The sequence below is a fragment of the Mytilus edulis genome, chromosome 1 (genome assembly GCF_963676685.1).
Source record: "Mytilus edulis chromosome 1, xbMytEdul2.2, whole genome shotgun sequence".
Lineage (NCBI taxonomy): Eukaryota > Metazoa > Mollusca > Bivalvia > Mytilida > Mytilidae > Mytilus > Mytilus edulis.
Window position 1 is genome coordinate 17,486,864 of NC_092344.1, and position 144,179 is coordinate 17,631,042.

General features: G+C 31.7%; 3 protein-coding genes and 1 long non-coding RNA gene across 5 annotated transcripts; 3 read left to right on the forward strand and 1 right to left on the reverse strand.

Annotated features, from left to right (window-relative positions):
- Nucleotides 1-276: 276 nt before the first annotated feature.
- On the forward strand, nt 277-37,791 carry LOC139526173 (caspase-3-like). Of its 2 annotated transcripts, none has more exons than XM_071321298.1 (6): nt 277-430; nt 9,671-9,725; nt 21,089-21,342; nt 30,138-30,316; nt 32,138-32,312; nt 33,034-37,791. In XM_071321298.1, exons 1-6 carry the CDS (start codon nt 409-411, stop codon nt 33,267-33,269), a joined length of 921 nt encoding a protein of 306 aa, XP_071177399.1. In that variant the 5' UTR covers nt 277-408; the 3' UTR covers nt 33,270-37,791. The 2 variants fall into 2 exon arrangements, with proteins under 2 accessions (XP_071177399.1, XP_071177407.1); XM_071321306.1 differs by having other exon boundaries at nt 277-415.
- A 5,862-nt stretch (nt 37,792-43,653) lies between these two features.
- Nucleotides 43,654-54,077, forward strand: LOC139526187 (target of EGR1 protein 1-like). Its single transcript, XM_071321316.1, has 7 exons — nt 43,654-43,749; nt 46,241-46,365; nt 47,584-47,624; nt 48,348-48,675; nt 49,281-49,540; nt 50,433-50,616; nt 53,373-54,077. Exons 2-7 carry the CDS (start codon nt 46,249-46,251, stop codon nt 53,904-53,906), a joined length of 1,464 nt encoding a protein of 487 aa, XP_071177417.1. The 5' UTR covers nt 43,654-43,749; nt 46,241-46,248; the 3' UTR covers nt 53,907-54,077.
- A 3,997-nt stretch (nt 54,078-58,074) lies between these two features.
- On the reverse strand, nt 58,075-75,344 carry LOC139526196 (midnolin-like). The gene is made up of 7 exons (XM_071321326.1): nt 74,736-75,344; nt 66,279-66,366; nt 65,804-65,860; nt 64,797-65,036; nt 61,976-62,093; nt 61,212-61,382; nt 58,075-60,635 (listed from the first exon to the last, which is right to left on the reverse strand). The coding sequence occupies exons 1-7, from the start codon at nt 74,945-74,947 to the stop codon at nt 60,421-60,423; spliced, it is 1,101 nt and encodes a 366-aa protein (XP_071177427.1). The 5' UTR covers nt 74,948-75,344; the 3' UTR covers nt 58,075-60,420.
- A 20,442-nt stretch (nt 75,345-95,786) lies between these two features.
- On the forward strand, nt 95,787-97,775 carry LOC139526207 (uncharacterized). Its single transcript, XR_011665157.1, has 2 exons — nt 95,787-96,106; nt 97,422-97,775. It is a non-coding gene; the product is annotated as an uncharacterized lncRNA (long non-coding RNA).
- Nucleotides 97,776-144,179: the final 46,404 nt, after the last annotated feature.

Here is a 144,179-nt window from a genome sequence, read left to right on the forward strand (position 1 = left end):
TCAGTGCCATGAGAAATCTGAGACTACTATAACACATAGTTATAGTAGTCTCAGGAGAAATTAACAGACAAAAAATAAAATCTAGTTAAGAAAATGTGCAAGTGTACTGTAAAGAAATTCTGGACAATAATAAGGAAAATAGCCATGACTAAAAATAGAACAATGGTAAAATGCATAAATCGTTTTCTATCTAAAAACTCATCATCCAGTAAAATAATCCAGCATTTTTCTGTTTAAACACCGGACAGGTTACAGTGACGTCCCTTATATGTGGTCTTTGTTTTTAACTTCCTGTTGGTTTTTTTGCATCGAATTTTCGAATTTTAAGTGACTTCAAACTAAAACTGGGATCAGTATATCTAATAGTCAATATATATATGTTCCTGCTTCAAAGTATTTATTAACAACATGTCAGGTAACAAACAAACATGTAAATACAATAAAAAGTTGTAAATATTCTTTACGGGAGCATTCAAAATCCGCAAACCTACTTTCGTTTTCAAATTAAAGAGCTTATTTGACATTGTCATTTATCTGGTTGTTCCAATCTGAGGGCGCTCTCCGTTGGGGTGTTATGAGCAGATCCCTTTTGGCGATGAAACGAATAGTCCAGTCAAACTAAAATTTAACTCAAACTAATTGCAACAGAAAATGTTTTAGTTCTAATCTATATCATTATGCACTTTATATAACGTTACGGTACCCAAATTGCACCTATTTTGACAGTTTTTTCATCTACGTTTTTTTATGATGAAAACAAAAATGTCCATTCTGTGTTTATTTTGTAGCCCTATCCTTCTTTATTATAAAGGTACACCAATTTGATTTTTATTCCATATGGAATCATAGAAAAATTGGTCTAAACTGACCTCCAAACCATCAATGATTCTGAAATGAGGAGTACCCAAATTGCTTCCATGCTTAAATTCACATAGTCAAAAGTCTAATAACAGAGCTTTTGTTTAATTTCGTTAAATATTTTGAACAATTGGATATTAGTCCATGCTTACTCTTCATTATTTTTTAAATGGATACTTGTAACATATTGTATTTGCTCATTTTAAAAAGATGACGTTTTGATGACGTCGCATGGCGACGTTTCAGTACATTTTGCTTTTTCAGTAAATACTTCATCTGTTGATAGATACTGTGAACGTTTTGTGCATATCTAAATAGTTTTACCTGTGTTGAAAGATGTGCTTAGTATCAAATCATAAAAAAACAAATTGTTTAGTCTCTAGAAAATCTTGTAAGATTTTCGCTGCTAGTTTTGCTAAATAGGTGCAATTTGGGTACTCGGTGCAATTTGAGTACCGTTACGTTACACAGAAAAAAGTCTCATAAAATCTAACTTGAGGAAAACTCAAAATTAGAATTTTTAATTTCATTTCCTATGGAAATTAACATTTGAGGGGAGATAACTCTTGCAAAAATGAGTCTTTTTTGGTCAGTTTTCGGTTGTTTTTCTTGAAATTTATGTAAAGTATGATACTTTGATGTTACATCCCAGCTCCTTTGTTCTAACAGGGGTGATCTGAGCCGGATCACCCCTACCAGATCACCCCAGTTTGAGTTTCTTTGTTATGCATGCTTTCTTTTGTTCTGTAACATTTTGGCGGGAATGTCAAATCCACTATAAAACTTATAATTAGTTATACGGAAAAGCCTATCTATCAAAATTCACATTGAAACAATCCAGTGTATATGCTGGGATTCGAACTCAAGACCTTTAGCATATCAAGCCACGACACATACCACTACACCAGGACGACTGGATACGAAATAATAGTAATTTGACATACTTAAAGGAAGCAAGATCTTTTTATAAGTGGGGCAAGTTGTCAAACCTTTATTCAGTGAAGTTTAAACCTTTTTCATTAATAACATGAATAAGTGACTTTTCAGACTGATTGTTCAATTTGATTTTACACTTTTTCAAAAGTGGGGCGAGTCGGTAAACAAGAATTGGGCGATTTTTTTTTATTAAGTGGCAATATAATGTGGTCGGATTGGCAAGCGGGGCGAGTTGACATTATTTGATATCTACTCATCGTGTTTGAGGGTCATTAAGGGTATACATCATATAGTAATATATAAAGTATATTATAATGGTTGTGTGGCATTCTAAACTAGATTTTATGAATTGTAAATGGTTTTCCGTCTAATCTAAAACAGCTGGGATGTAAAATAGTTATCCCATTCAGACTTGGTGTGTCAGTGTTAGATCACCCTCTGGCCTCCGGCCATCAGGGTGATCTTACACTGACACACCGCGTCCTTGTGGGATAACTATTAAGGGTTATAAGTTTCTATTTGACTAAATTATATAATCTTCTGCTCACAAAATGTACAAAACCGAAGTGAAGAAACAGAAATTTGAAGCTTTGTGACCATTTTAAAAAAATAATGTGAAAATTTGGTATTGTTTAATCTGTATACTATATTTTTTCAGCAACTTACTTATCTAAAGAAACTTTAAACCACAAAAAGAAGAAAACATGCTTAATTATTTTTATTAAATTTGAGATTAATTACCTCGACATGTTGAAAAATTCAATAAATGGTCAACTAATGAATTACGAAATCTGGATCATAGCTTGATAAAAGATATGAAAACACCTTTAAAGTTGTTTGTTATACTCTTAAGACCATTCAAAAATCAAGAATCAATACATTCTGATGAATAGAAGCGGTAAAGTTATAATTTTGTATCAATTTTTATTGATATTTCTGCCTTTTTTGCAAGAGTTATCTCCCTTTGCAATGCAAATCTCCATAGAAATTTTAAATGGTGATTTTTTTAGTCTTCCTCAAGTTAGATTTTATGGGACTTTTTTCTGTGTATATTTGGGGTATAATGCTAAAGATTAAAACTTAAAAATCTTCTGTTGCAATTACTTTCAGGTTAGGGTCAAATTTATGCTAAATGTCATAACCAATGTCCAGACTGAAAAATGCTTTTCACTTTTATTCTTAGATAATAACATTTATACCAAGGAAGATAATAACATTTATACCAACAATGACCAAGGAAGATAATAGCATTTAATTAAAGAATTGAAAACATATAATTTTATGAATTAGAAAACTTGACCAGACCATAGTCAGTCAGGGGTACTACTTGTACAAGTTATTTTTATTTACTTGAAGAAGTAAAAAAAATATACACTTATAAGTAAATAAATAATGTTTGAATTATCTGAGTACTCTCCCCTTAATTTTCTCAAATACAAGTAAATTTTTCTTACAATCCCACAAAAGTCCTCAAGTTTTGAGATGTAAATTCATGCCTTTATTGATTTTTCCCAGGTTTGCTCAATTTTTTTTATTAGAGTTCAATATTTCATCTCATTAATTCAACAAAGAAACTGATTGCACAAAGATTTTAAGTATTTGCACAAGGCCTTCAAAAATTGCTCCTTTGGGGCTTGTAAATGAGCAGTGTTCTGAAGATAACAGACAAATGGGATTTTCATTGTCCATGAAATTACACTTAAATGATAAGTAAAGACATCTGCAAAGGGCAGACAATTTAAAATTCTATTAGAGCAAAGAAATCATAAGAATTCTATAAAAGAAGATAGGATGACTTTATTACTTCTACAAAAAAAAAAATCTGAATGTCTAAGGGACATAACTCAGCCAATTTTTTTTGTTACCTATACAAGTGAATTTTAAGTATCCTACAAATTTACTTATATAAGTATATTATTATTACTTCTTAAAGTAATTAAAATTAACTTGTACAAGTAATACCCCTGACTGATAGTCAACTTTGCTGTGACAAATGTTCTGATCAATAGAAAAATTCTTATAACATTTTTGCAGTAAAGCTTTCTCCCTTAACCCCTTCCTCCATAATGGCGCCTTTTGACGCCACCCCCTTTACTCCATAACGCCTTTTGACGCCTGTGTAGTGCCTCGGTTGAAACGTCTTACCTACCAAAAAACTTTATAAAATTTGTATCAAATATAAAAAGGATATTCATGAGAAGATCTGACTGGAATTTCATTGATGAAATATTTGTTTTCACAATGCATTAATAATTTAAACCTGATGATTTTTTTATTGAAAAAATCCGATGCGAACCAAGGATGTAAAAAAAATAGTTTATTGGGGAAAGGGTTAACTGCAACAACTTGCTCTGCTTTAACTAGAGATATCTTATGAATCCCAATCCATTAAATATTGACTGGAAGCAACATCTATAGGCAAACCAGAAGAGTCATATTATATTGTTATTAGCTGGCTGTTTCTGTATTATAGATTTGAGGTTAGCTGTATTAGACCCGAGACTCAAAGAGTCAAAAACCAAAACAGCTGATCGAGAAATCTATAACAGGGCCAATACAGAAACAGCCAATTCATACCACTTATATTAAATGATTTTAAAGAAACATACTGTGAAGAAGATTTCTACATATCTGAACTTGGAGAACTTGTCTTTTCACATATATTTCATGCAAGGTTTTTTTTTGTCAACATTGTCAGATGTAATTTCTGATTTCTCTTCGAAGTACTCAATATTTTGCAAGTACAATTCATTTTATCTAGCAAATATAAAGTAGCTAGGAAGAATAAACTAGACAGTTTACTATTCTTTCTCTTGGATCGTCTGCGTTTTGATGATTGATCAATTGAAATGATACAATGTCAAAAATCAAAGTCGTACTTGAATATTAAATAATATTAAATTATATATAGGCGTGCCACCTATTCATCTTCTCCGTTCAGAAACCACAATATCTCTATAAACCACAAAGGACCAAAACTATAGTAACCTGATGTAGTCGTAATTGCGTGTCAATATCTTGTCAATTGTACGGTTGTTTTATCCAACTAACTTGATATGGAAAATGTTAATATTTTTTAAACAACCGTGGTCTGTCATTTTCAAACTGTTTATATTGGAATTAGTTAAAAAGTCAAAGTTCAAATCATAGATAAGTGTTTTGTGAAAATTGTTTATGAAAATCTAATTTGTTCATAATTCTTTTATTATATATATTGTATTATATGTCTCTGATGTGATTAACTTAATTTAAATAAATTCGAACCTTCCCTTATCTGATCACCAGCATGGCTAAAGGTATTACTCCCAAAGGTATTGTGAGGTGGCACGTCCAGGTATATAAGCGATTTCCTGTCAGACTTGCAAGTTCATGCATCGTTTCACTTCTGATGGTATTGAGGAGTGTACACGGCCAATAACTTGTAACTTTCTATTTTGAACTAACAGGTGTATAATATACATCTCTGTCTTTCGTGTCCGAAAGTGATATACTAGTCATTACTAAACGCATGCGCTTGTTTATAAATAACATTTCTGGTGTAAAGAATATTATTTACAAAAATCTAAATTATACCAAAAAAAATTAAAAATAATGATAAAATAAAAATCTATTTACATATTTTTTCCAAGGGTAAATTTGGGAAAATTTGAGTATATACTCGTTGTCAATAGTGAAGGACAGATTGGAACATACCAAAAATATTTATTGTTAACGCTTCGTTTATACACCTGGATAGAAAGTTACGGAACTATAGGGCAATTAAAAATATATATATGTATACATTGAACATAAGAAAGAAACATATATTTTGTGTAAATTAGGGTAAAAGTTTTGTAAATAGCCGAGTCCATGTATGCCAACAGTATGTAATCATCGAATGTCGATAGACTATTGTATACCAAAAGAAGAAGAAGAAGAGAACCAATTTGATTTAAATACAGGTCGATATATAACTTGCTTTGGTTAATCGAAGTTATTGACATCGTAAAATCACAGATTTATATTTCAATTAGATTGTTCTCGAAAAAAGAAAGAAATTTGTCATCATCACAATTGTTCCGACATGCATGTAATATATATGCAACTGGACGTACACTAATTATCCCCAAGGGATGTGAATATTTTCCAGGAAAACTATTGTGTATCAAAGTTTCAAATCAATTTCGGGATTTATTTTCTTTCTTGATATTCAATAACAGAAATTTAAAGAATAAACTGCTTGTTCACTTTAGCGGTTTTCTTGCCAGTTAAAACAGACTTATAATTACATTCAGAAATAGTGAAAGATGACATTAAATTCGTTCTGTCTTTTTTTAAAACATCATTGGTTAAATAGTTAAAGTACTATACGTTGCATGCGAAGAATTTTTTAATAAGGACATTCCCGATTATGTATAAATTTTGCAGTATTTCATCGTTACAAAAGTAATCAGAAGTCATAATTCATTTAAAAGTGAGCGTATGCAAAATAGAATAATTATATACAACGGCTATCCAGTTATAATGCGACCTTATTACTCCCCTAAATTAATTTTAATTCTTTTTTTACATTTCGTGTCTAAAACTATGACTCCCAATTATCATTCATACGCAAAATGTTGTTCACACCTGGAACTGTGAACCGTGACAGCTAGAATTCGCTAAATGAAGATCAAAAGATCAGAATAACATAATGCTAATCTTTTAAATACCTTGAGTTTAACAACGCATTCAACATTCACTAAGTGTCACATAACAATTGTATTTCTACCGTACAAGCAGAAAATGTTTGCTGGACTGAAGCAAAAAAATCGGAATACAAACATGTATTTTTAGTACACTATCGATCATGTCAGTTTCATCTGTTTGTTTAAAGTATTTGTAGAAAAAAAATATATCATAAAAATGTTTTATTGTATGATTTACTTTTATTACAAAAAATTCGTATAAATAATCCACACATAAATCCTACAATCTAATTCTAAAAGTTGCATGGCTATCACTTGTTTTTAGTTGGTTTATAGCTACACCAAAAGTCGGCGATGCGTTTTAAATCGCGTTATTAGATGGTTAATGAACAAGACTTAAATGAGATTAATTTCACTCTCGGCATGCAAAAAGTCTTAAACTACATCACATATTAGTCAGGAAGTTTGAAGAAGTAAAATTAATAATTCCCAATTTTCTTCTTTATTAGTTTTCATATCAAAATCGTGAATTTTCCTTTTAAATTGACAAAACTTTTGTGATAGCGCTTTGGAGGTACAGGATTAACTGTATCAATTTCCTGTATAGTTTTATTAGATACTTCATTTCTCTTAAACCTCATGACCAAAGGTGTCAGACTGGAATATAGAAATATGGTCATCTCTTGGTATTATTCTTACTGGCAGTAAAACCCTGACCAAAGTGTGATGCCTTTTTACCATATATGTGCAAGATGTAAGATGACATATAAACTTGCAACTACATTATAACATAAAGATAAAAACTCTTTAAGGGGAAGGTGGCCCGTTCTGAGGATAAATTTCTGTCACTATCCAATATAACCTCATTTCCAGCGGCAGTCCAAATTTCCTTGCCCTTCATCCTGGTTGACCTCTATTACAATCATTGTATTTATTGTTGAGCCCTCAGCTTTTGTCAAAAAAAACCGAGACATAGCGATCCTACATTCAGTCGTCGGCATCATCGTTGTCGTCGTCTTCAGCAGCGTCCACAAATATTCACTCTGTGTTTAATAACTTTCTTAAACTATCCGGGATTACTACCAAACTTGGACAGAAGCTTGTTTATGATCATAAGATAGTAACAAGAAGTACCCCCGGTAAATTTTGTAAAAAAAAATTCAGTTTTTTCCATATTTTACTTACAAAACGGACTTAGTTTTTCTGCCAGGAAACATTACATTCACTCTGTTGTTAAAGTTTTTGAAATTTTATTGCGAACCCTATGATAGTTTTCCATAGATTCACCTGCAAGTTACCTGTCGATTTAAAATTTTGTAAGTTCTATTGTCCAATCTAACAAATACAACAGGTATTGTTTTCTGTATAGTTCATTCACCAGGACCTTTAAATTTCTTCTAGGAGAAATATATCACTCATTGATTAATTTACCTGACCAAAAAATTATCTTCTTTTTTATTGAAATACTTTTATAAACTCACATAAACTGTATGCAATATTGTATTTATTCAATATATCATTAATATATTTTCAATCTGTTCAATATACAAAATCTGGTTTAATAATAAAAAGTTTATTTCAGACACATTTTTTAGTATTTTCCAATGAATTTAGAATTGAGAAAGGAAATGGTGAATATGTCAAAGCGACAACCACCCGACCATAGAGCAAACAACAGCCGAAGGCAACCAACGGGTCTTCAATGTAGCGAGAATTCCCGCACCCGTAGGTGTCCTTCAGCTGGCCCCTAAAATATGCATAATAGTACAGTGATAATGGACGTCATACTAAACTCCGAATTATACACAAGAAACTAAAATTTAAAATCATACAAGACTAACAAAGGCCAGAGGCTCCTGACTTGGGACAGGCGCAAAATTGCGGCGGGGTTAAACATGTTTATGAGATCTCAACCCTCCCCCTATACCTCTAGCCAATGTAGAAAAGTAAAACAATAACAATACGCACATTAAAATTCAGTTCAAGAGAAGTCCGAGTCTGATGTCAAAAGATGTAACAAAAGAAAATAAATAAAATGACAATAATACATGAATAACAACAGACTACTAGCAGTTAACTGACATGCCAGCTCCAGACCTCAATTAAACTGATTGAAAGATTATGTCTTCATCATATGAATATCAGGTACAATCCCTCCCGTTAGGGGTTTAGTATCATACTATCATAAAATATATGATAAGAACATAACCCGTGTCATGCCAACAACTGTTTTTTTAGAAATAAATGTGTTTAGTTCCGATGCAAAGACCCTATCAGTGAATCAATGTTAAAGCCAAAATATGCAATCTTTAATGACCTGACGCATGTTTTTGTTGTTTTTCATTTAAAGACTTATGTTTATGAAGACCTTAATAAAAAAATAATAATATTCAAATTCTAATTTTTTAAACACACAAAAAAAGTGAATATTTGATCAGAAATCAACTTTTAATTTTTGAATCAGTTTTAATATTGAACACATTAAAAACGAGTTATTGGTATTGAATAAATACAACACCACATGCAGTTTTGTGAGTCCTTACTTAGTATTGGTATAAGTATTTTTTCAGCATTGACAGTTCAATTTTTTGTTCAGGTAAATTAATCAATGAGTGATATTTTTCTTCTAGAAGAAATTTAAAGGTCCCATCAAATAAACTACACAGAGAACAATACCTGTTGTATTTGTTAGATTGGACAATAGAACTGCCAAAAGTTTAAATGGACAGGTAACTTGCAGGTGAATCTATGGAAAACTATAATAGGGTTCGCAATAATAACTTTCTTAAACTATCATGGATTTGTACTAAACTTTGACAGAAGCTTTTTTATGAGCATAAGATAGTTATCCAAAAGTAAATTTAAAAAAAATAAATCTGTTTTTTCCCTATTTTACTCATAAATGGACTTAGTTTTTCTACCAGGAAACATTAAATACAGTTTGCAGTTAAAGATTTTAAAACATTTGTTAGATTCTTAAACTATCCTGGATTTTTACCAAACTTGGACAAAAGCTTCTTACAATCAAAAGATACTAGCAAGAGGAATATTTTTATTAATTTTTTTCCTCATCTTTATTGAGCCTGCGATTAACAGCAAAAGAAGGCGAAACACTGGGTTTAGCATAATCCTTACAAATTTTTGTATTTATTGTTAATTTTTTTTCGTATATTTCTCTTAGCCATGCTGATATCTTCTAATATTTTCAGTTCTAGATGCCAGCCCCATTCCTGGTGAACGGTTTCCTCCTGCTAGAGGACCAAGGTAATATTAATCTGTACATGTCAGGTATCATCCACTGCCAGTTCTCTGAAACTAACTTACATACATCCTCATAAGTAGATTTCATCATATGCATCTGGTGTCTGAATCAAGTTCCACCAAAATCAATTATCCTTAGTTTAAACATATTTGTTTATAGTTGATTGGGTCAAGCTATTGTAACTTATCTTAATACCTTTTCATTTTGCTGGTGCAAGTGTTGCCTTATAGCAGCATTAGCCTACTCTTTTTTGAAATCTACAAGGGTGTCTTTTATCATGTTTATCCCTATGAAATTGTACCACAATTAATGTTCCATAACAAAAATTGAATTCTTTGGATTCTTTTTATATGCTGAATCTAACGTACCCATGTATTTAGTTTTTGGACATTGGACCATAAAAGGTAAATGTCCAATTTCTAATTTTTAAGTTTATAGCTAGAACACATATTTTCTATATCAGAAACCTAAGTGGCTGTAATATTAAATCACAATCCAAATTCAAAGCTATATCAAGTAGCAAATTTACTTGACGATATCTGGATATGGGTATTTAGTCGGATCTTAACACGTACTTGTGATTTGTTTAAAACCAGTTTTAACGAAGAAATGTCGAAATGTTCAGAACTTAATTAAATCTGTTTTTGGGTAAGATGGTGCAAGCATACAATTTTTATTGCGTCTTACACTTTGAGAAGCGAATAATCTTAAGCTACTTTATTTAAATATTGTGTAAAAACGTTAATTATGAGCTATGAAAGTCAAGTGGCTCAAGAATTTTACTGAGGAAGTTTTAAAAAAATGCAAAGAAATGTTAAACAGTGGGTTAGATTTCATTAGTCTTTACTATCTATAGATTAACAACTTTTGGTTATAATTATAATTTAGAATCATCATCGAAGGTGGAGCGCGATTGCACAGTTAATTAATTATATTGATGTGCCATTTGTATGCAAGAGTGACATTCCGTTGTATTATGTGCTAATTCGAAAAAGTTATGCGAGTATTGTCTCCCTTTAACAGGTTCATTATTTTATAATTAAGTTTAGGTTTCTGATATAAATTTGAATAGTTACATTATGTATCAATTCAATATATTTCCGTTTTTATACGACCGCAAATTTTGAAAAAATTTTCGTCGTATATTGCTATCACGTTGGCGTCGGCGTCGTCGTCGTCGTCGTCGTCGTCGTCGTCGTCCGGCGTCCGAATACTTTTAGTTTTCGCACTCTAACTTTAGTAAAAGTGAATGGAAATCTATGAAATTTTAACACAAGGTTTATGACCACAAAAGGAAGGTTGGTATTGATTTTGGGAGTTTTGGTCCCAACATTTTAGGAATTAGGGGCCAAAAAGGGCCCAAATAAGCATTTTCTTGGTTTTCGCACTATAACTTTAGTTTAAGTTAATAGAAATCTATGAAATTTTGACACAAGGTTTATGACCACAAAAGAACGGTTGGGATTGATTTTGGGAGTTTTGGTCTCAACAGTTTAGGAATTAGGGGCCAAAAAAGGGCCCAAATAAGCATTATTCTTGGTTTTCGCACAATAACATTAGTTTAAGTAAATAGAAATCAACGAAATTTAAACAACATGTTAATGACTACAAAAGGAAGGTTGGTATTGATTTTGGGAGTTTAGGTCCCAACAGTTTAGGAATTAGGGGCCAAAAAGGGACCCAAATAAGCATTTTTCTTGGTTTTCGCACCATAACGTTAGTATAAGTAAATAGAAATCTATGAAATTTAAACACAAGGTTTATGACCATAAAAGAAAGGTTGGGTTTGATTTTGGGAGTTTTGGTCCCAACATAATAAGGGGCCCAAAGGGTCCAAAATTAAACTTTTGTTTGATTTCATCAAAATTGAATAATTGGGGTTCTTTGATATGCCGAATCTAACTGTCATGACTGTGTATGTAGATTCTTAACTTTTGGTCCCGTTTTCAAATTGGTCTACATTAAGGTCCAAAGGGTCCAAAATTAAACTTAGTTTGATTTTGACAAAAAATGAATCAGTTAGGTTCTTTGATATGCTGAATCTAAAAATGTACTTAGATTCTTGATTATTGGCCCAGTTTTCAAGTTGGTCCAAATCGGGGTCCAAAATTAAACTTTGTTTGATTTCATCAAAAATTGAATAAATGGGGTTCTTTGATATACCAAATCTAACTGTGTATGTAGATTCTTCATTTTTGGTCCTGTTTTCAAATTGGTCTACACTAAAGTCCAAAGGGTCCAAAATTAAACTTAGTCTGATTTTAACAAAAATTGAAATCTTGAAGTTCTTTGATATGCTGAATCCAAAAATGTACTTAGATTTTTTATTATGGGCCCAGTTTTCAAGTTGGTCCAAATCAGGATCTAAAATTATTATATTAAGTATTGTGCAATAGCAAGTCTTTTCAATTGCACAGTATTGCGCAATGGCAAGAAATATCTAATTGCACAATATTGTGAAATATCAAATTTTTTTTTAATTAGAGTTATCTTTCTTTGTCCAGAATAGTAAGCAAGAAATATCTAATTGCTAAATATTGTGCAATAGCAAGATTTTTTTTTAATTGGAGTTATCTTTCTTTGTCCAGAATCAACTTAAATCTTTGTTATATACAATATACAATGTATATTCACTTTTTACTACCAACTGATAAATTAAAATAATCTTTACCATTCAGTGATAACAAGCAGTTTTTTTACATCTTATTTCCTTATCTTATCTAAAATGTTTTTAGATAATGTATGTTGGACATTTGCCAGACATGACTATGATGTCATTTTCTATTTTTATTTGCCAATATTTTATGATGTATTTAAAAGAGTAGTTATTGTTGCAAACTCCATTAGAAATTTGAATTGATATCAGTTTTGGAAAAAGGGAAACGGGGATGTGAAAAAGGGGGGGGGGGGGGGTTAAATTTTTCTCATTTCAGATTTCATAAATAAAAAGAAAATTTCTTCAAACATTTTTTTGAGAGGATTAATATTCAACAGCATAGTGAATTGCTAAAAGGCAAAAACAAACTTTTAAGTTCATTAGACCACATTCATTCTGTGTCAGAAACCTATGCTGTGTCAACTATTTAATTTTAGATTTAAAAAGTTTGAAGAAGAAATCTTTAATTGTAAAATTTGTAAAATCTTGACATTGTTTTGTGTAAAAAAAAAAACCATGTAATGTCAAAAATTTGATCACAATCCAAATTCAGAGCTGTATCACGCTAGAATGTTTTGTCCATACTTGCCCAAACTGTTCAGGGTTCGAACTCTGCGGTCGTATAAAGCTGCGCCCTGCGGAGCACCTGGTTGTTATTGGTGTATCAAAAACATTAATGTACGAATATAATTTCATAAATTTGAAACGTTTAAAATGATTACATACCAGTATAAAGAACCGTTCATCATTTTTGAAAAAGACTATGATTGAAATTTTTATTATGCATCTTCCCTTCATCACTGGTATTAAAGAGATAATAGTAACTGCAATTACGTTTATCCCAATATGGCGACGGTAGATATAGGTAAAATCTTTACACTCATTTTTCTTTGTTGTAGCATGCTTTTGTCAATAGTTACTCAGCTGCAAGGTTTATCTATACCAGTACATCATATTTGAATCGTAAAGGTGCACTGGATTAGTCTAAGCGCTTTGAAAATTGCCGTCGAAAAATTCGGGATGATAATCGTAACTCGGAAAAAAAGATAATCGTAATTATAGTATTTAAAAATGGAAAGATAATCGTAACTGGAAAGTGTTTTATTGATATTGACACTTAAAACATATATCTAATAGCATATAATGAAGTTATGTCGATGAATTATTTACGAAACGTTCCAACATCTTATGACATTTCTTTTTATGCATATATTATTAACAGTTCTTAGGAAAACAGCTACATATGTGTATTAATTTATGTTTTTTGATTGAGTTAAGTCTGCCAATTGATATTTTAACGTGTGTTTTTCTATGTTGTGATGTTATGCTATTGTTTTTTTACACTAGTAATTTTGGGGCCCTTTATAGCTTGTTGTTCGGTGTGAGCCAAGGCTCCGTGTTGAAGGCCGTACATTGACCTATAATGGTTTACCTTTTTATAAATTGTTATTTGGATAGAGAGTTGCATGTCTCATTGGCACTCACACCACATCTTCCTATATCTACATACTAGTATATCATAAAAGTTAGTTTTTTTAATAAATAATGCCGTTAGTTTTCTCGTCTAAAGTGTTTTACATTGTCATTTCGGAGCCTTTTATAGCTGTCTATGCCGTATGGTCTTTGCTCATTGTTGAAGGCCGTACGGTGACCTATTTTTGTTAATATCTGAGTCATGTTGGTCTCTTGTGGAAAGTTGTCTCGTTGTTAATCATACCATATTTTTTTGGCATTTTAGCTACTTCATGACTGTCACTGAAATTTCGATATCTCAGAAAATAACTATAAACAACACAAATTTAATTTTGAATTATAACAATATGACATCCTTTAAACAGTTAATGCTATATAAATAAGAATAGAGAAAGGTTGGGATTTTTTGTGTATTATGAAATTAAGTAACGTGGAGTTCTTTGACAAACATGGATTTGTGTTCTCTTATAGTTTGGCCAAAAGCCCGAAAATGAAGAATTGAAGTTGATGTGGCTTTAAATTGTCTTACAAGGAATACTGATTCAAAGAATGACTGCAAAGTGGAGAATAAAATAACGCATATTCCGCTATATTAGAAACAAACTAATTCAAAAATTCATAAATACTCGGTATATGAAAAGTATGATGCATACATATGCATGGAAGATATTGTAGAGACAAATATTGAAGGTACTAAACAAGGAACATTTTTGTATTTGCATACTTGCCATACAATAAGTTATTTTCTATTAAATGAAAACAAAAATTAGCCTAACCTAATTGTCATGTATTTTTCTGAAGCACAAAATATTTGTTGTAAAATCTATAAAAATGTTTGTAATTAAACAAGTTCCGACTGTGATGATGTACATGTTATGCCTTTTGATGTAATTTATCAATATACATATTTGTGTGTGTTTTTTTCAGTCCGTCAAGTGCTTCGTATTAAGACTATAGGTAAGGCTAAAAAAAAAAAAAAAAAAAAAGTAACTATAAACAAAAGTAACAATAAACAAAAGTAACAATAAACAATAGTAACAATAAACTGTAACTATTTTAGATCCTTTACCATACACACTGTTTAAAGAAACGTCCTAAAATACATGGGTATTTGATCAAAACATTTGAAGTAAATTTTTAAAATCATATATTATATCAGTATAAAATAGAAAAAAAGGGAATCAAAGGGGAAAAAATGGACGGCTATATTTATTGAATTATAAGGAAAAGGGAAATATGAACACTCATATCTACCGATAAAGGTATCAACTGTTAAATCCGATAATGCAGTTATAAAGTTATTGACGGAAACTTTTGTTCATTTCGCGCAGAATTTTAATATAAACGTGATATTGGAGGCAAAACATATATATGACATATGAAAATGTGGTATACATGACTTTCATTTTGAGCAATGAATTGAAAGGATTGCACTTTTGGGATATGGGATATAGCTAATCCCCCCTCCCCCTCCCCCCTAAAAAAACAAACAAAAACGGACTTAAACGCGCACACAACATTGAAACTTTGAAAAAAATCAAAATATCTACTTACCACAATAGCTGTCTCGACAGCTGCTTCATTTTCCGTATCTTTAACAGGTACATGTATATATCAAAAGGTTCACCAGCTAATAGAAATTTATTATAGGATATGCATGTCACTTGATGATCGCTGTATAACATCTCTTATATTATGTGATACCTCGAAAGCTTTTGATAGGGTATGGCATAGTGGCCTCTTAATAAAACTAAAAGCGTATGGTATTGATGGAAATCTGTATAAATGGTTTAAAAGTTATATTTCAAATAGAAAACAAAGCGTTTTCGTTTCAAATGCCTATTCGCCTTTTGATAATACTAATGCAGGAGTTCCGCAAGGCTCTGTATTAGGTCCCCTACTATTTCTTATTTATGTAAATGACATAGCTGATAATTTGACAAGTCTAACTCGATTGTTTGCTGATGATACATCTCTTTCTTATTCCAGCAATAACCCTTACACTATAGAGGATGTCTTAAACAGTGATTTAGAACAAATTTCAGTATGGTCTAAAGATTGGCTTATTAACTTTAACCCTAATAAGACAAAGGCTATGATATTTTCCTGCCATACTTCCCCAGATGATATTGAAATAGAATTTCAAAACCAATTAGTAGAATTTGTCTCCTGTCATAAACACTTAGGGATTACTTTTGATTCCAATGATAAATTCCATACACATATAGAAAATATTTTAAAGTGTGCAAGCACGAGATTAAATGTTCTTAAAAAATTGAAATATGTATTGAATAGAAATTATCTTGCTCGTATATATTTAACTTTTATAAGACCCGTTATGGAATATGCATGTGAGTTATGGGATGGTTGTACTCAACAAGAAGCCGACAATTTAAAACATGTTCAGTTAGAAGCAGGGAGGTTAGTAACTGGGTTGCCCGTGTTTGCTAGTCGGGAAGCTATATATTTTGAAACTGGCTGGCAATTGCTTGTGAACAGAAGAAAATCCAGAATGCTCAATATGTTCTATTCTATACATAATGAGACTGCCCCTGATTATCTCTGTGATTTAATGCCCCCGCTTGTTGGTCAAGTATCTAACTACGATTTGCGAAACAGTAATAATTATGTAGTACCCGGTTATAGACTAGACATAACTAGAAACTTTTTCCCATCCACTACTTTTGAATGGAATAGCCTTCCCCCCGACATACGTACGTCCAAAACATAAATATTTTTAAACGAAAGATGAAGTCCAAATTGATACAGCCACCTTTCTATTTTAGTTGTGGGGATAGAAAATTAATATCATTCATACACCTTTGAGAAATATGTGCAGTTCTTTAAATTCAGATTTACATCGTGTTAATATTAAACCCAGTCCCGCATGCAACTGTGGCCACCCTGTTGAGGATAGTATACACTATTTTTTACAGTGCGCTCTTCACAACGAAGCCAGAAAAATACTGTTTTCAAAATTAGAAAGTTATGCTATATCCATTGAGCTTCTTTTAGCTGGTGACGGTGACCTTTCTTTTCAGCAAAACAAAGACATTTTGAGTCCGTACAATCTTATATCAGAATAACACAAAGATTTAAAGCAGTCAATTAACATTCTAAATTTCTACTTTACAACCTTTCACTTCAGTCTAGTTGTTTCATTATTATTCCTTATTATATTATATTTTTTTTTCTTTTTTCTTTTTATTTCTAATTTTTGTTTGAAGTATGTATTACATGCATTACTACTATGTTGTGGTTTTTTTCGCCATTATCTAATGTACTTTGTGTTTATATTTATATTGGGAGAGGACGTCTCTAATGTTGTTATAACTTGTGTCCAATCCCTTTTGCTACTTTTGCAAGTAAAATATGTTTAAACTAAAAGGTTATGCATATTGTTGTCAGTTATAAATAGATATACAAGTTGAAATGATAGGACTTTTTTTTACTGGGAACTCACTTTAGTCCCATGACTGTATATATATATAGGTAAATTTGTCCTAGATATTAACCTGTAAGTTTCTTCATTTATTTTTATATGCGTTTATGTCATCGTTAAACTTGACATTTGCATTTTTAACACACAAAATACCATTGAAATGCTGAAAGACACATTTATTATGTTTCAGTTACTATTATCCGATAAAGAAAATTACGATTATCAAAGAAGAAAAATACCATAGAGTTACGATTATCATACCGAATTTTTCAACGGCAATTTTCAAAGCGCTCAGACGATTCCAGTGCACCGTTACGATTCAAATATGATGTAATGGTATAGATAAACCTTGCAGCTGAGTAACTATTGACAAAAGCATGCTACATTTAAGAAAAATGAGTGTAAAGATTTTACCTATATCTACCGTCGCCATATTGGGATAATCGTAATTGCAGTTACTATTATCTCTTTAATACCAGTGCTTCATGATAGATTGATTGGGAAATGAACCAGTGTTATCTAAGGGTAATCACAGAGAGAGACTAGCAAGCATTTTTTAATTGTAGCTTATTTAACGATAAAACAACTTTCCACTATAAACAAATGTGACTTTATCCAAATATAAGGACCTTGTTAGCTAAATCTACAAATTTTATTAGATATTATGAATTTTTATTACAATAGATTAATATGCTATATCAAGCTTGAAGGTATAGTTAGTACTTGCCAAAACTCTTTGAGTTCGACCTCTGTGGTGACGTATCAGGCAACACCCTGCAGAGCATTAAATATTTATTAGGTATGTGTTTTTGAGTCTTATGAAACAAGCTTCTTGTGATTCTAGTGTTTTAGAAATTATTGAACGAAGGCAAGTATGCTTGTTTTTATGTCCCCACTGTAGTGGAGAGGGCATTGATTTTTACCCTTGTCCATCTGTACGTCTGTACATTTCAAAATTTGTTTAAGATCTCTAACTCTAGTTAGCCACACCAAATGTTAGAAAACTTATATATAAAGTACAAGGTACAATGAGGGCCATTTTTGGCCCCCTCTCCAAATGAATTGAATTTTATATTTTCAATAGACTAGATATATAGAAGCTTAAAAATATTGCATTTTTTTTGTAATTATTATTTGTTGGTTGCCTAGCAACAGATTTAAAATCTGCTAATTATTAACCATATTCATTAAAAATGTCTTTTTTTATATGAATCAAATTGTATCATTGTACAATACATATATGGAAATCTCAAACAGTAATGTCGCATTTATCTGAATTATTTATATGATATTTATCAACATCTTAGCCACCAGAATGACCCTTACCAACAACAGTGTATACTAAGCAACCACAGCCTTTAATATCTATGCAATTTAATTTTAATTTATTGGTTTATGCAACCAATAAATAATGCTTTTAAATGCTTAGAAACTACCTAGCATCCGTAACCATTGCATAGCAACGACCCTTCTATATATGATTTACTTTGATATTTTACTTTTCTTATGTTAATTTGTCATCTATACGGTATTGATATTTTGTAGATTTGGAGAGAGTTTTATTCATATTTGAAGGCCTCCGCCAACATGAGCCAATAGTTTCTTTTCATTATCAGAAAATTCCGTTTGAATGCTATCCTTATCACCATTTTTTTCTGTGGCTCACGTTGGCGGAGGCCACTAAAAACGAAGAATTTCAGTCAAAAAATCAACATTTTTCTATCTTTTGACTTAATTAGAGAACGTTAAGCAACCCAAAATCAGGTTTCTGCTTTACCAAAAATTAAAATCCGAATGAGCTACTAAAGAACAGATATATGCAAATTATTTCTGATTATAATTTCGTTTATTTCATGAGAAAAAAAAATGACAAAAAGGGGGCCAAATGCGGCCCTTAGTGTACCTTGTCCTTTACAATGCTCATCTCCAAAAAACACAGATCAAGTTTGAATTATGGAGGCATCACTTTTACCTTTTTAGAGTTATGCCCCAATAAAAAAGGAAAAATTGATTATTTTTTGGTTTCCTTTCTCTACTTTAAGTTTGCCTACACCAAATGTTATAAAACTTATACACAATGCTTATTACCGCAAAAATCAGATCAAGTGAGAATTTGGGTAGCGTTAATTTTACCATTCTTGAGTTATTTACCTTCACAATGTTGTATGCAAGGAGGGGCATCATCTGTGTCCAATTAACACATTCCCCTTTATACACCTTATCTCTATTTGTCTGCCATTACTGGAAATCATGAAAGTTCTCCTAAAATTTTGACCTCATCATAATTGAAATTATCTGACGCCACATTGGAAAAGTGATTGTTGTATGACATCTAAAGTTCAAGCAGGACAGATTTCCAAATTGCTATAAGGTGTATTCATATTCATAACAAATGTGCCAAAGTTTATTGGATAGTGATATTGATTAAAAACAAACACCCAACATGTGGGGCATGTGACAAATAAGTCAATTGATAGAGCCATGATAATTTTCTTTAATATTTTTCATGTGTTCCTTTTTGTTAATTTAACTTTTCTTAACAGTTGTTAAATGATTTGTTGTATTAAATTTGTTCTTTAATAATTAGTTGTTACTGTTACCTTCCAGTTCTGGTCTTGTTTATATTCCATATTTGGCTGAGGTTCTAAAAGGGGTCTTGTAGGAAAGGTCACTGCATACTGGAAACAATAGTTCAATAGCATGTACATGTATGAGGATTTTGATAATATAAAGGATTCTGTTGTACAAGAAAATTAATGAAACTCGTTTTATAGTTAAACTTAGCCATTCAAGTATATAAAACATATTCAACTTTTTTTTTCAAATAGAAGTTTCATCTGACTAACTATAAAAAAAAAAATCAATGTATTTATTAATGTTAGTACCTATTTAGACATATTCTGAGATTACTACAATGCTGAATTGATAATCTTGAATAATGAGTTAATTCAATGGAAAAATAAGTTAAAAATATAGATCATATCTAAAGGAGTAGGTCCAGTAAGGCCCCTTTTTGGCCCAAAAATATAACAGTTTTACAAAATTGTTAAAATGTAAACTTTTAGTTATTTATTGGACAGTTGAATGCTTATGCTACATAAATATGGGCTGTTTTTGACAATACAATGCACATATATCGGGTTGGAGCACCATTAAGTCGTGCTAAATTACTGAAATCTTCAAAATTCTATCATTTTAGTTAAATTTTAGACGGTTTCCGTGTAAAACGAAAGTGGCCGCATTCGTGTTCATCCTTAATATTGCAATGTAAGTTGTATTTTATGATAATACATAACATATATAAAGGTTGTGGATGAACACGGATGCGGCTACTTTCATTTTTGACAAAAACAATCTGAAAAGTGACGTTTTTTGGCATATCTGAGAGATTTTTTATATTTGAGCTTCAATCGGATCGTTTTTAATAACTTAATCAGTTAAAATCTTTCACATAAACTAATTGAATCAAGTGAAATAGACACTTAAGTGTTTAAAAAGTGGTCAAAATCTTTCGTCAGATGAAACTGAAATTTGAGGCCAAAATGAGTCCTTACCGGACCTACTCCTTTACACATTCTATAATATAACATCTTCACCATAAATCTGGGATGTGCTACCCCATTTGTTATATAATTTCTAAAGAAACAGCTTAACTTTCAAACTGAAACTTAGTATATATGAAAGAAATTATGTAATTTGTTGTAATGAAATTCCTAACTTAATATTTTATTCATTATGCAGGGATTCTCAAAATTTTCTTTGAATATGAAATATGTTATTTTCTCATTTGATAGACCAAGAACAGAACCACCTTTTACAGCTACAATAACCAAAGAAGAGTTTGATAGTAAATACTACAAAATAAGATCAGGACTAGTTCTTGTACTTAACAACAAAGAATTTCGTGTACAAGATAGAGTTTTAGCAGATCGTACTGGTAGTGATATAGATGCTTCCACTATAAGCCAAAGATTTTCAGAGTTAGGATTTGAATACGACATGGAAACTGACTTATCTAAATCTGCTACAGTTGAGTGGTTTGAAAAGGGTAATTATAGTATGCAATGCAACATATATATGCATAATTTTAGGTCAATGAAAGAAAAATATAAACTTATTGTATAAGGCTGAGAAACTGGGGATTAGCTAGGTTTTACCGAGCCCTTCCCCAGTTTTGCCCCAAGTACTAAAAAGTTTATATTTTTATGACATTAACCTAATATTGTTTTTATACTGCAACATAAACTAATACATTGATAGCTTTTTAAATCGTAACACAAATGTCAAACTTATTTTCATCCCTTAATGAACCCCTGATTGTGAAGAAAGTGTTCCATGATGAAATTGACATTATACAAAATATAGCTTTGTTACTATATTTAAGAAATAAACACAACTAGTTGCAGTATAAAAAGTTATTAATTGTAATGATGACACATTTAGATATACAATATTAGGTCAATGTCAGAAAATATCAACTTTTTTGTATGAGGCTTAGAAACTAGGGAAGGGCGAGGTTCTACCAAGCCTTTCCCCAGTTTTATGCCGAGTACAAAAAAGTTGATATTTTTCTGACATTGACCTTATATTGTTTTTATACTGCATCTTAAATAAATAAATTCAAAGCTATTTAAATGACCTTAGAATTGTAACACAAATTCCATGATGAAATTGACATTGCACAAAATACAACTTTGTTACTATATTTAGAAAATAAACACAACTAGTTGCACTAATAGGCCATGTGTAAATTTCCAACAATCTATGGCTTCCATGAATTATTTCAATTCTAATAATACAAATACGGTCATTAAAAAACTGAAGCGAGAGTAGGTATGCTGTGTGTGTGGCTGTTCTTTTTTACTCCCCGTTAGATAAAGCTCAAGCATTCTAATAAATCTATGCCTGGCATGGATTATTTCGTGAATAACCGCTAGAAAAAAATCTATTTAATTCTTTTAATTCTCCAACCCAACATTTGCCATTTTTAATTTACATGTTTTTCTTGTAAGCTACCGTCAAATCCAAAGTTGACATTTCGTAACTAAGGAGCCGCCATGTTGACTTGCTGAAATCAGTAAATATGTGAATAATCAGTGCAATACAATAAAAAATTTAATGAAACCTACCTCAAAAATCAATTTAAATACAATATTATACAAATTTGGATGGCTTACGTCACAGAAAACTTTCAAATCTAGTGTTTTCATTTGTATGACGTCATGTTTTGAAATGACTTAAATGGGCCAAAATCAGTAATAGACTTTCACGGAATCTAATTAGTTTTTATTTTGTTGATTTCTTTTAGCTCTTGTGCATTACTTCTTTTTATTATGCATCCGAATAAGAATACAACTTATTTTTCTTTTTTTAATTGCAATTTTTAAAACAATAAAATCGCCAAAGGGTTTGCAATAGGTTCCAATTACATGTGTATTTACTTGGGAAGTTTATTGTAACAGCCATTATTATGTATATCTCTGAGTCTGCACTAAGTATAGTTATATCGAAAATTTTATCATGGTGTTGTTTACAAAGCGAAAGAAGCACGTCATATTAGAATTATCTTTTCTGTATTTGAAATAGTCAGGAACAATTTTAATATGAATATGTCAATATGGTATATTGATCCTATAAATAAACTTATTCTAAAAGGTTACCTAATTCAACACTGTAGTGAGATATTGTTTTATACATACTCACATTCATAGCTCTACAATCTAGGTACCTGTATCTTGGCAATACACAAAGTCATGTTTTTCTTTGACTGTTAATGATGTCTTTACACTAAATCCCTTGGATGTTGGATGTGTAGTGATTGATAATTAATTCTTACATGCATGATTTTTTGGGGTAAAGTTTGCATGAAATGCAATCAAAACCTATGGCACTGACTCAATATTTAAATTTTCCAAGGTTTATCCCTTCTTTTTAGATTCACAAAATATAGTGCATTTTTCTTAACATTCTATACATCTAATCCATGAGTATTCCAGAAATTTATATTTATGCTCAGACATTCAGGTTACAAAATGATGTTATACGTGCTGATAAATTAAAGCAATCTTTACCCTTCAGTGCTTTAAGGCACTTTGATTTATTAGTTGCTACTATTGGCTTTGAACTAGCTGTTAGTAACTATGAGTACTTTTAGATCTGTAACTTTTTGTTGTTGGGATGTTTAAGTAATGTACCCTGCCACATTCACTCTGTGTTTTTGTTAAATGCATTTCTATTTGTATTCATCTGATTTGTTTCACATGCCTTAAATGAAAGATGGCGGACTCTTTAACTTGTTGATATTTAATTCATACGATATAGGAATAAAGAAATCACTAACAATTACCATAAGTTTGTTAATTTAGAGTTCACTAAAGCGCAAGGCCAACTTTAAAAAAAAGCATAAGACGTCCGTAACTTTTTGATTGAAACTAAGCAGACTTTATTTTCAGATGTGGGTAACTTTTGATTTAAAATTTTAAGAGTCATAATATTTCAGCAATTAAAGGACAATTAACATCATAAAACCCCTTATTTGTAACCTACACGGCTATTTATACTGCTCATTTGATTTTATCCACACATCATACTTACACAACGGAAGTTTTATGTGGGGTTTATGGTACTCAATCCTGGTTATGGTTTGAACTTTTATTAACTAATGTATGTCTTATCAACGTTTTTCACTTTCGGACCATGGCTTTCTCATACTCTTTAAAATTTTATACAACCGCAAAAATTGAAAAATTTTTGGTCGTATATTGGTATCACGTTGGCGTCATCGTCTGCATCGTCGTCGTCCGAAAACTTTTAGTTTTCGCACTCTAACTTTAGTAAAAGTGAATAGAAATCTATGAATTTTAACACAAGGTTTATGACCACAAAAGGAAGGTTGGGATTGATTTTAGGAGTTTTGGTCCCAACATTTTAGGAATTAGGGGCAAAAAAGGGCCCAAATTAGCATTTTCTTGGTTTTCGCACTATAACTTTAGTTTAAGTGAATAGAAATCTATGAAATTTTGACACAAGGTTTATGACCACAAAAGGAAGGTTGGGATTGATTTTGGGAGAATTGGTTCAAACAGTTTAGGAATTAGGGGCCAAAAAAGGGCCCAAATAAGCATTATTCTTGGTTTTCGCACAATAACTTAAGTATAAGTGAATAGAAATCTATGAAATTTAAACACAAGGTTTATGACTACAAAAGGAAGGTTAGGATTGATTTTGGGAGTTGAGGTCTGAACAGTTTAGGAATTAAGGGCCAAAAAGGAGCCGAAATAAGCATTATTCTTGGTTTTCGCACCATTACTTTAGTATAAGTAAATAGAAATCTATGAAACTTAAACACAAGGTTTATGACCACTAAAGGAAGGTTGGGTTTGATTTTGGGAGTTTTGGTCCCAACCGTTTAGGAAAAAGGGGCCCAAAGGGTCCAAAATTGAACTTTGTTTGATTTCATCTATAATTGAATAATTGGGGTTCTTTGATATGCTGAATGTTACTGTGTATGTAGATTCTTAATTTTTGGTCCTGTTTTCAAATTGGTCAACATTAAGGTCCAAAGGGTCCAAAATTAAACGTAGTTTGATTTTAACAAAAATTGAATCCTTGGGGTTCTTTGATATGCTGAATCTAAAAGTGTACTTAGATTTTTGATTATGGGCCCAGTTTTCAAGTTGGTTCAAATCAGGAGGATCCAAAATTATTATATTAAGTATTGTGCAATAGCAAGAAATTTTCAATTGTACAGTATTCAGCAATAGCAAGAAATCTTCAATTGCACAGTATTGTGAAATAGCAAGAAATTTTCAATTGCACAGTATTGCGCAATAGCAAGAAATCTTCAATTACACGGTATTGTGCAATAGCAAATATTTTCAATTGCACAGTATTGCGCAATAGCAAGAAATATCTAATTGCACAATATTGTGCAATAGCAAGAAATTTTCAATTGATTGGAGTTGATCTTTCTTTGTCCAGAATAGTAGTTGAATCAACTTAAATCATTGTTTTATACAATATACAATGTATATTCACTTTTACTTATAACCAACTGATAAATTAAAACAATCTTTATCATTCAGTGATAACAAGCACCTATTGTTACATTTTAATATTTTATGATGTATTTAAATGAGTAGTTATTGTTGCAAACTCCATTAGAAATTTAAATTGAGATCAGTTTTGGAAAAAGGGAAAGGGGGATGTGAAAAAAAAATGAGGGGGGTTAAATTTTTCTCAATTCAGATTTCATAAATAAAAAGAAAATTTCTTCAAACATTTTTTTGAGAGGATTAATATTCAACAGCATAGTGAATTGCTCAAAGGCAAAAAAAATATTTTAAGTTCATTAGACCACATTCATTCTGTGTCAGAAACTTATGCTGTGTCAACTATTTAGAATGAAATTCAAAACAGTGTGGCTGTGGCCATTGATTGAAACATTAAATTCATCCGTTGACTGGGACAATTTACGTGAACGTTTGTCTGTAACGACCACTGTTCACGACGTACCTACAATAGACATTTAAACTGTGGGGTCACCAAAGGTTTCTTAACGCCTTTAATTATAAAATAATTCGAAAAATTAATCAGGAATAACCTTTATGTTTTGATTCATATAATTGATATAAATCAAAACATCGTGTTATTTCTGATTAATTTTTCGAATCACTTTATTAAGGTATTGAGAACCTTTGGTGACCCCATAGTTTAAGTGTCTTTAAAAAGTACATAGTGAGCATTGGTCGTTACATACAAACGTTCACCTAAATTGTCCTAGTCAATGGATGAATTTAATGTGTCAATCAATGGCCACAGTCACACTGTCTTGAATTTCATTCTAATCACAATCCAAATTTAGAGCTGAATCCAGCTTGAATGTTGTGTCCATACTTGCCCCAACCGTTCAGGGTTCAACCTCTGCGGTTGTATAAAGCTGCACCCTGCGGAGCATCTGGTTTAGTTTAATTATCTGTTTGCGCTTAACTTTCACCTATGTTTCTTTTTTATGTGTATTTCGATGAACACTCTTTGGCGCGGCTCGGTATTTATACATCCCACCAATTAGTTGTAAGGTTTTTATACGGCCGCAAAAATTTTAATTTTTTGGTCGTATAATGCTATCACGTTGGCATCGTCGTCGTCGGCGTCAACGTCGTCGTCGTCGTCCGAATACTTTTAGTTTTGCCACTCTAACTTTAGTAAAAGTGAATAGAAATCAATGAAATTTTAACACAAGGTTTATGACCACAAAAGGAAGGTTGGGATTGATTTTGGGAGTTTTGGTCCCTACATTTTAGGAATAAGGGGCAAAAAAGGGCCCAAATAAGCATTTTCTTGGTTTTTGCACTATAACTTTAGTTTAAGTGAATAGAAATCTATGAAATTTTGACACAAGGTTTATGACCACAAAAGAACGGTTGGAATTGATTTTGGGAGTTTTGGTTTCAACAGTTTAGGAATTAGGGGCCAAAAAAGGGCCCAAATAAGCATTATTCTTGGTTTTTGCACAATAACTTTAGTATAAGTAAATAGAAATCAATGAAATTTTAACACAAGGTTTATGACCACAAAAGGAAGGTTGGGTTTGATTTTGGGAGTTTTGGTCCTAACAGTTTAGGAATAAGGGGCCCAAAGGGTCCAAAATTGAACTTTGTGTGATTTCATCAAAAATTGAATAATTGGGGTTCTTTGATATGCCGAATCTAACTATGTATGTAGATGCTTAATTTTTGGTCCGGTTTTCAAATTGGTCTACATTAAGGTCCAAAATTAAACTTAGTTTGATTTTAACAAAAATTGAATCCTTGCGGTTCTTTGATATGCTGAATTTAAAAATGTGCTTAGATTTTTAATTATTGGCCTTGTTTTCAAGTTGGTCCAAATGGGGGTTCAAAATTAAACTTTGTTTGATTTCATCAAAAATTGAATAAATGGGTTCTTTGATATGCCAAATCTAACTGTGTATGTAGATTCTTAATTTTTGGTCCAGTTTTCAAATTGGTCTACATGAAAGGTCCAAAGGGTCCAAAATTAAACTAAGTTTGATTTTAACAAAAATTTAATTCTTGGGCTTATTTGATATACTTTATCTAAATATGTACTTTGATTTTTGATTATGGGCCCAGTTTTCAAGTTGGTCCAAATCAGGATTCCATATCAAGTATTGTACAATAGCAAGAAATTTTCAATTGCACAGTATTGCACAATAGCAAGAAATATCTAATTGCACAATATTGTGCAATAGCAATTAATTTTCAATTGGAGTTATCTTTCTTTGTATAGAATAGTAGTTGATAATATATGTTAGAAATTTGCCAGACATGAATAGGATGTCATTTTCTATTTTTATTTGCCAATAACTTTATGTAAATAACTTCATTGTAAATTTGCCAATATAAAATGTTGCTGATGAAGCTTTTTTTCCTTATCTTATCTAAAATGTTTTTAGATAATGTATGTTGGACATTTGCCAGACATGACTATGATGTCATTTTCTATTTTTATTTGCCAATAACTTTATGTAAATAACTTCATTGGAAATTTGCCAATATAAAATGTTGCTGATGAAGTTTTTTTTATTGTTTTATACAATAAACAATGTATATTCACTTTTACTATCAACCAATCTTTACCATTCAGTGATAACAAGCACTTTATTTTACATTTTAATATTTTATGATGTATTTAAAAGAGGAGTTATTGTTGCAAATTCCATTAGAAATTTGAATTGATATCAGTTTTGGAAAAAGGGAAACGGGGATGTGAAAAAAAGGGGGGGGGGGGGGGTTTAAATTTTTCTCATTTCAGATTTCATAAATAAAAAGAAAATTTCTTCAAACATTTTTTTGAGAGGATTAATATTCAACAGCATAGTGAATTGCTCAAAGGCAAAAAAAACCTTTTAAGTTCATTAGACCACATTCTTTCTGTGTCAGAAACCTATGCTGTGTCAACTATTTAATTTTAGATTTAAAAAGTTTGAAGAAGAAATCTTTAATTGATTCGTAAAATCTTGGCATTTGTTTTGTGTAAAAAAAAACATGTAATGTCAAAAATTTGATCACAATCCAAATTCAGAGCTGTATCACGCTTGAATGTTTTGTCCATACTTGCCCCAACTGTTCAGGGTTCGACCTCTGCGGTCGTATAAAGCTGCGCCCTGCGGAGCACCTGGTTTTAATATGTTTCCTAGAATGTTTTATATTTTTTCTCTTTGTATGCCATCAGGGATTGTTATACATGTACTATTAAATTGCCCTGTTGTCTTTGTTATTTATATTTTCATATACTATTTCTGATTGTTTAACTATGTTGACTGCTCTATTCTTTTATTGACACTGACTTTTACCTATTGTGTCTTTTAGTTTTGTTCAATTTAATGAAATTTAATGCAACTTGCATACAAGTGAAATATGCAGCTAGCTGTCCTTTCTTCAAGTTTTCTCATTTACTGCAAATCTTCAAAGTTTGAGCAGCAAATGCAACAGGCCACTAAATTTTAATCGAATTGTTTTGTCATTGGACTTAAAAATTAAGTGATTTTTTTTTTAAATTAATGGAAATGAATGTCTTTTGAATATACTCGTTTTTGGCTGAACCTTTGATAATTGTCATGTGATTTTTTATACAATGTAACGACATGCGTCAGAATAACCAAGAGAAAAGAGACTCAGAACATATACAGTAGCTAACATTGGTGTATCCAAATCACCCAGACGTAGCAGCGTGTCGCAATATTGTGTGCAACGTCACAGTGTGCTAAGATTGCCAACCCCTTTTATTCAACTGTCAATGCTGATGGGATTTTTTTTGTGGGGATTCATCTCAAGAGAAAAGTTTTGTGGCTTTTTAAGATGGAAAGAAGTTTGTGCACTGAGGTCTCGTATAGTCTATCCACTGCCTGGGCAATTTGGGTTCCCGTCCAAAATCCCAGATTCACGCTACCCTTGTCGTTGCTTGCAGAAAATCAGTAAGTGTATACACGCCTAATGTATGTGTAAAAAATACTTGTGTAGTCTACTTGTTCAAAAATAAAAATCAACAATGATGTTTCAATAGTTTATAGCAATGATCGGAAACCACCCTCTGAACTGGGAGATTTGGATACCCCGACGTTATTTAAAATCAGACCCAAGTTTTACGGATTTATCGTTATTTTTTTTTATATTATTTCTAATTTAGTCTTCCATCGATACAATGAATTATAATCATACTAGAAATCTACTTCATTTCTGATTATGTATACGATGCAATCTCTATCATAAGTTTAAACATAACATCCAGGTATGTTGATTCTTTGAAAGTTACGGACATCCCTATTGGTATAATGAAAAAAATTACGGACAAGTTGTTTTGAAGTTACGGACAGCCTAAGTGTTTTTTCAAATCGTGCTGTGATCGTTTATTTTGTAGAATTTAGTCATCTGTTAAGTTTAGTGGTTTCCCTTAACGATCAATACACCTTATCGATTCAGTGGTTTAATTGATGCATTCATGGTATTGTTATTCTATAGAATAGAAGTCTCTAACCGCAGCAAGGCGGCTTCATCTTGGGCTGTGGGTAACTTGAGTTACCCACAGGTGTTTAAGCACAGTGTCATTTCAGGGCCTTTAATTGCTGACTATGTGGTATGGGTTTTGCTTATTAATAATTTAAGGCTGTAGGTTGATCTATAATTGTTTTCTGTGTCATTTGGTCTCTTGTGGAGGGTTGTCTCATTGGCAATCATACCACTTATAATTCTTCTTATTTTCAAATGTATTAAAACTCCTTCTCTATTTATATATATATATAACTAAAAAAAAAAATCATAATACATGTTCACAAATGTATTGTAGTAAAGAGACAGTTAATTACCAAACCAGTGGATTGTTTTGTATTGGTGATTTTGTCCCATGGAACAGAGACTGGTGTTTATGCCACAGATCAGTTTATGAGCACTGAAGAAATTGTAGAAAGCTTTAATGCCACAAATTGTCCACCACTGAGATTTAAACCAAAAATAGTAATAATACAGGTGAGTAATTAGAATGTAGGACAGAAAGTCACTGACAAAAAGTCACAATTCAGTTTTGAGATTATTTTTCTTTGAACAAAAAAACACTTATTTTGAAAATGTTTTTTTTGTATTTTTTCTTGAAGTTTTATTTATGAAGCAACTTTGTTATTAAAAGTATTCAACAAATATCAATAAAGATCAAATAATTGTTATGAAAACAAAATGTCAAAGTGGCTTGGTACTTAAATGGCTTAATTTTGCCAATAGATATATCCTTTGCATGAATAAATTTAATACATTTTCATTAATCAAGGTTTTTGAGCAATTTCCTTATCTTAAAAAACAATATATGTAATAAAAAGCTAATATTTCAACATATATTTAAACAATTGTCAAAAAAATTTGTGACTTTATGTCCTGTGACTTTCTGTCCGTTTACCGAGTAATTATAGTGCTGTTGTTTACAGCTGGGATATAACATCTTCATATTTGAGCCCACCTGGCTCATTTGGCCAAGTGAACTTTTCTCACCACTTTTCATCTGTTGTCCTGTGCATTGTCTGTTGTTTCATACCTCATAGAATATATGCATGTTTGCCATTTCATACCTTATGAAATATTCATGTGTTTACCATTTCGTATCTCATGGAAGTTTACCATACATGTATACTATTTCTTACCTCATGGAAGATTAGTTTGTACACCATTTCGTACCTCATGGAAGATTTGTATGTACCCGGTTTGTACCTCATGTAAGATGTGTATGTACCCCATTTCGTACCTCATGGAAGACTTGTATGTACAATGTATATCATTTCGTACCTTATGTAAGGTTAATGTATGTATGCCACTTTATATTTATATATGTTTCATTTCTAGATTAAAATTATCAAAACACTGTATTTTTATTTTGTAATCTGGATGAAACTATCGTAAATTTGACAATGGAGGTCTGGTTTAATATGACTTTTTATTAAAAGTTTATTGCAAACATGGGTTCCCAAGGCATTAGAATAACATCTCAAATTTTATTATCTCTTTAAAAGTGTGAACTTTTACAAATAGATTATACAAAAAAGTAAACATGTATTTTGTCCATGAGGTATAAGTTGGTTTATAGTAATTTTGGGTACGAAAATTGCACAGGTACAAAATTACTTGCTACCCTAGAAACTCATCTAACTACAACATGTTTAAAAACCCTTACATTTGATAACAAATGACAGTCAGTTTTAAAATTTGAGTTATTTCCCTTCCACAATTCAAATCTCTCCAACATTTTAAAGTGCTGATTAGCTCACTAGTGACTACTTTTCATTGTTTCTACACATAGAACTTGTCCAAATGTCTAAAAGTCACACTGCATTGATTGTTGCTACAATCATATCTTCTTATAATGTCAATTATAAACCAATGTCCTGGGAAAATCCTGGAAACTGGAATTTTTGTTGTAAAAAGAGTTGCAAAAAATTCTGAATTTACTGTATGTGATAATGTCAACAAAGATGGCTCCACTCTCAATTTTTTTTACAAAATTTTGGACCTTGTTACTTGTACTGTATTTGACAGTTTGTTTTAGGAATCAGTTATTTTTTATATGGATATCTTGGGGGAAATTTTTTCACTATAATGCGAAAGGGGTGTGTTTGGAAATGAAGATTTGAAGATTTGTTAATGAATTACTACTTTATACTAGATCAGTATTTTTTTTCATTCAGAAGTTCAGTAGCATATTATTTTGTTAGCAGTAGGTCAAAGTTCATTTTGTAAAGCAACACATAAATATTAAGGAAGACTAATATATGGTAACTATAATTTTTGTTTTTTGTTTTGGTCTAGTCATGCAGAGGAATCAACTTGAGTCGTGGGATTAATGTTGGAGTTTTGGATCCAAACCAAGCTGATGCAACTGCAGACCCCACTGAATATAATGAATGCTTTGGGATACCAGCAACACAAATTATTCGTCTTCCAAATGAAGCAGATTTTTTATTTGCATATGCAGCAGTTCCAGGTATTTTGATCAAAATGCAAAAATACTTAAGTATTCAGTAGATCATATGATGAATTTAAGAGAGAAGTTAATTTATAATTTCAAATTTAAAGTGAATAAATACTTTAGAGTCTGAAAAATCATGGTAAGATTTCAAACCGATGAAGATCTTTAGGGTTCAAGGGAGATTTTCCAGCAATGTAGATGATTCAATATAAATAAATTATAACTTGAGTTGTGACTTATACATCATGGTGAAAACAACCTAATGTCATAGAATACCAAACAAATATATAAATTGCGTCATATTGTCTTCTACAACAGATTAGTGTATACAACTCAAAATGTTGTGAATATATTTAACAGAAATAGTCAAACATTAAACATTAAAACCAGAATCTTTCAATTACAGATAACATTAAGATATATTGCACGAATTTTAAAACTACTGACTAGGTTCCTGACTTAGGATAGACACATGAAAACTAAGCATGGTTTAATGTTCAATAAAATACAAGTTTCCAATAGTATTCAATACAGAAAAAGGTAAAACCAAGAATTTTAGTATTCATGAAATGCAAGTTATCATCAATTATCAATAATTGGTATGCAGGAAAATAAACAAATTGTGAGAAAATGTATCTTAGTAAGTCGATATTCTCTATAGTAAAATGTGCCATCTTTTTTATACATATTTTACTCCATGTCAAAAGATATGAATTTTAAAAATTGTAATATTCAGGTGCTGGAGCATTTAGAAATGCAGCAGATGGTACTCCCTTCATCAGACACCTGTCAAAAGCTATCGAAGAAATGGAAGAAAACGAAGATTTCTATTCTGTACTAACCTCAGTAAACAAAATGGTGGGAATGACTTATAAGCCTAATAATGGTGAAGCAGAGTACAATAATGTAGTTCAGATGCCTTGTTTTGTATCACACTTAACCAAAAGTTTACGACTAAGGCAGGCATGTTAGTATGGGATGATACTATTGTCTGTTTTGTACATGAGGGTCTGTACTACATTTCTTCTTTTTTAGACCAATTTTCTATATTTCTTATTTATTTTACCCATTATGTTCTTCTTTTTAAAATTAAGGAACCCATTGTCGTCTTTTCTTTATAATTTAGCGCCCCCATTTATATATTTTTCCCATTATTCCCTACTCTTTATTTATTTTGCCCTTTATTCTGCACTTTTTTCCATTATTTTCTATTCTTTAACCCATGCAGATCCTCATTGTACACCAGAAAAGAAAGTACTGTTATTTATCATATTTTTAACATAAGAGAACACTATATATATGTAACATACAACTATTGGTAGAATGAAAGGTGATGACATAATAACATTTTGGAATATATATTTATTAACACATCTTAATACCTTAAGTTATTATACTTTATATTTCTGGAACTAATTTTAAAATATATTGTATTATATATACATTTACATACTGTGTATTCATTATAATTTGTTGGATACTAATTTTCATGGATTTTATGGATACAGGAGAACCACTAATTTAATTAAGGAATGAATGCAAACTTTGCCGAAACCACAAAAATGAACTATCCATGAATGTGCAAGTTTTCCTCAAAACATGAAAATTGATACCCTCTAAAAAGAATCCGCATGTACACAACTTATTAACAGAGTGTTGAAATGACAACGTTTTTTTCTATGTTTATTTTATGTCATTGTATTCATCTGTTGACTGTTAGTTGTGTAATATCTTAGAATGATGAACTGAAAAGCCTCAGTGCAAGTTTTTCATGCACCTGATATGTTCCCATACATATTGATTGGAGCCAAAAAACAAAAAATTAAGAGGTCTTCTCTTGTCCTCCTATTCAGTTTTCAATCCCCCTTTATTAGAAAATGAGATTAAAAATTACCTAGAATAATCATAGTTTCAATGTTTACATTTTATTGTATCTATTTCTGTTTGTTAAGAAGTCAAAGGATCCTGGAATTTAGTTACCAGAATAGTTCATTTTATAATTTGTAACAATTTGGCACATTACAGAGAAATTCACATTGATTACTAAAATAACTGCCTTTGTATTTTTCACCCTATACAATTTTATGCAAAAACAATTGGCAAAATTCCATTACTAGGACCAAGTACTGAACATATGATATATATCATTGATCAGGTCAATATTTAATGACCTGACACACATATATCATGTGTGTTTGAGAGGGGGTTGATATGTTGGTTTTTAATTGTCATAATATAAATCATTTATTTATCAATATAAGGTGATTTTTTTCCGAAGTGATATGCAATTTTCACGATTTTAATAATTTTCATTATCTAAATACAATAAATTGCTTTACAAATTGGCAAGAGCACATTTTTCCTGCAAGTACTTGTTTTTGGTGTTTTAAAGAGACAAGATTATGTTTTTTACTTCTTTTCTTTTTATCCTTGCTGGTCTTTCAAAATACAATATTCCAGAAATATAGATGAACTATTTCTACATAGTAGCAATACATCAATATTTTATGTGAGTTTGTACATGAAAAAGAAACTCTAACACCTATAAAGTGCTCTGATGGACTTTTTTTTCAATTTACCCTTAGATTTTTTTGGGGTTAATTTAGTTACATGTATTGGTTTTCATTGTTGAAATATACATGCTATGGGATGATGGGAATATTTGTTTACAGTCCTCAGTTGATTAAGATATGTCATTACGTATTATCGGTAGTAAGAAATTATGAATGATAGATCTGACTATTTATGGCCATTAAAACCTCGGGTATCTCTTATCCTATTAAAGAGATTTTTGTGTGACTGGTGATGTAATGTTTCATTTCTAATGAAATGGTTTTTTATGTTAAAAATCACATATATACATCTGTCATATATGTGAAAATAATATTTTAACATAAATGAGATTACTTATTGTAGATTTGTTTTGATAACTAAATATGTTTTAAGTGACTTATAGGTCCAAAGAGTCGGGTGTTCTTATAATTGTTTTTACTTACACTGTATTATACATTATATAGATATTAGAAGATGTGGTATAAGTGCCAATGATATAACTCTCCATCCAAGTCACAACTTGCAAAAGTAAACCATTAAAGGTACGGCCTTCAACATAGAGCTTTTGCTCACACTGAACAGCAAGATATAAAGGGCCCAAAAAATTACTAGTGTAAAACCATTGAAACGGGAAAGCCAACGGTCTAATCTATATTAAAAATATGAACCGAGAAACACGTATAAATTACATAAACAAACGATGACTTCTACTAAAGTGTGTATATGATGAAAATAATATTTGAACAAAAATGAGATTACAGATTGCAGACTAGTTTTGAAAACTATATATGCTTTAAGTGACTTATAGACCCAAAGGGAAGGGTAGGGCGTTTTCATATTTTATTTTTACTTATACACTGTATTATACACTATTTGTCTGGAACACATGTCAATCTGATAAATAATAATTTGGTTTAGTTAGTTTAGTTTTAATTTTAGAATGGCATTATTTTTATACAGTAAAGCATACATTTTTTTAAAATCTTTTTCATAATATTCAAAAATAAAATCTGTTGACTTTACAACTCAGTTTATATTATTCAATAAATTTTTGATTTCAATTTTCGAAGTACTTATAGGAAAGGCCATCATATTGTATCTGTTTTGTCAATTTTCCAAAGCAGGATTTAATGTACAGATAAGCAGTTTTAATTTTGAGTAAATGGCCAAGAGAAAGTGGTCATTTCAGACTTTATTTCACATCGCAATGAGTTTTAATTGGGATAATTATATGCTTATGCATAAGAAAATTACTTCTATTCTTAGTAATAAAAATAATAAACACTTTAAATCACTTCATTCTCATATTGGAGCAAATTGTAGGCTTTTCACAAATGTAAATACCCAATATCCTTTCTTGACCTACTTGTATATAGTATGAGCATCATAACCAACCCATTTCAGCCATTTATATTATGTAAAGCTCAGTACTGCTAAAAATTTAGATAGTTTTTATTTTTATAGATTTTTATTTGATTTTATTTTTAATTTTGTGATTTCTGTAATAGCTATCTTTATCACTATCGGTACTGTTACTGTTCATTTTTGTATTAAATACATTTATGAAATCCTGATAGGCTGTACTGTCAACCAATATATATAATTGTCATGAAAATTATTTTTTCATCATTTTTTTGGGGGGGATGAATTTCTCCAATTCAACCAAGTAAATGTAATCTGGGTACTGGTAGTGGTAGTTTTCATATATTTTCCACACAAGAAATTTTCCTTCATTTTTGCTTTAACTTCCATGCAACAGTGTTCTTATTGAAATTTGGCAGCTACATTGACATTATTCATAGATACCAGGGGAGAAACAAAGGAGCTTTTGAATTTTGAATCATTAGGAAAACACAGATTTTATACAACCGCAAAAAAAGTTGGATCGTATAATGGTATGATGTTGTATATGTGGTCGTCTGAAGACGCATTTGGTTTCTGGACATTAACTTTAATTAAAGTGAATGGATCTCTTTGAAATTTTATAAAAAGGTTCAATATCACAAAAGGAAGGTTGGGATTGATTTGGGGAATTGTAAAAATAAAAATTTACATATTTTATGGTAGATGTTCAGTTTTATCATATGTGGATTGAAAAAAAAAATCATATTTACATTTTACAATTAAGTTGAGTCGGACAGAGAAAATAAAAGAAAACAGTTTTTATTTATATATGTAAAATAACAAAGGTTGATTGATATTTATGTACATCAGAGTTATAATTTTTTTTAAACAAAAATAAGTTTAATCAACTTTAGTGGTATATACCATACATGCATATATTAAAGAAATAAGTATATGTAGTTTGATTGCCAACATGATAATTTTCCATCAAATCCATATGAGGTTGTAAGCAACTATAGGTCACTTAAGTGCCTTTAACAATGAACAAACTACATACCATGTATTTAGCCTAAAAAAAAAGAACCAAGTATTTTTTGGGAACTTTAAAATAATGGAAGTATTACTTTTCCTTTCATTTTTATTGCAACGTTTTGAGAATTTTACTTAGAATTGTATTCAAGAAGAAGAACAAAATGTTTTAAATGTTTTTATAAGTAATTGCCAGTGATTTTCACAATTTTTAATGTAAATGTACTTGTTAAGTTTTTGCTTTACTTGTTTTGTTATTTTGTTTTAATTGTTATATACATTTGTATATATTTCATGATCTGAATTTCATAGTTGTAGAAATAGATATTTTGTCTTGTTTTGTGTTTTGAGATTTGGCCCTGAACCTTCAGTAATGGTTCATTGACTTCGGATGTTTTGCATAGTTAACATGTTCAAGTATTGCAATTTTGATATCAACATTTCCTTTTAACCATCAATATTACACACAAGCATGGCATATGTCTGTATCAACATTTTTTTAATTTTAATTGTTGTTTTCTATAATCAAATTATTTATAAATAAATAAAACTTATACATAGAAACCATTCTGATTCTTAGTTTAATATCTGTTACCACTCTTTGTTAGGACCTTGGTGGCTGAGTGGTCTTAATAGTGGTATTTCACTTACTGTATCAATTGCCTGTCAACACTGAGGTTAGGAGTTTGAACCCTCATGTGGTGGGTGCATTTGTTTCCAATTTTAATTGACTCAAGATTGCTAGATTTTCCTATCAAAGGCTGGTTACTCTGGCTTCTTCCACCAATAAATGCAGGAAGAAATGTCAACTTTCCCTAAACCATTATTCTGACTCTTAAACATATAAACTTAACAATCAAAATACAGATTGCTAATACAAATAAAAGTAATGATGCCAGCAATAATTAAGGGAAAAGTTGGACCCTATTCCAAAATATTTTCAATCTGATCTAATAAATATCCCTTGTTACAGTGTTTTAAGCAAACCCCTGTGCATATGACTTGTAATTCCTTTAGATTGAACTGTTTTAACATTATTTAATGTAAGGGTGGTTTTAGTTTCCAACAATTCATCAGAAAGTGCTGTTTATATGAAAATTAAAAGATGTGGTATGATTTCCAATGACACAACTCTCCACCATGTCGTAGAAGTTTACTGTTGAAATGATAAGAAATCATCTCTTTATTGGATGGTCAAGTTTATTATGTAGTAGTTCAGTTTTCTATATTGAGTTCTCTGGGATCAGTATGTTGGAATTCTGAAGTGGTTCTTACTATAAGAGCTGTTAATATGTTAAATGATATACTTTCTATAAATGTCCCTTCATACACCAAACCATCTGGCAAATCTATTGCTGACCAATTATGCCTTTATACCTTCCAATTTCTTTATTATATGTTCATCTTGCAGAGGAAAGAGCTTACTTTCTGGTGTTACTTTTTTTTTTTTTTTAATTTTGTGGGTTGTCCGTACAGGAGAGATTCCCCTTTATATCTGCATCCAGTAGTGTACACAACTTATAAATGTTTTAATGACTTACTACTTACAAGATCCTCAATATGCTGATTGAATGGATATTTCCTCCTCATGAGTTCAACTTTAGTATCCATTTTGTATTCTTGTCTTTTATTTTTGCATATATATTTATGTGCTTTGCCTCATGATAGAGTGTCTATATGCCATCATGTCTGTTTGTTTTGCTCACGCATTATTGTCAATATAATGGAATACTTTGTCCTACAAATGAGAGCAAGGTTAAGCTAGTCATTAAACCAGGTTAAATCCACCATTTTCTACAAAAGGAAATGCCTGTACCTTATCAGGAATATGTCAGTTGACTAAGTTGAATAATTAGGGTAGGGAAATCACAAGTTATAGAATTGAGGTAGGGAAATCACAAGTTACAGAATTGAGGTAGGGACATCACAAGTAACTCAACAAAGGTAGCAGGATCACAAGTAACTCAACTAAGGCAGCAGGATCACAAGAAACTCAACTAAGGTAGCAGGATCACAAGGAACTCAACTAAGGCAGCAGGATCACAAGTAACTCAACTAAGGTAGCAGAATCACAAGGAACTCAACTAAGGCAGTAGGATTACGAGTAACTCAACTAAGGTAGCAGGATCACAAGTAACTCAACTAAGGCAGCAGGATCACATGTAACTTTACTAAGGTAGCCGGGGATCACAAGTAACTTAACTAAGGACTGGGATTGCAAGTAATTCATCAAAGGTTGAGGGATCACAAGTAACTCAACGAAGTTAGAAGGATCACAAGTTACATCATGGAGGAAGGAAAATCAAAAGTTACATAATTGAGGTAGGGGATCACTAATTACACAATTGAGGAAATCTCAAAATGTAAACAACCAGTTGCTATAGCTCTGCTCTTAAATACAAGCACATAAAGAATGTGACAGGGCTACAGTAGACATTCAACGGATAAGAAAATGATTACATTGTACAAAATTACTTTTTTGACTACCCACACATGGAAACAGAGACGTAATGTATAAGCTATGGTGTGAAAAAAAGAGAACCAATAGGGTTTTGAGCACAATTTAAAATGTTGTTATGGACAAGAGAAACATCTATAATGTTATCTCATAGACCAGCAACTCAGTAACATGTTGTTGACTAAGCAAATAGACATTGTCGTTAGTTGCTTTCTGTCATATTTGTTTTTAGTGTATTGTTTATAGCATTAACTAACATAATTGAGGGAAGGAACTCACAACTTACATAAATGAGGGAAGGAAATCACAACTTTAAAACATAAATGAGGGAAGGAAATCACAACTTACATAATTGAGGGAAGGAAATCACAACTTACACAAATTAGGGAAGGAAATCATGACTAACATAATTGAGGGAAGGAAATCACAACTTACATAACTGACGGAAGGAAATCACAACTTACATAATTGAGGGAATGAAATCACAACTTACATAATTGGGGAAAGGAAATCACAACTTACATAATTGAGGGAAGGAAATCACAACTTACATAAATGAGGGAAGGAAATCACAACTTAACATAAATAAGTGAAGGAAATCACAACTAACATAATTGAGGGAAGGAAATCACAACTTACATAACTGACGGAAGGAAATCACAACTTACATAATTGAGGAAAGGAAATCACAACTTACATAATTGAGGGAAGGAAATCACAACTTACACAAATGAGGGAAGGAAATCACAACTTAACATAAATAAGTGAAGGAAATCACAACTAACATAATTAATCACAACTTACATAATTGAGGGAAGGAAATCACAACTTACATAAATGAGGAAAGGAAATCACAACTTACATTAATGAGTGAAGGAAATCACAATTAACATAATTGAGGGAAGGAAATCACAACTTACATAATTGAGGGAAGGAAATCACAACTTACATAATTGAGGGAAGGAAATAACATCTAACAAAAATGAGGGAAGGAAATCACAACTTACATAAATGAGGGAAGGAAATCACAACTTACATAATTGAGGCAGGAGAGTTATTAAATTATGTAACTTGTGATTTCCCTTCCTCAATTATGTTAATTGGGATTTCCCCTTCCTCAATTATGTAACTTGTGATTTTCCTATCTCAGTTATGTAACTTGTGATTTCCCTTCCTCAATGATGTAACTTGTGATTTCCCTTCTTCAGTTATGTAATTTGTGATTTCCCTTCCTCAATTATGTAACTCATGAATTCCCTTCCTCAGTTATGTAACTTGTGATTTCTCTTCCTCAATTATGTTAATTGTGATTTCCACTTCCTCAATTATATAACTTGTGATTTTCTTATCTCAATTATGTAACTTGTGATTTCCCTTCCTCAGTTATGTAACTTGTAATTTCCCTACCTCAATTATTTAACTTGTGATATTTCCCTTCCTCAATTATGTAACTTGTGATTTCCCTTCCTCAATTATGTAACTCGTGAATTCCCTTCCTCAGTTATGTAACTTGTGATTTCTCTTCCTCAATTATGTTAATTGGGATTTCCCCTTCCTCAATTATGTAACTTGTGATATCCCTACCTCAATTATGTAACTTGTGATTTCCCATCCTCAATTATTTTACTTGTTATTTTCCTTCCTCCATTATGTAACTTGTGATTTCCCTTCCTTCATTATGTAACTTGTGATTTCCCTACTTCAATGATGTAACTTTTGATTTCCCTATCTCAGTTTAATGTAACTTGTAATTTCCCTATCTCAGTTATGTAACTTGTGATTCCCCTATCTCAGTTATGAAACTCCCTTCCTCAATTATTTTACTTGTTATTTCCCTTCCTTCATTATGTAACTTGTTATTTTCTTTCCTTCATTATGTAACTTACCTTTCTCAATTATGTAACTTGTGATTTCCCTTCCTCAGTTATGTAACTTGTGATTTCCCTACCTCAATTATGTAACTTGTGATTTCCATATCTCAGTTATGTAACTTGTAATTTCCCTTCCTCAATGATGTAACTTGTGATTTCCCTATTTCAGTTATGTAACTTGTGATTTTCTTACCTCAATTATTAAACATGTGATTTCCCTACATCAATTATGTAACTTGTGATTTCCCTACCTCAGTTATGTAACTTGTGATTTCCTTACTTCAGTTTTGTCTCAATGATGTAACTTGTGATTTCCCTATTTCAGTTATGTAACTTGTGATTCTCTTACCTCAATTATTAAACATGTGATTTCCCTACATCAATTATGTAACTTGTGATTTCCCTACCTCAGTTATGTAACTTGTGATTTCCTTACTTCAATTTTGTTACTTGTGATTTCCCTTCCTCAATTATGTAAGTTGTGATTTTCCTTCCTCAGTTATGTAACTTTGGATTTCCCTATCCCAGTTATGTAACTTATGATTTCCCTTTCTCTATCATGTTACCTGTGATTTCCCTACATCAATCATGTTGCTTGTGATTTCCCTATCTCAATTATGTAACAAATAAGGTAGGGAAATCACAAGTTACTTAATTTAAGAAGATAAATCACAAGTTACCAAATTGAGGAAGGGAAATCACAAGCTACCAAATTGAGGTAGATATATCACAAGTTACATAATCGAAGAAGTGAAATCACAGATATCTAAACCTCATTCCTTTAACTTGTAATTTCCTTTCCTCACTTACGCAACTAGTGTTTTCCACACCTCAATGATGTCACTTGTGTTTTTCACTCCTCAATGATGTTACTTGTGTTTTCCACTCCTCAATGATGTAACTTGTGATGTCCCTTTCCCAGTTATGTATCTTGTGATGTCCATTCTTCCCTAAATTATGTAACTTGTGATTTCCCTACCTCAGTTATGTAACTTGTGATTTTCATTCCTCAATCATGTAACTTGTGATGTCCCTTCCTCAGTTATGTATCTTGTCATGTCCATTCTTCCCAAATTATGTAACTTGTGTTATTCGTACCTCAATTATATAACTTGTGATTTCCCTTCCTCAATTGTTTAACTTGTGATTTTCCTTCCCCAATTATGTAAGTTGTGATTTTCCTTTCCCAATTGTGTAACTTTTGATTTTCCTTCCTCAATTTTTTAACTTGTGATTTCTCTACCACAATTATGTAACTTGTGATTCAGTTTCCCGGCTTCCTCAATTATGTAACGTTTGATTTCTCTTCCTCAAATATATAAACTGTTGTTACTGTAATGTAAGGATAAGAACAAAAACACATTAAATAAAAAAATGTAGGTTAAAATGTGAAAAGAAAATTTATTACGTAAAAATTTAAAGGGGCACTAGCTGTCAAAGTCATGTTTACCAATTTGATTCAAATACTATTTATAACAATGTAAAACATTTATCCTAATTACGAAAAGTCTAAAATAAACAATTTGCAGGGCATGGGCTCGATAAAATGTAGTTTCGTTTTTGTGTAAATGTAAGTCTAGACCCCATCTTATCAACTATCGAGTTGACCTCAGAAGACTTCCGATGGTCATATAAGCGATATTAACACACATCAGGGATAAATTATACACATAAAGATGCAAAAAGATAACGAACTGGTGCAATTGTATGTCAAGTTCTAGGTCTGTTTAATATCATATTATAGATTAAAAAATATATATGTTAATCATCGTTTTAACATTTATAAGAACGATCATTTTGTAGATCGAATCAGTCAATCAAATGATTTACCTTTGTTTCACTTTAAATGTTGACAGTCTTTACCTTTAAATAACTGAACACGCAGAATGCATGCGTTACTTGGTCACTTGACAAGGGATGTACAGACTGTATGACTATCTATTAAGGTTTATGCATGGTTGTTTTTTTAACAGTACAAAGCGATTTTTATTTTATGGCCGAACACGTGACATATGGCCTTTCAAACCAACAAGGCCGAATTTGTTCAATGACCGAAATGTTGTTTCCAAATAACCCGGAACTATCCACCCGTTAATGTTTTATTTTTAGAATGAGCTATGACTCGGAAGGCTTCTGTGATTTTCATAGACAAAACATGTGGAGGGAAATATAGAAAAAGTGAAAATAATTTATCTTTGTAAGCATTTAGTTTAGATTTCCAAACAAAAGCATATTTGGTTGAAGCACAATAACACAAATATCAAGAATCCCCCCATAAAAATAAAACTGTCAAAGTGATGTTGTAGACCTGGAGATATAAAGGTAGTCTAACTATAATTGAGTTAGGGATCGATCTTCTTTGGCTCAATTGGTTAGAGCGCTGCCTTTAGATCCCTAGTTTAAGAGTTCGAACCCCGCTGGTACCATCCATGGATTTTCACATCATTGGCGCTGCGAGATATTACTACTTGTACAAACAAGTGTATATAGGAGCCTGGCAGTTTGATATGGGGTCATGGTGGTTGACCAGCGGTCATAAGATGACCATGACATATCTAGGTGGAACTGGCCAGAGGATTTCCAAGTAGATGTATCGGGGTTGTACGGGTAGTGGACCTGTGAGTTGCTCGGATGGATGGTATGCAGCCCGAAAAAAGAAAAGGGGGAAGAGTGTTGTAGACCTGGAGATATAAAGGTAGTCTAACTAGTTGAGTTAGGGAAGATCTTCTTTGGCTCAATTGGTTAGAGCGCTGCCTTTAGATCCCGAGTTTGAGAGTTCGAACCCCGCTGGAACCATCCATGGATTTTCACATCAGTGATTAATTGCATGTTGATATATTTTATAAACAATCATAAACACTAAAAAATAATTACATTAGATGTATGTTTCATTATAATATTTTATTCTGATTGGCCAACTGCACATCACGTGTTATTCCGTAAGCAGTTGCATTGCTCAATATAACTTTTCATTCATGATAACACGTGCTCCAACTATAAACATGATAAAGTGCACAGGTGAATTAAATAATAAAATATATAAAATTAGTGTTTTCATAATCATAGCTAAAAAAAATTTAGAATGAAGCGCGGAAACAAAATGTACTTCGGTCAATGCTTTTACACCCCAATAAATTTGCAAAAAGAAGCATTCAATTCTTAAGTAAAACCAGGCTGAGGAGGTAGTCCAAATAATAATGATGTTTTGGAAGGCTGTTATATTTTTTTTCTTTGACGCCCTACGTTGCAGGAAAGTGTCAAAGCAAAAAATTAAAATGTCATAATTTTTTTTGGACTAGCTGAGGAGGACCCTCATAAATGACATAATAATGATACATGTAGTTGCTAGTCCAAATGATTATGACGTCTTGAAAGGCTATTATTTTTGTTTTTCTTTTACCCCTTATGTCACAGGAAAGCGTCAAAGCAAAAATTTAAAATAGCCTTCCAAGACGTCATAATTATTTGCACTAGCATGACTGCATAATTGCTGAATTTGACATACATTTGACATACATGTACATGCCATAATGGGTATTATCATCATTCATGGGTATCCTATACTGCCAACTACAATGTAAAACGGGTATCAATTTTCAGTGATAAAAATACAATATTTGGATTTACAGATTATTTTCTGTCATGACACAGACATTGAGGTAAAACTAAACAAACAAAATTTTTTCCTAAAGGTTAAACTCAAAAACAACATTTTGCCTATAGGCTAAACTAAAGACTCCATGACTGAAATATTATCAGGATCAGGATAAAAAAAAAAGCAGACTTCAAAAAGTACAATGTAGGATTCAGTTCTCAAAAGACATTTGAACTATGGTCTTAAATGGGAAAATGCTGCCATTTATATGAATATTTGCTCAATTTTTTGTTATCACTGTAAATTGATATCCTACAAACACATTTCAAACACACAGGTACTGGTTTCATTTAAGGATTTATAAATGACAAATAATTTATGTATAAGTACATCCTTATTCAATTGTTCAGTAAAGGCTCCTCATTTCTTCTTGGAAATAACAATAGAAGTGCCTTGACCTTTGCAGCTTTGGACAAAACAAGTGCCTTTGTTCTTGTGGTCTGTCTTTACAAATGCTTTATGACAGTATAGTCTCTAATATACGTCTGTCCTCTGGTATGTGAAGTTGTCTCCTTTGTATTCAAAGGTGTCTAGTTCTATCCCTCTGAAAAATGTTATCCAGAAAACTTGCTAACCAAACATTTTGTCTTTACTTGTAAATTGCACATACACAATGTATTGGTATTGGGTATTTGATCCAATAATTTTGATTTTGATGATTAAATAAACTGAAAATAGATATATGATAAATAAAGATTAAAAAATATCTCTTTAATCAGCATTTTTTTTTTTAAATCAAACAAAATCATAAATTGTTTTAAAAAGTTAAATTAAAAGTACACTTTTACAATTACACCTCAGTGTTCAGCCTTCCACTTATGCCTACATCTACATCATATGACGATCCATCAGCATGCTGATGACTATCGGCACATTTTAAACAAGAAACTTATTAAAAAATAACAATTTTATGATTGCAGTAATCAAAAATAAGTATGTGCAAAAATTAAGAAATAAACACATTAAATATTTACAACACAATTGAATTTGGATTATTATCAAAATGTATGTATTATTTATCTGTTGCTTTTAGGTTAGAACATGTCAGCATCTTTTGAAACAGTGTCAGTAGTTGATGTACACAAAGATAATATACAGACAATATGGCCATCTTTGATGTTAGCTTTGAAATCTGCAACTTATGTAGCAATAGACACAGTGAGTTTAATCTGATGAAAACAGAATATGTAGTAATTCATGATACAAAAAATAAAAGGAGCATCTATTTAGATTATGTTATTAATGATAGATCTCAGTACAGTCAATCCCACAGTATGTCACTCACAAAAGATTTTATTAATTTACTGACTTTATATATGTAATGAACAGCAAAAATTACTAAAACTATCACAATTTGCTGGACAATATCATTATAAAATACAGAAACATTACATTTATTTGAACAACAACCAACATGCACATCAACGAATTTATTAGATAATCTGACCCTTATTTATAGTTATTTATATATGTAAGTGCATGCCATGATCATGATGATGGCAGCAATACGTTTTTAAGGATAAAGGTGAAACTTGAAAAGGATTAATTAATAATTTTTTTCATTACACTGTACGAAGACTCATTATTATTCATGGTATTTCAATTTCTGTTGATTTCCTGGGTACAGGTGAACCATGAAGTTAAATGTTGAATGAATTACAAAATGTCTTTATCTTTGCTTGCATACTTTGACAAAACAAAAAAATCAAATACTCATGGAAAATTGGAAGTTTTCCTCAATCCACAAAAATTGGTACCCACGAAAATAAATGAAACCACAGTATTAAGGTGGTACCTAACACGACAGGGAGATAACTGTAAAATAAGCAGAACGTTTAATGACATTGTGTTCTTAAGGGAATATTAAGCTTCTCAATGATCAAAATGAGTGTTTGTCAAACTGCTATATAACCAGTGTAATTTTTCTGATTAAACGGTTGGTTCAATTTTTTTGATTTTTTTATATTTTTGTTAAAGGGTCAAAGTAAATAATTTGTCAAAATTTTAAGAAAATTAAACGAGCCAAATTAATTTTAGTTCAGGTGTTAGGTACCACCTTCAGTGGAAATAAATATAATTAGGTACATGTAAATTCTTGTCCATCTGTCTCAACCTCTTCCTTCATACTTCATACAAATGCAAAATAATTCTGTTATCAAATTTAATGAAACTTTGAAAAATTGATTTCATGCTATTGAAACAGTTTCATTGGTTGATGTACACAAAGATAATTTACAGACAATATGGCCATCTTGGATATGAGGCTAGCTTTGAAATCTACAACACATACATGTTTTTCAATGATGCCATGAATTATAATATCTAGGTAATTGTTAGATTAAGATGGGTTATTAAATTTGATATTTTGTTTTATAGGAACTAAGTGGTATTGGGAACAGAAAGACATTAAATGCAAAGTAAGTTCAGTGCAATGATGTATTAATTATTTCAAATGCATTTGCTTCTCAGTTATGACACAGGTATGCCTGTATTTTAACAATAGCATGGACTGTATTCTTAAATTCACATACAACAAATGGGAATTTTGTAGGATCACAAAAGCAACCTCTAGATGTGAACATTTACCAACTTCAAGTTTACATACATATGTATATATGTATATTTATGTTATGTATTGTATGAAGTAAATAACTGGAATTTGTCAATTATTCCCCATAAGAAGTTGGTGATATGACTGTCAATTGGACAACTCTCCACAAGACACCAAATAACACATGTCATTCTCACATGGGTAGAAAATAAAAGATTGTTGATTTAACTTTTAAAACTATTAAGAAATTGTTAAACATTCCTGCATTTAGCATTCACTGTTTTTATTGAGTGTCACAAAAAACATTAAGCTATCTTCCTCTTTGAAATGACTGTTAAACTTGTCATTTAGTTGTAACACTCTCAAGGAACAACATTTTGAAACTGAATCTTGTGTTTGTTTGCTGCTTTTAGTGACCTTTGCTTCATCACATCAGTCAGTTTTTTCTTGGAGGAAGTAGTTGGAGTACTCAGAAAGAACCACAAACTAATTAACATTTGAGTTTGATACACCTAGTCTGATTTTAACTTATTTCATAGCTTTAAGAGTATGAAACAATGTTGAATTTGACCTGTATTTTATTTTACAGACTATTAGAGGACAGATATAAGTCAATGTCTGAAAGTGCAAAGTCAAGGTCAATTGTCTCCCTTGGTTTTTCATGTTTCAAACTGACAGAAGTGACACCATATGACAGTGTTCCTGTAACCAATGGTGATGGAGATGATTGTGATGATGAAATTAAATCTACTAAGTCAAATAAATGGGTGTTTTCTGTACAGACTTTTAACATTACAGCATTGTGTTCAGATGAGTATATAGTTGAGCCACCATCACTGGAATTTTTGGTTGATCATGGATTTGATTTTAATAAACAGTATGCTAAAGGAATTTCTTATTACAGAGGACCAGACAGGGTTTGTATAACATTATTATTTTACTAAAACTATAGGACTTCATTATTTTACACTATTGATAACTTGGATTATTGAAACTAGATTGTACCATGGATTGAGGAAAAATTGTAATTTTCATGGATATTTGATTTTGTGGTTTTGACAATGACTCTGCTTACAAACCTATAGAAAATAAGTGCTTCATTGAACATTTAAATCTGGTTCTCCATAACCTTCAAAATTTGGTATTCCACGGATGCTAATAAATCTGCAGTATGAGCTTGTAAAAAGCATTTCAGATTATGCTCAATTTTTCTAAATATTAAAGACACTGAATTTTAATAGTATGAAGATGCCAGATGAAAAAATAATTTGACAATAGATCAGCACTAAGTAGCCAAAAGAAATGTTTGTTTCGATAAATTAAATATTGTACAGGATAGTTTATTATGCACAATAAAATTACAATCCTTTGGTTGCAAATACCTTATCTATAATTTTTATTACTAGTAGTCAATTTGTTGAGTGCTAGTAAGACTGTTAATTTTCAACTTTAAAAAAGAAAAAAAATGTTTTATTTGGTTATTTCAATGCCTCTATACCTGTTGTTTTACATATATTTTCAGCCAGATTTTGCTGGACCATCATTTTTACGTCAGTTATTCATCAGTTTGTTAGTGTCTGAAGTTCCAGTTGTATTCCATAATGCCTTAATGGACCTGATGTTCCTGTATCAGAACTTGTATACAAATTTACCCACCTCTTCAGCAATGTTTCTAGCAGATCTCACTGAAATGTTCCCTAATGGAATGATTGATACTAAATATGTCACAGATTTTCAACACAGAATGCCTGCATCTTATCTAGAATATGTATTCAGGAAACGGTAAGGTTCATTTCATTAATAATATGTTACTTCATCTTTCTTTTACTGTCAGTTTGATTCGTGTTGTTTATTCTTTAGTTTTCTATGTTGTGTCATGTTTACTATTGTTTTTCTGTTTGTCTTTTTCATTTTTAGCCATGGCGTTGTCAGTTTGTTTTAGATTTATGAGTTTGACTGTCCCTTTGGTATCTTTCGTCCCTCTTTTTTTCATCTTAATTCAATATCACAAATTTTGAAAGTAACAAAAGACACATGAACAAATGTCATGGCATGTATCTTCCATTTGTACATGGATATTTGGTTGGCTTTTACATGCCCTTCTTTGATGGGATGTACATGTGTTAAAGTCTGTCCTTATGTCCTTCTGTATGATATGGCAACATGTCATACAATAACTTAAATTTATTTTAACGTATTCTTATAAAATTTAATGAAACATTTGAATCGACAGAAGAAATCTCCTTTTTGATTTTGAAATTTTGTTTGTTTGTTGTTCCAGAGTTATGGAACTTAGACTTACACAGGACAGTTATAATGTAAAAAGTCTAATTTTATCCAACAGTCCTGTCCCATATAAAAATAGAAAATAAGGAAATGTTACGAGAATATGTTCCTGTGTTTTGTTTGAATGTTACTTTTCTTCCAATCAGATAACATGATCAATTGAAACTTCATGGTTGTATTATAGTATTGAAAAAAGTACAACATGCTTTAAAGTAATTTAAGGTATAAATTTCGAAAGAAAAAGTTGTAATGAAAAAATGCAATACCATTTTTTGCAATTTTGTAGTTGCCACTCATAAGAATTGGTCTGTGAATTTAGAAGTACAAATGAAGTACAGATATCAATATATAAGAAATAAAATAAAAGCATGCAAATTTGTCTTTTCAGACAGAGAGATAATTATTTTGGAATAGAGAGCCATAGATCATACTGTACAATAGACAATCCCAACTATGCCAAGATGTCCGACCAAGTAATTGTATGTAACGTTAAATTACCACAGTCCTATACAACAGATATAGCTGAGGAACAAGTTGACAAGCTTAAGGATTCTGTCTGTGAAGTTTTCGGGGTAACTTATTATTTTCTTTATCAACCAGTTGAACGATATAAAGATAAGGAGGTTTGGTATGATTGCCAATGAAACAACTATCCACCAGATTTTATATGACAAATATAAAAGCAAATATGTTTCACCATATGGCTTTCAACAAGAAGAACAACCCATAACATATAGTCAGCTATAAAAGGCCCCAGAAAGAAAAATGTAAAACAATTCAAATGAGAAATTAAAGGGCCTTATTTATGCAAGACAATTAATGAAAAACAGTTATGCTAGACATGAACCAATCACAACCAGTGAATAACCGGCTCCTGACTTCGGGCAGGCAAATAAAGAATGTATTCGAGTTAAAATGGTTTTCATTAAATTGCCTCTTTGTGCCAGGCTGAGTAATTGCCCTGATTTGGTATTTAACAGTTTGTCACTTGTTGCTGGACTAAAATCAGTCCATAATTATGTTAGGCCAACTACAATTAATTAGTAGATTTTCATTCAAATTTTTGAAAAAAATGGGGCGGGTGGCAGGATTTTATTTTTGAAATTTTATTTCATATGAAACACTTTTGTGACGAGCTCTTCATGTATGCAAGTGTAATGATAAGCTTATATTATGTGTACATACACAAGTATGAGGAATCTTACCAATAATTTTTGCAAGATGAAAATATATTTTTATAACCATGTAAAACATTAACTTAATAAAAAAAAATGTTGTTTAATGACTCTTTAGAGTGTATTGCCTTAATTTGGGATACTTGCTGTTTGTCAACATAAAAATAAAATGCGTATGTTAGTCGACTTTTTAAATTCCAAATACGGTCATAAATCTAACAAGTTCGTGCTTGTGTTTCAATATCTTTTATCCAGTCATGTTTTCTGTATCAATGGTTTCCATGAATCTTGCACTTTGGATATCATTCACAGTTTAAATTTCCTGACACAAAGTCGTCGCATAAATAAAAAAATCCAGAGTTTTCTAATCACCGAAATTTGTGACATACCGCAATTTGCGGTCTCCGAGTGTTTTTCGTAACACGAATATTTCACCTCATTCTCGTAATCAATCTTTACTCTCGAAAGATGATGTTGTCATCATAGAGCAGTAGAATACGTCGAATTAATTATTTTGGTTAGATTTACTCGAGGTACAAAACCGAAATTTGAAACAGGAAGCTTTGAATGAATCGAAATTTTAACGGTTATTGGTAACGGAAATGAACAAAATCTGGAAATCGTAAATTTCATAAAATAAAAAAAAATCTAGGCAGGACGATTTCATAGGGGCGGGCCGGGATGAAAATCTATCAATTTATTTTAATTGGCCTTAAGGGTTTCTTATTTCAAGTTATTTTAGGTGAATAATCCACTTACTTTTCCTAAAAACAAGAATGAAATCTACATATATCATGTACATATCTCAGTATTGATCTATAATGTTAGCTTACTTTTAATAGATCTACCAGTAGTTTTGGCTCAGACAAAAATTATGCGCTTTTCCAGAAAATACAAGATCATGAAGAAAAGTATAGAATTTGAATACAGTCAAACCTGGGTAAACGGGACCCTGAATACATGTAAATCGAATTCCTGTCCATTCCGGCTGGAAACTAAAGTCCCATGTTTTCATCTTCAACTTCTTTGTTAAAATACCCTTTGTAAACTGGACCCTGTGTATTCCGAATTCCGGTCTTATGATTCAGTCCCAATACTCTTAATTACATCGTTTATTACCTATCAAATCGCGTTTGTCTCACTCTAATTAAGTCAAAATGATAACAGTTTTGATCGATACACAATCAAAACATATGTGTTTATACAAGATGGCTTTCCATGATAATCAATTAGCAGGGTGTTAAACCGTGAACTTGAATATGGTACAACAGTGAGCTGTATTATTGCTACACTGTAAAAGTGTAAATTTAATTCAAAGACACGCTGAATATATCAAGGATAAAACATATCTGACTTGAATAATTCTTTTAATCGCGGAAAAAGAAGTTTACATTGTGTTTTCGAAATTCCCGGTTCCCTGTGGTGAAATCCCTCAACCTATGACCCTGATAACAAAGATCACCCAGGTGACAACAATCAATTGGTATCGTACGCTGTACGACAATGTTTTGATCGTGATGAAATTTAGTTTGATAAAATTCTGACTTTTTCCAATGTCGGAAATGAAGTAAAACAAACATCTTGTGTCACAATTCAAACAACATGAGTATTCTGATGCAAATGAAATCAATGAACACAAAGTGAAAATGAAACTAACAAGTCGTATACTGATGCTATGGGGGTCTATTTGACCTGGGAATAGTATATCTAACGAGAAATAGATCTGATAGGCTTTAAGTATAAAATTGATAAAGTCTCTTGAGACTTTGTGAGACTTATGGATTTTGGTAGTGTCTGACTTAAAAACTATCTGAACTGCTCAATAAATCAACAACACAGCCAATTCATATGTTCCTGATTTAACATACGGGATAATTATGTAAAAAAGGTTAAAATAAAATTTTACATTCGAGGAACAACCAGTTTCTTAAATTTCTATAGACAATGAATTAAAAGCTTCAAAACAACAATTGTGCAAAGTTTTTGCCTGTTTATGTTTTGTATAAATTTATCAGTTTATAATTAAAGCTCTATAAAAGTTGTGAACTTTGACAGAACTAATCAAATAGATTGAGTAAATTAAAAGTATATATCATAAATAACAATTTGTCATTCATTATGTTTTAATGTTGAATTAATAATATTCCTTTCAGGGTCACGGTTGGTGTGGGAAAGGAAGTAAATGTAAAAGATCACATGACATTGACCTTATTCTAGATTTAGACCAGTTCATTCAAACAAAAAAGAGACGTAAACGGAAGCGAAGACGTCATAACAAGGAAAACAGTGAGTTATTAGAAGAAAGTAATGATACCGTTGATGATTCAATACAAGAGGTGGTTACTCCAATGGAAAATGAGGAAGACAGTGAATCTCATGCTAAAGAAATAACACTTCCAGGAGATATATTGAAGAAACCTGTGGAAATTGTACGATCAGGTAGTCATAGGGCCGGATTTGATGCGTTCATGACTGGATTTATTTTATCTACATACATAGCTCAGTATGGATCTTACAATGGTAGCTTACTATTAAAAGATCTAGGAGTTGAGCAGATGAAAAATTCTATATATTTGACAGGTAAAGATCATCCACTTAATATTGTCAAGAGTAGCTTTGCTAAAACATCCAAAGAACATAGAGACAAATTTATGAAACTGAAAGTAGGTAGACCATTGGAATCCTAAGTTTTATTGTGTTTAATTGAATATGTTGTATAAGTGTTTTACAGGGACAAAGAGTCATATTTTAGCCTGTTTTCATCAATTACAATTTTATGATCATTTTGAGAGCATGTTCTACTTTTAACATGTGCATCCATAAGAAAACATTTTTAGAAATTAAAAGATGTTAATGCATTATTTGTTTTATTTTTTGTTTAAAACTTAACCTTTCGATCAAACTGTACACTGTCATGCTCATTTAATCTTTAATTTGTCAATTCAATTTTCCTGTGTTTAAGAAATTAGGAAGTGTATAAATTATGTGTTGTATAAATAGCATCAATACATCAAAGGCTGAACACAGTTATTGAACCACAACTTTAGTATAATACAGCCTGTTAAGGATGTACTTAGGTGGGGTTGTGTAAAAATTAAGAAATTAAGAAATCAAAATTGATACTATAAGCTGGTAGAGCATCAATTAAGGATAAAGATAAGCTAAAAATACTGATAGGTCATGGACCTCCTTTTCGAGATATTTGAGATTTAAAATATGGCAGGAAAAGGCTAACTTGGACTTACCTTATATTTGCATTGGTATTATTTGGGTCTCAAAACAAAAGAAAGAAAATCAAGAATCTTGTAAAATTTGGGTAAAAGGCCTGTAATGAGCTATTATGTCTTATATGAAAAAATAAATGGGTGTTTTGGGGCAAAATATTTTACATTGTATTGTATGGGAAAATACCAAGAAGTATGAACATTTGACACAAATTCCAAAACCTAACTTAAGTACATCCTTAAGCATTAAAAAGTATGTGTAGTATAAATGACTTCTACTGGTTCATACTAGTCATTAGAATGCTAAATATTACAAAACACAGATATGAAATGAGACAGAATGAAAAATCTAAGAGTTCTTTAATGTACCAAAAGTCCAATTTCTCAATAATAGATCGATCATGTTAGCCTAGACCAAATATGAAACATAACACCACCAAAAGTTAAAACAGCATAAACAGAAAAGTATATTGTAGTAGCCAACATTTGCACATGACAGGCTGTATAACATTATAAAACAAAATGTTAAACAGTGGTCTTTATCCAGGAGTGTAGAGGGTGGTGTTTGATCCTTTGATTGTTAAAAGATATCCTTTCTGGGATATAACCCCCAAAAAATTGTTTGCTTACCTACACTCACTGATATTTTTATTCCTTGGTCAAATAAGTCCCTTTCCTTGAACTCTGTCCCCCTGTACAAGCAGCCTAAATTATTTTAAATTGAATAGGTTACACAGAGTTTGCGAAAAGTGTCAGTCCTCAGGATTTCACCACCAAAATTTTGCATAGGACTGACACAATTTTAGTATTTTTCAATAGAATTAATAGTGAGGACTAGCAGATTTTCTTCGAGAACCACCAGGGAAAAAAGATTTCGCGAACTCTGGTTACATAAATGGCTTACGAAGTTGACTTTTATTTCAAAGGTCACTTCCAATTGCATGGACATATCCACTAAATTATCCCATATCTATGTCTTAGTAACATAACTGGAACTTAATGTTATTACTGTATAAAACGTAGCACTAGTTTTCTAAATTAAGTAATTTGGCATGAATATTTAGTAAACCTAAGTACAATATGTTTTGCTGAAAACAAATTGAATGTTGATTTACTAAATATATATTATTGATAAAGTCTGTGGAGTGCATAGTGGGTTTATAGTCTGTATATTAAAGTAATTGTTAACTATTGGAACTTGTTTATTGTCTCAAATTTGTCTCACCTTTGATGAAAGTGGCAAAATGCCAGACCAAGTCTTACAATACAGCAGTGATGGTGTAAATTCTTTGTTTTCAGCTATTTATTCCAAAAGGAAGAAGACCTGAATGCATCATGCTTTGTATGCAGATGCCCTGTGTTAAGAAATTTCTGTCTGGAATATGTCCATTGTCCTTGACACCATTTTCATGGTTCAGCAACTGCTAAAAAAATAATTTTTTTTGTAATGTGAATTTCTCACTATCTAGGATAACAATATTTGCTAAATAGATTCCTTGTAAAGTCTGCATGTCTGTCAGACAAGATTTACCTGACCAAGCCCTCGTTTTACGGATAAGTGCCCAAGGTTAAGTTATTTGGTAAGTTCAGTATCTCAGATACAATAAGCAACAGATCAGCTTTATTTGGTGTATTGATATATTGTAATTTGTACATGTCTGACTGACAGGACTCATCTGACCTTGACTTCATGTTTATAGTTCATTGATCAATAATATTTTTCCCTGATTTAGTCCATTTTTCAGATGCTATAAGTATAATAGGTCAACTTAATTTGGTGTATAGAATTATTGTAAGGCCAGGCAGTATTCATCTGACCTTGAACTAATTTTCTTGGTTCATTGGTCAATGTTCACTTTTCACAATTAGGTCTGTTTCTCATCAGAAACCATGAGCAGTAGGTTTAATTTATTTTGTATTAGTTATGCTTTTAAGGTGTACATTTCTGGCTGGCAGGGTTCATCTGAGCTTGACCTCAAAGTCATTTACAAGAATCATTGATAATGTAAATTTATTTGAAAATGATAGTAATACCTTCAAATTATTCACTTTGAACATTAATTCTATCATGATAAGTAAAGCAATCAAAACAATTCAAGTGTGTGCATTGGCTTCCCAAACATTTCTTCTCAAGCCATTGTTTTCTACAGAAACATGTTGTGAACTCTGAAATCCATATCATGTTTATATCATAATTCATTAATTCTTTGTACATGCTAAAAATTTTAGGCAGGGTATTTTAAGTATCAAGATAGGAAACAATTACTTGCAAAAATAAGGATTGAGTAACTTGATGGTGGTTTTTAATGTGAATCAGTCAACATGTTGTTCTTTTTTCATATCCACTGGCTTTAAAAAATAACAAGTTTCGTTTGGAGTGAACAGAGTTTGGTCAGTAATTCATTGGTTTTCATTTTGGTGCTGTATATCCTTTTCTCATCACTTGGCGTCCGTCGTCCATCGTCCGTCTCCGTTGTCGTTAACTTTTTACATTTTGAACTTCTTCTAGCGAACCACTGAATGGAATGAAACCAAACATGGCATGAATATTCCTTATGAGGGGCTGACCAAGTGTTGTTACTTTGTAGCCGATCAATCAACCAAGATGGCCGCCAGCTTGGGACTTAGTTTAACATAGGACCATATGGGAAATGCATACAAATGACTTCTTCTAGAGAACCACTGAATGGAATGAAATCAAACATGGCATGAATGTTCCTTATGAGATGATGACCAAGTGCTGTTACTTTGTAGCCGATCCATCATCCAAGATGGCCGCCAGTGGGGGACCTAGTTTAACATAAAGCCTCTATGGGAAATTCATACAAATGACTTCTTTTAGAGAACCACTAAATGGAATGAAACCAAACATGGCATAAATTTTCCTTATGAGGTGCTGACCAAGTGTTGTTACTTTGTAGCCGATCCATCATCCAAGATGGCTGCCAGCGGGGGGACTTAATTTAACATAGGACCCTATGGGAAATGCATACAAATGACATCTTTTAGAGAACCACTGAATGCAATGAAACCAAACATAGCATGAATGTTCCTTATGAGATGCTGACCAAGTGTTGTTACTTTGTCTTCGATCCATCATCCAAGATGGCTGCCAATGGGGGGGGCTTAGTTTAACATAGGACCCTATGGGAAATGCATACAAAAGTCTTCTTTTAGAGAATCAAGGCATTGAATGAAATCAAACATAGCATGAAAAGTCCTTTCCTTATGAGGTGCTGGCCAAGTGTTGTTACTTTGTAGTCAAATTTTATCTGTTTTTATATGATTTCAAAAACCCAAGTAGAGTCAGGTGAGCGATACAGGCTCTTGAGAGCCTCTAGTTGTTATTATTATTATTATTTGTACATATAAATCACTTATCAAGTTTTCTTGTTTCAATTGTTTTCCTTTGTCATTTTTGGGCTTTTTATACATGTAGCTTGCTGTGTGGTATGGGTCTTACTCATTGTTGAAGGCAGTACAGTGACATAGTTGTTAATTTCTGTATCATTTTGTCTTTGGTGGACAGTTGTCTCATTGGCAATCATACCACATCTGCTTATATTTAAATGCATATCCCAATGAAACCAATGTACACAGTTACATACATATAACAAAAATGAAATCAATGCAGTTTTCCATCATTTTATATTCCAAAGAACTAGAGTAAATTTCTATGAAGTTTAATTATCTAAAATGCAACAACATCTATAAAGAGTAAAAGGTTTATTAAATTAAAAATATTAATTTATATTAAGCCCACAGAACAACATTTAGTTTATAATATAAGAGGAACAATAAGTTATGCTATAAATAATCTACATTCTGTTAACAATAAAGATATTAGGAAAAATGTTGGTCTAGAAAACTTCCAATTATTGTTGTTTCAATATAAAAACGTCATAAATATAAGTTATAAAAAATCTGTGAATACACATTCTTAGAATGCATTTAGATTGACATTTTTATTGTTAACAAGAAGTATACTAGACCATGTATTGCTGGGTTAGAATTCTCTATCTTATTCATATTCTGTGTATCACAGTATGATTTTTACATTGCACATTGTTATATTTTTTATCATCACAACATCCATATATATATATATATACAAATATTATAAATATTTCCCGTAGATTTGACAAAAATGAGCATATATAATGTTAGCAAACTTTCCCCTCTAAAAATAATTTACTCTCTTAGAGTTAATACATATGTATCTTTATACACAATCTTATTTAATGCGAACATGTCATATGTTTTGGCTACAGGAAAAAGACCCTAGTCTACTAGCATTATCAAACTACACAGCACAAGTGTTCTGAGAAAACAAAACAATGTCAATTATAAGATTTGGTTTTTTTGCCTATATATACCCAACACAATATCCATACAAAGTAGCAGTCTGTATTTTTTCCTCTTTGTGATCATTTTATGACCATATGCAATTTAGGAGTTCTAACTAATAATGTCTATACTTTTGCTGTAGGCTGTGATGTGTAGTCGATCTTGCATAAATTTTAGTAGTTATAGCTCTTAACTTTCTTCTACTAAAATCTTTAATTTTGACAATTTCAAGCTCATTTAAATGTATTCCTTAAGCTTTACCTTGCTATATAGGATCTGAATTAACCACTACAGGTCCAATTTTAATAGAAAATCTAACACAGGCTTATATTCAAGTCGTTATTTTCCTAAATAAATATCCAAATAATTGAGAGCAAAATGCAGAAGTAGTCAGACTAGGTCTTAAATGTGACAGAGGTGACAGAAATAATTCATTTCAGTGCATAGATAAAACAACATAAGCTAAGTCTGATGAACAGACCGAGTTATAAAAAACAATACTGGCCTAATGATACCACGAGGGCAGGCGATTCAAACTGTCTTTGCATTAAAGTCCTATGTTTTTACATAATTAAAGATAAAACCAATACATATAATTCCGTTTAAACCTGATATACTACTTATCGTTAAGTTACAAAAATCTTCTTTTTCTTGGTTTATATTACCATTCAATACAAGTTCATTATTGCTGTCAAGGTCTAATAGAAACAGCTTGTTGGAAGAAAACATGTTTGTGAAGTGATTTTTTGTCTACAATGTGTCTCACAATCATAATATGCTGTATGAACAGCTGTTTATGAAATTGAACCATCTTGAACTATATAATGAGTGAAGGAAGCAACTTATATATTATGGTAATAAAATAGAATTATATGCATTTGTTTACCAGATATAAAATTCACAAGAAATGAAGAACTAACACTTAGACAACATACATTAGAATCTGAATGCACTAACAATAAAAATATTGGTACCAGAAATGACAAGTTACAGAAACACCATATATGGTTCTTCTTGGGTGGTGTAAAAAGTTTGAAATGCTTACACAACACAAATTGGAAAATTAAAAAAAATCGTGAAAAAAATATTTTTAACATCTTGAATGCATAACAAAAAAAATGAATGCTATGAATATAGAGTTTTAGGAGTTTGTGTTGAGTAATTCAACTGCTTACTATTGTTTATTGTAGAATCATGGATATAAAAAAATCAAAAGAACAAATATGTTCAAGTTGTTTTTATAAAAAAAAAAGTGCAACCTTCCTATTGAACAAAAAAGAAAATATATTGTTCTGACAGGGCATAAATTGGACTGGAGTTATCTTTCTTGGCTCAATTGCATACAAATAAATATATATACAAAATGTAAACACCAGTCAAGAGTTCTTAATCAAAACGAATTTCAACCAGTTAATGACTCTGAAAAATCACAGCAAACATTGATACTTTTGCATGACAGAACATGCTCTTTCTTTGGCTTTCTTGTCATCAGTAACTATTGACGACTTCTTATGTAATATTATAACCCACTTAATACAACAACCACTGGTTTGAAAAACTGACAAATTCTGACAATAACAAAAGTTATGTCAGTTTCATGGGGAAAACCAACTTGAAAGTTGTGAACTATTCAGACAGCTAAAGTTTCAGATTCTTTTGTTGTGAGAATGTCTGCTGTTTCACAAATGCTTTCTTTATTTTCCTGGTGTGTTGATTCTATGATGTAAGGTGCAATTGTTTGCCTTCTATTTTGTCTTCTTTTCTTCCTATCTCCCATCATTCTTTGTAGCTGTTCAACTTTTTCTCTCAGTACTGGGTCATCTTTGACGACATCGTTTTGTTGAACTGAAATGAAGAAAATAATGTTAAAATGCATATCATACATTTGTTATAAAAATAGTTGTTAGTTTATTTTAACTTCCTATTTTTTAAAAAGTTTGTAGTTTTACTGTTGCATGTCAAAACTATCTAATTAAAATAAAATCCTTGAATTGCTCTCGTTCTGATATGTCGATAATTAGATTGAAATCAAAATGATTTGATTTTAGTTCTGTATTCAAAAAGTCTACAAATCCTTCTGTTTTAGAAAATGGGAATTGTTACTACAAATGTTCAATACTATAAATCAACTTATCTTTACAAGTAGAAAAAAATAGCACAAATATGTCAAACTTGGTTCTTCCCTTACATGAACACATTAAGAATTTAAAGAATTTGAAAATGAATTGTTGCAGAGGCAAGCAGAGTTTAGTAAATTGCAAGATAAAGTAGAAAAAAAAGTTGATTTAGGGTAAATTACTGGTATTTTAGGTCATCAAATAAAAAATAAGTGACTAATTTACTTTTAATGGTTAGCTCTTTTTGTCTTGGAAATAGTCTTTTTTCTAAACATGTTTTTATTTCCAGTAGTTTGATATTTACCTGTGTCTTGAGTCTTTGAGGTAGTCTTATTTAACTGGTCTCTTAAAGAACCAGCCCTAGCTATATCTATGTTTGGAGATGCTCCTAACAGATCATTCAATATATTAGCTATTGTACTTATATTACGTCTTGGCTGCCCATCTTTCTCTTGAACAGAAGGGTCTAAAACACCTGTAGATAAAAAAAGCAAGTTGATATAAAAATAAAAAGAAGATGTGGTATGATTGCTAATGAGACAACTCTCTACAAGAGACCAAATGACATTGAAATTAACAGCTATAGGTCACCGTATATATGGCCTTCAAGAATTGGTATTAATGTTATATTAGTCCAAAATTATTTCCATTATGTAAATTGATATTCTAGACTTATCCTTATAGACCTCTGTCCTAATAGTGCATCCATGAATTATTCAGAATAAAACATTAAAAAAAAACCAGGAAAGTAAGCTAACACTTTCTTCTTACTTAGTGATAGACAATTGCCATTACTCTTTCATCTTGAGTTCCATTTGAATTAAGGACTAAATTTCTAGAAATGTGAACCAGGATTCTTTAGCCTGATTTTTTCCATTTAAACATTATGTACCTTTTTCTTCTATTTTGTAGATTGCTGTTTTTTATTGTTCTATTTTACCCTGTTAGCCATATGGTCTATTTTATATTCCTATAGACCATGGCTAGTTAAAAGTTTTCTTAACTTCAAGATGTTGATTGTTTTAACTCCCCCCCCCCCCCCTCCCAAAAAAACCCACAGAAACTAACCTGAAAATGTCCCTGAGTATATGCCTTGGCCTAGATGTTGCATTCTGTGAATAACTGCACCCGAGTTATGTTGTGATGATGGTAATGAGGCTGGATGATTTGATGGTAAATCTGTATTCTGAAAGAAAGTTTAAGTCCATGTTAACTGTTGGTTCATTTGTGTTTTTCTGAATACAGGGACTCGGGAAATATAAACTTTGTAATCATTGTAACTAGGATTTCTATGCATACAAGCTTAGATAATATACATTGCCTTTAAAAACATCTTGGTGCCAATGTTAATTATTAATATAAATTGATAGGAAATTCTGAAAACAAATTGAATTGCAAATCTTTTTTTTCAAAAATTGTTTTGTTATTAATTAAGCCTTTAGTTGCCTCTTTAAATCGTTTCATATTTTCATGTTGAGAGGCCTTTTATAGTTGATGATATGGCATGGTCTTTTTCTCATTGTTGAAGGTCACATTACTGTTACCTGTAATTGCTTACATCCAATCATTTTATCTCTGGTGAATAGTTGTAACTTGTTTCATTGTCAATCATACCACATCTCTTTTTTTAATATTAATCAAGACCCTGTGATTCTGAACATCACACCATATTGGTTTTAATTACATTTCATATTGTACAAAATATATGGGAAATCTTTTGTCATATATAAATTGTACCTAAACTGACAGTCATGCATTAATTTCTATCAAAAGTATTCTATATAAAGAATGAGACAGGAATAGAAATATTAAAAATGACTCTATGATCGTCCTTCTCTATTTATCACACCCCTAACATTAACATTGTGATATGTTTAATTGGATATATCCTATAAATAGTCTTCTATATTTATGTTTGTCATTTATCAATCCTATTCTTTTACATGTTTTAACAGATACTACCGGTACAATGCCAATATGAAAGACGTAGGTTATATTTTTTTCAGAGAATTCCGTCATATATTTTAGTATAATACATTTATCAATGTTCTAATTAAGGCGTATCTTAGATTTAAAATGGTATTACAGAAATGTTGGTACATATTTGGCAACTTCACAGTTATGAACTACACAATTTCAGTTTATTTGACAATTTAAATCTTTAGATGGAACAAAATGAGTGTCTTATAGTAGCAGGTGCAAAATATCAATTCAACAAGAAGTAATAAAATTACCATAAATATCCAACTCTAAACATAATTGGTAGTTTTAATGTACTTATTAAGGCATATAAATGCGAAAATATACACCGATACTATTGAAAGTACCACAAAATGACTTTTTTGTTTGTCTATTTTAAATTAAAAGCAATGTTCTCCTCCTTCTTACATATCATTGTAACAACTTTAACATATTATTAAAACTATATATTTAAACTGAAATGAATAGAATGTTACTGCCGAACAGAATACGAATTGCTAGAGTACTTGTTTCTTTATTGATTTCTCTGTCTTTTAATTTTTTTTGTAATGTTTCCTTTCTTCAAGCTTAGGTCTATGTTTACAACTACGGAAAAAGGGAACCGTGCCTAATTGTAAACTTAGAAAGGAGTAGGTCCGGTAAGGACTCATTTTGGCCTCAAATTTCAGTTTCATCTGACGAAAGATTTTGACCACTTTTTAAAGACTTAAGTGTCTTTTTCACTTGATTTAATTAGTATAAGTGAAAGATTTTAACTGATTTAGTCATTAAAACGATCCGATTCAAGCTCAAATATGAAAAATCTCTCAAATATGCCAAAAAACGTCACTTTTCAGATAGTTTTTGTCAATAATGAAAGTGGCCACATCTGTGTTCATCCACAACCTTTATATATGTTATGTATTATCATAAAATACAACTTACATTTCAATATTAAGGATGAACACGAATGCGGCCACTTTCGTTTTACAAGGAAACCGTCTAAAATTTAACTAAAATGATAGAATTTTGAAGATTTCAGTAATTTAACATGACTTAATGGTGCTACAACCCGATATATGTGCATTGTATTGTCAAAAACAGCCCATATTTATGTAGCAGAAGCATTCAACTGTCCAATAAATAACTAAAAGTTTACATTTTAACAATTTTGTAAAACTGTTATATTTTGGGGCCAAAAAGGGGTCTTACCGGACCTACTCCTTTTATATAAAATAGTAAGAATCGAAACAAATGTTAAACAATTCTGCAAGATTAAGCAAATCAAGCAGATCTAATATAGCAATAGGGGAAAACCAGCTTCTTTTTAGATATTTATTTGATTTGTATAAAAGGTTATATTGTTAGTTTACAGTCTGGTAGGATTAAACTTTGCTTGGTACAAGAGAGTCTTATAATACAAAGATCATGACACAAATCTTTATTGTGTTTTAATGCTCTTACACTTTTAATTAATTTGGCTTTCAAAGTTCTTGCTTGTGTGTCTCACAAGGTTACTCCAGAAATGGATTGTAAACACTGAAACAGGCATAATACATTCAAATAAAGGAATTTCTCATTTCCCTTTTTTTTTATTTTGATTTATTTTCTATAACAATTTTAACAAAAATTATTAAATCAGAATTACCAATATGCTTATTTTGGACATGATCATGATTTTAACCTTTGATGAGTATTTAATGTTTCTTTCTATTTTCATCTTGGTCCCAGGCTCTGATAATAAATCATCCTTATTTTTCCAAACAGATAGTGAGTTTTCATCCATAATGCATCAGGCTATACTCTCATGTATTAGAAGTCATATATTCCCGTAAACATCAAGTCTATATAAGATACATACCTTCACACAGTGATCATGTAATGGTAGTGATATATTCTTGTAAACATCAAGTCTATATATTATACATACCTTGACACAGTGTTCATATTGTCTGTAGTTTGTGAAGCTGTTATGATCAGGAGTAGTTGTTGTCGGTGATGGTACTTCTTGATGATCTTTGACGGGAGGATTAGATGGGACTTTAACAGGAGCTGGACGGTGATGTCTACGACTTTGGTACGTTGATAGTTGGAGTTGAATGAACACAATGTGGTCAGCTACTCTCATTCCCAGCACTAATGGGGCTTTACCAGACAGGAAATCATTCACCTGATATCAAAGATTTCAGCATTTAATAGTTACAAAAACATATTCATATATGAAATTAAACATGCTTTATACATGTGTTTTGACCAAATGCCTTTATTTAGTAAGGTTTTTTAGGGATAGATGTTAAATTTGCAGAGAGAAACATTTTCAAATAAAAGCCCTGTTAAAACATCTCCTTTAATTTGTATAAAAAAAATCTGCAGGTTTTTGTAATGGCTTTTATAATGGATATGTGTTCATTTATAAACTTCTATATGGTTTGGGCTATAAGTTCAATGCAACTTAACTTTTCAAAATTCTGCTTGTCAAAAACATGCATGAAATATGTGCTACTGGACATTAATCCACCAAAAATCAATCAATCAGAAGTCTTCCATGGAATGTCACGAATTGAATAAAAGTTAGCTGATGGTATTTAAATGATCATTTATATGTTACATGTTATATTTTAATAATAAGGTCCTTGTAATTCAACCATTTATGTTAAGAGTAATATCTTATTTACACCGTCCATGTACCTATATACTTCACTCCAACTTTTCTGATAGGTTTTGGGGAAAGCTCTTATGTTCTGAATTGTGCATGAAATATGTGCCGCTGGACATTTAGCATCCAACAATCATTCACTCTTATGTTTGATAAATGGTTTTGTCATACATTTTAACAGATGCTGGTATTTTAATTGGGGTATAGGGAATCTAACAATCTAATCCGTGGGCATCTGTGTACCTTAGAAATATTTTTTGGGGGTATTTAGTCACACTAACCTGAGAATCGGTTAAACTTTCTAAAGCTTTTAAAACATTGGAATCATCCTTCTGAAACTGAAATAAAATATATAGATTTTAGTGGACAAGTACTAACTTAAGATATTATTCATGATGTAATAATAAGACATGAAATAACAACATGAGGTGTATAAAGGTGGGTGTTTTGAAAGTTAGTCGTAAACAACATTGCAAAAGATATATTTTTTAAACTCAAATTCAGGGAAGTACTGGCCATGGTGGAATTTCCATTGAATGTATAAATACATTTTGTAGAACTAACAGGATATAGAATTTCCTTAAAGCCCAATTATTTGTTTATTTTCTCTCTATTTACTTTGATATGTTAAGTAAACTTTTATCTACCCAATAAAAGAACTTGTACGTAAACTGGGTTAAACTTTTCTTTGTGCATTTTGTTAAGCTTGGGTACACATGTTTCACCTAATATTTTTCCAGATATATCGTGACTTACTGTTAATCCACTTTCTAAATGCGGTATAAGAGTAATTTTGCTGTTATCTGTTATGTTATTTTCTCTTAGAGTTCCATGGTTCAGTAATCTGTAAAAGATTTGACGGTTACTGTTAAAACATATATATTCTTACATGATCATAATTATTTTCATAGCATGATATATAAATTATTTGGCAATTGTATACAACTAAAATGGTTTCAAAGATTTTTTATTTACATGGATTTTACATGTACTCGATATTATATAATGATAGTTATTTCTAAAGTCTAAAACAAATTTATCATATACTTGATCTGAAAAGACAAATTGAGAACAAGGACAAACCAATCATAATTATATCTTAAAGATGTATTGAAGTGGATCTGATGTCCATACACGAACTAGATTAAACGCCTACATGGTGTAACAAGTTGTAATTGTCATAATAGGTATTAAATTTAACAACAATCCAAGCAACCCTATTGCTTATATAGTAAACAAAATGTAACAAGGCCACAGTGCATTTAATGGTTGTATGGCGTAAAAACTTCCTTATGAAGAAAGAATGTCATCAGCCGAGTTATTGAGTATTTGTACATATATTTCAAATAAAATTCGCCTCTGTGAAAATGGTAGACATGTTATTTTCAAAGGAGGCGATGGGTCGAGCTAGCATTAAAGACTTCAACATTGAAATAACTCGTTTTAATGCCGTTTGTCTTTTGTTCTTACGCAATTTTATTAGACATTTTTGAAGTTCAGCAGACAAGTCGCACAAAACAACAACGTGTAATTACAAAAGTCATAGAGAAAAATATGTCAGATCATATATACGAGACTACTATTACAAAAAAGCAAGTTTAAAATATTAGTCTTAGTATATTACCAGACCACTTCGTCATTGTTTTGTGTGACCTTTGATCGGTATATATATGTCAGCTGCCCATAAGTAAAACTTTATAACATTAACCACCTACATATATATATTATCATTATGATAATACTGACTTAAGAATTCCCAACATCCTACATGTATAGATGTTTGTTTAGCATATCACTTTGTATACATATGATTAAATACGACCATGTCTTTAGGCTATCAAAGTGAATGAAGGTATAATATACATTGTCTGCTTGTTTTGGTTTGCTTGTACTAAACTTTAAACTTTAAATATAATTATGAAACATCGGTGTTTAAACCTCCAGTCACAAATATTACATGCATACCAGATCATGTTAATGTAGTTTGAATATGAACACTGCTCTACTAGATCGACACACCGAGTTCGATTTTTAATGTGGTAATTCACAAGGTAAAGGCCTAAATCAGTAAATGTCACATGCTTAGCGGAGAGGCAGTAAATCGGGAACAATTTTCAAACGTTGATTTGACTGGTTGGGATCGAACCCACGACCCCCGCACTTGGGATTAATGGTGTAGCAATGTCCAATACACAATTTCAGTATGATTTGAACGCTGACATTGAAAGTAATTTGATAAAGTGTAATGTAAGAGGTTGTTATTATATAATTAAGTCAGATCAACATGACGGTTTATTTGGGGAGTTTTATGTACAATTTGAAACCGTCCCATTAGCTTTAATAAAGTGTTCATATGAAATGATTGCGCTTCTTATTAATGATAGTTAATTATGCGGTTCATTTTTTTTTTATTGTTATAAAGATCCATTGGGACTTAAAATTTCAGAAAATTCCCAACACCATAAATGATATGGATTTTGTTGAAACATTTAATTCAGTTATGTCATGGATTTTGTAGGAAAAAAATAATGTAGTCACGCTTTCTTGATACCACACACAAAAACACAGATGTATACACTATTTATGTATATTACCTAGACAATATATACACGTGATTTTTAAAGGTATATAATCGATGCTACATTTACGTCTGTTGAAATGGATATTCATTTCGAAGTATCAAATATACCAACTATCAAAATAGAGAGAGGATGACCTTCCACGGCTTTGTTCTTTACGTCGCTAACATGTGAACGCAATATGTGAAAATTTAAGAAGAAAGTTGGAAGATCAATTAAATTTTAAGTTTTCCATTACTATTTTTACATCAGTATTTTTGATATTTTTTTTATCTAATGCGATTTGGGACACCACTTTGCCCCCCCCCCCCCCTCCTTTTTCATTGTGATAAATATCAACCATCCAAATCACATGTGCACCTTCTGAAGAAAGCCTTTGAACAGGATGAAAAATAATAATAATGAGATTTGGACAGCACTTTCTCCCTCTTTCAATACTATAAATATCAACCATTCAAATGACGCCTCTTGAACATGATGAAGAAAAATAATAATGCCGGTGATTTGGGACAGCACTTTTCCCTCTTTTTATTTCGATAAATATTAACCATCAGAAGACAACTTTTGAACAGGATGAAGAAACTGATAACTAAACAAAGGTCAATAAAAAATAATGATGATAAAATCAGAATCGTCATATAGAATTTTTTTTAAGTACAATGAAATGAGAAAGTAATTGTTATTAATTATTATAACGTCTCGAGACGAGCCTACAGAAAAGTCTTGCCTACTGTTTTATATAACTTCCTTTTATTTTGACATTTGGAATGTAGTGCATTGACATCACTGGAGAGAGGATTAATTGTCAATAACTGCCTTCTACATTCACTAAGATGTTTATTTGTATTAGAAGGTGAAGGTTACATCTTATACAAACTCTTGACATTAAAACCATCCGCTTAATTTATCCATTGACGTCAGTCATTGATCTAACAGTCTCGTATGTTTTTGTCAGCCCCGGGCTGTCTAATCAGTATCTCCCACTAATCAGAAATTCTAAAGTGATGACGATTTCATAGAAAAGCCAAACTTTAACGTCCATACTTTAGCATTGTACGTCTGGTTAATAGATTAGATCGTATTTATATTTTCCCATTCATACTCTCCATTTATTATGATAATTTAGTCTGTTTACTATTGAATCATTAGAGGGAAAATATGGTATAATATTCATTCAACGCATGATTCAGTGTTATAAGTCAGTATTTATGAAACATAAGCGATTCACTTTTTAATATCATATTTAAACGTCCTTCATGACTTGTTGACTATCTCGCAAATCATACCATAAATGGTAATATGACCTTATATTCTGAATGATCTTATATAAGTATTGTTTATTGAAATTTATTACTATTTATGTACTAGATTACACTAAATGAACCGTAATGATTCAGCGTATTGGTTGTCGAATTAGTGAAAGTACGACTCCCGTGGTATTAGTGCGGAAGTAATAGAAATTTGATTTAAGGATTGTAATATACTTAATTTAGATAGATCTGCATATATGGAAAGAGGGTAGGGATGATTCTATCCATCATGGTTTACTTTTGATAATTAAACACTGCATGGGATCGACAATAGAGGTAAAAGTCGGAGTGTATTGCCCCTATTGTCACATGAAATATTCTTTGTGAAAGGATGGGGAAAAAATTAAGCAGTCACAGAATAGTAAATACACTTGAAGAAGAAATATGTAAATTGATCAATTCCAGATAATATGATCCTGTGCTGCAGTGGCGGATCCATCGGAGGGGTCCGGGGGTTGGAAGTTCGATCCCCCTTTTTTGGACGATCAATGCATTTGAATGGGGTCATTTGGTTGGCCTTCCCCTTTTTCTCCTAGGTTGAGAACCTCCCTTTTAAAAATAGCTGCATCCGCCCCCTGTGCTGATTGTGCTTCAAACATTTATGATCATTATCAACACTCTCATTTAATTTAATAAAACATTCCTAATGTATAAACATGACAAAAATAAAATAACAACTAAGACGAAATGATAAGATATTGACCTATTATAAGGTCATTAATCATGCACGTGATGATGTGTTTAAAAAGGCAATTTTAGTCGTAGTAATATACTTCACCCTCGCATAAATAAGTTTAAAGACATCAAATATGTAACGCACTCCTAATTTATGTCGTGTGGTGTACCATATTTATTTTTGTCTTCACACCTTGTAACATATTCATTTTAATAGGTTATATCAGTGACAAATATTGGTTTGCTCCTGTTTATATTGAATTCTTAAATCGTCATTTAGTGCAGAATTTGCACTCATCTTTTGTGTTGACCTAACTTATTAGCAGGTGAATTTGGTCTCCTATAGTGTCATAGCGGAGCTTATTAACTAGAACCAAACTTAGTTCAAACAATTATCACCTTTCAACATTTTTTATTAATATAAAGGTTACCACTGCTTTGGCATAGTTCTAAGGTCGGTATAAGTCCGAATTTCTGTCTTCATCCATGACTTAGACTGATCTGTGGTTATTCAAACTGTATCTTTTTTAAAATAATAAATTGGGTATTCATACTATTATCCTTTACGTGATTGTTCTAGGAAAAGGAAACACGTAACAAATTTTCAGCAAACTTTTAAATAATATCATTAAATTACAATACAACATACTCTCCACTTTGCAATACAATCCACGCCATGTAATTGTAAAGTTGATAAATTCCGCATTTCCTTAAGAAACATGTAAAGTTAAAGGTTAAATAATAAAGAAATAAAGAGTATTCTACTGGGCATCATTACTGCTGGCATTTCATGCTATATTGCAATTATAGCTGACCACGTAAAGGTCAACACTTTATTGCTAAAATATAGTGTGCCTAACATAGTCATTAAGTAAAAGGTCAACTCAATATTAATATTTTTCTTAGAAGTAAACATTTATGAGAAGACGGTATTAATACTTGCGATTGAAATGTCTTGTCCAGCTTGTTGCGGATATTGATTATCGTTACTCTTTAAAAGTTTCATTATGTAGCTCTTATATTGAGAATTTCGTAAACAAGTTTACCCCTGGGATCCTCAACAAAATTTTAACTTGTAGTGGAGTCTAAACCAAGGTGAAATGGTTACATATGTACTGTACAAATAAATCTTTAAAGTGTTTTATGTAATTTTTATATCTTCTTTTTTACAATTAAAAGCTGTTCAGGCTTAATATGTACTAGTCATTTATATTACTTGATACCAATTGGAACAAATAGTTGTTAGGAGCCCATACAACTATTCCATTTAATACCAAATAAATCAGAGTACAATAGTGCTGTTTCGCTGCTCTTCGTCCTTAAAATCGGACCAAGTCTTCAACAATGAATGAATTAGGATTTCACAATTTTTATAAAGATGAGATACTTCAATAGATTCCGGGATAAGGCTCAATCCTCTAACAGAAAACACGTAGAGGTTATCACTCCAAATGCCGAATCTGTTGGAACGTTGCTACACATAGACGAAAAGTTTACAATGGGAAAAGTTAAGTTGTCTCTTTTTCTCTCGTCTCATTTACACCAGGTTATACACAGAATAAAAATGACACATTAGCAAATTTCACGAGTTAAATAAAGATGTTAATATTAAGTAATTGTTTTATCTAAGATTCCAGTACAGTCTTCACTAATTAAAATTTAACTTAATAGCAACGATGGTATTTATTTGATTACCGCTTGCAATACAATAAAACAGTGAATTGTAAATGTCATTTAAAAGTTCACTTCTCGACATTTTATACTTCACTATATGAACATTTTGATATTTGCTAAAATGCTTAGATCAGACTGACTATCATATTGAATTATAACCATTTTTATTGTGATGTATAACTACCGTATGACCTTTCGTTTTATGAGGAGTAAGTTGAATTCCTACTTTGATATATGTCAATATAATCATCTTGCATTGATAGATGACCTTTTAAATCAACTGAGGTGTATCTTGAAAGAAAAAATGTTAATTTATTTCCAAGCCTTGATGCAGAGATGTACGTCATAGAATTTTTACGTGATTTAATCGAACTTCAGATCATATTTATGTTTTCTTTAAGAACCAATTGAAGAAACGAATCGATGTTTAGTGTTATTGCAAGATTTTGACATAACTTGTTGCAAAAATGTATTTGCATACAGAATGTACCATATATACCTTGATGAAATGTATAAAAAAAAATGAGGAGGAGGCGAGATTGGTTTATTTGGATTTAGCGTTGTCCTCCTCCACAGAAATAACTTATAGCCCTCCTGCCAACTTCAGTTCATTTTACTCTGTGTGTAAGATTTTACTGTGTTATATTTATGATAACTTCTCTTTACGTATTTACTTCGTATATATAGGAAGTCCTATATTTTGAACCTTGTATGAGAAAACGTGATGTTTCAAATAGTTCACCTTGGCGAATGTAAAATAAACAATAATACATATTATATGTACCTACAATGTACTTATTGGTTATGGTTGAGAGAAGATGTTATACTTCAACAAAATATGCATTAAATAATTTGTCAAAATTGTAACACAGTAAACTCTTATGTGGAAGTCATTGACACAGATCATGTTTGAAGGTTTATGACCCCCCTTCTTAGCTTCCCACACAGACTATTGCCAAATTTTTGTGGAGGTGTTTCATGACTGATAATTTACAGCTGTTGCACGGCCTCCTTACGTACAGTAGTGTTACATATTAACAAGAAAATCGACACATGGTCAGCTAACTCATAAATAAATGTATAAAGTGTCAATATAACAACTTGTCTATGATTAAACGTAACAAACTGACATTTAGTTCAGTTCATTCCATGTTTCTAAATTTACATACATCTGTTTCAAGATATGAAAAGGTCAACGTAAGCGTCATATTTAATGCCACGACCTTTATCAGACACGAATAAATATATTCGTATGTAAGATTTCATGTAAATGTTGACAATGTTTGAAAATGTATTACCATAGACAACCTAAAATAACGTTTAATAATCAAACATATCGGCTTGGAATAACTCTGACATTACAATAATTGTTGCACCAATCTTGTGGTTTTTGTAATGCATTACTATAAAATAATGTTTTGCGGTTGTATTTAATGCCTAGAGTTTATTTATATAAATCGTTGATCATTAACTGATGTGGCTTTTCTAGTGTCAGTAATGATTGTAGGTTCTCTCGTGGGGACGCTTACAATTTACAATAAATATCGTATAGTTAAATCAATATTCTCAAAAGAATACTTCATTATTGTGGCAAAAGGCTCCGTTTACAATGAATGTCTGGTGATGTATAATAGATCAGCTTTTGGAATCTGCCTTCAAAAGCCCCGTTTGTGGTTAACCGCAGTTCAGATTAGATATACAACATAATGACATATATCTCAAAACTGTTATTGGAAACAGAAGTGTAGGCGGTAATTCACAGCTGATAAGCCGGGACATCAATTTTAAATACAGCATTGTTATAAGATGCTTATAATATATTTTGACATGGATGCTACTGTCATTAAGATTTACGACAATTTTCAAACAAAGAAACGTTAAATGGACTCGTATTCAAACAGAAACTATAAAATCTTAGCATGTATAAAATTCGAAACAGCGTACGTATTACTAAATGTTTATTTCTTTGTAGAATTTTCTAATACACTTTTATCCGAAAACCGTATTTCCGACCATTGTGCTCTTAAATATGATTTGTTATACTATTCATTGAACGTACATATAATTATTAACAGAAGAAACAACAAACAATGATGCCCATTGATTCCTGACCTTTTCAATCTAAAAGCATTGGTATTGATTGCAGGTTTAAATGTAATGATTGCAAACGTAATGGAGATAGACTGAAAGAATCACAATATTAAGAGCTATTCTGATGGACCCAAGAGAAAATGTAGGACGTAGAAATTTGTCTGCTCATCGGAAATTGAAAATCGGGACCGAAAGAAATGTCAATTTAATATTCTGCAGTGATTTTAACTGTTTATATGCCTTTGACCCTCTTAAGAATGTAACTTGTGTTAATTAAAGATGAATTTTAAAAAGCAGAAACATTGCAACAGTTATTATTAGACTAATTTTAAAAACATCTTATCCAGCGTACACAAACTTATCTTTAATTAAACCACTTAAGAGTAGTCTGTAGTAACTAAATATTGATATAATACATGAAAATGCTATTTCCAAATTCAACCAGGTGATTGAGAAATGTAAATTTCATTTACTGATCACTATCGATAAAAGAATATGTAGGTCAATGAGTCAGCTGATTGCCCCCGTGGACTGGGTCATATTCATCGGTGAGTGTGCCACCCTTTCCTTCAAATCGATATTGTTAAGGAGTGAAAGTCATTATACCATTCAACACAAGGAAGTTTAAACTATTTTATATACTTCCAAGAAAGAGTAACTTAAAAAAAGACCTCGTCTGCTTGAACGGTTGCACTTTGGAGTGCATTATGATTTTAACATGATAAGTGCAGCATAATTAAAGAAAACCCACAAACCTTTTCATTACCTAATGAAAAAGCATTTAAAGCAATCTACAGCACTTAAAACATTATTATTTAGGCTTATTCCGGGTGTGACTATATAGTGCTTAAAAAGTTTTAAAGTACTACAACTTTGGTTCCTACCTGTTTTTATGCAGTAACTTGATCCGCTCATGTTGTATACGCAGTTTTCTTGAAATAAAGTACTTCAGTCCTTGCACAGTTTCGTTTCCGGACACTTTGAGTTCAAGTTTTCCACCCGTTGTAGGGCAAATAAATATGCGCGTGTGGTTTGCTCGTGAAAAATCATTGTTATTTTGTGCATGACAGCAAGTTACACTTTCCTTATTTTCCATTTTCCAAAATGCTTGCTTTATTAAAATTTACACACTCACTTCAAGATTTTAAGCACACAATGAAATATCAAATGTTTATGTTCAGCGAGTTATAACTGGGAAACGTCCAACGAAGATATGCTAAGTGCAGATAAGTTTTCGATAGTAAAGTGTAGTCCTTTCCGTACAAAAATGATGTATGCAGTTCACTAGAAACAAATAAATTCGATAAGAAATATTGGGCTATTGCCACTTATTTTCACAGAATATTTGGATATGGAACAAAAAGTTAAAACTCGTCCGTATATATGTTATTGATATCCCTCTTGAAAATAGACTCGTCCGTTACTATCAACCGTGAAACCGCAAATACGTCAATGGGAAAAATCACGTGTTATTGTTTTCCTTAAACATCGATGAGAGCTATTGATCTATGTACTAGTGTTTATAATGACATGGATTTGTTGTGACGATGCTCAAAAACAAAGAATTAGGAAATGCATATTATTATTTATCAAAATACATTAATTACCACTGGGAAGTTTCGTCACAGTTTGTTTATTACATATTGTGCAACAAGTGTACACAGTTGTTAACCTGCATGTATGAAAACAACGGCAAATGAATTATTGCTTAAACGACAAACAAGTTATGATAAAGAGAAGAAATACGAGGGATTACAGGGGCGGATCAAGCCATTTAAAAGGCGGGTTCCCAACCCAGAATAAAAAGGGGTGTGTGTTTCCATCACTATGTCCAAATTCAAACGCATTGAGCGTAAACTTAAAAGGAGGGTCCAACCCCCGGAACCCACCAGTCTGGATCTGTCACATAATAGAAGTTCCTTCGTAATATATTTTCCCAAAAGGAAAATATATTCTGGAATATTATTTCCACAGGAATAAATATTACAGTATATGTTCCTAACGGAATAAATGTTATAGAATATTTGTTCCAACAGGAATAGATGTTATGACAATGTTTATAACAAAGTTTCCATTGGAACTTCTGTCAGGTGGAACAAATATACGTTGACAGACCCACCACTGACTAAACAACGATGATACTGTTTTGATTAGTTTTACAAATGCTTCTAAACATTATCGTTCAGACTCATCAGACCATCTTGTTATTATATTATGGCATGTATCATCATTCTTAATCACTAATTCGAACCCTTCTGCCCACCCAAATCACTTTAAACACACAAGAAGGGTTTTTATGCTGATATTCTAGTTTTGCCGTCGTATTTGGTTGCCACTTCTAGTTTAATCTTACTAAATACATTTATTATTCGAATTCTGGTTTACCAGAGGCGGATTTAGGGGGGCAGGGGGCCCGGGCCCCCCTTTTTGGGAAAAAATTTGGTTGCTCATATAGGGATCACTGAAGCGTGACTGGAGCGGGCCCCCTCTTAGGTCAGTCAGTGGGCCCCCACTTATGAAAATTTCTGGATCCGCCACTGTTTACTACCCAAGCGGAAACTAAAATAAGAGGATTCTTTATACACACATAACGTTACTTTAATATTTAAGTAATGAGTGAATTGTTTTTGGTGTTACATATACAGATCTAATCTTTTGTATCCCCTCGGAATGGGAAAAAAACGTGTTCGAAATTCTAGATATCCAAATGAATGTTTCTTCTTTTCAATAATCTTTTTTTTTAACCCCGCCACATGAACATGCGTTATTTCAAGTTGCAAACCTTAGCCGTTCATGAATAGTGGTGGTCTTATGTCACATTTTATTATTTCTTTCCATGGGGGACTTGTGTTTGAATTTGTGGTTTAAGCATATCAATTTATCATATTGATATTCTCTTTTGAACTTAGTCACCTCTTGTCCAGGAATGCGGAGATTAGGAAGTGGCAACATTTGAGTATATATAAAAAAATCACCTCTCAGAAACCGTACATTTCTAGTTAGTATCGGATGACACTATGATCACACACACAAAATAAGCATCGATCTACAGCGGTAAACTACTATTACCTTTATTGTCGAGCCTTCGACTTTAGTCGAAAAAGCGAGACTAAGCGATCCTACATTCCGTCGTCGTCGGCGTCGTCGGCGGCGTCAACAAATATTCACTCTGTGGTTAAAGTTTTTGAAATTTTAATAACTTTCTTAAACTATACTGGATTTCTACCAAACTTTGACAGAAGCTTGTTTATGATCATAAGGTAGTATCCAAAAGTAAATTTTGTAAAAATAAAATTCCATTTTTTCCGTATTTTACTATAAATGGACTTAGTTTTTTCTGCGAGGAAACAAAACATTCACTCTGTAGTTAAAGTTTTTAGAATTTTAATAACTTTCTCAAACTATCCTGGGTTTGTACTAAACTTGCACAGAAGCTTGTTTATGATCATAAGATAATATCCAGAAGTAAATTTTGAAAAAATAAAATTCCATTTTTTCCATATTTTACTTATAAATGGACTTAGTTTTTTCTGCGGAGAAACATTACATTCACTCTGTGGTTAAAGTTTTTAGAACTTTCTTAAACTATCCTGGGTTTGTACCAAATTTGGACAGAAGCTTGTTTATGATCATAAGATAGTATCCAGAAGTAAATTTTGTAAATAAATAAATCCATTTTTTCCATATTTTACTTTTAAATGGACTTAGTTTTTCTCCAGGGAACCATTACATTCACTCTGTGGTTAAAGTTTTAAAAATTTTAATAACTTTCTTAAACTATCCTGGGTTTGTACCAAACTTGGACAGAAGCTTATTTATGATCATAATATTGTATCCAGAAGTAAAGTTTGTAAAAAGATTACTCAGTTTTTTCTGTAATTTACTTTTAAATGGACTTAGATTTTCTTGCAATCATAAAATAGTACATGTAACAAGAGGAATATTTTTATTGATTTTTTCCCTCATTGTTGTTGAGTCTGCAATTTACAGCAAAAATAGGCGAGACACTGGGTTCCGCGGAACCCTTACAAATTTTTAGTCTACACTCTTGCACATACAATTGTACACAGAGGATCATGAACATCACCAAAAACAGATAGACGCGGGTGCCAGGAAGATGAAGCATTTTCTATGCTCTACCAATTGAAACAGGCATGCTGCTTATGTTAAAATTCTACCATTAGGCACCATATACTATCAACTAGGTCGAGTCAAATTTTCTTTTCTTTTAAACATGACCTGCCAATTATTTGCCTTACACTGAACTCACTATAAACTCATGATTAAATGACATATCAATTTTGTTGGGGAGACACCATAAAAAGTGTTAGTTCACCAAAATGATACGATGTGCCCGAAATGGTAAAATTGCATCCTTTTGAACTTCGTTTTCCGTTTAAATGCTTTTCCTGTTTTTTTTTGTTTGTACTACTGTTATCATTTATTTGGAAGAGGTATGAGGGTGTGAAAGCTCATGCACTTGTCACAAATGAGCTTATACTATACAATTAAAGATGTTTACATCTATATAGTGAATAGTAAAATAACAAAAATACCAAACTCAAAACAGAAAGTCCCTATTAAGATGGCAAAGCAAAATTAAAAAGCTCATGTACATCAAACGAATAGAAAACAATTGTCATATTCCCAACTTTGTATGTGCGTCTTGGAATACGTCTGAACATCGAACACTATAAATCTTTTTTTTGCATGTAGATATTAAGTCCTCACTTTTGAATATTATTTAACCATAAATCCCCATTTACCCTAGGTATAAGAATGGCCTTTAAATATAAATTCTTATTTTGGCAGATGAAAACTACAAAAGTAACCAAGTTAGCAGTGGCGTATCCAGAACTTTTCCTAAGGGGGGGGGGGGGGGGGGCGCTGACTGACCTAAAAGGGCGGGGGGGGGGGGGGGGTCCCGCTCCAGTCATGCTTCAATGATTCCCTATATAATCAACCAAATTTTTCCCATCAAAGGGGGGGCGGTCCCCCCAGCCCCCCCCCCCCCCCCCCTGGATCCGCCTATGGTTAGTCCCTTACAATTGAAAGTAAGTACCTAAATATATATGTCAGCGCTATACTAGTATTTAAATGCATTCGATTTACTTGGAAAAGTAACAACGGTGAACGACTCTATATTATATATGCAGACCACAAAAGTTTAAACAATGAATAACCGTTCGCAACCTTTAACTATATGTTATATTTAACATTTTGAAGTATTCAAATATAAAGGTAACAAATACCTATGTTAAAAGGGAACAATTGAATATCATATATTCGCGTCGTTTAATTATATATATAAGATGCATTTTTAGTAGGTCAGGAAATCACGGTGAATGACTCTATATATGTAGACCACTATAAAGGTTAAATAATAAATAAATAACCTTTAACAACCTTTAGATGTTTTTTTTTTGTAATTATTTGAAGTGTTTAAATGATAAAGGGAGCATATGTAGATTCTCAAATATTGCGTAAGTCAAGTAATGAAGCTCACGAGTAAAAAACTGAGTTTACAACATGATATTATGGTTAAAGAAGGGGGCTTCTCAGCAATATTTCATTAACGCATGTATGATAGATGCTGCATATCCACGCACTTAATGGCACCATTGTGTAGTTTATGAAAATCTTTTTTCTTACGCAATAGAAAATTTGTATTCGAATTCTGCTGAGTTGTTTACAAAGGTCATTAACACGAAAACAAAATATGGCCTAATTTTGAAAAATAACAAGCAAACAAAATGTAGACTGCTCTACGTCAAGGTCGCGACAACAGTCATTATTTTATTTAATCATTTAGTAAATTCAATCAGTTGTGGCAATTTGCGTCATCACTTATTGATCTGCAGAATATGTGTGTCACAAATTCCTACACGTAGTTGTCTCCCTTATATCGTTTGTTATGCCATCTTTCAAAGGTTGATGTACGTTACTGCGAAGTGTAGAAAACACTATTGTTAATATTTATAAGTATCAGCTATGTTATGAATTTGGAATTCGAATAATTATGAAATAATAATGGACTTGTATTTTTTATTCATCATTAGCATTTTTATATTGGCATTGATTTTCGTTAATGAAAATAAATAATACTTTATATATCTTCTATTTTTATAGTAAACCATCAACAGATTTCACAGCCTTTAAGTTTTTATGATACTGAACGTAGATATGCACGAAATTTCGCTTGTGTACGGCTTCACTTTTTTAGCTGACCGGACTCAAAAGGCCAATGTGCCCTATTGTCATCACTTGGCGTCTATCTGAGCTAAATGACAAAAAAATGAAATAAAAAGGATTAACCCCATATATCTAGGGTCAACCTTGCCTGAGGGAGTTTGAACGTTAGTTTCTAAATTACTTCTTGATTTATCAATGGTGAATTTATAAATGTATGTGGTAAATAATTCCAGTATCAACGAACTAACTACTGAGCTGATGATACGTACCTTCGTGGACTAAGATATCACTAGCAGAGGCATCGACCAAGTGCTAGTAAATTAAAACAACACTATATAAATTTCGTGCATTCGAAGCACTTGTCTAGATCTACCTTTACCCTGACCCAAATATATGAAAGTAAGAAAAGTACAGACACATAGTCGTTATGAGCTATATAACCAATAGAAAGCCCCAAAGATTAGCCAAATCATCTAAGAGAAAATGAACAGCAAACATTATCAGCAATTCAAGGTCTAGAAATAAGTCAACAAGAGCAAAATTGATGATGAACTTTTTAACAATTTTTACCAAAATTCTGCATTTTTTAAAAACTATAATAGATAGGAGAGACTGTATATATGGAGTAACTATTATCAACGTAATTATTTATACTATACACATTCATTTACATGATCAAACTTTGACAATTGGTCAATTGACTAAGTGAAAGACTAGCTGTCCTTCAATAAAGGCAACAGTAGTATACCGCTGTTCAAGTCTTATATTGACCATAAATCAATAAAAGACAATTCATTTTTCTTTCGAAAACTTGAATGAACACAGAGAACACAGCATTACACGATCAGCTAGAGAAGATCTACAAGAAGGCACACAACCATATGCAACTGAAGTGAACATAAACACAAAATGGGTGTACTTTTGCTAGGATATGATACGATACAGTATTTTGAAGCTATCAGCCTGTCATAGTCGGTAATTAAAACAAAATAAAAAACTAATCAAAGATACAAGAGTTCAATAATAATAAAAAAAAATAATACGACAAAAACACAGTCTGTTAGGTTGTGTGCTACCATAACGACTTCGCACTTATTACTTATTTATACTAAGACTAAAATAAAACACCAGCTAACCTTAAACATGACAGACAGTGAGAAAATAAACAACTTCCCAATACTTATTATTTACAAGACCAGTTGATAAATGATATGTAAGACCAGTGCAGATGTTATATACAAAACCAGTGCAGGTGTGATATACAAGACCAGTGCAGATGTAATATACAAGATCAGTACAAAAATGATATACAAGACCAGTGCAGGTGTGGCCTGTGTAGAAGTAATATACAAGACCAGTGCAGGTGTGACCTGTGTAGAAGTGATAAACAAGACCAGTACAGGTGTGATATACAAGACCAGTGCAGATGATATACAGACCAGTGATGAAGTGATATACAAGACTAGTGATGATGTGATATACAAGACCAGTACAGAAGTGAAATACAAGACCAGTAAAGAAGTAAATTAGAATACCAGTGCAAACGTTATATACAATACCAGTGTTGAAGTGATATACAAGACCAGCTCAGAAGTGAAATACAAGATCAGTAAAGATCCGAATTAGAATACCAGTGCAAAAGTGATATACAAGACCAGTGTTGGAGTGATATAGAAGACCAATGCAAAAGTGAATTAGAATACCAGTGATGAAGTGATATAGAAGACCAATGTTGAAGTGATATAGAAGACCAGTGCAAGAGTGAATTAGAATACCAGTGATGAAGTGATATACAAGAGCAGGGCAGAAGTGATTTACAAGACCAGTGCAGTAGTGATATACAAAACCAGTGTAGAAGTGCAATACAAGACCAGTAAAGAAGCGAATTAGAATACCAGTGCAAAAGTGATATACAAGACCAGTGCAGTAGTGATATACAAGACCAGTGTTGAAGTGATATACAAGACCAGTACATAAGTGATATAGAAGACCAGTGCAAAAGTGAATTGGAATACCAGTGATGAAGTGATATACAAGAGCAGGACAGAAGTGATTTACAAGACCAGTGTAGTAGTGATATACAAGACCAGTGTAGAAGTGCAATACAAGACCAGTAAAGAAGCGAACAAGAATACCAGTGCAAAAGTGATATACAAGACCAGTGCAGAAGTGATACACAAACATAAGTGATATAGAAGACCAGTGCAAAAGTGAATTGGAATACCAGTGATGAAGTGATATACAAGAGCAGGGCAGAAGTGATTTACAAGACCAGTGTAGTAGTGATACACAAGACCCGTGTCGAAGTGATATACAAGACCAGTGCAGAAGTTATATACAAGACCAGTGTAGAAATGATATACAAGACCATATAGATGTGATATACAATACCAAGGTAGAAGTGATATACAAGACCAGTGCAGAAGTGATACACAAGACCAGTGTAGAAATGATATACAAGACCAGATAGATGTGATATACAATACCAGTGCTGAAGTGAAATACAAGACCAGTGAAGAAGTAATATACAAGATCAGTGCCGAAGTGATTTACAAGACCAGTGCCGAAGTGATACACAAGACCCATGTCGAAGTGATATACAAGACCAGTGCAGAAGTTATATACAAGACCAGTGTAGAAATGATATACAAGACCATATAGATGTGATATACAATACCAAGGTAGAAGTGATATACAAGACCAGTGCAGAAGTGATACACAAGACCAGTGCAGAAGTGATACATAAGACCAGTGTAGAAGTATTATACAAGACCAGTGAAGTGTTATACAAGACTAGTGAAGAAATATTATACAGGACCCGTGCATCAGTGATATACAAGATTAGTGCAGAAGTGATATAGAATACCTATGCCAGGAAATACAGCAACTGAACGTCATAGGTCAAACGTTGGCGTCATTTGAATTGTGACGTCATGCTAGGTATGCGATACAGGTTTTGCTATGCGATACGGGGTATGCGATACGGGTTAGCCATGCGATACGGGGTATACGATACAGGGTAGGTGATACAGACTGGAAAAAAAGAACCTTTATTAGATATACAAAATTGCTGTATTTTGTACTAAACATATGATAAAATAACATAATAAATATATACATTTAAACGATCAAAACACAGCCGTTCAGTAGGCTTGAGAAATTTATCCTTACATCTGGCAATAGTATTAAAACATTTGACTTTTCTACACTTTACATACAGAGAGAAAAAAGAACTTGAAGATATGTCACGACACCCAAAGGAGGAAAATGTTCACGACACTGAAGTGACACATGTAGTAAATAAAACTCATCATAGATACCAGGACTAAAATTTGTATATACGCCAGACGCGCGTTTCGTCTACAAAAGACTCATCAGTGACGCTCGAATCCAAAACAAGAGGCTCTCAAGAGCCTGAATCGCTCACCTTAAATTTTTTGCTTAAATCTTCCATCAATGATTATTTTGGGTTTTCAATTTATATAAATGGTTCTTCGATTCTGTCATATCTTCGTCAAAAGCAAAAACAAGAGTGGACACAATGAAATGTCTCGTTTGTCTCGTGTTCATAATATAATTTATGATGAAAGTATAAAAAAAAACATTGTATACCCCAAGCATTACATTATTGCTGTTTACAGTTTATCTACATCTATAATAATATTCAAGATAATAACCAAAAACAGCAAAATTTCATTAAAATTACCAATTCAGGGGCGGCAACCCAACAACGGGTTGTCCGATTCATCTGACAATTTCAGGGCAGATAGATCTTGACCTGATAAACAATTTTACCCCATGTCAGATTTGCTCTAAATGCTTTGGTTTTTGAATTATAAGCTAAAAACTGCATTTTACCCCCATGTTCTATGTTTAGCCATGGCGGCCATCTTGGTTGGTTAGCCGGGTCCCCAGACACAATTTTTAAACTAAATACCCTAATAATGATTTTGGTCATGTTTGGTTAAATTTGGCCCAGTAGTTTCAGAGGAGAAGATTTTTGTAAAAGATAACTAAGATTTACGGAAAATGGTTAAAAATTGACTATAAAGGGCCATAACTCCTAAAGGGGTCAACTGACCATTTCGGTCATGTTGACTTATTTGTAAATCTTACTTTGCTGAACATTTTTGCTGTTTACAGTTTATCTATATCTATAATAATATTCATGATAATAACCAAAAACAGCAAAATTTAATAATTCCTTAAAATTACCAATTCAGGGGCAGCAACCTAACAACGGGTTGTCCGATTCATCTGAAAATTTCAGGGCAGATAGATCTTGACTTGATAAACAATTTTATCCCATGTCAGATTTGCTCTAAATGCTTTGGTTTTTGAGTTATAAGCTAAAAACTGCATTTTACCCCATTGTTCTATTTTTAGCCATGGCGGCCATGTTTTTTTGATGAAATGGGAATTAAAACACAAACTTTATTCTAGATACCCTAGGAATCAATCAGATGAAGTTTGGTTTGAATTGGTTCAGTAGTTTCAGAAGATCTTTGAAATAGTTTACGACGGACGGACGACGACGGACGCCAAGTGGTGGCAAAAGCTCGCATTTCATTTTGGGAAGGTGAGCTAAAAAGTAAAAAATGCCAAATAAAGAACGAAGTTGAAGAGCATCGAGGACCAAAATTCCTAAAAGTTTTGCCAAATACAGCTAAGGTAATCTATGCCTGAGGTAGAACAGCCTTATTATTTAAAAAATTCAAAATTTTGTAAACAGTTAATTTATAAATATAACCATATCAATGATAATAGCATCGATTTTCAGCAAGAATCGACACTATTTATGATATCAATTTGACTCTTGATAAATGTCCCAAAAACATTTTGGGTTCACATTTAGGAAAAAATTATGTATATAAAATTTATCATATGATACCCTGCATGTCATAGGCACCATTTGTAAATGTAATAATTTATTCATAAATTTTGAAACATTTCTCCAGATCATTACAATGAACGGTAAACATATCAAAGAAAAACGGAATTTGCGAGATTTATCGTTTAACCTTAATCTTTTATTTTTTCGTATCCTAATTTCACTTTTTTTAAATAATGTCAGTTTGTGACACCGTTTTTTACGATTCTAGTTCAATGATCTATTAATGTAATATACTTGTTGGTTTTGTGTTTTATGTCGTCAAGATACCTGCTGACAGCACTCAATAAATCTATATCACTTAAAAAAAATTGAAACAATTTGAAACAGCTGTTAATAACTATTTTTGAATAAATAATATTTTCGTTTAAATATTTTCTTTTATTATGATTTAAAATGTTAACATGTAGTTTAAATATTGTTTGAAGTTAGGTCAGGGCGGTTTTAGTGATAAATATTCAAATCACATGTCAATCTATTTGATATATATAAAAAAAATTATCCATACTGAATTTACATGGACATTCGTTCCTTTGTTATTGATACCAAAACTCCAGGTTTTCTTTTGTATTGAAAAGTACAATTGAGTTACTTGTTTTATATTTTATATTATTTGGTCAATACGGGAATGTCATTCTCACTTAAAATAAATGAAATAAAAATGTAGGAAAGTAACTGACCGATGATATCTCAATGACCTTTAAAAGCGACTGAAACTTGATTTGATTGTATCGAAACATATTGAGAGCATACTCGTCTATTAATCGTTTGCTTGCACACCAAAGTCCATATCTATTGACATTTTTTTCTTTAAGTATTGGTGCCTATATTTACCCTGGATTTCAAATCTTAAAGAAAGGGTTATTAGTTTGTTTTTATGCGTAGGATATGTGTGTCGGAATTTGACTTTCATCCTTATAACACCTTCATATTTTCACAGCTCCTTCTGATTTCAACAGTGTCCACAACTAATTTTTTTTGTTATTCAGTCATTCCCTTTTACTTGCATACTGTTTGTTCTTGTTCTTGTATTTGTGTCATTTATCACTGTGATACCTGCTAAGTGGACCGTCAACAGCATAACTAACGACCATTTAGAAATAGAAAAATGGTATGAAAGGTCCTGTTATTTAGGTAGAAGTTTGTGTTATTGTCATCTCTCTATAAAAAGAACGCGTCTAAATAAAATGTTATCAAAACTTGTAGGTTGTTCTGATTGCTGGATTCATAACACGTAGGCGGAAATAATGACAATTCTTCGTTTACATTTGCACTTACCAATTTTTACAAATGGGTTTATATTTTTTAGGTTTCACTTGCGATTAAATGTTTAGTTTCAACAATACAAAAAAATCTAATTGTTTCAATCGTTAAAGAAAAAACATATTTTCATGGTGAATTAATCAATATGACTTAGAACTTTTGCATTGACATCCTCATTTTAAGATAATTTTGTAGTATGAGTGATATTTATCTTGTTGAAATAACCATACAGTAACTCAAAGATCTGCTGTAACTAGAAACAAACAACATAATATATATTTTATGTAACTTTCTCAACCTTTGTTAAAGTTTTTGAATATTAGATACTTTGTTTCAAGTATCACCGTAGAATTATTTAATACTGAAATTCGCCTCTGGTGCGGTAAAATTGTTACTGTTTAATCTAGTTATGTAATAATAAGTGTATTATGATAAACAGGATCGCTCTTTTCTAAATTAAGTAAACAGTAGGATACCGCTGTTCAAAAGTCATAAATCGAGTATGAAAACAAATCCTAGGGACGGGACATGTTTAGAAAATTGTGGGTTTAACCTGTTTTTATGGTTAGCTAAACGTCGTGCTTTATGGCAATGTTAAAAATAAAGCTAAAATTACAACATTACATGACGGGAATACAGTACAAATAAATGCAAGAACACTCAGAACAGAGAAATACATAAATAAATAATATAATAGTACATTTCGACATGTTAACAACAGAATAACAATGAATAACTAAAATGGATTTAGGACAGTACACATAAACAGCATAATAGAATTACGAACTGTGTGTCTGTCACACGAATGTATCAACGCCACAAAAAGTGACGTCTCAGGTAAAGGAGTAGGTCCAGTAAGACCTCTTTTTGGCCCCAAAATAAAGCAGTTTTACTAAATGGTTCTATTGTAAACGTTTAGTTATCTTTTGGAAAGTAGAATGTTTCTGCTACATAAATATGGGCTGTTTTTGACAATACAATGCACATATATCGGGTACTAGCATCATTTAGTCATGCTAAATTACTGAAATCTTCACAATTTTAGCATTTGAGTTACATTTTAGACGGTTTAGACATTGAAATGTAAGTTGAGCTTGATGATAATACATAACATATATATAGGTTTAGGATGAACACGGATGCGGCCACTTTCATTTTTGACAAAAACATCTGAAAAGTGACATTTTTTTGCATAATTGATAGATTTTTCATATTAAAGCTCGAATCGGAGCGTTTTTAATGATTGAATCGGTTAAAGTCTTTGACATAAACTAACTGAATCAAATGACATAGATATTTTTTTGTTTTTTGTTTTAAGACATATAAAAGAGGCACGAAAGATACCAAAGGGACAGTCAATCTCATAAATCTAAAACAAACTGACAACGCCATGGCTAAAAATGAAAAAGACAAACAAACAACAGCACACATGACACAACATAGAAAACTAAAGAATAAACAACACGAACCCCGCCAAAAAACTTGGGGTGATCTCATGTGCTCCGGAAGGGTAAGCAAATCCTGCTCCACATGTGGCACCCGTCGTGTTGCTTATGTGATAACAAATCCGGTAAATAGTCTAATTCGGACTAATTCGGTAGGTCACATTCATGAAAGGGAAGGGGATTGTAGTTACGACGTAAGGAACATATCCGATATCATTTGTGAAACGGTTATTCCATAACGGTCAACCAACTCGTGATGGCGTCCGTAAAGTTTACGAAGGGATGATTTCAACTTCACCATTTGGAACTCTTGGTTTAATAGCTTCCTTGTGAGCAGCAACTCTCCATCAAGAAAATCATGATAGGAAATGCAAGCACGGTAATATCGTATCAATTGGGAGATTTATACCCCATATTCAGGTGCTGCTGGAATGTTGCTACTTAGAAATGGAAAGTTCACAATTGGAACATTTTATTCCTAAATATGTCCTGTGTACAATTACCTTAGTCGTCCAGGATCAGGCTAAGGGTCCCTGTTTATAAAATGAAACCATCTATCCAGGGGAAATAGAAGGCAATACAAAAAGTAGTCCACTTTTAACCTTGGATTTCCAATTAGTGTAAAAAACAGTTCTATACTTTAATTTCAAAATAGCAAGTAAATAATTATAAGATACCCACATAAAAAGATGTGCATTTACTGCAATAAACATGATAGGCTAATACCTCTTTTATCATTTTTTTTTATGTTTGTATAAATTGATTCAATCGATATTTTTCGACTCAAGTTATATTATACTATATTAAATGTCTAAATTTTCATTATTACAGACTCCAATTTTGTCTTGTCAATGATATCAACGCCTTTCAAAAGAAGAACAAATTTTAGATTAATTTTAAAGTTTTGTTTCCAGATTTTATAAATATCTTGTGGTTTTTTAGGCGTTTTGTTAAATTTAATTGAAGTCCTAATTTTCCATAGTGTCCATTTAAAATATATGATAATTATGGTTAAAAAATTATCATATTTCAGTTCTCCCGTGTTTTTACCAAATATAACCTGCTTTTCACCAAAAGGATTATTTATTCCTATGTTTGATTTGATAAGTATTTCTTGGAGGTTTTTTTTTTAAAATTAACTGTGATGTACTACAACTGAAAAATAAGTGTTGCAGGGTTTCTATATTATAGTCATTTTGACAAATGTGGCATTTTCTTTTTGATATCTTCATTTGTTTTAATCTTTCTTCAGTATATAAAATATTGTGCAAGGATCTCCATTGCAATTCTATTACTTTATTTTCAATTTTCAAATATTTTAATCCCGACCATATTTTCCCAAGGTACATTTGTTTCAAATATTTCCTCCCACTTAATTTGACATTTTGGAAATACATCTTTATTTAAAACCGTACGAATATAATTGAGTTTTAACTTTGATGGTTTGATTTTTTAATTGTTTAAGTTAATGATCTCAAGGTCATTTGATATCTTTAATTTACTTTCATAATGTAAATTCTGGTTACCTCAAGATTTCAAAATTTGCACGGAATCTTTAGGAATTGCCTGTTTAATTTTTGAAAATTCAGTCAGCTTCCTATCAATTTCATTACAGCTAATGAAATCTGTAGTTTCTAAATTCCAAATGTCCTGGATAGTTGTGATATCGCTCTTTTAAAAAAGAAGAGTAGAACAATGATTTATTTTTGAAACGAATAGAAGAGTTTCCAAATATCCTCGTATTTAAAATAGCACTTTTATATGGAGCTGTTTCCACATTTGGAATGAATCCTGACCACGTATTTATAATTTTCTGATAAACTTGTGGTAGTTGGTTCATATCTAAACCATTTAAACTTGAACATTTACATACAAAAAAGGCATCATTATATTTTTCGTCAAATTTCCGAAGCCTATACTTACCGATCGCATTCCAGCTTTCCAATGGCCCCTGAATTAATCGATATACAAGTTTTGTTTGTTTACTTTTTATAAACGTATCTATACTTACCATTCTAAACCCCCTTTTATTTCGTCCAAACAGCAGCCATTGCTATCTACCTGGTTCACTTTTCCGTCCCATATAAAGTTCCAAATTATATTATTTAGCTCTTTAGTATATATATCCGGAATTTAGTATATTTATCCGGAGTTCCTTGTATTTCGATCTCGTAAGAACAAAGAGAAAGTATCATATTTTTTACCATGGCACATCCCCAATGTTTTAACATTGCCTGTGATCCATTTGATTTTATCAAATTCAAATCGTTTTCTTTTAGAAGCCCCTTATAGTAAGCCTTTTGTTTTAGAACCCGAAGCTTTTTCGTATAAGGACAAAATTTTAAAAGTATTTTCTACAGATTTTTCATTTTTATTAAATACCTGGGTGTCATCTGCAAACATACCTACTTTGGTTTCTATAAAGTTCCCTCCCCTCCTAGTAATTTTAATCCTTCTATTTTAATGTCACCCCTTATCGCACATGCCATGGGTTCAGCTTGTATTATATACAAGAGAGGCGCTATTGGACACCCTTGCGGAGCGAGTAATAGAAAAGTCTCTTGATACAAACCCATTAGTTTTGATACACGTATTAGCATTGTATAATAGCATCTTTATCCAAGCCCTAAATTTCCCGCTAAATTCAAATTTCTCCAATACAAAATCTAACCATTCTAATTCAACCCTATCAAACGCTTTTTGATGATACAAAAATAATATAATTCCTTCTTCATCTTCGTTGTCAATATATTCTATAATGTCCTGAATCATTCGGTTAGCCTCGCTTATATTTCTACCTTTAACAAACCCCTTCTGATCGGTATGAATAATTTTAGGCAATACTATTTTAAGTCTTTCAGATAGAATCTTTGCAATAATTTTATAATCACAATTTAGTAAAGTTAGTGGTCTCCATTTTTTTTTTATATTTTCCCTTTACCTTCCTTTATGTAATAAGGTTAAGACCCCCTTATGTTGAGAGTTACTCAATATCGTATCATTAAAAGTTTCTTGTAGTAAACTAAAGAAATCGTCTTTTATTATTTCCCAGTATTAAACATAAAATTCTGATATTATACCTTCTTCGCCAAGTGATTTGTTTTTATGCCCCACCTACGATAGTAGAGGGGCATTATGTTTTCTGGTCTGTGCGTCCGTCCGTCCGTCCGTTCGTTCGTCCGTTCGTCCGTTCGTCCGTCTGTCCCGCTTCAGGTTAAAGTTTTTGGTCGAGGTAGTTTTTGATGAAGTTGAAGTCCAATCGACTTCAAACTTGGTACACATGTTCCCTATGATATGATCTTTCTAATTTTAATGCCAAATTAGAGATTTTACCCCCAATTTCACGGTCCACTGAACATAGAAAATGATAGTGCGAGTGGGGCATTCGTGTACTGAGGACACATTCATGTTTTAAGTAATTTTAGTACCTTTTCTACTTCATAGATGTTTATATCTCTATCTAACATCTCTTGATCTTCCTTACTTACCTTGTCTACGATGAATTGACAAAGTTGTTCGCCCGCTGTTTTGTCCCACCCTTCCGTGGCAAAAAGTTTAGTAAAAAAATTACTTGTTCATTTAAGATTGAATCAATGTCACATTTATACTCACCGTTTTCTGATTTTACACGTTGCCATAGTTTGTTCTGCCCATTTTTCTTTTCTAAATTTTTTTTATTTTGTCGACTTCTCCCCGTCTTCGGCCCATTTAGTACTTGATCTAATTTTTGCGGAGACTGTTTTTTTAGTATAATATTCATTAATTTTATTTTCTAATTCTAAAATTTGGTCACATGATTTATTTGATTCGATTAATTGAAGTTTCAATTTTTCAAGCTGTTTTTTCTAAAGCAATGACATTATTTTGTTTTGAAAAACGGTTTAGTTTTTGACCATTTTTCATGGTCAAGAATTTATTTTTTGATTTTGTAACATCCCAACACTCTTGAATGCTATTGAATCGGTTCTTGCTTTTAACCCAATTTTACCAAAACGTTTTAAATGCATTTGAAAATTTATCAGTCTTAATTGTATTTAGATTCATTATCCACATTCCCGGTCCTCTTTCAATATCATCTAATTTTGTTTTTGAAGTAACTATTTCATGATCACTAAATGGAAATGTAATTATACGTGTGTTTAAAATTTTGCAGCTAAGGGATTTCGTACAAAAAATATAATCTATTCGTGATTTTGAATTGCCTCTTTGAAAACTATACCGTCTATTTGTTGGAAATTTAGATCGCCATATATCATCTAAATCAAAATTCAGTAGAAGACTTTTAAACTCGTTTTAGCCTGTATCATCATTTTGTTGCGAAGGGGACCTATCTAGTTTTCTATCTAACGCACAATTAGAATCTCCTAAAAAAATAGTATAATGATCTGTGCCATCATCTGAATACAAGTCATTTCTAAAGTTTTTCAGGTTTTAAAAAAAATGTTTCCTTTCAAAACCCTTATTTGGGGTGTACAAATTAAATATATGGTAAACCACAGTGTTAGTTTTAAATTCACCAATTTACATTCTACCTTTATCATCTATCATTGAGACATCAAAGCTAAGCGTAAAATCTTTTTTTAATAAAAATTCCCACACCTCTAGATTCGTTAGTACCACAATTCCAGAAACTTTCACCACCCCCATATTCTTTCCTTCATTTGCTCCAAAGCCAAGTTTGGTCCTGTGTACAATGTGTTTCTTGAAAACAGACAAGATCTATGTTTTTTGACACAATCCAATTAAAAACTAATGTACGTTTTTTTAACATTTCATAACCCATTTACGTTTATTGATGCTATTTTTATACTCATTGTAGAAGTTTGAATGAAATAGACACTTAAGTGTTTAAAAAATTTCCAAAATCTTTCGTCAGATGAACCTGAAATTTGAGGCCAAAATCTGCCTTTACCGGACATCCTCCTTTCTAAAAATTTGCTATGCATGGACATAAGGTTTAAATTGTTTTTGTTTTGTTTTGTTTATATTATTTGATGTAATTACACAAATATTAATATATTATCTGTGTTAGTAATTGTGCAGCTAACTGCGCTATCTAAATTTGTCAGCCTTTCTTCTAAATAAAACTGTAAAACAAATAAATCCTGTGCACATAGTTGCTTTAAACTTAAATTAATATACAAATGAACTGGGTGATTTATTATCTTTACTTTTATATATGAATAGAAAATGGAAAATGGAATTACAACTACAAACGATAAAACACAGAACAATATCCGATCAGAAGTACAAATACAACTTCTTCCTTAATTGGTCCTCATTTCGTACAGAGTCTTAATTTGTACCTGAGAACGATGGTCAAAATATTTAAAATTAAAAACTATAGTTAAACGATGAAGGGACCAAAAAGGTAACACCAGGTGGATAAGTCATAAGTTATGTACAATTCAAACCTTTTTCTAAATTTAATTCCGGTTGATTGTTGTCCCATGTTTGTTTGGATATTGTGACTTAAATGTCCTTTTACTCCAGAGTTCTCGATCTCATTTTTGTATTGTATCATTTACGATTATGGGTAAATTAAGTATATGCCAGCCATAAAGCTTGATATGACACCTTTGCTTAAGATGGATAAAGATGCCATAATAAGCAACCAAAAACGATTTGTCTTAGAAAAATATCAAATCTTTGGCTTAACAGTATACTTTTAATAAGGAATCCACAAAAATACCGAAAATCGACTCAGGAGCTGCGGATGACAACGTACTTGTTTCAATAGGCTTCTAATCTTTTATAATAATAATGATTTGGTTTATTTTGCATTGAACAAGAACTATTGGCTAAATAAATCTTTTTACATGTGTACCTATGGCTTCATAATTGTAAGATCTGAACATTCCTGTTAAAAGTGAATCCAGAAATCCGGAAAAAAACGCAACGAAAAAGGTGCGATTATGTAATATTTGGTGATGACTTCAGATATGGTGAACTGTTAGCCTACATGATATCAATCGTCATGTATTCAAATTTCCAAAAATGGATCAGATCTTTAACGTTTAAGACGTAATAGTAAGAAATTATAAGCAAGCATTTTGTGTGTCTTTGGAAGTCTTATAACTCTTTGAATTTTATTGTCTCCGATGATAGCTTTGAAATAAATCTTTTTAAATAATTTGTTTAAAATCTTCCAATGTTTCATCATCACTTTATGACACAAATAAGACCATTGCAATGTATACTAATATCGATTACAAAAATGCTATTTGTATACGTTTCATTTATAAAGATACATGATAATTTGGTAGCTTTGAAAGTCATATTCCTGAATTGTCACAGGCTTTTTCTCGTGTAGAACATGGTGGATTAAACCTTGTTATATAGCTAACTAAACTCTCACTTGTATTACTGTCGTAACGATCACACTGATTCAAAAACAATTGCATCGATAATGTTACCATGGAAATGGCGGCCTTATTTTATTTTTTATAAACATATTTGTTGAGGGTGTAGGGCTAATATTTTTTAAAAGGCTTTCGAAAATCCATTGGGTACTTATTGTGCATCGCTACGGACTATTTATTTCTCTATTCGTACATATACTTCTTACAACAAAAAGAAAATCAACAGCTTAAAAAGTTCTCTTATTTCACTTTCAATTTTATTAATGACATCCTGTCACTCAATAACTAATAGTTCAATTAGTATTTGTATGTCATATATCCCAGAGAAAATTAAATAAAGGATACTTCCGAAAGTAAAAGGTCTGCTCATTACCTTAGCTGTATTTGGCAAAACATTTAGGAACTTTGGTCCTCAATGGTCTTCAACTTCGTATTTTAATTGGCCTTTTTAACTTTGTTGAATTCGAGCGTCACTGATGAGTCTATCGTAGACAAAACGCGCGTCTGACGTATATACAAAGTTTAATCCAGGTATATATGATGAGTTTATTATTCATATCTTAATCATTTCATTAATATTGACACATATGAATGACTTCAAACAAACTATGACACATGTGATGATTTCAACTTTCCAATTGTCAACTTCCAATTTCTCAGCAGTAACATAAACATTGTCCTATCGTCAAGTATTTACATATTTCAATTAATACGTTACAGTCTTGCATGTTCACACTTCAATTAATACGTTACAGTCTTGCATGTTCACACTTTACTGACGTCAACAGCAGGGATTTAATTCTTGCATAAAAAGCGCTCCAACAGACTTATGAGGAGGTAATATCAAATTTGAGCTATCACGAAGTGGATGACTGGTACGATATGTCTGTGTCGCAACTTACTGATAACATAATTTTGCAGTCGTCTAAACATTGGTAATGTACCGAGTGTGTCCAATTCTTTTTTGTGACGGAGTGTGGATTTGCATGGCAGGTGATGAATGCATAGCAGGAGGCGGTTACTCTTTTTCTCCACCTCGGTCTCAATCATGTTGGAGGCCTTTCGATTATCTACGTTCTTTCATGTTATCTTGATTTGTCTTCTTAATGAGATCGGTAGATTACTGTTCCATTAACTTATCGTCTGATTGGTAACATTAGTTATCTTTACTTTTAATGAGTATATCGAACGGAATAAATCGTGTGGAACAACTGTAAATATGCTTGCAGTATTGCAGTAATTGTCTTTACATTGAATATGTCTATAGAAGTCATATGCATATGCACGTGGTGATTGTCGTTAAAATAGTTTTACGTTCAGTTAATTTAGAATTATATCGGGAAATTTTTCTCAAACCAAATTATTGTATCCGGATTCTCTAAAATTGCAAAAATAGTAAAAAAATACGTCATCTCTTTGGATGTCAAGTTAATTTTATTGATGAATTAATCGGATGATATATTAAGGACACTTAAGTGCAAACATGCCATTTTTAATGTCCCTCTCAGGTCAAATACATGTCATCATTGTCATAATTGATGAAAATCAAGTTTGGGGCAAAATTAGACTTCAGCCTTACATTTATCTAAAAAGATATGTTATCCACTAAAAAATGTTTATGTTAATAAACTCATCACAGATACCAGGATCAAAACTTTATATTTACGTCAGACGCGCGTTTCGTCTAAAAAAAAACACTCATCAGACTCAATAAAAATTTTAATAGTCATTCGGAAGCAAGGGTTACGAAAAGAAGTCACATAGAGGCTTGAAGTACATTAGTCTCGATCATCCAGCCGCTTTATTTTTCAAAGTAGAGCGTCTGGATGACAAGTGATATAAAAATGGTAATTTATGACATTCGGAATAGTATCGGCTTTTTTAGCTAGTTTTTAAAGATAATGTCCAAGACGAATAACCAAGAAGTTGGTTATTGACTTCGGAAGAAATTATATTACGATAATACTATTGAAAAGCCCGAGTGTACCGATTGTTGTTTAAAGCTATTTATATTTTGTTTGTGACGACATACAAGTCGTGGAAAACACCAGACAGCATGGCTTCCATGACCGCGAAGGAAAATAACAGCACATCAAACCTTGGTAAGATGATATAACACCACAAACTGTTACATAAATTTTAATGCAAACTGAAACAACGAGTAGTTATATATTCTTTCATGCATGTCCATGCTACGTAAGCAAGTTAATAATCATACAATTCATGGCAATTTTTGTATTGACTGGGACCACTCGAACAGTCGTGTGTACGCTATAAATACATTTTGGGGTTGTTAACTTTAAAAATACTTGATGGAAAAGTAATATGACGCCGAAATATGAACTTCATCCAAGATAAGTTTGTTGTATTTATATGTAGTGTATAAAGGAGTTTGCATTTTGATATGTGTAAAAAAAAAGGGGGGGAAGGAGAGATGCGCAATGTTGTACACATTTGAAGGAGGGAACGCAATTCAAAAACATAAGCAGACGAAAAACAAACAAAGTATATCTAGAAGATGCCACTGATTTTGTACATACACCAAACGGTCAAAATGATTTATGCTCGATTTTTTTTTTAAACAAATGCATTTAGCTTATGCAAACATTTAAGAAGTGCGACACGTTGTTATGAAAAGTAATTTAAATATACTGTTAGTAAACACAGTCTGGACTGGTCAACTTAAAAACGAAAAATACTTTTTTGCACTTTTAAGAGGCATTTTTTTCACACTAAAAAAAGTCCTTAAAAGAATACAAATGTTGTCAGTGAATATATACCAATTGGCTATCTAAACCTTGAAACAAAACCATGGTATGAGGAATACACTGTAAATTTGTTTTTGATGTAAAACAAGACAGTAAAACAATAGATGCAGCATCAATGAAAGGAGGTGTCAATGAGGCAGCAACCGGTGAACCCAATGACATACATTACCAAAAGTAGACATCAACATGATTAAGAGGACATATTGTTGACTGAAACAAAAAGTGAGAATAAAAGTACCAAAAGGTCAACATTATACAAGCAAGAACATGCGGTATGAATACCAATGAGACAACTATCCACCCCAAGTTCAAAGGAGGTGGATGAGAGCAAGTATAGGCAACTGCATGTATGGCCTTTAACAATGATAAAAATTCATGCATAATTTTGATAGAGAATACAGACAGGGAATGTGTCAAAGAGACATTAACCCGACAAGAGAGCAGGAAACAACCCAATGCCACCAATGGGTCGTGTCATCACCACAGCGAGATAATCTCGCATCCCGTAGCGGAATTCAGCTTGCACCAAGACATTTCTAAATGTATATTTCTATATGATTTATGTTTTTTTCCAAACATTTTGTTTTTCATATATGCTATGCTGGTGACCAAAAATTAATATGATTTTAACATTTACTTTATTTTGTAGACAAACCAATGATGATTTCGGGACACAGTTGTTATGTGTAAAATGTGAAGAATTAAAAAAGACTATATAAATATTCGAATTTTCATTGTATCATAAACAGCTTCAATTTTATAAGAAAAAAGATTCAAAGATTTTTTTTTTAATTACTGCAGCAGCAATCATTATAAATAAATCACAGTATCAAAAATGTTGGGTTAACATTATTTTGACAGCAACCACAAAGCGAAAAAAGGTACACAGACATATATTAAGTAAATGAAACAAACATCAAGAAACACATTGTTGTCAGATATGTCGGAGAATTTTAAAGATTTGTATTAACAAATTAAAAATCATATAAACAATTTAACAGTTTTCATGTTTGCGTTGTATCTCATTTACATGTCTGGCCCTTCTCAGTTAACTATATGGTATGGAGTTTTCTTAATATTGGAGGCCGAGCAGTGATTCTATTTGCGAATATCCATGTCATTTGAACTCTGCTGGGTTGTTGCCTCATTAGCAATCTCCTTATTTTATATAAAGGTTCACATGTACAGGAGAATTCGAAGTTGTTGTTTTTATGAAGCTGCCCTTTTATACAAAAGTCATGATGAATATTATAATAGTTTGTAGTAGGAGAATACACTTTTCAGTTATTTTTTGTATAAGTTATCATGCAGTATGGGATAAATCCCATTCCACCTTTTCAATGTGATTGATTCAAACATGCATTCAAAGAGTATTGGGTTTCATGAATGACTGGTTAACTTCTGTATTTCTTCATAGACACGGAGACTGGCAAAGTGGTATTGTGTGAAGGTTGGTCCCCAAATGTTTTCTTCCCAAAAGGATTAGGCGATATAGATTATTGGTGAAACATTTAGACTATTCTGTCGTTAGCAATTTTAAGATCAGTTAATTTTGTAAATAAAAATTGAGTTGACTCATTGTGTGATCTTACTGATCTGCCAGTGATAAGTTGTTAAACAGGGTTTTTAAATTTTACATTGTAATCTTAGAGTTGTTTTTCTTTCCATAAACGTAACTTGATGTGTGCTTTTCGAGTAAGGTCAGTGCGTCAGATATTTGAAAGATTATTATAAAATGGAAAGCATAAATTATAACAAGAATTTACAGAAATAAGAATGAGACAAAACTAAGAAAAATGGATAAAAATTAAAATTAAGGAATACAGACTAACGTGGCTACAATATACCGACTGTTGGTTGCTTAACGTCAAGTGGCAAATATTTCATGCATGTTCAGGACGATGCGATACAATATAAAGAATAGAGAATATATATAGTGGTGTGCTATAATATGAAAATAGAGAAAAATGGTAGTTTATAGTATGAAGATAAGAGAATATTAAACGTGGTGTGTTAAAATATAAAAATAGATCTTCAAGTTGGGTTGCTTGGTTATCGTCTTGTGGTAAATAATGGTAATGTTCAGGACGAAAAAAAATAACAATAATTATAAAGATGAGGTCCTAAATTATAGCCCGTTGGGGATACATGTTCGAGAAATTAAAACTCGCCAGAAAATTAAGGTATATTGGATTATGTACAACGGTCCACCTACAGATCCCTCTCTTAGCGCACAGAGAGCGTGGTATCCTCTATACACGACCAGTGGCGGATCTAGAACTTGTTATAAGGAGGGCACTATACAGTCATGCTACAGTGTTTCCTTATATGATATAATCAACCAAATTTTTCCCACGAAAAAAAATCATGTCTTTAATTTTTTTTTACATGTGACAAAAATTCAGAAAAAAAGATCGCCGCTAATTACAGTATTTTTTATCGTTCTTTTAAGATTGCCCATCTGCAAGTTGGGCAACAGGATCAGCTACAAGAATGTCAGTTTTAATATATATACATGTAACGTTACACTGTTTACTGATCTTTACTGTTGTTATTATTTTTTTTTTAAATATAATGGGGATAACGGAAGTGCTATTTATAGATATGTTCTATATTTAATTATTTGTTACGCCCCCTATAAATATCTGACCAGTCCGGTTAATCACCCCAGACGCTATATATATATATGCGTCTGGGTTATCGAGACTAGAAGTACATTTGCGTTAATTGCAACCCCCTTACGTCAAATAGGAGAGACAAAACGGGAAAATGTTAATTCTGATATATGGACTTATGGCATGTGCACATCTAAAAGATGATACTTCATGGATTTGTAATATATTTTGATGTTCTAAATTAATAAGCCAAAAAGCTGGACTTGACACATCCTAAATGAGTTTGAATGTTCCTCTGGTATCTTTCGGCCCTCTTTTAAAGTACATGTTTAATTTTGCCTAGTCATTTCCTTTAAAATGTTATCCATAAAAAGTTACAAAATTGTGTAAGTAAACTATCAAAGTTATATTTTCAATTAATCAATTTGATAATTAGAGACGACACATCTTGTTTCGAATATAGATCTTTTTAAAGGTTGTACTAAAGCAACTTACGAAAATAGTTGTAAGGTAAAAATACCTGTAGAAAGTATAAGAATAAAAAGAGCTAATAGAATTTATAAATACGGATGCATTATAATTAAATGCACAAAAACACAATCTTTGCAGAAATAATGTCTTCCGTGTTACATAAACGTATGTCAATCAAGGATCATATTAATTTGACAAGGTGTACTATAGGATGCAAACCATATTTCAGGCAAACTGGAAACTAAAAGCTACATAGAAAAGAAACAGTTAAAAACACTGTAGAGACACTTAAAAATTGAGTACCACGAAATCCATCTAAAACTTTCATGAACTCGGGTAATCTAGATGAGTGAGTATTATGTATCCATTATCCATGATGCTCTCGACAAGTGGATATCTTATGGTTAATCGAATGTGATGACGTCGCAAACAAGGAAATGTGGACACAGTTTTAAGTTTCGGCAAATGAACGATATGTGTAAGCATTTGAGCAATTTCGTTTCGATCAGCCGTGTCATGATTGTATCTTATTATGACTTCAGCTCCTTTACTACCTTTGATGTATAAGTACCGAAACCGTCGAATAGCTATATGTAAAATATACCTTAAATAAATAGTCAAATTCATCTAAAGCCAACTTTGCCTGAGGAAGTTGAAACCTTAGTTTCTTAATAATTTCTTATCTATAAACGGACACTTTTAGTCAAGTTTGTTAAGTCATGTCAATACCGAAATACTGACTACTGAGCTGATGATACCATCGGGGACTGATAGTCCACTTCGTTCGTCTTACGCGCTGTTCTGGATTAAACTTATAATTTTTATGAAATCCTGACATATAGCACAAACCTTCCAATATTGTATTATTAACTATACACCATAAAAGGGTTGCTACATACAAATGGCAAGTTCAAATTTATAAAAATTTAAATCAATTAATTTCTGTTCTAAACCGAACATTAGTGTAAATTTCCAGTATTAAGATATGAAGCATATACATAACTTTGTCTGTTGTATCCTTTATTTCATGTTAGGAGAAACACGAACACCGAATATTGAACTGTAAGTGTAATGACATCGTGTATATATCTGAAAATGAGGTTAAATGATAAAGTTAGCTGAGTATTCAAGAAATGAAACTCCTGTATAGAGTATATTTAGACACAATAAATGAGTAAGTGGACAATAATTTGGTTTATATGAATAACAACTGTGTTTTGATGGATCCATGAATGTAGCGTAATACATGTTGTCCATCAAACAATAAGTATATTGATGATGTCAGCTTCAAACTGATGTTTGTTGATCACATCTCTCCCACTGAACACGAAATACACTTTGTACATTTAGACATTATTAAGAAAATAAGATTCTAACTACCTCAAGAAAAGTTGATCTTAGGTGAATTTTGTCGTTCTGTTCAGTTCCGTTTTGGTTATATAGCTCAATGCGTTTCTGCTTACGCATCAATGACTTTCAAATGTTGAAGTTTGAGTGTTCCGGATGAAGTTTAATCCAGAACAGCGCGTAAGACGAACGAAGTGGACTATCAGTCCCCGAGGGTATCATCAGCTCAGTAGTCAGTATTTCGGTACTGACATGATTTAACAAACTTGACTAAAAGTGTCCATTTATAAATTAAGAAATTATTAAGAAACTAAGGTTTCAACTTCCTCAGGCAAAGTATGCTTTTTTTTAGATGAATTTGGCTATTTATTTTAGGTATTTTTGACATATATAGCTATTCGACGGTTTCGGTACTTATACATCTTCGGATTTCAAATGTTTGGCTTTGGGCGTTCCTGATGAAGGTAAATCCAGAAAAAAGCGCTTCGGACGCAAGAAATCGATAACGTGTTGTTTTCAATATTGTAAAGTTGGGTTTTTGTTTTTACTAGCAATGAGTCGAACCGGTGATCTTCTAATCACCGTGTATTTTCAGCACGGTATTCAGTAGTCAGTTCTTCTGCAATGACATTGATGAAATTTTGATTTTATTAACAACCACCCAACCAAGATACAAGAAGTCAACAAACAATTTTCAACATTATATTGGTGTACAACAATAATGTCAACCTCCAATCGTCTCGAGTTTAAACGAAATTGGAAATGAATACAGCAGTGACAACAGCAAAATTTTTACCTAAAAACCAAATTCTAAAAATTACTTACAAGGAAGCGTAAGAAAATTACGTCAACTATGGCAACAATAGTGTAACAATGTTCAATAAGAGATTAATCAAGGTAAAAACAACTATTTGGGGAATCGCCTGAACTGAACAAGGTCGAGATCGGTTGCAACGATCGGGTTAATAAAGCAAAAGGAAATAGGCCAATACTAATGTTTGATTTTGATTGTGTAAGTTAAGGTTTATAAATTGTATTTTGTATATTTGAATTATAAAGGAAATTAGGTTCCCTCAGGCTACGTTGACTTTAAATGTATTGGGTTTTTCTGTGTATGTTGCTTTTCATATAGTTCATATAGTTCATAATTTATCATAGAGCTTGTGCATCGTCAGTTTTCATTTTTTTTAGTTTTTAGCTTTCCTAGTGAAAGCTCTTCGGACGCATCAAATTTCTAAAGTTTTATTTTCAATCGTGAAAATCTAAATATATTACGGAGACTTTGTCGTGTCTATGTACATATACCGTCTCATGCAATGTTAAAACATCAATCAAATCGTAAACGAACAAATATTGTCAAGCAAGAAAAAATTAGGTAATGGCCTTAATCATTTCCTTGCATGTCAAATTAGTTTATGTTTTTAAGTTTCATTACTGATAAAAGAATTGTAACCACTGCATCATATGAAGTTTATGGTCATTCGTCCGTCATGAACTCAATACGACGACCTTGTGCAGTGATTATGCAATTTATTATTTTTGTAAATGCACTCAATTTTTATACTGGTAAATTATTGCGTGATTAGTCGGGGTTTTGTAACCTGAAAAGCAACATAAACCGTCGGTAGCATTGAGTTATTTTTATTGTCGGTCATTATTTACGAGTTCACTTTATCGAGAATACGTATATAAATAGATTGCATAAGTACCAATACCATTTAGAGTTTCATATATTTTAAAACAACTTGCTTGCTATTACTTTAACGCTACATATCCATGAAACAACAATTCTAACACCATACAAAGTGGCAGTCTATCATAGTCTGACGTCACTCATCTGTGTCAATTTAATTAAAAGATCCAGAAAGGAGACAAAACGTCTAGTTTCACAAGTGCCAATGAATGTAAAGTTCAGTGGGATAAATGAGATGAGCCCACTCGATAAAATGTGGGTTATTAAGCAACGGGACGGGTATATAAGTGTGTATAATATTAAAGAACTTGTCAAATTGTTTTTTTTTTGTCCTTATTAAAGAATGTTCTTTAGGAGGCACACCTTCTACTTTCACAGGTATCATTATTGTCAAGTTCAGTGGAATGAATGAGATGAAACCACCGACTGAAAGGATGGGTTATAAAACGACGGGACAATGATATAAATGAGTATGATATTAAAGAACTTGTTAAATGGTTATGTTTTTGTCTTTAAGAATGTTAGATAGGACACAGACCTTCTTGTTTCAAAGGTATCATTAATGTCAAGTTTAGTGGAATGAATGAGGTGAAACCATTTGCTGAAAGGTGGGCTATGAAACGAAGGAACAATGATATAAATGAGTATGATACTAAAGAACTTGTCAGATAGAAAAAAACAACAAAACCAAATAAGATATGTTAACTAAATATTTTTGTTTTGTTTTCAGGTATCACCCAAGTAAGTGATATAGAGTTATATTTGCACTTTGCATTTTCACAAGGTTAGAATATATGAAAACACGTGGTTAATCTATTGCGTCCGAATCGCTTTTCTGGATACTCCTTCACCAGGAAAGCTCAAAACCGAATACTTGACAGCCAAGGATGTAGAAGAACCGAAACAGATGAAGACCTACATATGACCAAAAGTACATAAAATCGCTAAATATTAATATTCATCTAAGGTCAACTTTGCCTGAGGGAGTTGAAACGTTAGTTTCTTTAAAGTTTTAAAATTTATTATATGATAGTTTCAAAGTTTGCTACAAATCAGTGGCGGATCCAAGGGGGGGGGGGGGGGGGTTCCGGGGGTGCGCACCCCCCCTTTATTTTTGCCGATCAATGCATTTGTATCGGGACATATGTTTTGCACCCCCCTGCACCCCCCTTTGCCCTGGGTTAGCACCCCCCCTTTCGAAAATTCCTGCATCCGCCCCTGCAAATCATGTCAGTGCCGAAGTTCTGACTACTACAACATACATCAATGAGATGCAGTGCTAGTTTGCTTTAGGTAAAAAGTAAAACCACAAAAATAACTCCGAGAAAAATTCAAAAAAGAAGTCCCTTATCAAATGGCATTATCAAAAGCTCTAACACATCAAACGAATGGATACCAACTGTCATATTACTGACTTATTACATGCATTACTTATGTAGAAAATGGTGGATTAAACCTGATTTCAACTGAGTTGAGTTAGAAAGACAATACCACGTGTAGTGTGTAAAATAACTGTTCGAATATATAAAGGAGGAGGTGTCATAAAGCCTTTCATTGCAAAAAAATAGTATAATTATTCAAGCCATTAAAAATATGTTTTTATTGACATTTTAGTGCAGAAAGGCCACATATGATGTCACGGCAATGTCATTAAAATGTGAAAATTGACACATTAACCTATACATCAAATGACATTTAACACCTAGCTGTTTGAAACACTAGATATTAATAGCGAATGTCTTATTAAAAAGGGTGTTTTATTCATCAGCACTAATATTAGACAAAATGATATTGATCTGACAGAGTAAATTCTCTTAAACATATGGGTGATGCAAATCTGTAGAGTGTCAACCATTTTTGATTTGTGAATTCCAGGAGCCACAAAAACAAGCATGATTATCATACCTGCTCTTTCCATTGCAACTATCATCTGATTTTGAATTTAATTAACATAGTTATTCGTAGAACCAAATATTTGCATGTTGAAATTGTCCACTGCACAAGATACAGGTTGTGTGGCATAAGGCGGTCGTCAGATTGTAGATTCCTCCTCTTCAGTTTTGATCCCACTTAACGTTTTATAAATCTTTGTTCACACATCGTTGTCAATATAATGGGATCTGATAAGACTGCCATGCAACTGAAAGGTTAAGCTAGCTTTCAAACCAGGTTTAATCCACCATTTTCTACATGAGAAAGTGCCTGTACCAAGTCAGGAATATGACAGTTATCTATTCGTTTGATGTTTTTTAGCTTTTGATTGTGCCATTTTATAAGGGAATTTCCTTTTTGAGTTTAGTATATTTGTGATTTTACTTTTTATTTATCACAAGCACGTGTCTTGTACGCAGAAATTGAAATACATATGATATAACATTTCACTTAAATCTAGTCTTGAAACGAGATTACATGATGGGAAGCAGCGTCTAGTCATAAATATAAACGACACCAGCTTGTCACGTAACAGAAATTAACAGAGTTCTTTATAAACCCAAGAGGTGGTAAAATGCATTTAAATGGTACTTATATAGATATTCTATGGATTTACACTTTTGACAACCTCGATTACAGAAGTCGGCAATGGAATCAGTAGATATTCGTAACATGAGGTAATCAAGTTCCATTGATTTATACTCGTACAAATTGAATAAACATCAGACTCTTGTGATTTCGATATCAAAATGAAACCTTACTTCCTGAAACCTAAACACGACAAAACAACATTTTTGTTTCAAATGCGACGCATTTTCTAAGTCTAGTTATTATGTTTATATATTTATTTGCTAAATCAAATCTGCGTGTTTATTTTTACAAAAATAGCAGTGTATTTTCAAACATAGAAGTAAAATTGAGAAAGGAAATGGGGAATGTGTCAAAGCGACAACAAGCCGACCATAGAGCAGATAACAGCCGAAGGCCACCAATGGGTCTTCAAGGTAGCGAGAAACTCCCGCACCCGGAGACGTCCTTCAGCTGGCCCCTTTAAAAATATATATACTAGTACAGTGATAATGGACGTCATACTAAACTCCGGATTATACAAAAGAAACTAAAATTAAAAATCATACAAGACTAACAAAGGCCAGAGGCTCCTGACTTGGGACAGGCGCAAAATTGCGGCGGGGTTAAACATGTTTATGAGATCTCAACCCTCCCTATACCTCTAGCCAATGTAGAAAAGGTAAACGCATAACAATACGCACATTAAAATTCAGTTCAAGAGAAGTGCGAGTCCGATGTCAAAAGATGTAACAAAAGAAAATAAATAAAATGACAATAATACATAAATAGCAACAGACTACTAGCAGTTACCTGACATGCCAGCTCCAGACCTCAATTAAACTGATTGAAAGATTATGTTTTCATCATATGAATATCAGGCATAATCCCTCTCGATGGGGGTTTAGTATCATACTATCATAAAATATATGAGAAGAACATTACCCGTTTCATGCCAACAACTGTTTTTTTTTTTAATAAATGTGTTTAGTTCCGATGCAAAGACCCTATAAGTGAATCAATATTAAAGCCAAAATATGCAATCTTTAATGACCTGACAACAGTATCGTAACTATATTCCTTCTTAATAAGTATGTTTAAAGGTTTTGTAAGCTTGTGAGGTGAATACTGACATGTTTGTGCTTTGTAAAGAATATTACCATAAAAGATTGGATGTGAAATAACTGAACGTATAAAATGTCTGCATGTTGAGTTATATTTACGAATCATTTCCTTATACCGATGATAAAATTTAGTAAATGTGAGTGTAGTTGTGGTTGGTTAGTTTTGATCAGTGTTTTATAAAAGAGTTATTTAAAACAAAATGAAAAGAAAAAAATGAACATGGATTTTATACTTGCATGGGTAAGTTTAACTTTGAAACGTTAACTTTTTTTCAAAGAAAATCCTTAATATCATCAAAATCTTCATAAATGTACCGATATCGAAATATTGACTCCCTGAAACTAATTCTTAGAAATATTCCCGAATGCAATGACCTAAACTACGACACCTTTCGTTTTAACTTCGGCCACCGACAGGAAAAGTGCAAGGGGAAATTGTGACGAGATAATGTAAACACACGTGTTCTTGAAGGTTAATAGAAATAACAGATTTTTAAAGTCTAATAAATCAACTGTCAAGGAATAGTTCAATTAACAAATATGAACGCATGGAAACTATAAAAAAAATGTTCTGCCTCTTTCAATTCCCTTTTTCTGTCATGCTTTATATGTGCTCTGTTTTTTTTTTTATTGTTTATCAATGTCACGATTCTGTAAACTTCGAAAACAAACTCGGAAGTGTATTAGTTCGCGATCAACAATCACAAAATGAAACATTTGTTGTTGATAATAAGTCAAAGATACGTAGAAAATATTAAAACCATGAATGCAAGACTCATTTGAGTTAAATGCATGCATTGATTCAATAATTTCGATAGCATCAACATTACAAGAAACTCGTTTCATATGACTTTTAAAACAGATGTGATAAGACGGGTGTTCATAGTAAATGTATAAAATCTACTTTAATCTGAGAGAACGTCTTTTATTTATTAGTTGTAATTGTATTTGAAAAAGCATTTAGTAAATTCGACAACTCAGAGATCGGTACTTTCTCTCTTTTTGCATGTTATTTGTTTTGCACTGTGTGCTAATCTATTGAGTAAACCATTTGCAATTGATTGTTCCAGTTTGTTATAAATCTGGTGGTTGTTGTGGTTTTTTTTTGTATGAATTCATAAACATTTCTAGTTTTATTTAATTTGGTAACTTTCAATTTTTGTCTGGTTTTACAGAAATTTTGCCGAGGCATTACATAAAAAATTGAAAAAATTAACAAGAATAATTTTAAATAGTGGACATTACAGCAAAATTGCATCAACCACTAAAATTGACTCTTTCTAAAGATAAATTAGCAAAAAGAACAGATCATAATTTTTAAATAGAATTTCTAAGATAAATTTTTTTGCACATCCATATATTTGATTGATTAACACTTATGGTTCAGAAACGCCTCTGTCCTCTTCCTGTCTGCCCAACACACATTTAATACTTAATTTATTTCCGTTTTATATTAAAATAAAGGCAAGGTAGTATACCACTGTTTGAAAGTAACAAATCGATTGAGAGAAAACAAATCTGGATAACCAATCAAAATAAGGTAAACACATAAACTATACTAGGAAAACTACGAAACAACAAAAACGCTGAAGTACGACAATGCAACACACACAGAAACGAACTATAAGATAACAACTGCCATTTACCTGACTTGATACAGGTCATTTTCAGCAAAAATGGTGGTTTAAACATGGTTTTGCGGCTGGCCAAACTTCGCGCTATAATGGCAATGTTAAATATAACACTAAACTGACAACATAACATGACAGGACTACAGTACAAATAAATGCAAGAACATTCAGGACAGAGAAATATACAAATATAAAAATTACAATAAGACATTTCGACATGTTATAGTTATTAATGGTACCAGGCTTATAATTTAATACACCATACGTGCATTTTGTCTACATAAGACTCACAAGTGACAAAAAGATCAAATTAATAAAGAAAGCCAAACAAGTACAAAGTTGAAGAGCATTGATGAACCAAAATTCTTTACAGTTATACCAAATACGGCTAAGATTATCTATGCCTGGGATGAGAAAATCCTTAGTACTTAAAATAGTTCTTATATTAATAAGTTCTTGGATAAACCTTCATCGTATACTTTAAATGAAGATGATGTATTCGTGAATAATGCAATGCTTCGCCATGGGTTAACAAGAGATAACACTATTTTGTGCATCTAACTAGAGGAGACTTTCCAAGTAAAAATACAATGTTTTATATTAATTCCGATATGGACTATCTGTCATTGCGCTTTGTCAAACATTTTAGCAAATATTGTGTGAAAATGAAACTTCATGACTATCTGTTATGAATTATTCAAATTTAAAAAAGAAAGTTAAATATAATTTGAATTGGTCACATTGTACGATGCTTTATTCACTACCCCTTTCAAAACCTCATTCTCTGTATATCTTATGTTTGAAAGCGATTATTACAAACCTCCGCAAACTTACAGGTGGCACGGTAGTATTTCCTGGCCCATAAGGGATAATGATAGCCTTTTAGAATTTTCACCACTTTATAACACTGCAAAAAATTCTACATTCACAGTTAACTGAAGTACTTTCATTTTACTATTCAGAAATGAATTTGAATATGTATCATGACCGTTTACTTTTTTTGCTATTTTTAAAAACCTAAGGCCACTAGTACTTTTAGGTCTTTATGGTGCAGTGAATAAAAAATTTTAAAAAGTTCTCAAAAATTCATTTTCATCTGTATGTAAAATTATTTCATATTTTTCTACACCTCATTCATCCCTTTAGTTTGGGAAAGTATGTTCAGTTGATACTGTATTTTTAGATACATTAACCTAAGTAGGGTACACAAAAGAGCAACCTAAATTCTGGAATGCAAATACTACCGTGCCACCTACAACTATCATCTTCGATAACGCCATTCACAGATTTTTAAATTCAGTTCACATTGAGAAAGAAGAGTAACAGACCATTTCTTAAACTTTCCTCTGAAACAAAGGTATCGATGCCATCATATTTGGTATTTTTTTCATCATAAATCAGTCCACTTGAAAGCGCGTGTTCTTACCTAATTTAAAGATTAGTCTGAACCTTAGTTAGACGCGTTTTTCAACCTACAACCGTCGTTCCCATGGAAACCAATTGTGCTCCTCTTTTTGCCGACTTGTTCCTTTATTTATTAAAGACTGATTTTATATAGGTGTTTCTTTTGAAGAAGGAAGAGAATCTAGCATTATCTATCAATTTTATTTTCCTCTATAAAGATGATATCCTCTTATTAAATGATTTTAAGTTTGGTTACTGTGTTGAACGCATCTATTCCATTACTTGAAATAAGGAGACAACATATACAGTTTAATATCCCTCACAACTCAAATAACATCTTGGAATTGACATTGAGGGTCAAACAAAGATTTATTACAAATGAGATAATTTCGGTTCCCCAATTGGAAACTTTCAATTTCTATGTGGCGACATTTCAGCACCGCCTGTATAATTATAGAGTACATAACTACCAGTTGATATGATAATCGAAATTTCCAGGGTTTGCCTTTTTCTGTAATAATTTCTTTATAGATTTTGCTGCCCACAAAGAAGCAAGTACACCAAGAGTTTTAAGTGGTAAAACTGAATTCTTCCCTTTTGTACAACGACATCTTGAGTCGCTTGACCGTGATGTAAATCTACTTCACGGATGATGACGGATAAATTTTAATCGTCGTAACCGTAATTCTAAAAGTTAATTTGCAGTTTCAGTTTTCGATCAACAAGTGCTGTTTAAAACATTGTTTGTTAAGTATATCGTATGGATTTGTAATAAATGTTTTTAAAAAACATGCATTTAAGATTTAGTTTAGTATGACTGCATCCATTGGTTCGTTAATTTCCATATTATTATAATAGCAAGAGACTCGTTTTATAAGATTCTAATCATGTACAGAACACAATGCTTTCTGTGTACAATCGGTAGTTGACCGAGGTAGGTATTATAGAAAAAAAAGGCACAGGAAAAGTCATTGGAAATTCAATTCATCTCGTGCTTTAATTAAAACATATTCTATATGAAAAAAAGGTTAAAAGGGAATCTTTAGAGCAGGTCAAACACCTAGAAGTAATCATAATGTTTGCCCTCAACAAATGCCGAAAGTACTAATGTAAAGTGTACCGTTTAATATTACACATAATTGGTAGAGTTTTTATATAAATATTAGAATTCCATGATAATATTTAGTAAGCACTTCCTTATTGTACATTAACGTGCTTCATTGGATTTATGGTGGGGAAACTGTAGCATCTTACAGTTAATATATTACAACTTGGCAATGAAAATCAGGAGTTTATGAAAGACTGACAACAATATTTGGTAAGAAAATTATTTACGAAGATACATACTATATCCTACAAAATACTACAGAGAAAAAACTACAGATTTAGCAACGGAAAATTCAGATCATGCAGAAGGGTCTAAAGTTCCTGTATCACTACTTATATCTGTCAGGTTCCTCTGTTAAAATCTGTTGATAATCATGACTGTTATGATATGTCATACAATTCATTTCTGTTTATTTCGTCTCAATTTTATGATCGTGGATGTGTATACAATTCTTTTTTTTTTTTAGATTGGTACAGTTGGAATCTTGGTGATATGCTTATCTTTCTCCCATATCTAACTCTATGTGATATTGCTATGCTAACTGTGAGAAGAATATTCATTCAAAACAAATCTTTGTAAAAAATAAAAAGGTGAAAATTAAAACAGAGTTACAATATAATCATATAATAGCATTCATTCTGAACTGAATACACGAGGGAAAACAAGGTTACAGGAGATTTGTGTGTAGTTCGTTTAAAATTTTCATGACTTGGACTATATGAAAACTCTGTAAACTATTTAATGGAAATTACTTACAATTCTTTGGGTATATGTTGTGTACAAGTTGTCGGTTTTTTATTTACCGCTTTACACAAATTGATGATGCAAGAAGCACAGTCTTTTGTTTATCTGTCATATTTCCACAACTTAATGGTACAGTCTAAAACTGAGCACTGATACACACACATTATATGAACACAAACAGACTTTTTACTGATATGAATTTGATATAAGGAGAAATATAGGACCTTAAATCATTTTAAGTATCCTTATTTTTAGGACAAGGAGACTAGCACTTAATGTTAGATTGAAGTATATAAATTTGAAAGCATGACATTAAACCGATACTTTTATCACCTGCTGCAAGAAGATGCGTATCAAAATTTTTTAACTTGAACAAAAACCCTGTACAAATTATAATTTGTACAAATATACTCAAGTCAAGATTGTTCTGCCAATTTGCGGCAATGCTCATCATTTTTTTTAAAATCCTTTTAATAATCTTTTGATTGATTTTATTAATTATTAAGCTGGTTTTGATTAACTAAGAAATTTAAAAAATGTTATATATTTTTTGTTACCTTCACCATTACCTGTCTCAACTCATTGATGTTAGACCCTGACATTGAATTTACCTTTAAGGCATTGTTTTCCCTTGCCTCTTTTTATTACGTTCTTTGTTTTATTAATTTGGAAAAATACTCTTCTTCAAAGCAGAATAATTAACCAATTCATGTTAAGCTAGTTTTAAATTATTTTTTTCTATCACGAGATCTAAACCACAAGATGATTGTCCAAAAAGTAGAAATCTTAAAATCTACATATGTGCCATTAAGACAAATACTGAACATGAATCTGACGCAGTTCTTTAACAGCCACAAAAGGAATTACGGTCAGAACAGTATATATATTGTTAAACAAAGGAAAAATTGAATGATTATGAAAAATATATTTGTAATACGCAATACATGTATGTTCAGTTAATGTATACAGCAAAATTTTATTAAACAGTACGTAATACAATGACCATTTTGGACTCTTATAAACCATTCATTTGAATTATACTAATACAGTTTGTATTAATATAAAACGTACGTAATTCTAATGTCTTTAAGACTGTCAAGCTGATGTAAACAATAAGGCCACTATCATCGCTTGATTATTGGAATCGGTTATCGGCATCAGTCACAACAGACAATGATTTGTGAAATGACGTCTGTATTATCCAAGGTCGATAAAAGACTACCGGTGCCCTTAAGATGCAGAGTAGTATCAGAGCACTGTAACCACGTGACTGTTATCTCATCAATCCTTCATCATTGTCATTAATCGACCCAAGGACCTTGATTATAACAATAAAGTATAAGTTATTATACAGGTATATTGAAAAAGAATCAACTGTGGATGATGAGAAAGAGATGTTGGGTTTACAACAATACAGAAAATCAAAAGCATTAAAACCACAAAAGTCACTTAAAGTTCAACGTGTTAACCTTTTCCTGATACCATATTTTAGTAATTAAAGGATAAATCGCCTCAAGTCAATCATTGCCGGAATTCATTTATTTTATAGTATGGTATTAGTTTTCTGTTTTGCTTTTACCAATCATATTGTGTTGTAAAATGAAGCCCTTTATGGGTTCTTGATTAGATTAATAAAATTCTTATCTTATCTTATCTTTAGCAGTCAAATAATATTTTATAAATTAAAATATGGAAAAACTCATCACAAAACAAACCAAAAAGACTATGTTATGATTATACCAAAAATCAACCACTTACGAAATATACGGCTTGAAAAGGGCACAAGTGACATGCACATCTTATCACAAAATCATCCCTATTGAAGTCTTGATCTCCTGTTTAACGATATAATATAGAAGTTTCTTAAAAGTTTTCACAAAATTTGATAAGTTCTATATCAGCATTGTATTTTGCTTCCCACATTAATATATGGTCTCTAAAGACTAAGATTATTGTTAGAAATAAACGAGGTCTGGAATTATCATATTTCTTTCTGATTAAAGTATCCATTAACAAAGGAAGATAAAAACAAAGAAATAGAATCAGGAAAAAGTGTATTATATGGAATACATCACTAAAAAGTGATAATGTCCCAAACCAAATTTTTTATAATACATATGTTACGATACCATACAAGCTGATTACAAATATTGGCCGAGTGAAAAGATCGGTTAAAAAAATCCATTCATCGAAACGCTTTTGGATGCAAATGAAAAAGTTTGATTTTATGAATTAATCATAAAAGTATAAAGTAGCGATTAAGTACAAATTTCAATGATAATTAACTGCACGAATCGGCATTAAATTCTTGTTTATATTCCCGCACCTCACTCATAAAAGATATCCTACACATAGAAAAAGAAGTCAATAACCTGCCTTGATATTTTAGGTTAACATACAAAACGGCCAATCGAGTACGTACACATTTCTTTACCGATATACGCATAATGTGTGTTCCTGAAACAAATTATTCATAATACCGCCAAGGGACTTCCGGTCGAGTTTGATATGTCCTTCCAACCTACATTTCAGTACCTATGTATATTATGGGACCTTACGTCATTTAAATTTTTAAACAGAAGTCATTGATAAACGAAAAAAAAATCACATATCTTTCAATATTTTTACGCATTAACATGAAATTTTCCCCAAAAAGAATCGAATATTTTATAATAGAACGGACACGCCAACGTTGAATTAATCTTAATAGATTTAACATGTTTCGATAGTTTGTCCAAAACAGTAAAAAAACAAGAATGTGTCCCCAGTACACGAATGCCCCACGCGCACTGGTTATCATTTTCTGTGTTCAGTGGACCTTGAAATTGGTGTAAACCCTCTAATTTGGCATTAAAATTAAAAGATCATATCATAGGGAACATGTATACTAAGTTTGAAGTCGATTGGACTTCAACTTCATCAAAAACTACCTTGACCAAAAACTTTAACCTGAAGCGGGACAGACGGACGGACGGACGGACAGACGGACGAACGAACGGACGAACGAACGCACAGACCAGAAAACATAATGCCCCTCTACTATCGTAGGTGGGGCATAAAAACGTTTTGGATATTACACCCAAAAATTTACCAAAGCTGTAATAATTTTGGACTCAGAAGGGCATTTGTTAAGATTAATATTATGATTGTTTTTTGTCTATAAACGTAATATTTAAAAGGTAAATGAATTTTAAGGCTTACACCTCAGAACCAATTATAAAAGAAGATATTACCAAATGTTGGTTCCTTGATACTGAATTAAATGCAATTGAAACATGTCTTTTGTGCATTTAAAATTCAAAAGTTGTTATATCCCATTTAGGCATTTTACACTAATTGATATAATCTAATTAAAAAGGTATGTCAAAGATAATGGAACCACAATGGTTGCATGATTTAAATTGAGTTACAAATTGCTGAGTTATCACATACAAAAATGAGTTATATATTGCATTATCTTAGTGGTCACATATATATTTTACACACACTAGAACCCAAGGTTCGCGCAGTACTGATGGCAATGTCCTTTGTATTGAGTTTTGTCTTTCATCTACTTTTATGACCTTGTCTTAATACCCTACACTCGTATTAGACCACAAGCTACGTCATAGAGCTGCATCTTAAAAATTATAATGCCAATCAAACAACCAGGATAATGTCTTTCCAAATTCAATCGCATTCCTTTAGTCGCGATAAACAGAATTGAGACAACTACTGACGCACGAACGTCCTACACGTAAAAAGTCCAAGCAAATTGCTATCCAATATTCAGAATATTTACTATCAATCCAAATAATTGCAGCTTTCATAATATTTTTCCTGACTGTAAACAAACACATGACTTGTCCTTCAACCTATTATACACCCACGCTGCAGAACACTGTTTCCGATGAAACGTTGATTTTAACAGGAAGTAATGATGTGACAGACTGTCAATTGTTTAATCCACCATCTTCTACATTTGAAAATGCCTATACCAAGTCAGGAATATGACAGTTCTTGTCCATTCGTTTTTTATGCGTTTTGTTATTTGATTTTGCCATGTGATTATGGACTTTCCCAATTGATTTTCCTCTAAGTTCAGTATTTTTGTGATTTTACTTTTTCTCAGCGTTGTCGTATATTGTCGATTATAAATCCCCTTGTGTTCTTATTTTTATATACTGTAAATCCAGTCACAGGTGAGAAAAAGTTCATAGCAATTTTCAACCTATTTGATGCTTATTATCAAAATAAGATGGTCATATATAATTATACACTCTCCTGATGATACATTTAAAAAAAATACAAAAGCTTTTAAACACAAACGTTGTCAAAATATATGCAACTATCTCAAAAAATTATGCTGAATTTAATTCAAATTTATTTTAGGTCTTCAGCATCAGAATTATTTTTGACAACTGTATGCAAGATGTTTCAGTTAATTCCGGATGCTACCATTTCGAAATCACTTTAATTTCAGCAAACAATATTTTTGTAGATAATGTATTGATGAGTTTATTATTTATCTTAATACATTAAAACATTTAAGAAGCATCTACTTGATCATAACATAGCATTTTTTTGCCGTGGAAATCATATAATATAAAATATAAAATCAATAAAGATTTAATACTGAGTCTCTTAAAACATCTGGAAAATCTTGGTTATAATAATGAAATAATATGAAGGCATTCATATTTCTTTGCGTAATAATATATTTGTACAGAAAATCAGGAAGTCATATTAATTGCACCATGTCAAGGTGCATAGCAAACCATAATGAAAACGTGGAAACATCTCTTCTCGGTTTAGTTTAAAACATCTTTTTGTAACAAAATCGACAAAAGGATCAAACACGTTTTCAACTTATAACGTCTTCTTTATTATAGATAGATAGATAGATACTTTATTCTCTAAAAACTAGATACAAGTTTACAGAGAAACATACAATATAAATAAAGACACAATAGTTAAGGTAAAAAAATACCGTAATTATGATGACATACATGTTTAGTAACATGTAGAATAAATGATATAAGAAGGAAAAATGATCTGTAAGATGCTTATGAGATTACATACACATGATACATAACACAATGAACTTTATGTGAATAACAGTATGTATAATTCTATTAGCCAGCCACTATATGACCAAGACTAGAAATGGCTTTACATGGATTATCGATGTTAATGAGTAAGGTTGATCTTCACTTTATTTGTTCACCAACTAGAAGATTGAAAACTAAAAACTAACATTAACTATAACGAAAAATAGACTTGACAAAAAAATACAGAACCCAAATGTAAATTCGAAAATGGAATCAAATAGATAATATATAAGAAGATGTGGTTTGAGTGCTAACGAGACAACTCTCAATCCAAGTCACAATTTATAAAAGTTAACTGTTATAGGTCAAAGAACAGTCTTCAACACGGAACATTGGCCCACACCGAACATCAAGGTATAAAGGGCGCCAAAAAAATTTACTAGTGTTTAACCATTCTAACAGGAAAACCTATACTATAATGGCAAACGTAACAAATGGAAAAGAATTGACATATTCCTGGCTTGATACAGAGATTTTCCGAAGAAGAGTCAGAGATACGATTTGAATTTCGGAGTAATCAACCCGTTGTCAAAATACTGAAATGTTATATAGTGGTATATAAGGTAAAAGTATTTTACCAGTGCTTATATTCAGTTAAACGTAAACAAAAGAATTGGAACTGTTTTTAGAGGTTGTAAAATTGGCAAGTTGGTGTCATATAATTGGGCAGATTATTAGGACGAAGAAGTATCCTGACTGTACCAATCTTCAAAATCTACTATCGAAAACGAAGAGATAAAAAAGGCAACTTTATTCTTCGTCACGTTATTGAGAAATAAGACTACAAGTGTTGAATTCTTTTGGATTTGTTTTTTTTAATTATTTGTGAAATATTACATGCAATTCCAAAGGCGACACCAAACAAAGTGGAGAAACTATTTCAGGTTCGAAAGAATTTTGGAAACTGAATCTTGTTGTGATACTTTAACACGATTAATATACCCAACAACTTTGATAAATATCATTTAAACAATGCCTGTACCAATCCAGGATATGACAGTTGTTGTCCATTCGTGTTGGATATTTGAGCTTTTAATTATGTCGTTTTCTTGGAGATTTTTTGTTTAGGATTTCTCTGGGAGTTCGGTATGTGTGTTGCTTATTTTTTTTAGCAGCTTCTATACTTTTTTGTTATTGTCGGTTAAGTGAAATGCAAACCCAACTTAAACTCAAAGGTTTGGGAAATGATAGGTTGGAGAATGGTTAAAGCAGGTGATCATGACCTGTTATGTTTTTTAAAATTCACCTTCATATTTAACATTGCCATTAAGTGCGAGGTTTGGCATGCCACAAAACCAGGTTCAACCCACCATTTTTTCCTTTAAAAATGTCCTGTACCAAGTCAGGAATATGGCCATTGTTATATTATAGTTCGTTTCTGTGTGTGTTACAATTTAACGTTGCGTCGTTTGTTTTCTCTTATTTTTGAGTGTAAATTGACATTGCGATAAGACGTTTAACGGTACTTGTCTATCCCAAATTCATGTACTAGTATTTGGTTTTGATGTTATATTTGTTATTCTCGTGGGATTTTGTCTGATGATTGGTCCGTTTCTGTGTGCGTTAGTTACATTGTGGTGTTGTGTCGTTGTTCTCCTCTTATATTTATGCGTTTCCCTCAGTTTTAGTTTGTTACCCCGATTTTGTTTTTTGTCCATGGATTTATGAGTTTGAACAGCGGTATACTACTGTTGCCTTTATTTATTGAACTAAGAGTCTTTTTATCTGGTAAAGATTATATGGTCAATTTTATATATTTATGTTTGAAATGTGCATCACATATATTATAAGTAAAATGATTGTAGATCTTTTATTATTGATACATTTCAAATTTTGCAACTGTTTAGTATGTTATCATCTTCTATTAAAGTCTTCTTCAAACTAAATCAAACTATTATTTCATTATGAAAACATTTGGACATATTCATTTTTTTTTATAGAAAAATAATTATTGATCGTAATGAAGATGGTCTTGGTTGTCACAACCCTTACGCAAAAACACAAATGCGTTAACATTAAAAAATAGTTCTTAGATTATCCTTGGTTTTATTTGTTGGGGTTCATGTTGCATATAATTTCTTTAAGTTTCTGTGTAATTGTTGTTGACCTGTTTGTCTCTTCGTCGTGGTTTTGTCATAATGTTGTCAGTCTCTCTTTGATTTATAATCTTAACCAACAACCGATCTATACATGTCATACTATGGCAGTAATAAAGCGTCCGCGGTTACTCTGAGAAAAATACCCTACAAGTTTCAGTAGGAATCCATCCACGACAATAAGATTCGCTTTGGCGAATAACTGCCGCTTAAACTGTCGGAAGAATTTTCTGTATACAGGAATCCCTGAATGTATGTGACTAACTGTTTTATGCATATGATGCACGCATACAAGGAGACGCTTACCCGGTTATAATGCAGGTTATATTTTTGTGTGTTACATGAACCTTGGTTTGTCCGGTTTTCGATTTATAAGATTTGAACATTCTAACTTACTGTTGCTTTATTTACGATTTATGATGGAGAAAGTATGATGAAAACCCTTTATTTTGACCTGCTATTTCAAAAATAGTGAAAATTTTCCCAAAAAATTAAAAATAATTTCGAACTAAATATGACGACTGTAAGGGCTGAGGTTATTACAGCCAGTAAAAAGTGTTGAGAACAACCTTTTTGACCCGTTCTGAAGTATATAATGAAAATAACCCTTTAGAAATGTTCTAACGAAGCGATGTTCTTAATTTCCTTTATAAGGAACTCTCTAAATGAATATTTGAATGCCAAGGATATATAAGAACCGAAACCGCTGAAGTGATATATTTATTGACACTATCAGTTCTTTAATCGAAAAAACAACCGAGTTTTATTACTCTGATGTTGATTTGGCTAACGGTGCTTTTAAATTGTACCGTTGTTTACAACTGCATGCCACTACTATACAAACATGCTTCGTTTATGAAAATATTGTTTGTTTATTTAACAAATATATTTCAATTTAATAACACTGTCACAAGTATAAGAAATACCCAATATTCTACAGCCATTCACCTTCATTTACTAATTTGATTCTCGGTTTAATGAAAAATCAATACATCCAGAACCTCAAGCGGATGTAAGTGAAATTCAATTATTTAATATGTTTGATGACTCATTATGCATGACGTCACGACAATTCATTGACGTCAAACGTAATGTTGTTTTCGACCGCAAGGTAAATGTCAATTTCTTCGGTGAAATGTCAAGCACGATAGAACGGCATTAAGCTGCAGCTGATTACAGTCAATCACCAGCGGGTCTCGAAGGCCATTTACTTCTACACTAATTAAAAGAAAATATGTTACATTATTTTGCCGGACGATTTCTCAGTATCACTGGATCAATGAATCGATGCGTGCTGATTGTTGTTACAAGTGTATTACGGTTGTAGAAAGAAAAGTACTTTAAGATTTAACGGAGTTGAAGCGGTTCACACGTACATCAAAGACATAATAATCAATAGAAAATTATTAGAATATTTATCAAGAGCATCAACAATGATGGCTTTTCATAGAAATTTACCGATTACATAATATAAGTGCATAAGCACTTTTTAACCATCGTTCGGTTTGATAGAACTGTAGTTATAATTATCAGGAGACGCTTTTCCGGTGGACAAACCCCATATCGCTTCTATTGAAGTTTAAGTATAGCCTTAGTTAATTATTTGTTACATTGATTTTATTCTTCCTATTCGATTTATGAAATTTAAACATCTGTAAACAACTGTTGCCTCATAATGTAAACAACTGTTGCCTAATATAATGTAAACAACTGTTGCTTCATATAATGTAAACAAACCAAGTAAATCATTTTAAACTAAGGTTGCAACATTTTGGCAAAGTTAACCCATGGCCATTTTGAGTGTTTATTCAAGTCACTATTTTGGTTTTGATATTATTATAATTTTTTTATTTCTTTATTTTCAATTTCCCGTTTTAAATTCAATTAAAACATTTTTAACTACTATGGTCATCCTTATTTTGAATATTAAAGAATAGAAATAAATTCATAGAAACATTTTTGTTTTTGTAAGATCAACAGTCTAACCTTTTGCTATCACTTCCCATGTACATGTGTGGTCAGTCTGTTCGTTGTAAAGAGTACTAACAATTCCGTTCCTGACAGTTGATCTTCGGTTTACCTCTTTATGGCAACTGATGTCTATCCTTTCCTCTTCTGTTTTCATATCTTCTAGCAGATAGATAATTGGTATTAATTATTGTATTGATTTTAAATGAGGCGGAAGCAATGCTTTTTTAAACCAAATTTTATAAGATTTATCGAACTCGTAAGACAAGATAAGTGATTTTTGTTGAGTTATTAAATACTTTACTCAACGTTTAAAATTATCAATTATATCAATATACGATCCAATTTCTATTTTGTAATGAGTCTTAAGTTATCAGTCATTGATTAACAATATGCTTTACGATGATTCGTTCTATTTATCGTACGCGTTGGTGTCGTGTAAGGTTTATATTGCAATTGATGACTTGTACTTACGTGTGTGCAAAGATTTTCTAGCACAAAAAAATAAAAGTGATTTTTTTCTAGTCAAGAGTAATGCTAGCAATATATATATATAGACATAACTTCCGTGTAATTAACAATTTCTCTATTTTTCAATTCAAACATTTAAAAAAATTACCGTTTTATGCTATATATCCTTGATATTGAATTAATATTTTTAAGCATTTCATATTAAAAGAGGGACGAAAGATACCAAAGGGACAGTCAAACTCATAAATCTAAAACAAACTGACAACGCCAAAAAAACTAAAAAAGACATAGACCTTATTTAGTTGCAATGACTTACATTTTATCGTCATTTTATTATTTCTTTTTTTTTAATGATTTGGGGCTCAAGTAGTTATTCGTGACATAAAATATATGGCTTTAAATGAAAACATAGAGGCTAATGTTTCTTGAAACCTACGCTTACATTTGAACTGCCAACACTTTATCGTATTATAAAGTTTCAAAGATAGAGTTATATTTGAGTACTATCCCACTTTGTAAATGTTATTCGCAAATATAGATGCTCTAAATGTTTCATTTGATTATTGAATTTTATTTCTGACTTGCAATTCACACTTTTTGTCTATGGATAGTGTTTATTTTGACGTCATATATACATTTCCAGGAAAACAGATTCTAACTACTTTTTACTAATTTTCAAATAAGATAAATAAATATAATATCTTTTTTTTTTAAATCTTTAATGATTATAGATAAGGAATATATTTTAAAGACAGTCAGTATCATAATGAAGACAAATATACAACTATTCAACTTGGTTTTTGGAAAGATTATTACTTAGCTTCAGTGCTAATCATGAATAATAGTTTACGCGTTTGAAAATATAAAGACTGTAACAGTATTTTGAACAAAACTTTTTAAACAGACTAAAGATTTTTTTTTTTTTTTGGTTTAGCTTAAGACTTTTATAATTCATATAGCTATATTCTAGCCACCCATTTTGTCTCCAACTTAAAAAAAAAAACAAAAACCAACAACTCCCGAAACCATTATATTTAAAATAAAATGGACGAGGCTTCATTTCACATTTCTATCCTGGGAACCTTTATTCTTAAAGTGCAGAGACGAACATACAACTTTATCAGTAAGATCGACGAAAATGCAAAACATGGTCAACACACCAATACATCTGAATTGAGGAATGAAAAGCAGTTCGTGCTTGACTGTTGGAAGTTGAATTATAGTTTAAGTCATTATTTACTATAGACAAATGAAAATTGCCAAAATCCACCAATTTATTTTTTAACTTTTACCTTGCAAGGATCCTATTATCCATATTGTATAAGTGCTATTTTTATTCCGAATAGGATTATAGTAGTACTTTATTTAACAATGTGAATGGATACACTAATGAAACAAGTGATCTCGTTTGTTTCGCATTTGGTAGAAGGAGGATGGAAATGCAAGCGAAGAAAATGGAATGGATGTTACACCTCTTCTCATTTTGATGATTTTAAATAAAGTATGAAGTTCAAGACATATACATTAATGTTTTTAATTTAATTTTAAAATATAAAAAAGAAGATGTGGTATATTGCCAATGAGACAACTATCCACAAGAGACCAAAATGACACAGACTTTTCTTGAATGGTTCTATATTGAGAATTTAGATCTGTCGTTATGAATGTTTCGATTTTTATAGTCTTCTAGCTTTGGAAATTTATATGATATAAGGAATCACCTAGAATATGCATTTATAGGATATCAAAGGTTATTTATTTTAAATCAAATTATAACAAAGTATAATTGAATCCTTGTATTCGAATATAAAAGTTCACCAGTTTTAAGATCCATTGCATACTCTCAGTTGTTTAGGTCGTATTTTGTTCTGATCTTCCTTCTTTGTGTTTTTTTCAATGAAAGGAACATTTTTATGAACTTGAATGCATTATGAACATGCCATTTTGATGCAATAAATACATGTTCATGTCAGTGATAATAAAGTAGTTACCCACTCTTAACGTTAACAAACATGTGATATTTAATAGTATATGCCTAAAATAATTACTTTTTATTCCTAGCAAAAATCAATTCATTTCTACATAAACGCCTTTCACGTTTGATTCAAATTAAATAAAGCAAAATTAATGACTTCTGGGGGTTAATATATGAATATATCAAAAACAGATTTGCCAGATATTCAATAAGTGAAAACGAGTTTAAATCTGTTATAAACGATGTTAAAATATTTTTAGATTCATTACATTTAGGAATCATAAATTATAATGGCAAATATATTGTACGGCAGCACTTTTAGAAACGCTTTGTATTTAAACCTTTTGACCTTGTTACACAACCAATCGTTTCCAATAAAGTTTTTCAACTCGACCATGACTGCCATAAAAAGATTTATAATCATAAACCATTTAATGGCAAATTTATTGTACAACAGTACTTTTAGAAAAGCTTTCTAGGTCATCCCCGTGAACTTGTTACACAGTCATTTGTTTCCAACAAAGTGTTTTCTATCAGCACATAATAATGTTCAACTGATATTCATTAGTTATGAACACTTATAACACCTATTCAAGACAAATCATACCGGTATTACAAAAACTGCTACGTCATCCAGCTAGCCGCAAGCAAAAAGGAAGTTTTTATTCTACAGACTTCCTTCATTATTTCGGACAGTTAGGATCATATTGACCTGATTTAAAAAAAAATGCTGAGAATCTAACCTTTTTTTATTCCTAAATAGGCACATACGCGCCTTCATTGGCGGCACTTATACCAACGAGTCTTTGACAAATACGAAAATATCTCATCAGATCGCTCCTTTTGAGTCGGTGGTTGAAATTTGATTTAAAGTAGGCAGTAATTTTTTATGCAGACATGTTTTGCTTTCGATTAAAACGCACGAAGAAATGTATAAAATAAATTTATCATAGATCTAAGGATTAAAAGTATATACGCCAGACGCGCGTTTCCTCTACAAAAGTCTCATTAGTGACGCTGTATTCAAAAAAGTAAAAAAAAAAAAAAAAAAAAAAAAGCCAAAAAAGTACGAAGTTGAAGAGCATTGACAGGAACAAAATTCCTTAAACATCCTTCATCAAAAGTTTTTTTTGTTGTATTTATTGACTTGTATTTTTTAGAAGAGTATTAAATGGTGGTTTCAAAAGACGGTCAATAAGAACCCATGTTTCTTTATATCTGCAATGTTAACCTTGTATTACTTGATTAAGACTATATGAGTCATATTTTTAAAAATGAATATTTAAAAAAAGAAATGTAGGTTATGCATCATACTGACAAAAGCAACCCAGCATCACAAACATATATATAATAACCAGCTAGAGTTCTGTGACAGTAGTCCTAAAAAGCTTGATTACCTATCATAGAACGAATGTGGTAAATATCATTTTAGCTCCTTACTTGCTTCAAATAGAGACTTGGCCTGCAAACGATAAGATTTGTCTTCTTCACCAATCACCCCAACAAACCAACGTATTCTAAGAGATAAACAGGAACAGTTTATGTTCACTTGTGTCAAAATGTCTTTTGATTGATTTTAGCTACTTTAATTGATATTTTATAGTGTGCCTTTCTATCTTGCAATAATACACGATATACATTTCAGGTTGGTAAATCCTACTTTGTAAATAAACTCATCATAGATACTAGGACTAAATTTTGTATATACGCCAGACGCGCGTTTCGTCTACAAAAGACTAATCAGTGATGCTCGAATCCAAAAAAGTTTTAAAAAAAAGGCCAAATAAAGTACGAAGTTGAAGAGCATTGAGAACCAAAATTCCTAAATATTTTGCCAAATCCAGCTCAGGTAATCTATCCCTGAGGTAAAAAAAAAAGCCTTAGTATTTTAAAAAATTTTTAAAGGATCACTCTGATTCAAACAAACAACTCTCTGAAACTGACATTAACAAGATGCTTAAAAAGTAAAAACACAAAAATACTGAACTCCGAGGAAAATTCAAAAAGGAAAATTAAAAATCAAAAGGCAAAATCAAAAGTCCAAACACATCAAACGAATGGATAACAACTGTCATATTCCTGACTTGGTACAGGCATTTTCTAATGTAGAAAATGGGGGATTGAACCTGGTTTTATAGCTAGCTAAACCTCTCACTTGTATGACAGTCGCATCAAATTATTTTATAAAGGGACATAACACCATTACTAATTTATTGATTGACAACATATTTGTTACGTGTCGGCATTCCAATGGGAACCAATTGTGCCCCTCTTCTTGCCTAATTGTTTCTTTACTATTATGAGGCTGACTTCATTCAGGAACTTCTTAGGAAGAAAGATAAGAAGTAAGCAATATCCTTTAACTCTACTTTCCGCTGTAAAGATGATGTTCTCTCACTAAATAATTCAAAATTTTGTGACTATGTTGAACGCATCTTTCCCATCGAACTAGAGATAAAGGATACAATAGATAGATGCAGTTAAGTCGGCCTCATATCTTGATTTATATCCAGAAATTAACTATGAGGGTCGGTTGAAAACAAAATTTTACGACAAAAGAGATGATTTCAGCTTTCCAATTGTGAACTCTCCATTTCTAAGTAGCAACATTCCAGCAGCACATGCATACGTGGTATATTATTAGTTACATAGTGCGCTAGTGACCCATATGGGGTGAGAGCGAAGCTCGAATCCCCATATTGAATTTACTGACCCCATATATACCGTATTATGTCACTAGCACACTATGTAACGAATTTATCTTACCGACTATCTTAACGTGTGAAATTAAGACTAGTGATTGTCAAAATGAGCAAGTCTTCAATACTGTTAGCACTAAGAAAATACTTCCATTGATCCTATCGTTATGCCAACAATAACGACTTGTAAGGTTTAAATGTGTTTTATGAATTTATTTCAATCTTAATCATCAATTTCTACGTCTGTTGGAACTTTTAAGATTTTTTCTCAGTACCGTTTTGTTTTTTATAAAGGGACATAACACCATTACTAACCGTGTATGAAATAAGCCCCGCCCCATTCTTACCTAATAAGGCATATAAAGGGACGTAACTCTACTACTAACCGTGTATGAGATAAGAATCTTACCGACTATCTTAACGTGTGAAATTAAGACTAGTGATTGTCAAAATGAGCAAGTCTTCAATACTGTTAGCACTAAGAAAATACTTCCATTGATCCTATCGTTATGCCAACAATGACGCCTTGTAAGGTTTAAATGTGTTTTATGAATTTATTTTAATCTTAATCATCAATTTCTTCGTCTGTTGGAACTTTTAAGATTTTTTCTCAGTACCGTTTTGTTTTTTATAAAGGGACATAACACCATTACTAACAGTGTATGAAATAAATCCCGCCCCATTCTTACCTAATAAGGCATATAAAGGGACGTCACTCCACTACTAACCGTGTATGAGATAAGCCCCGCCTCCCTACTAACCTAATATCAAATATACACGGTTTGCACGCGGACGCTTTTAACTAATCATATTCCTGGAAATGTATAGGAGGTAAGATAAATATCCCTATTGATACGATATTCCAGTGCTTGTATTTCCTATCATGATTTTCTTGATAGAGTGTTGCTGCTCACAAGGAAGATATTAAACCAAGAGTTCAAAATGATGAAGTTGAAATCACCCCTTCGTAAATTTTACGGACGCCATCACGAGTTGGTTGACCGTTATGGAATAACCGTTTCACAGATGATATCTGATATGTTCCTTACGTCGAAACTACAATCCCCTTCCCTTTAGATGACTGTGACCTACCGAATTCGACTATTTACCGGATTTGTTATAACATGAGCAACACGACGGGTGCCACATGTGGAGCAGGATCTACCTACCCTTCCGGAGCACCCTGTTTTGTTTGGGTTCGTGTTGCTAATTTTTTAGTTGTCTATGTTGTGTCATGTGTACTATTGTTTGTCTGTTTGTCTTTTTCATTTTTATCCATGACGTTGTCAGTTTATTTTCTATTTGTGAGTTTGACTGTCCCTCTGGTATTTTTAGTCTCTCTTTTAGTACCTATTAAAACGTTTAAACCCGCTGCATTTGTTCGACCTGTCCTGACCTGTCCTAACTCTAGAACCTGATGTTCAGTGGTTTTCGTTTGTTGATGTGGTTTATAAGTATTTCTAGTTTCACTTTTTTATATAGATTAGACCGTTGGTTTTCCCGTTTGAATGGTTTTACACTAGTCATTTTTGAGGCCCTTTATAGGTGCTGACATAGCTATATAATATAGTTAATTGTTTCCTCAGTTTGCTATTAATAAGTATTGCAATGTTCATTGTTATAAATGTAATATCAGTATTTAGTTCAAATATAATCTTTTAAAAATCAATCCTAATTCTATCTTATTTTTGAGAAATAGTTTTACCCATTCAAATGTGACGTCATTTTTGTGTGCTGTTTTAGAATTTCAAATATGACGTCTTTTTGTGTGCCATTTCACCACTTCGTATGTGACATGACTTTTTTCACTTTTTGCGTTGAGGCCTTGACTATGTCGGGTGTGTCAATTTTTTGTGTTGGTTTATGTAATGCATTCGGTTTTTGTTTTCTGTAATTAGTTAAAATACTTCAGTTTTATCATGTATATCTTTTATATTCATTTGATAACATTTACTGTTTGCAATAGCATTAATTGTTCTAAATAATAAGGATGTTCTTATACCAAGCAGAAAACCTTAGCCGTATTTGGCACAACCTTTTTGAACTTTTAATCCTCAGTGCTGTACAACTTTGTACTTATTTTGACTTTCGAACTTTTATATCTGGGCGTCACTAGTAAGTCTTTTGTGGACGAGGCGCGCTTCTGGCGTATTGCATTTTAAACCTGGTGCCTTTTGTTACCTATTATTCATTTGTTTCTTTGTCTAATATGTTCTCCTATTTATTTGTATTGTAGTCCTGTAATGTTATGTTGTCATTTTGATGTTATATAAATCATTGCCTTTAAAGCGGGAGGTTTGGCATGCCACAAAACCAGGTTCAATCCTCCATTTTTTTCTTTTTAAAAATGTCCTGTACCAAGTCAGGAATATGGCCATTGTTATATTTTAGTTAGTTTCTGTGTGGGTTACATTTTAACGTTGTGTCGTTTGTTTTCTCTTATATTTGAGTGTGCATTCACATTACTATAAGACGTGTCACGGTACTTTTCTATCCGCAATTCATGTATTTGGTTTTGATGTTATATTGTCTAATGCTAAGTACGTTTCTGTGTGTGTTAATGTTGTGTCGTTGTTCTCCTCTTATATTTAATGCGTTTCCCTAAGTTTTAGTTTGTTACCCCGATTTTGTTTTTTGTCATCGATTAACGAGTTTTGAACAGCGGTATATTACTGTTTCCTTTATTTATGTGTGAGCCAAGGCTCTGTATCGAAGACCGAACTTTGACCTACAATGGTATACTTTTACAAATTGTGACTATAAGAAGTAATCAACGAAATAACAGAAACACCGAAGTGCAACAAAAAAACCAAAACGACAATGCAACACACACAGAAACTAACTATAAGATAACAACTGTCATTTTCCTGACTTGGTACAGGACATTTTAAGAAAACAATGGTGGGTTGAACCTGGTTTTGATGCTAGCCAAACCTCGCGCTTAAATAGCAATATTAAATATAACACTAAAATGACAACATTACATGACAGGACTACAGATATAAGATATTTTCATTTTGAGTGTGTCTAGAGTATGAAAAACCAGAACTTGTTTACACAAACGTCACACAACGATTCCCAAACAATCATAGATACAGAGTTTTTTCATTCACATGTTCTCGCAGCTGTTTCCCTACGAATTTTCTAGCAAATCCAAATAAAAACAACCATTTATAAATGTATCTATTTTTTTTCAAATGTGATAGAAAGAACAGTGTAAAAATATGTTGTGTTTTTTTCAGACAAAATTGAAATTAAAACTCGAAAAATGCACCCTTGAATATCTTCAGTAAACAATATTAAACGGGATTATTATATGTACTTTGCATTTTCTAAAATTGCGGTAAGTGGTTTTGTATTCTTCCAAGAATTTATTTTATGAAACTGCTCAAATTTATGCCAACTTCTATCATCAGTCATTTCTTAAACATGAATCAAAAATGTTTAATCCCAAAATTTCCAACTACAAGAGGGTAAAAAAGAGACCTTCATTTTCAAAAATGTATAATCTTATTTTTTTCGTCATCCATGCAAATACAGTCCAACCAGTGATTGTAAACTATGGATTCACTTATTTTCTTGGATATAAATCAGTGCATACACAGCCTATAGAAAATTTTTAATTCGTTGAATATTTGAAATCGTGGTTAACCTGTACCTACGAAATCAAATTTCAGTGCATCCTTGAACCCATATATATATATACCCTGTTAATATCAAAATTAATGTATATTTTATATCTTCACATATTCCTTGATATTGACACCAATGGATATCTACAAACTGGAATCTGTGTCAAACATGATGATTTCAATTTTCCAATGGTGAACTTCCAATTTCTTCTCAGTAACATACATTCAGCTCTATTGCATGGCGTTTATATACTTTGCTTTGTATCTTCCTAATGGATTAAGGAGTTTTGGACATTGGTAAGCTACTGCCTCTAATACATAATACAGTATCAACTTTTCCTCTGTTCTGTGTTCTCATATATGCCATGTTAAGGGTAGTATACGATACAGATACAGGGGAGGTAATTACATTGCCTACGTTAAATGTTATTTTTTGCGACGTCCATTTTGTGATATTGCATTTTTCTTCTGATTTTAATCAAAAGCTTGAAAACGAGTACACTGGTCCCTATTTTTTCAACTGAAATTTGGTTGAATATATATGAAGGTACATTGTATCGATTTTTATGAAAATACAACCGATATTTTTTTTATAATTATTCAGCAGTATATAGAAATTTACTTGAATGTTTGCAGAATTAATAGTTTTGTGCAACTAAATGTGTTTGCTTATACAGATGTTGCTGATAAGGAAAACAGGCATTTTGAAGGGAATTATAAATCCCTTATCCAATTGTCCGCAACATTTCTGTAGCATTTTCACCAACTTCTAAATATACATAGTTAACGGAAAGTCTATGTATTTCTCTGTCCTGAATGTTCTTGAGTTTATTTGTACTGTATTCCTGTCTTGTAATTCTGTCATTTTAGTGTTATATTCAACATTGCCATAAAAGTGCGAGGTTTGGCTAGCTGCAAAACTAGGTTTAACCCACCATTTTTCTTAAAATGTGCTGCACCAAGTCAGGAAAATGACAGTTGCTATGTTATAGTTTGTTTCTGTGTGTTTTGCATCGGCCTTGATTTTTTGTTCACTTCAGTGTTTCTGTTGTTCAATTGTCTTCAATAGTTGATGGGTTTCCTTCGGGTTTAGTTTGTTACCCGGATTTGTTTTTGTCTCAATCGATTTATAACTTTAGAACAGTCATATACTACTGCTGCCTTTCTTTATCTTTCAGTTATTTATACATAACTCCTATAATCAAGAAAAAACATGCAATCGGTCAACGGGTATTGCATAACAGAAGCTGATTGCAGTGTCACTACTCCAGATCGCAATTTTTTTATAGGTTATACGATTCCGACTGAATTTATTTACTATTTGTCTTATTTTGTTTTTATGAGATAAATCTACATTAATTTTCCACTTTTATGTTATTTGAAGACAAAAAAGTGCTGTGAACGTTTTAAAAATCAATGGCCTTTTTTGTTTGAAAGCAAATAATCAATTTTAACATTCCTACACATACTTTTTTTAAAAAGATCGACACTCCTGACCTAATTGATTCAATTCATGAAATTGTGATTGCTTTAAGTTTAAGTTCTATTTTCTGTCTGTGTGTTAATCCTGGATGCATGGATTAATTAATGGAATATCGATGACCTTCTTTTATGTGTAGTTTAAAGTGAAAAAACATATCCTGCCAAATTTCTCACTCTCTGTACGATTTTAAAACAATTAATCATTGCATTTATTAACATGATTTTGGAAACTTCAAATCTAGCTAGCTTATGTTGAGAAGTTAACAGACTTATTTCAAAGCAGCCATTGTTTTAACTAATTTGCGATGCACATGCAAAAGACATAACAGTTCGTTCAGTAAGTAGTGTTCTGTTATGAAAGATCAACAATGACTCAGCATTCGTGTTTGTTAATGAACAATGTATGCCAGTTAGTAAATTTATGATCTTTATTTCAATAAGACGTGCACGTTGACTCGTTCACCTTCTGATATTAAAGGCAATCTATGATATTTTTATGATCTTTTATCCTATCTATTTATGTTTCATTTATATGCAGTAAACAAATGTTATTTACGTTGTTTTATCTTTTTGTTTGTTCAATAAAAAGGCTAAAAGCGCTGTGTAGCAACGTCAATGAATATCGTAAAACGTTAATTAAAAAGATGAATGTTAAAAAATAGTGGCGTTACTCAATTATCACTTTCAAAAATATCTCACATCTGCTTGCGATAAATGATTGTTTAATGTCCAAAAAAAAATTAATGAAACATTTTGCACGTAGAAACTTCATTATAGGGCTGAAAAAAGAGGGAGAAGATAGATAACGTACCAAGGAGACACTAAAAAGTCCAACGGACAACACTATTGTCTAAAAGATCAACGCCATCAGAACTCGGATAAACTCAGTTTATAAGATATTTACATTCAAGCATAGTAAAGAATACAAAATATCCAGAATTAAAAAAAACATGTTATAAAAACAATATTTTCAGTTTCAAAATTTTAGGCCAAGCTAACAATTATAATTAAACGCAGAAATATTCACGGAAGCCATAGACTTGTTGGACAATAACTCATGGCTTGTGCCGTAATATTGGAATTTTATGCTGAGCGTTAGCGAGTATCCAATAGTATGTTTTCCATTATACCTCTTTTTCAAAATCACACGGATGTGTCCTTATTAAAGAAAGAATGTTTTGTGATTTAAAATTAGAAGTTGAATCGTCAGGTGTTACCAGAAGCTTAGTGAAAGTAATAAAATTTCGTAAATGGTTTAGCCCCTAAAGAACTAACATCTCTTAGGTTTTACCGTTCTGTTAAATATTCAGTTGGCGAAAAATAGGTTGCTTTAACAGGAATATTTTGCAAGTTCTTTTTCAATACAGGATTAAAACTGTGCGGCTTATTGGTAAAATGTGTGGAGTTACCATAGGGATATTTACACTCACACATCAAAAACATATTGACAATACCATTGTAAAAAAAAAGGCAAAAAACGACGTAGAAGACAAACAACGGGACACAATACACATCATAGAAACCTATGTGCAGACTCTTCGCAGATGACACATCGTTCAACTGTGCGGATCGTGATGCTTTTCAAATAGAAACTGTGATAAACCATGATCTAGAAATGCTGAACGAATGGTCCAAAAAATGGTTAATGTCTTTTAATCCAGATAAAACAGAAATAATGTTATTTTCTAATGTTGAAACCCCAGAGAAATGAACTTTATATTCAATGATAAAAATATACCTATTACAAATATTCATAAACATTTAGGGGTTACATTTACCAATGATGCTAAATGGAATGCCCACGTTGATAATATTATCTTAAGCACGTCTAAACATATAAATATGCTAAGGAAGTTGAAATATAAACTGAGCAGGAAAAATTTAGAAAAACTCTATTTAGTTTTTATAAGACCTTTACAGCTCCAAGCTGCTAGGATAGTTACGGGGTTACTTATATTCACAAGCTCAAGGGTTATTTATGAAGAACTTGGATGGGAAACATTAGCTGAAAGAAGAGAGAGAAGAAAAATCCAAATGTTTTATAATATTCAAAATAATAATGTTCCAGAACATTTGTCAAATTTAATTCCCCAAAAAATACAAAGTATGACGGTCTATCCTCTACGCAATGGAAATGACATCATTATTCCATTCTGCAGACTAGCATTAACTAATGATTCTTTTATTCCATCAACCATACGTCTTTGGAATAATCTTGATAATTCAACTCGTGATGTGGAATCAATTAATAAATTTAAAACTGAACTAAAAAACCGTTATCCTCAGAGTAACATATTTGTACCGAAGCAATATGAATTTGGAAATCGAAAATTGAATATAATTCTCACCCAACTTCGATGTTTTGCATCATCCTTAAACTATGATCTATATAGGGTCAATATTATTTCTGACCCTTCTTGCCGCTGTGGTGTTAATCGTGAAGATTCCTATCATTTCTTTTTTAAATGTATATTATATTCAGACATACGAAATAAAATGTTTGAAAGTTTGCGCTGGCTTCCAAATGATTGTAAAATTAACATAGAACTACTAACCTCGGGTAGTTGTCTTCTTTCTCTAGAGCAAAACCAAACCATTTTCAAAAATGTCTTTGAGTTTATTAAAAGTTCGGAAAGATTTCAAATTGTCTAGGTAGCAAACCATGATTCAACCATGATCGCACACACATCATCATCTAAGTAAAATTTCTTCTCCCTTTTTTTTGTCCTTTTTATTTTTTCGGTTTTTTTTTGTTTTGTTTTTTTTTGTTTTTTCTTGTGTTTCTGTTTTCTAAATAATGATTATTTTATTTATTTATATATTTTTATTTTTATTTTTTATTTTTTTCTGTATTATTATTGTTTTCTTTTTCTTCAATTTTCCGTCTTTTGATCCATATTTATATATATATTTACTAAATAGATATACCATTCATGCTCATACATATATTTTTGTATTATATTGCTATAAATGATAAATGGAGAAGACTTCATAAGTCTGTTTGACTTGTGTCTTATCCAATTTGTACTTTAACAAATAAAATATGTTTAAACTAAATAGAAACCTAAAGACTGAACAACACGTACTACAATTTTAACAAGTTCTAATAAAGCTTAGTTATATATGAACCAAATATTGTATTAAAACACATAAACACATTAACAGGGTTGTAGATACCAGTGTTTTTAATACCTAGCTTCCCGTAGTAATAAACACTTATTGCCCCTGCTTTTAATTATGAGCCGTCCTAGTTTCCCTTATCAAATTCGGCTTTTGAAGCGCAAAAATGCAAGTTGCACTAAAATGTATTTTTTTAAGTTCGATGCAAGTTGCACTTAAATGTATTCTTTTAAGTAAGATGCAAGATGCACCTAAATCTTTTCTTTTTATATTAGATTTTGGTATTTTTATTGTTGGAATATGATTCTGATCAATAAATTGAAATTTCCATCGTTTAAAACTAGATTCTTAAGCATTTTGAATCCTTAATATGTCAGTGTGGTATAATTCTTGACACTTTGCAGTTGATTTGTATAAAATTACAAGATTAATCTGACAACTGAAACCATATGATATTGTACTAAAATATCTGTGATATTTTTAATTTAAAGAACATCATTAAGAAAGCTACATGTTTTACAAAAATTGCTAAAGCAACCCTTTTAGATTTTATTTTAATGAATCATGACTGTGATTTTAAAAAGATATGTAATTTTGGCACTGGAATTAATGATGTGCACAACTTTATATCTGTGCAGTTAAATTGTGATTTACCTAAAATTTTACCAAAAAAGAAGATATGCCGAAGCTTTAAGAATTTTGATGCTTCAAATTTTTTAAATGATTTAGAAAATCAGCATTTTGATTTATCTGAATTTGATAATGTAAATGCAGCATATGATAATTTTAGTAAAAGTTTCATTGTGGTAGCTGACAAACACGCACCTTTTAAGGAAAGATTTTTTTTCCAAATCAGGCACCATATATGAATGCAGATCTTAAAAGTGCCATTTATAAGAAAAAACTGTTGTTTAATAAATTTCAAAAATTCAGTGGTAGTAAGAACTGGGAGACATATAGGCGCCAACGCAACTATGTTACAAAACTAAAATATAAATCCATTAACCAATATTTTGTAGAGAGGTTTGCTGGAGGCCCGAAATCGAAAGATTTATGGCCAACATTGAAACCTTTTCTTACAAATAAGGGAAATGTACACCAAAGGGAAACTGTCCTCTCTGAAAATAATGTTTTAATTACAAAATTGGAGGAGGTGTGTGAGATATTTAATGACTATTTTGTAAATGTTGCAAAAAATAAGGGTTGACGATGATCACCCGAGTATTTTGGTCATTAAAGATAATATTCCAGATCTTGATCAAATCAATTTTACCTTTTACCCTTTTTATCAAGATTTTGTTGAGAAACGTATACGTAAAATTAATGTTAAAAAAGCCACTAGTATAGATGGTATTTCACCTAAATTACTGCATTTTGCTCAACCTGCTATTGTTAAACCCCTTACAGATATTGTTAATTTATCATTATCATCATCGACCTTCCCTGACCGTCTTAAGGAAGCTAAAGTTGCACCTATTCACAAAAAAAATAGTGTATTAGAAGAGGAAATTATAGACCGGTAAGTGTATTACCGGCTATTTCTTATTTTGTTGAAAATGCCATAGAAGTACAATTATTACAGTACTTTGATAAAATCTTCAGTCCATTTTTGGCGGCTTTTAGATCAGGATTTGGATGTCAGTCAACTTTATTAATAGTGATTGAAGATTGGAAATTAGCCTTAGATCAAAATAAATACCTTGCAGCTATCCTTATGGACTTGTCAAAAGCATTTGGCTGTCTCCCCCATGACTTACTGCTACTGAAACTAAAAGCTTATGGTCTCTCCAAATCCCCACTTGGTATGTTATATAGTTATTTAACAAAAAGAAAACAGTGTGTGAAAGTAAACCAAAATTTAAGTGGTATGCTTGACATATTTAAAGGGGTACCACAAGGTTCCATCCTTGGACTCATCCTATTTAATATTTTTATAAATGATTTGTTCTTTTTGGTAAAAAATTGTTCTTTATATAATTATGCTGATGACAATATTTTGTCAAAGTCTGGAAATTCCTTACAAGATGTAATTTCTGCTCTTGAGGAAGACAGCAATTATTTAATACAGTGGTTTTCTTCCAATAAAATGCAGGCTAACCCAGAGAAATTTCAAGCTATCTCTCTTGGCAAAAAAAAACACATGATAAAAAGATTGTGTTTGATTTGAATGGTATTTCTATATCATGTGAGGATGAGGTTAAACTACTTGGAGTTTCAATTGATTTTAAATTGAACTTCAATTTACATATTTCAAATATTTGTAAAAAGGCTGCAAGGCAATTAAATGTTTTGAAAAGAATTGGGAAACATCTTAACAAACTGAGTAAACTCACCATTTATTACTCTTTTGTTATGTCTAACTTCAGTTACTGCCCTTTGACTTGGCATTTCTGTGGGGAACAAAATACAAGAAAAATAGAAAAAATACAAGAACGAGCGCTTCACTTTATTTATGAAGACCATCAGAGCTCATACGAAACACTCCTGCAGATTTCAAACCTTCCATCATTAAAAACTGCGCTCAATTCCCTTTGAGACCTTTAAAATAATTAATAAAAAAATGTCCTTTATTTATTCAAGATTTAGTTGTAATAAAAAACAATTCATATAATTTCATGTATGTGAATACTGCTGAGGTACCTAGACCTAGAACCTCAAGTTATGGTAAACGATCCTTTAGATTTGAGGCAGCACTAGTATGGAATTCGGCTAATGAGGATGGAATCATGACTTTTTTTGACCAGTTTAGGAATTATATAAATTCCTGGTGTGGGGGTAAAAATTGTATCTGCAGCTCATGACGTTTCCATCCAGTGCTGTCTCAAAGCTGAAATTTCTTTCTTTCTTTTTATAATGGTCTTTTGCTCTGCTTTTATGCATTTAAAAGTTGGAATCATCGCGTTTGTCAAAGATTCTAGCTTTAATTAAATAGTCCATCTGTATCAATATCGAGGAAAAGATCAAGGTATAAGAAAAACATTCTTTTTTTAGTGTATCCTTAATCTCAAGTTCAGCGGAATTTATAAAATTTAAGCACTCAGTGAAGAGAGGCGAAAGATACCAGAGGGTCATTCAAATCCATAAGTCGAAAATCAACTGACAATGGCATGGATTAAAAGGAAAAAAAAATAACAGACAAACAAAAGTACAAAAGACACAACATAAAAAACTAAAGACATGTGAGTTACGGGACATAACCAATATATCTGAAAGCGAAGTAATTAAACATGTGCAAAATATTTTTGTGTTGGCTCTTAGATGGTTTCGTATGAATTCCGCTTAATATGAATGCAAACACAAATGGGCAAGTGTGCACAATTAGTAATCATTTGAGTACCGACTGTCCAATGAAATATTAGATATGAAATTAATAAATATTGTTAAACTTGAATTCTTGATTTTTTTTAGTATTAGTAATGCCTGCGTCTTATATTAGTTGTAGAGCGAAAAGTGATGAAAATAGTAATTGATACTTTCAGACACTAGAAATGTATTCTAAGAAAGTAAAATTAATCGGGTAATGTAGGATCATTTTATCTTCAGTTTATTTATCATCTTGAAGTTAACAAATTAAAGTACATAGTGCCGTATCAAAAACTAAAACCATCTGCCTACTTAATTCTATTTGACATTCGAATCAGCGACAGATAAGAAGTAATTCTAGTCAAATGTATATTTTTACGATCAATATAATACTGTATATTGTTTGCTCTGAATGGTTCCATCTGCAGATATTTTGATCATGTCGGCCATTATTGATTTCTATGACTGATGACGTCAAACGCGATGTGAGGAACTTGTAAATTGACGATTGTGGGTGTTATATTCTGTTATATTCCTATTCAATCAGAAGCGTGACAGATTTAATAAAGATTTAGTAATGTTATTGGACTAGTGTTCAATTCCATTAGGCGGTAATGACTTGTAGAGAAGACGGTGGATAATGACTGTGCGGCTGAAAACCATCGTACAAAAATGTACTTTTTTTATACAATTCACCCCAGTGTAAATGCTCTTTAAAGAAGATTTTAATTAAAATTTCTAATGCAAATCTAATTAAAAGGAACAATTGGACTAGGAGACATATATATCAAAATTATTCATGCTGTTACTGATTAAGCGTGTCTGTATATTTTGTGTCGGTATATTCAGCAGTGGTAAATAACATGAAACACCTGAAAACATACTAAAAGCATGTAATTAAAATGAATGAAATGAGAAACAAGTGATATTATAATGTAACTGGGGCAACAGTTAACATTTAAATGTTACATGTTAGATAGTTGAGAATCGCAGGATACCAACTGCTTTGTATTCAACGATATGAGGGGAATAAATAAATTGCATTAAAAACATCCAATTGACTGCAAACTAAATCAGAACCACAGTACTTAGTTTTAACAAACAAGAGGTTCTTAATTATCAAGGTCATTTACTGAGTCGACAGTGTTTTAACGCCTCAAACAATTTTTTTTCTCTCGAATGTCTTACGTATGAACTGGAAATAAAACATATTCTCCAATATTCCAAAACGAGAGAATTTTTTAGAAAAATCTCAACCCAACCTTTTCACTTGTTGAAAAAAAAAATGTTGAAGACAATCTTCCTTCTTGTCACTGGACACATAAGAGAGTTGAGTAGAAGAAATCAAATTGATATTCAAACTTATAAGTAGTGACAATCAAAACAGATTTAGTCTTCACAAACTTCACAAATGATGACCCTTTCTGTATGCATCTGTACTACGAAATTTTCAAAGTGCTACAATATCAAACCAGCAGAAATACAGAATAAAATGACGTGCCATTTTGGACATATATCAAAGGAAAACGTTATATAGAAAATGGGTGATTTGGTGGCAAGTAAAGCCAAGATTTTTCCAAAAAGCCCACAAACTTTATTACAGATATTTTCATAATAAAATCCATGTTTGTCAATAATAATAATAATCATTGAAACAACAAAAGTAAACAATATCCTTTAAAAAACGTTATATAACCGGGTCTTCAAGATATTCGACTAAACATCTGTCTTAATTTGTAGTAGTATCAAAACTGGATGTTTCTCTTTTGAAAAAGTCGACTGCATATTCTCTTTTAACAGACCTCTTTTTCTTCCAAAACAAAAAGATTTTTAAAGTATGAAAATTTCACTTTGTAAGAAACCACACTGATTACAACAGCAAAACACCGAAGATGATATCATCAAATGCTTGTCTTTTTGATGGACATCATATCTTGCGAGTTTTGTGGATTATCATTCAAACAGGTAGTCGTTATTCCAAATGAAGAAAATTGCAACTCTACTGTTCGATTCTGAACTCATTTGAAGCAGAATTCGTGCATTTCGAAGGACAAAAAATAAACAGCTTTATGCAAAAAATATTCAATGTTACTCTCAGAAATATTGATTATGTCGTATCACTCAGTAACCAAGATGTCAGTGGTTGCTGCATCTAATATATCCCAGTGAACTCTGGATTCAGAATACTATCTCACCTGGATTGAAGAATTTTCGACACATATGATGATTTAAACTTTCCAATTGTTAACTTCCCAATTCTCAGCAGTTAAGTACTCACTCTACTATGAAATTAATGGAATACTTAATTCGACTATTAGTGGTGATTTATACAATTGTACATTATAATAGTGGATGAATTGCTAAATAAATGGCGGATAACTACTGAATATACTGCAGGGAAGAAATTGACGGTTTGGATAAAATTCTAATATCACGGCCTAGCTATAGGCCATGTGTTAATTTCCAACAAATCTATGGCTTCCATGAATTATTCTAAAAAATAACTTGTAATGAAAATGAACTCTAGACAACGTAACATACGTTAAAGGCATAACGTCATAAACTTAAAAACAATTTATATCAGCGCAGCATTACACATGCGCAAGTACTCAAAATAATATCTACAAGTATTAAAAGTTAAATAAATAAATCCTGTAATCGAAATTGAATAAACCCAACAACATTTCAAATCTAGCAGTCACGTTTAATCTTTAATTTGATTTAATACAGTAATCGTATTCGTATTGTTGCATTTGAATAGTGGTTTGACTGTTATATGGTTATCAAAGGTTTCAGGCTTATAATATACGTGAAAAGGTATTGAATTAATTGCAATGAAAATATCTAGCATTCATATTTCACCATTCTGGACGTCCGATGTTACTCTATGAGCCTATTTGGATAGCTGAAAATCACTTGTATGTATATGAGATTAATTAATTGTTATAGTTCAGGCTGCACTGAAATATTAAATTATTCATTTATTCATAAACATAATGTATACTCAACATACGAATCAGTTGTGTAATTCATTTATAATGAGATGTCAAACATGATTCAAAGTGGATTATCTCCCATTAACTAGAATAAATCTTAATCAAAAAGTAACTTAACATTACAAACCCATTATATAAATGTGACATACATCAGATATTTAACTAAAGTATAAATTATGTCTCTAGTCCTTTAATATGCAATGAACATTTGTATTTAATGTCAAATAAAAATCATTGATCAAAAGTTGAGGACCTAAATAACGTTAGAAATATATCTCAAAATGAAGCAATTTTGCCTTAATACAAGAAGCATAAAGAAAATATTTTAACCGGATGTTTTTTTTTTATATCTGAGAGATACATGAGCATATGTGATAGATGTTTGATACTTGTGATTTTTGAATTCGACAAGCGAAATTATAAAATCTTATACATTTATACATCTTATATTATTGACAGATAAATACATCCCTCAGTTATCTTTAAACAGGAAACCCAATTACATTTTTAACTTGGGCAACAACATCTGATTTCAAAGCTTGAATATTCACCCCATCACTCTTTGAAAAGCATTCGGGAATTGTTCTCTAGTTAAGAATTAATTTCTTATTATGAGATTATTCTCATGTATCGGAATTACGGTGTGTATCATTATCATTTGTATCTGAATGTCTCAGAATAATATATCTCGTTGTTATGAAAGTGGCGTATTAATACACACGCGCGCGTTTGCCTGGACTTAAGGTTTTCAATAACTGTTGCGTAAGGTTTTCAATAACTGTTGCGTTGTACAAACTTGAAAATCGAACATTCAGATTGGTATAAAAGTCAGGAATATGATAGTTGTTATCCATTCTTTTGATGTGTTTGAGCTTTTGATTTTACCATTTGACTAGGGACTTTTCACTTTTGAATTTTCGCGGAGTTCGGTATCTTTATTATTTTACTTTCTACCTTTATAACAGTAGACCAATTTAAAGATAATTTTTTTAAAAACACTTTTCTAACATTATCAGATAATTTATCAGATTACCTAAATACATGTTATACGATATGCTGTGATTACTTAACCGACGTCTTTTATGTTATACATTTGGAACTCATTCAAAAAGACAAGTCAAATTACATTGAACAAGCCTTCCCCATATGAGTTTTGTTCCAATCGGCCGCAAGGAAAAGGAATATTTTGAATAGCTAATATATACCATTACATGTTTTAAGACACATTATTCCGTTGAAACTATTATTGAGATAAATCTTATAATATATCGTGATTTCAGTTCGAGTATATATAATGCCAACTTGAAATAGGTGGTACCTTGTACTCATCCTGTGTTAAACTTTGGTGTCACGAAACCCATATTTCTACAGTGTTATTGGCTTATATACTATAGCACTTAAAAAAAATGGTTAAAAGCCATTGCCATCAACATTAAAAGATAGAACAAACATCAGGCTGTTATATCTTTCAATATGGATATGTTCTTCGAGTCAGAAAGGGGCTCAAAGGACATTATACTATTTTAAATCAAGGTAAAATATCTTTAAATTTTGCAGCAGATGAAAAAAATGGGAAGGTTTTTTAAAGTCATATGAAACTTCAAATTGAAAAAAAAATATGCATATGTTTTTATAACTGAATGGCTAATTGTTATTATAAAACTTATATGCATATACTTTTTTCTGAAGAAATTTTCTTAATCTGTCCAAATCTACATTTTTTTAATTGTTAGCTTCCAGCCAACAATTAGCCGACATGTTTTCCGTAGGCAGTTACCTCAGCTTGACTGTTTTCGTAATAATCCGGTGATCGACATTCGCAAGTGCGAAGGGGGAAACCAAATTGGCAGAGAGAGTCAACGAACGCAAACATCAATCCGTCATCGAAAATAAACATTATATAATAGTGCATGTTATACACATGCTTACCTGAATATCCATGCTTCTTTGTTGATTGTTAACAAAGGCGAAAATCTGTTAAGTTGGGTTTCAAAACACGACCATCAATGTGTTGACATATTTTTACCACCATGACAGAATGAATTCTTTTTTTTTATTATTATTATACGACATGGAGGTGTATTAAATGATAGCGTGCAAAGGAGACTAAGTTTATGATATATGCATGCATTGATTCAAAAATTGGATTAACATTATGTTTCAGCAGTCCCTCGTTTCATGTGACTTTAAATAAAAGTTGTAGAAAAATGGAAAAATACGCTTTTGTGTTACAAAGGTTTTAAAAAACACTTACATGGTTATTTTGGTTTCAAAATATATATTATTCTTTATATCATGGGTAGAAACACCTTGTAAATTGTGATTTGTGTACATTGTGCAAGGAAGAACCAGAAATTATAAAACATTTACTGTTCATTGTCATATAAAAGCCGACATTTGGCACCATATCTAAATTCTTGGCTTTTGATATAGTACTTTCATGTCGAGATTCCACTAAATGTGAAATTTTAGCCTCTATTAGAATTAGAAATTGATCAAAAATAAAGTTAATTTACTGACAAAGAACTTCATTTACAGATCTAAGATGCAACATATAAAAAAACTCGATTTTAGAGAAACATATTTCCTCAAGTATGGAATTACACAACTTGTACTAGAACCCCTTATGAGACGAAGAAACAACTGTTTGATTTAAAAGAATTTGAGATAGAAAAACCGTTGGTTACAAAGAAACCAAAATTGTTGTAAATACATTCCTCCAGTTACAATATACATAAAAACATTCTTTGATCCATTGCATTGAAAAACGTTGGATATTGGCTCTAAATAATATATATATTAAAAAATTGAAAGACATGATAAAGAGGTCTCAGCAAGAAACCTACGTTTTAAAATTATTTCGTATAGACAGCTTTTTAGCAAAGTAAAAACTGACCAACTTACCGACCTTTAAATCGAAAGGTCCTCCATTTATAACCATTTTTATAAATTTAATTCAAATCAGGATATGTCCACCCGTGTTCCGCTCATCTATAGAAGTTTCATTTTAAACAGAGGACACCTATTGGCCAATCATCATCGGGAAAGTAAAAAAAAAAACCACAAGTGTCTAAAACAATACCAACATTAAATTAATCATGAAATGATGGTTATATTGGTTTTCTTTCGACGGGATACCGATAGATTCTCTTTGATTCATCATTTTACTTTATTAAATAAGTAAATACCACATAGACCTGACAACTGAATTTTTATATTGCCAAATAAACCAGGATTACAATTTTGTTCGCCAGATGCGTTTCGTCTACAAAAGACTCATCATTGACGATCGAATCTGACAAGTAAAAAATACCAAATAAAGTGCAAAGTTGAAGAGAATTGAGCAAACAAGAGAGCCAGTGATGTCATAAATATAAACTTAGGACAAAGGAGAAGATGACAAGCTCACAAAGAATATTGGGATCAATGTGGTTCATATAATAACATTGAACTGAACAACCAAATGCAATGAATAGCTAAAGGATGTTGTACTTTTGCTTAAAGATGACAGTCAGCTAGATGGATAGCATTGTTGTTTGACAGATCTTATCTGGTGAACTGTACAACGTGGCTCCAGTAGCAGTAGTCGTGTGGTAGTAAGTGTAAGTTAATAGTAACTACTTTCTGACTTAGGTTATCAGACCGTCTAATATACTACTTGACTTTTAATCTAGAAATTGACAATGAGGGTAGATTGAAAACAAAAACTTTACGACAAAAGAGATGATTTCAGCTTTCCAATTGTGAACTTTCCATTTCTAAGTAGCAACATTTCAGCAGCACCTGCATACGGGGTATATATCTCCCAATTGATACGATATTCCCGTGCTTGTATATCCTATCATGATTTTCTTGATAGAGGGTTGCTGCTCACGAGGAAGCTGTTAAACTAAGAGTTCCAAATGGTGGAGTTGAAATCATCCCTTCGTAAATTTTACG

Excerpts from the sequence above, each read along its gene's own strand:
- LOC139526173 (XM_071321298.1), top strand. The coding sequence starts at position 409 with ATGTCAGGTAACAAACAAACAT. Across the intron at positions 431-9,670 it reads GTCAGGTAACAAACAAACAT|TTCTAGATGCCAGCCCCATT; the intron begins GTAAATACAATA and ends TAATATTTTCAG. Across the intron at positions 30,317-32,137 it reads CAAAAATAGTAATAATACAG|TCATGCAGAGGAATCAACTT; the intron begins GTGAGTAATTAG and ends GTTTTGGTCTAG.
- LOC139526196 (XM_071321326.1), bottom strand. The coding sequence starts at position 74,947 with ATGGAAAATAAGGAAAGTGTAACTTGCTGTCATGCACAAAATAACAAT. Across the intron at positions 65,861-66,278 it reads ATTTAGAAAGTGGATTAACA|TTTCAGAAGGATGATTCCAA; the intron begins GTAAGTCACGAT and ends ATTTTATTTCAG. Across the intron at positions 60,636-61,211 it reads CTCAAAGACTCAAGACACAG|TTCAACAAAACGATGTCGTC; the intron begins GTAAATATCAAA and ends TCTTCATTTCAG.
- LOC139526187 (XM_071321316.1), top strand. The coding sequence starts at position 46,249 with ATGTCAGCATCTTTTGAAACAGTGTCAGTAGTTGATGTACACAAAGAT. Across the intron at positions 46,366-47,583 it reads CTTATGTAGCAATAGACACA|GAACTAAGTGGTATTGGGAA; the intron begins GTGAGTTTAATC and ends TTTGTTTTATAG. Across the intron at positions 47,625-48,347 it reads AGAAAGACATTAAATGCAAA|ACTATTAGAGGACAGATATA; the intron begins GTAAGTTCAGTG and ends TTTATTTTACAG.